The 113,408-nt window shown below is 38.4% G+C and overlaps 2 long non-coding RNA genes across 2 annotated transcripts in view; both read left to right on the top strand.

Annotated features, from left to right (window-relative positions):
- Positions 1-6,519: 6,519 nt before the first annotated feature.
- LOC149081295 (uncharacterized) lies at positions 6,520-73,651 on the top strand. Its single transcript, XR_016193420.1, has 4 exons — positions 6,520-7,648; positions 8,185-8,278; positions 8,404-8,495; positions 73,408-73,651. It is a non-coding gene; the product is annotated as an uncharacterized LOC149081295 (long non-coding RNA).
- Positions 73,652-112,136: 38,485 nt separating this feature from the next.
- The window catches only part of LOC149081294 (uncharacterized), a 4,349-nt gene continuing 3,077 nt past the window's right edge, over positions 112,137-113,408 (top strand). Inside the window, exons 1-2 of the long non-coding RNA XR_016193419.1 lie at positions 112,137-112,529; positions 113,271-113,344. This is a non-coding gene — a long non-coding RNA (uncharacterized LOC149081294). The remainder of the gene's footprint in view (positions 112,530-113,270; positions 113,345-113,408) is intronic.

The raw sequence follows: 113,408 nt of genomic DNA, 5'->3' as shown, positions 1-113,408 counted from the left end.
TCCAGGGACTCCATGTCATCATATCATTTTAAAGCGGCTTAGCATTGTCCCCTAAGCCTGAAGACTTCTTCTACATCTCATATAACATCTCCATCTGCGTTTGTTTCGTCTGGTTTGTGTTTTTTTTTCTTTCCCCTTTTTTTCTTCTTTTTTTTTCTCCATACCCTTCTGAAGAAGAGGGAAGAATGAAAATTTCTGGAATTCCTATGTGTTCTGTGATTGATGGCAACTTTCGCGTTAGTATATTTTTATAACATGTTCTGTGCTCTTGTGGAATGTTCTTTCTCTAACAGGGAATGGCCCGAAGGCATAAAGCCCTGTATAATTGAAGAAGAAAAAGAAGAAGCGTTTATTATTGTTATCTTGAGGGTCGCCGATTTTGGCTTTGGTCTGGTCTGCCTTTGCTCTCCGAGCGGTGAAAAACCATGTGTTCTGCCAAGGCGGATTCCTTTTCCTCGGCCAACAAAGGTAAGGTGCCCAGCCTTACTAATGTTTGGTCGTCCTCGATTTGTGATGCTGAAATCATCGATCTTATTGAACCTGCGTGTTTGTATACTATTAAATTTTCGGGTCCGGTAGCCGTTCCGAAAACAAGACCTATTGAACTGAAAAAATTTATATGTGGCCAAATCTCTAATTCCAAAGATATTCATGAAATTCGCTTCACACGTGCTGGTGAGCTTCTGATCACCACAGGTAATCCACAAATTGCGAAGGAGTTCTTAAACATTGAGAATATATTTGATATTCCGGTTAAACCTTTCCTTCTTACGGATTCCATCTCATCTAAGTTTGTGCTCAATAATGTTCCTACTGATATTCCAGTCAGCGAGATTGCTGAAGAGCTTCTTGGTGAAAACCTCCATGTTATCACCAAGTTATGTTATGTGGATTTGCCGCTGTGGTGGTCGAGTGGTTATAGTGCCGGACTCGTGATGGGAGGATCCGGGTTCGAACCCCACAGTGGTGGTCGGCTGAAGTTGGTTTTCTATGGTTCCCAACTTCAAGGCGCAAATGCGAGCCGATCTCCCCGTTAAAAAGTCTCGCCACAGAGAGCAACAGTCCTACAACGGTAAATCATTCAACCATAACACTTCACTCATAGTTTGTAAAACTGGGGGCAGATGACAGCACTACACATAACAAGCATTACACAGAAACAAACTTTACGTCAGGTTGCACTACACGTACACGCACATTCCCGCATGTACCGATTCGTTGGGGGGTTCCGCGGGGGGGGGTGCATGTTTGGTGTAGCAGTAGTAGGTAGGGGCTCGGGGATCCATGATGTTCTTAAGTCAGCCACCTCGTTGGGCAATTTGCCTGTTGTGGCGTTGTATTTCTATTTCTATCTATTTGTATCAGTGTTCGCCGTTTCATCAAAGACAATAATCCCTTACACACAGTACTAGTTACGATTCTTGGAGTATACCAAGTGAGGTAAAATTGTGGTTCTTGATTTTCCATCCCCGTCGTTTCATCGATCATCCAAATCAATGCCCTAGATGTTTTAGTTACTCGCACCGAAAAAAGTTTTGTAGGGCCCCTCTTCAATTGTGTAAAAAGTGTGATGGTGATGACCATGTTTTTGAGCTATGTCAAAATTCAGTTTCTTGTATAAACTGCAAAGCTTCACACCTAGCCACTGACCGGAATTGTTCGTCATTTATTTTTGAAGCTAAAGTCCTCAAATACAAAGCTGAAAACCACGTCCCTATAAATATCGCACGCGCAAGGTGTAAATCAAATAATACGTCGTATGCTGGTGGTGCTAATATTTCAACGTCGTCGGACATTAACTCTTTGAAACTTGAGATCAGATCTCTGGTACATGAGGAAATAAATGCGCTTCGTGAAATCGTTCTCAAGGAGCTTAGCTCCAGTCTCCAGTTAAATCATCTCTCCAAAACACGTGCATGCCACCTTCAGGTGTAAATGTGGCCATGGAGGCCTCAGGTATTTTTTCAGGTATAAACTTTAATGACCCCCTTCCATCTGATGAAGATCCTGGTTCCAATAATTCTTGTGAATTCGATTGTACCGATTCTTTCATCTCGCCCGCGGCAAGAGCAAAGAAACGTCGAACATTTAAAAAAAAAAAGGGTATTTAAGCCCCATCCCAAAACTTGATGGTTCCCCCCGATTGTTATCAAGTAGATAATGTTGCCTTTATGTTTGTGTTTTCCCCCCTCCCCCTCTCTCTCGTTTCTCTTTCCGCTTTCAATGAAAAGAGTTAGTTCATTGTTATCTTGTTAAAAAAAATTTTTCCCCCCTCCCATCAGTCTGGGCTATTTTTAACAGATGTATTTTTTCCTTTCTTTTTTATTATTATTATATATGTATATATATATATATATATTTTTTTTTTTTTTTTCACTTATTTCTCCTGATTGCTCCTAATGAATTATGAGACAGCAGTATTAAGGTTCTCTCATTGAATGTAAGGTACATCTCATTTAAATATTTATTGTTGTATTTTGATTCTTTTTTTCGTAGTGTTTCGGCTAATGCGTGCTACTTTTTCTTTTGTTACTTATTTGCATGTGCATGTGTATATATATAATTTTTTCCCCTCCCTCTCTAGTTATTTCCATACTCGTAACTTTGTACTGTTATAATTTTTTTTTCAGTATCTGTTTAACTATGAGGCATTATTAATGCTTTTGTTATTGTCATTGTTTGTGAAAATACTTTATTTATGGTTCTTGTTATGATCGAGCATCTTCTTTCCTGTCAATTTTCTCCTCTATTTTTTCTCATGATCAGGGTATGGTCCTAGTAGCCGAGAGCCCTGTATAATTATTATTGTATTGTGTATTGTAAGAAGACTAGCGGCTAAAAATCCGACATTCCCTAGTGAACTCGACCAATCACAGAGGAGCAGGAATGAGTTACTCTCGAACCGTAAATTTAGCGGCGTAAACACTGTAAGAGAAATGTAAACAACAGATCCGAGCGGCAGGAAGTGGTTGGGCCGTAACTATAGACCGTTCAAGTATTACTTAAGCAAAATTTTATGGGATTTTACCCCTCCCCAACCCCCACTTGTCAGCAAAATCAAGTAAACTGGACCAAAACCTTCTAGATTAGTACCGTTATTAACCAAGGGGGCTTCGGCTGCCCTCCCCATTCTCGAGAGATACGCGGGGGGGGGGGGGATATAATGATATATTGTATAATGGGTGACCCCAAGTGACCTCCAAGAGATAAAAGTTGAATTTAAAAATTTAAATTCAAATAATTTTAATGAAATATCGTATAAAAATATCTGTACTGTTTTCATTCATTTCTGTAAATCTAAAATGTTTTTTGAAAGCTTGTGATGAGAGGAAATATTTTACCCTGTACCCCCCTTTTAAAGGTAGGTCCTGTGTAAGGCCCCCCCCCCCAGCCCTCTTTACTTCTCTTGTTGATCTGAAGCAACCTAGTAGAATAGATCAGGATTTCAGGACATTGCACTGCTGAGGTGAGCACCTCTACCAATCAACAAAACAACCATCAATTGCCATTGTGCTTTATAATAATTTACTAACATCTTTTGCCAGCAAAACTAAAAAAATAACTTTTTGATTCCTTAATAGTGCATGTACATTTCGAATGCCCAGAAGAGCATCGATCAAGTTGGTTTCAAAACCCCTTTCATCTAAACCAGTGTTTCTTAACCTTTTTCAGCTCATGCCCCCCCCCCCCCATGGATCACACTTTTTTCTCGTGGCCCTCTATCCTATCCAGGGCCCCTCATCCAAGAGTGAGATACTCTCTATTTTTTATTATGAATGAAATTTTAATAAATCAGATCAATCTCTGGAATCCTGGCTATACACGGATTCAAATGTCTCCCAGGAGTCAAATTATATTGTAAAAAACGGTCTGTGTGAAATACGGGACGATTCAACGAACATGCACGATAAATCGACCCTACCAACACATCAACCGTTGTTCTGGCGGCCCTCCATACTTAGCTTTAAGTAACATCTTACATATGAAAATTGTAGTAGCAGATCCCATATAGTGCAGTCTCCCTCCCTCCATTATAGACATGAAGATCCGGGTCATGCCCACATAGACCCAAAGGTTAAGACGCCCCCTTCTGTGGACGAATCTGATGGATTCTGAAAGTAGTAATATTTTTCAACTATGTTTCACTTTTAAAGCTTTTCTCTTCACAGTTCTCTATGACTTCCTTCACCACCTGTCGTGTATCACCTTTCTTTTGATTTTCCCCCGTGGCCCCCCCTAGAATATCCCAGGACCGCAAGGGGACCATAAGGCCCCAGGTTGAGAACCACTGATCTAAACAATAATCTTCAATGTGTGGTTTGCTGAGCTGTTTACTAATATGTGTAGCTTATCTAAGTGCCCTGTGAGTTTCATTTCATTAAAATGTCAAATGTGGTCAAAATCTGGTCCAATTACTGATGCATCATTTTCCAAATCACATATCAATGCTTTGATTAAAAGGATGAAAAATGATTCTATTAAAAATCTATATCAGTGCGATGAATGCTCAATTAACAGGAAATTTTTGATAATTATGTCTTTAGTAGTATGAGATACTGTATTAGATTTGGTTGGAAATGGGGACAGGGCTGCAACTGGGGGGGAAGACAGGCGGGTCTGGTGCCCTGGGTGCTGAACCAGAAGGGGCGCCAAATTCACTCTTTAACTGCTTCCTCTATATGCAAGGGGCGCCAAAATTCCAGCTTGCCCTGGGTGACAAAGTATCTAGTTGCAGCTCTGAATGAGGATACAGTATTGTATGAAGAAATTCGCTCCAGAATCACTTTTGTTTGTTGAAACACAATTTTCCATAAGTTTCTATGGAATATTGTTTGATTTATTCCAGGTATGGCTCAAAATTTAAAATACCAAGTTCGTTTTTTAAAATACCAAGGAATGTTATAAAGACGATAAAAACTGACCAAATGCTAAAATGAATAGCTTTGAGAGCTATAAATGAGAATTTATTGGAGTATAAGATACAGATCTTTTTATTTTAAACTATGCACACAAACACCAGCTTTATTCTGCTTAAGCCAGTGTTAACACAGTCGAGTGTGTAGGTGTCCCCCATCCATTTGTGTTTTGGTACATCTGGGGAAAAGATTACAAAATAGGGGATGTGAGTAAATCAATCTTCGAGTGACATTCTGACAATGATTAGCTCAAATTCATCTCATGATGCAGCTGATTTATGTCATTGCTTGCATTTGTATTAAAGAAAATGTTCATTAATCACATCCGTTAGCCAAGGCAGAAAAACTATGGAAAAAAAAATGTTAGCCAAGGTACTGTAGTTATATATCCTCGATAAACTGATATATTCAATTTTCTTCAAACCCGATTTGAAGAAAGCCACGCCAATATGTTCTCATCCAAATGCTTAGATAATCTTCATTCCAATCCCTTCCTTCCTTGCTATTAAAAGCAAATATAAAACCCTATTTTTCCCTATTGGTGCTTACGTAATATTTGAACGGTTGTGAGAACAATAGAAATGCACAAATAATTATACACAGTGAGAGGGAAAAAATTTTTGAACACAAAATTTTTTATTAAGTCATATGTTATTGAATGATGTTTAACATAAATAAACAAAGTTGCACGCACTATGTCATAGTCTCAAAGGCAATTAGAAATAAACACGATTTTATATATTTTTAAATTAAAATTTTTTTTTTAATTGCTGCTTGTATTTCCATAGATTGAAAATGCTATTTTTCATAGTATTCTGTAATACTGTGCAGATGTACGTGGTGTTTTGAATTTTTATACATTATAAAATAAGCAATTTCCTGATATAGCAGAGAGGATCAGACCATCAAAATCAATATGAGATCAGACATTCTATAACATTGAAGATAAACATATATTAGATAAACAGAGTAGTAGATAAACAGATATAAACTGTAGAATAAACAATTATTCTAACAGCCGAGCGGATAAGGCCATCAATAAGACATTACAGACACGATTCTACAATATTAAAAATAAACATGATCATGAATTAAATTTTTAATATTATAGACCGTGTTGCTCTGCCCAAAGAGACCTTTTTTACCCTTTCAGTGGCAATCCTGAGATATCTTGTCAAACCTGATCTGCTTTATTTCTGTCACCCCGAAATATTTTGTCTTCTATTAAAATGCAGTGAAACTGTTTTTACAATAAAATGTTTTCCATTCCCCTCCAACCAATCAACTGTTAGTGGGCAGAGTTAGCTATTGTTCTAGGTTAGATAAGAAGAAGAAGCGAGAAAAAAAAAGAAATATATGCTCAATATATAAATAATACAAAAAGGGTTCTCTTCATAGAAAGCCACACACATAATGGCAAGGTTTTGCAATTCCAAATGTGGCAATTTCAAATGCTGATCAGGAAAATTTCAAACACCACTTAAAGGGTTAAATGGGAGTTTGGCTTAGATTTGCACCTTAAAATTGAAAAACCAACTTAAGCTGACCATCCCAAACAGTGGGGCTAAAACAACTTTTAATAACTTACCACTAATCATGAGCTAATCCCAAAATATTGGTCTGAGGATGTGTTGTATCCACAGTGTGTACCAAGTCAAGAAAAACCTTGAAGGTTGTGGAAATGATTAGTTTTCTAAATTCAAAAGTCATAAGCTTGTCACAAAAGTTCAGCGATACAAGCAGAAATTGTAGTAAACCACTTTGAAAGTGCTCAAATATTAATGAATTTAGACAGCTTTATTTATTTTTTTTTTTTGGTTTCTTTTTTTTTTCCACATTGAATAAATCATGGAAACATCATGCGCGAAGAGACTTAGACATTGTAAATTCTATTTTATTTCATCCCATACAGTTAATTACAGGAAAACATAGGTGTACGTAGAATTTTCTCAAGGAGTGGATTTTCAGATTTTTTATCCTTCTTTGCAGGAAAGTATACTTACTGTAGAAAATATAATTACAAGAAAATGTACTTAATATGCAGGAAAAATAAGAACAGAAAGGTACATGTAATGTAGGAAAAGTAATTACAGGAAAATACACAATGTAGGAAAAATTACAGGAAAATACACAATGTAGGAAAAATTACAGGAAAATGTACTTTTAATGTAGGGAAAATAATTAAAATATACGTAATGCAGGAAAAATAAAAAAAATATACGTAATGTAGGAAAAATAATAACAGGAAAATGTATTTAATGCAGGAAAAATAAAAACAGAATTATACACAATGTAGGAAAAGTAATTATAAAAGAAAAATCAATTAACTTCAAATACATGAACCCAAACCAACAGGAAATTGATGAAAAAAAAAACTATGTAGAAAATATTGATGGAAAAAAATAAAGATGAGAGCCAGAAAAAAATGAGAAAAGAGCGCAGAATATTACAAAATTACGGAGAACGCGCTTGCGCATTGTAAGTTCCGAACAGTTTCCGAAGTCACGACAGTTTCCGAAGTATTTTACACGAAGTAACGACCGGTTCGAGAGTAACTCACTCCCGCTCCTCTGTGATTGGCCAAGTTCACCAGGGAATGTCGGATTTTTAGCCGCTAGTGTAAAAATAACATAAGAAGAAGCGTAATTTGTTGTGTTTATTTAACCTTTTTTTAATTGAGTTTAATTGATGTGATATCATGATGGATTTAGTTTATTATAATTCCTGATGGGGTAAGTGATTTATTATCATTTTGTATTTACTTTTGGTCTTTAATATTCTATTATGGACATTTTATTGCGGTTATAGGCTAGCATATGTTTAATGTACAGTATTTATTTATTTGAGCATTGTTATTTTGGTTTGGCTTAATGATGTTGTGGGAGTGTAATTTTTTGTTTTCCCTAGGATTTATTTCATTGATATTTATTTGCTATTAATTATTTAATTGTTGGGAGGTATGAGTTTTATGTGGTGTGTTTAATTGAGGTCTTTGGCGTTATCTGGTAGTGGTGAAATGATTTTTAGTTTTGGCAGTTAATTTTTTATTATTTTTGTGTGAGCTCTATGTTATATTGGGTATATATGAATTGTAGCTCTTATTTTGTTTATTTAGAGGAATATCTTTCCATGTTGATTTATAATTATTATTTCGTGAATTTATGGGAGTGTGTCTATTTATTGTTTATGTGTATTTTTTATTAAAGGTCTTTTATTAAAGGTTTTTCACTGTTATTGATTGCTTATATATTGTTTTGTATTTTTGAAGGTCTTTGGCGCCATCCATTGGAGACGATCTGTGTTAACATATATGGAAGATTTATTTTTTCTTTGAAATGAGTATTTTGTTATTTATTTATAAGGTCATTATTGATTTGGCTTGTTTTTGTTTTTATATTATTTGCGTTTGTGTGTTAAACATGTTATAATATTGTTTTGTTAATTTATTTATTTACTTATTTGTTTTATCCTTCTCTTTCCATTTTAGGACTGGGGGCTATGTGATGTTGATTATATGTTTATAGATTATTTGCTTTATATTATGTGGGGATGGATTATCATCTTTTCATTGTTGTTTAGGTAAGTTGATTTGATATTACTTTTAGAATTCTTTGGCAAATTTGTATGTGAGAAAGTTTCTTGGTCTTGGCAATCTCATTTTTTCGTTTTCTACGTAATTCACATTTCTCTCAGTTCTGCATATGGCAATTCCTCCATCTTATCGTGTAGATTTCTAGTTAGTCTTTTTAAATGTGTGGCGATTGATTCGATTTTTAGTTCATTACGTAAATCTGTTGTTCTGAAGTATCAGGGTGCTTCTGTGAATTTACGGAGTGTTTTGTTTTGAAAGATTTGAAGTTTATATATGTGTTCTTTGGCTGCAAAAGCCCAAGCTGGTGCTCCGTATGTTAGTATTGGCCTGACTATTTGTTTATACGTTAGTATTTTATTTTTTAAGCTTAGAGCTGATCCTGGGTAGCAAAATCTCATTAATTCTTCTATGGCTACATTAGCTTTTAGGATTTGTTTTTCAATGTGTTTTCGAAAATTTATTCTTATGTCTAACATAATGCCCAAGTAATTTGTTTCTGTTGAGTGGTTTATTGTGTGACCATTTATTTCTATGTATGTGTTTTCTGGGATTTTTCTGTTTGTGAGCCAGATTAAAATGTATTTATCTATGTTTAGTTTAGCTCTGTTTTTGTCGCTCCATTTTTCAACGTTTTCTATTAGTTCCTGGAGCTTATCGATCGCTTTGGCCGCTTTTCTGTTTGAGCTTATTATGATTACGTCGTCCGCATATTTCCCCAGTATGCCTTTAGGGTAGGGGTCTTCAACGTTTTACGCTCGAGGGCCACATAAAAAAATTTTCGCATTCCGCGGGCCACTCATTAATGACGTAGGGGGGCAACCCCCCACCCTCACCAAAGACGATCACAAATTAAATATGTTTCAAAATATTTTATAGAATTTAAACATTCAATTCAATTAATTTTAACAAATATTAATTTTGAATGATTTAAAAAAATAAAAAATTTCAAATTATAGTGTCAAAAAATTGACTTTATTGACCTTTTTTGCTATATTAATACATTTCTGTTACTGGAAAATGCTTTTGAAAGTTGGTAAATCTGAATTTTTCTCAGAGATTTCTTGTGCTTCTAATCAATATCAGTGTGTCCCACCCCCCTGCCAAAGGTTGATCCCACGTACACTCAGATACGACAAATTAAAATGAGAAGCGTACTGCATACTTTATGATTTCATTATGTAGCATTTCAAAAAATTAAGCTGAATTGAAGTAAGACCAATTATTTTAGGTATTTTTTACATTGTATGAAACAGAATGAAAATGGATGATTTTATACATATATATATGTTGAATTAATTATGCACCAAATAAAAAAAAATCTTTGGTTACTTACATTACGAATGTGAGTGGATGTAATTCCTAAATTAATGCGAAACTTGGCTGTATTTTTGCTTGACTAAAGCTTCAATGTTAGGCAAAATTTGTGTTGTTGCTATTCGTGAAGTATCCTCCAAATGCTGATCAGTCAGGCGTATTCTAGTTTTTGATTTTGTATTCTTAATTCGACTAAACAACAATGTAAGTGCTGCCAAATGTAGAAGATATGAACAATGAATATTTGCGTATTTCTGGATACTTTTGTTCGGACACATACTTGGAATAAAAATAAATTAATGAAGGAATTTCAAAAAAAAACTTGCATTTAACTGCAGAGAGTCACATTGCAAATCCACAAATTCTAATTGTAGCTCTGGGTGAACACTTTCGATATCAACCGAGAATGGTGAGGAAAATGTTTTCATAGAAATTTCGTTCTCGCAGAAGTCGGAAAATCTGCTTCTGAATTCCATTCTCAGATTTGAAATGCACTGTCCATAATCGTCTGGTTTCCAAGTTGTAGATCCATTTACCAACTTCAATAATTTTGTATGCAGTTTTTGTTTTGCAATTGACGTTTCCAAAGGACTAATTTAGTTTCGAATGCTTTTACGTTGTCATAAAAATTATGGACAAGTAGGTCTTTTCCCAGTAAGTGGTAGTTTAGATCATTCCGATGACCAGTGACATCGACAAGAAATGTGAAATTTCCCACCCACTTTTTATCTTGAAACTCTCCAGCAGGGTTGGTAAAAAAACCGGTTTTTTGAAAAACCAGGTACCTGTTTAAACCAGGTTTTTTTGGTTTAAACCAGGTTTTTTTGGTTTAAACCAGGTTTTTTTGGTTTAAACCAGGTTTTTTTGGTTTAAACCGGTTTTTTGTTTTAAATAGTATTAACATTAAAAACAATGAAATTTCTGAAAAATCATTCAAACTTCTAATAATTAACTAAAATTAAATGGTTATTAATGTAATTAACACTATTCCCATACTAATTAATCAATAAATATTTCTTACATTTTAACAAAAACCAACTTTTGCAATTTAATTATTTTTTGCTTAACTCAATGGATTACTGTGTGTTTGAAAATTCTTTTAATGTTATTATTAATCATATAATATATAAAGGTTTTTCTCCAGTTACTTTCAGTATACTTAATTAGGAAGCTATTTTGCAAAAAGTTATAAAAATTAGGTGAATATAATGTCTTTAATGAAGCATAAATAATTCAGATTAATTAGCAATGATTTATGATATACAAGGTGATTATAACTAAGGTTCTGATTTCAAAACACTGTAAAAAAAGAATGATTGTCAAGATGACTTGAAAATTGACATGAATATTCCTGAAAAAATTCAACTTTATTTGATAAAGGGGAAAAAATACTTAAAAATGTAAAATTAATGACATCATTTAACATGTGGGAAATTTGCACGCAGAATGGAAACGATAGCCAGTCATGGCAGAATGATAGCTTAATTATAGCATTTCACGATTTCATAATTCATGGAAACATCACAAAAAACGAAGTAATTGAACAAATAACTACAACTTACTTAAGAAATGTTAAATATGTTGTCCACCGCGTGTTCTGGCTATGAGGTTGAAAGCACAAAAATTCTTGTTCAACAGCAGAATCGGAGTATACCATGATCATAATGTGGATGTGCTTGCAATTCAGCTTTATTAAACCAAACACGTCCCCCCCCCCCCCATTAATATTCCTGAGGAACTTATATAGGGAATGTGCTGGACCCCAAAGCAGAATATGCCAAAATGTGCGACGTATGTTGCAGAACAACCAGTGCTGTTGCAGAACAATCTGGAAGAATTTTAAGAAAAGTGTAGAAAAGCGCTATTATGTATATGTGAATTTTTACTTGCAGAACATCGCAAAACATTCTGCTTTGGGGGTGCTGGAGATTGCAATTCACCAAAGTTTGCAATCTGACCACTGTTCATAACATTTTGAGGTGCCCCCACAGTCAGAAGTTGCAAGGGTTAAGGTGCATCCTGTCAAAATGGTTCTTCAGCAGCTGCTTTGCTGGTATTGCAATGTGCATCTTGATAGAAGTTCTATCCACACACTGATGCTGTGGAAGTGCCGAAATGATGTGGTTGCACAAAATAGATTATACTGCTGGCCAAGTACAGCATCATCTACTTGCACATTTTGCACGTTTTTCTTTTGCGAAAGAAACTTCCATTGCTTCAGGAGTATCCATGCAAATTTTCAAGTCATTCCGATCAGTACTTATTGTATAGTTTTGGAGAATCAAAATTCAAATTATAATCTCCCTGTATACAAATACAAATACAACGCCACAACAGGCAAATTGCCCAACGAGGTGGCTGACTTAAGAACATCATGGATCCCCGAGCCCCTACCTACTACTGCTACACCACACCCCCCCCCCCTGCGGAACCCTCCCCAACGAATCGGTAAATGCGGGAATGTGCGTGTACGTGTAGTGCAACCTGACGTATAGTTTGATTCTGTGTAATGCTTGTTATGTGTAGTGCTGTCATCTGCCCCCAGTTTTACTAACTATGAGTGAAGTGTTATGATTGAATGATTTACCGTTGTAGGACTGTTGCTCTCTGTGGCGAGACTTTTTAACGGGGAGATCGGCTCGCATTTGCGCCTTGAAGTTGGGAACCACAGAAAACCAACTTCAGCCGACCACCACTGTGGGGTTCGAACCCGGATCCTCGCATCACGAGTCCGGCACTATAACCACTCGACCACCACAGCGGCATAGCGTATATAGCTGATTATTTTTCATAAATCTGTTATTATTATTTAGTAGAACCCTGATTAACTGGGCTTAACAGTGTGTGTGTGAAAGTATAAAAAAAACTACTATTGAAAAAATATTAAGACTGGGAGATATAGAGTAGGACATGTGCTACTTCTTATGGGAAAGAAAATGAAAATGTATGTGAGGTAATGTAACTACTAGTACACTGGTCTTTGTCCTTTAAGGACAGCTGGTGTCTTTATTGGATTATAGGACCACCTGCCCCTAGCATGATGGTGTCACTACTGTAGCTGCTTCTTTGTGAAGAGAAAAAAGAAACCCTGTGAGATAAAATACACCACTACATTTAGATGTGTGATGCACTCCTTATTCATGAATTTGCTTAAGATAGAGCATCAGAATGTAGCCAAAGGTTAAAAAATGTTGTAAGAATGAGAAATTTTGGCTTTTATATATAACTTTAAATGACTAAGATACTTCATATGAAAAATCTATATATATTCTGGCCACTTTTATGAGACTTTTTGAAAAAAACCACTTATAAAATCTTATGTCATTTAAAGATATACCATCAGAATGTACCCCAAGGATATAAAATGTGGTAAAAATGAAACATTTTGGCTAATAATGAACCAATATGATATTTTTCAAGGAAAAAAATTATATTTAGGCAACTTTTATTTGATTTTATTTGATTTATTTGGTTTTTAAAAAAAACAAAGTGGTTTTTTTAAAAAAAAACCAAGGTTTAAACCAACGTGGTTTAAACCAAACAACCCTGCTCTCCAGTAAGTTTTCCTTCGGATTTCGTGAATTCATCACCTTTCTCCTTCAAGGAAAACAGGCGCTGAAGCATCTAGGAATGACCACTTTTCTTGAAAAAAAGTCTCATTTCTTCAACTTTCCTTTTTTTTGTTATCACAGTTCGCCATCGTGCACTCATTAAAAGGCTTCTCATGAAAGGCTTCAAAGACCAAAAACACAACTAAACGAACTGTACCAATATTGTACAAATCCTTTTTCCAACCAATCAAGATACACACATCCACCTGCTCCTTACCCAACCATGCACCCGAGAAATACGATACCATGGAAATTCCGTTCATTTCTGCTTTCTCCCACTCAAGGAGAATGGGATATACTCGAAGTTATTTATAGTGAAGAAGTGTATGGTGTGGTTTCTCTCTCTCTCTTTTACGTTAAAAGCCTTATTAAGAAGCTAAATACTGTACACTGATCAGCCTGTCCTTGTTATAAGTCTATATGAAGCTGGGTGACTTTGTTTTGTTGAAATCTTCGTATTACCTTATTTTTGAATGATATTGTGTCAATCGATCGAAATGTTTTGGCGGGTTACCAAAATAGCGACGGCGGGCCACCGGTTGAAGACCCCTACTTTAGGGACTAATGGATAATCGTCCATTAATAGGTTGTGTATTGTTGGCCCAAGGTTAGATCCTTGGTTGATGCCAGCTCTGATTTTTCTTTTTTGTTGATATTGTGTCGTTGATCTTGACTTGATAAGTTCTTGTTAGCCGCTGTGGTGGTCGAGTGGTTATAGTGCCGGACTCGTGATGCGAGGATCCGGGTTCGAACCCCACAGTGGTGGTCGGCTGAAGTTGGTTTTCTGTGGTTCCCAACTTCAAGGCGCAAATGTGAGCCGATCTCCCCGTTAAAAAGTCTCGCCACAGAGAGCAACAGTCCTACAACAGTAAATCATTCAACCATAACACTTCACTCATAGTTAGAAAAACTGGGGGCAGATGACAGCACTACACATAACAAGCATTACAGAGAAACAAACTTTACGTCAGGTTGCACTACACGTACACGCACATTCCCGCATGTACCGATTCGTTGGGGGGTTCCGCGGGGGGGGGGGGGGTGCATGTGTGGTGTAGCAGTAGTAGGTAGGGCCTCCAAAAAATGGCTCGGGATCCATGATGTTCTTAAGTCAGCCACCTCGTTGGGCAATTTGCCTGTTGTGGCGTTGTATTTGTATATGATCTCATGAATTTGATCATATTAGTGGGATATTCTCTTCTAATCATTTTGTGTAGAAGACCTTTGTGCCATATTTTATCGAAGGCTTTACTGTAGTCTAGTAGTGCTGCAACAGCATAATCCTTGTAGCTTTCATTTCCTGGAGATATTTGACGATTCTTACTAGTTGGTGTACTGTCCCGTGCCCTTCTTTGAAGCCGAATTGTTCGTACCTACCTAGTAAGTTGTCATTTGTGTATTTGTTTAATCTTGCTTTTATCATCTTTTCGAAAACTTTAGATAGATGTGGTAGTAAAGCTATTGGGCGGTAACCTATTGTAAACATTGGTGGTTTGTTAGGTTTTGGGATCATTTTTATTATTGCGTTTTTCCAAAATTTGGGGAAGTATGCTAGTGTTTATAAAGCAGGTTAATTAGGTTGACAAGTGATGTGATCATATTTGGTGTTAATAGTTTTATTGCTTTTGATGTTATGCCATCATTTCCTGGTGCTTTTTTTTTGGTTTTAACTTTTTTAATACTTGTTGTATTTCCTCATTGTTTGTGGGTGTCATTATGTTTATTTCTTCTTCCATTTCTGCCTGTAGAAATTGTTCAACTTCTCTTTTTATTTGTTGTGTTCTGCTTTCTAGTGTGTCAGGGTTAGGTTTAAATTGCTGTTCTAAGTCTATGGAGCATTCGTTGGCTATTTCTTCGTCTTCGTATATTAGCCCGTTGTTTCTACTGTGTATGACTGGTATCCCTATTCTTTTTTTATTTTTCATTCGTCTTTGTATTTCGTATAGTGATTCGTTTTCAGGTTTTGCATCCATGATCCACTCGGCGAATCTTATATTTTTAAATTTCTTCCCTTGTTTCTCTAAATTTTTGATCGTATAAAACTTTGTGTCTAGGATCTCTTGTGTTTTGCCATCTTTTTCTGTGTCTATTTTTATCTCTTATCATGTCCTTTAGCCATTGCGGTAGTTTTAATGGGTGTAGATCTCGTGTTTTAGTTGTTATGGATTGGTTTAGTGCAGTTTGTATGTGTTCTGTGATTAGTTGTCATACTTTCTGCTTCTTGTTATGTGTGGATTATACTATAGTCCCTCAGCTTGGTTTGATATTGTTCCCAGTTGATGATTTTTAATGGTTCAATTATTTTTTCTCTGTACATGTCTAGTTCAATTTCGATTGGTAAATGATCTGAGTTGAGCTCATTTAATACTATTGGTGTTATCATTGTGTGTATTCCTTTTGCTAGGGTAATGTGTAATACGTCGGGTCTGTGATATGTGTTACGTGGGCGATGTGTTGGTGTTCTGGTTCCGATTACTTGTATATTTTTTCTGTCACAGAACTCTTTTAGTTCCTTCCCTCTACGGGTGCTGATGTTTGAATGCCATTGTGTGTGCTTTGAGTTTAGGTCTGCCATAAGTATGCATGGTATTGTGCAGTGAAATATGTCCTGTATTGCATTTAGATCATGTTCATTATTTGGGGGTTTATAAGCTACAGCTATTCTTAGTTTGATTGATCTGTTGAATGATACATCAATGGCAATGAATTCTAGATTGTTTGAGTCTTGTAGTTGGGGTATATTGTATCTAAGATGATTTTTTAAGTATATTGCCACTCCTCCTTTGCGGCCAGTGAGGCGGTCTTTTCTTATGCATGTGTAATTCGCTATCTTCGCCAATTTCCCTGGTTTGAGGAAGGTTTTGCTTACTAATACAACGTCTGTTTTCCTGTCTATTAATAGTTCTCTTAGTTCTGGAAGGTCTTCGGTGATTCCATCGGCGTTCCAGTGTAATATTGAAATTGGTTTTGGTAGTTGTTCCATTATTGATGGGTGTGAGTGTTTGTGTTTTTTTTTTGTTTTTTTTTATATGGAGGTTTTATTATATTTGCTTTCTTTATATTATTAGTTGTTATCTAGGAGGCTTATTATTTTTAAGAGTGCTTGTTGTATGTGGTCTATCTTCTCTTCTATCGATTTGTTTGTTTTTAGTTGAAAAAGGCATGTTCCTGCCCATTTAGTTATCTCTTTTTTTTCATTTCTATTTAGTTGTCCGTTGTTTTGATTGTTTTGAATAGTTATTTGATCATTTTTTGCTGCAGCTATTATGTTTTCTTGGGTGTTTACTTGTGTATTGGTATCGCTTATGTCTTGCTGGTATGTGTTTGTGTCAGTGTATTGTCCATTGTTTGTTGTTAGCTGGTAATTGTTATTGAAGTTGTTAGCTGGTAATTGTTATTGAAGTTGTTAGCTGGTAATTGTTATTGAAGTTGTTAGCTGGTAATTGTTATTGAAGTTGTTTCTATTAGTGTTTCTATTTTGTTGCATTCGTTTGAAAGTCACTTTGTTTTTGTTCCTGGGGTTTTCTGGGCATCCGGCTCAACTGGCGATGTGGCTTCCTTTATATAGAACGCATGTTGGTGGCCCTTTGGATCTGTTTCGGGTGCACAGATATGTCCAGTGGTTTTGTGAGCATTTCATGCATCTTTCTGTGTTAAAACAGTTTTTTTGGCCATGAAAAAATCGTTGACATTTATAACACTGTATTATTCTGCCTCTTCTTTTGTAGGTTTCAACTGTAATTCTTATGTTCATGAGGTTATCAATTTCGAAAATCTTATTCATTCCTTCAGATTTTGGCGTTTCCACCATAAACATAAGTAATGGTTTTTTTTTATCTGAAGCTTGTCATGGAGCTGATATTAATTACTTCTATATCTTTGTCTTCTAAGCAGCTTTTAATGTCTTCTGGTTTACAAGATAGATGTAAATTCTGGATTACTACTTTAATAGTGTCTCTTGGGTTGATGCTGTATGTGTGATAGTCTATTTTGTTTTCTTTTAGGTATCTGGTTACAGATACATAATCTTCCATACTATTGAGTTGAACTTTAAAATTTTCATTTAAATTTTGCCCGGAGAATTCATATTCACAAATTTCTTCGAGCTTTTCATTTAATTTTGGCCAGTTTTCTATATTGGTAAGTATGAGGGGGGGAGGGGGAGCTGTGGGTAGCGATTAAGTTTGGCTAGTGTTTTTTTCTTGATTACTGTGTTGAATTTCTTATTGTTGTTTTCGTTTGCATCTTCATTATTTTCCTCTGTTTCGCTTGAAATATTGAGGTCTTGTTCCATTTGCACATTTGTGTGAGCTTGGCTTGTGTGCTTTTTATTTGGTTTTTTTTATTTTTGCCATTTTCTTTGTACGATGTGACTGCGTAACTAGTTGAAGATTGTGGATTACTAAATTCATCATTTGTATTAGCGTCTAGATTGTATGGGATGTTGTACCCTGCCTCATCTGCGCTTGTTTCACTTGGGCTGACTTCCGTTTTTTCCTTTATTGAATTTTTTAGCTCTTGTTGCAGAGGGTTCATTTTTTGGATTTTAGTTTTGCCTTTTTTGTTGATTGTATTTGTGTGTGTGCAGAAGGACCTAAAAAGCTTTAGCCCGAGTTTTATCATTTCGTTTTTTTAAACTTCGGGGGCTACTTCAAAGTGCAATTCTGCATAGCTTTGGTATTTTTGAAAAAGATTGGCGAAAATTATTATTTTTTAAATAAGTGGGACATTCAGGGTTATCCACTTTGCTTCGCTCGTTTACATATTTTTCTGCGTCTAAGATGGCTGCTTCCAAACTGTCCCAGAATCTTTCCTTGCCATTCTTAGATCCCTCATTTAGGAAGTCTGCAATATTTTGGGTGTTTTGCCAAAGCAGTCTGGCAACTTTTAGAATTTTAGTGGGGCCTAATATGCATTTCAGTTCTTTAGATGCCATGTCTAATTACCCCCAAAATAACGAGAAGGCATGCAATGAAGTAGTAACTTACCACCGGTATCCTGAATCACTTTAGGTTTCAATAAGTGTGGCACAGACAAAATTTGATTTTCTTCTCACGATTTATGCGACAAATATGCGTGAAAAATGGGTAAGCCTTTTAGTGATCGAGCCGTACCAGTGGAGTGGTTTTCGTTCCTGTCTCCTTCAGAAAAGGCTTAGTGCGATTGAGCCGAGTTCTCGATTGAGATCGTTGCATTTCTTTTATTTCGCTGGAGTGACCTTTAGTAACAAGGAGGGGGGGGGGGTACTTTTTCTCCTACTAGTGCCTTGTTGGAAACATCCATTCTTATTTCGTCAAGAAAACCGTTGAGTTGCCGGAATTCCACTCAGAGTTGGAGAGCTATCCGGACAACCTGTAGCTTAAGCAGTTGGAGAGAGAGTGGACCATCGCGATCGTCCTCCATCTTGTTTTCAAAAATACATGCAGCAGCAGACGGAAAAATGATAAACACGTGCTGCTTTATTGACGAATCAGCATCAAGATCATCATCATCACTTGTTAAACGCCGTGGTCTTGTCATAACTGGTCACTGGTTAGACGAGAATACCGATTTTTTTCTAACATGCACTATAGCATTCATCCGCATGTTATTCGATCGGCCATTTAACTGTCGCTCTGTGAATACGGCCATAACCTTGAGAATAATTCTTCATTATGAAATAAACACTATTTTGAATAACATAAGTAAGAAATACTACATACTTTTTATAGAAATTCCCTGATTTAATTTACAATAGAACATAGAAAAAATTACAGTAATTTCCAATAAATAAGTCGCATCCTGAAGAATGGCCGGGAAAAAAAGTTTTCGCAGAAAAATCGCAACATCTTTTTTTTACACGTCACAGCTTTGTATGAAGGCAGAAACACACTGTACTGACATGACGTGATTATTCCGAGTCTAGATGTGGAAAACGTATTCATGCTTTTTTTTTGGGGGGGGGGGGTTGAGCCAGTTCCCCAAAATTAATAGGGGGGGGGGTCTCGATCCCATTGACCTAATACAAGTTTATGCCTATGGCAGGTTCGAAGCACTTCCCTGTGAAAAATCGGGATCCTCGCAAAAGATGTCAGTCCAAAAGCCCGGTCCAACGGAGACAGGATCATTTTTGTTGTGGGGGGAAGAATATGTAATTTTTTTACCCTCTCCACTGAAAAAATCGATCAAAACGGTATTTTTCGTCCCCCTTCCCAGAATTAGCAGCCCCCTCAATATTACTGTGAAAACTGCATTTCCCCTAGTTCCGGCCCTGGTTATTTAAGTGTAGGGGTACTGGAAACAGGGCTGCAACTGGTGGGGTCAAATTAACAGGGTGCCGGACCGGGGATATAATAAATAGATATATAGTCAAACCTCGTTAATGAGTCACTCTTGGAAGAGCAAAAATATGACTTAACAAGCGGAGTGACTCGTTAAACGGAGCAAGCCATAGCTGTGCCAATTCCTGCCTGAGGACAATTGGAACTTCCAAAAGGTGACGTGGTAAGCAGAGTGACGTATTAACCGGGTGATGCACTAACAGGGTTTGACTGTATATATAAAATGAACGATGCTATCATAAATAGTTTGGGAATCCCTGATTTGTAAGGAGAAAATTTTATATTTCTAGAATTAGAATGCAATGGTACCCGGCTCAGGGATTGATTTCTTTTCTTTTTTTATGTTAATTTTATTTTACTATTTTGGCACCGGAACCTAGGAGCGGAGGATATTTGAGCCCTCCCAACCCCAATAAGGGGGCTGAGCCCAGGGCTGCAACTGGGGGGGGGGGTGCAGGCGGGTCTGGTCAACGCCATCTATAGCTAGAAGGCCTCCCCACTGATTCGTGACGTCAGCAATAGTCGACAGCCGTGTTTGCTGCTATTTTTTTCTTCCTATTTCCTTATAACTTGCATTATACATATATTGATACTGATTTTTCTTAAATCTTGGGGAAGACAGTTTTCTCAACTGCAGGATTATCATACAGTCGAACCTCGATATAACGAACTCTGATTTAACAAATTAATCGATTCAATGTTTTCTTTAGAATTTTCTGCATATAAATTTGTGTTAATCTGCACCCAATTTTTAAAAAACGATTTTTCTTGTTACAACAGAAAAAAAATTTCGATTTTGGATAATTCGTTAAATCGAGATTCAACTTCATTTTCCATTTCGATTCAGTTCAGATACGTTATTATATGAACGGAAGAAAAAATTTGATAACTTGATTATCTTTGTCCTACCACGGTCATTATCCACACATGATGTGTAATGGTTTATTAAAAATTGTTTAAATCAATTTTTCGAATGGCAGCGCATGGAGGGGGGAAATTTAAAGTTAAGTATTAATGCGTTAGTTAAAGTATGCAGTTGAAGCTGAAAAATTCATTGGTAAGCTAAAGAAGAAAACATAACAGCTAAATAGATTGAATTTTTTTTAAAAAGAAATATGCATTTTAATATGAAGCAAATCAAGAACTCAATAAGAAAAACATTACATTTCAAGCAGTACTTTTATTGGTTGCATCACAATTCAAACTCATAAGTGGAAATTATGGAAACAAAAATGTTACAATATTTTTGCCATTTAAAAATATTTTCTCATTAAGACACATAATTATTCGTATTAAGACAAAAAATTTCACTGAAATAGAGAAATAATAATTTAAACTGATAATAATATAATACACACACAATAATTTAAGTGATTCAAAAAAATTTAGGGAAATAAAAACTAATTCTAAGCAGTCAAAATTACAGAATGGATAGAAAAATCAAGGCATGATTCACATATAAAAAACAATGGTTTGAAAAGTCATAACACATATTAACAAGAGATATCAAGATTATGCAAAAAAGGAAAAACCAAACTGGAACCAACAAAGTATAAAAATGACATAGCATAATAATAATTAAAAAAAAGCTTCATTTCGTAACAGTTTGCAGTTTTCTGTTTTTGATTGTAGCTCTCTCTAACAATTGTTCTTGAATTGTTTCATTGGTTTCTGTTTCATTTTTCGGAAGTTTACATATTGTGTCACCTGCTCTTTTGTTTATTTTTCGTTTTGATGTTTCTTTGCATTTCAACAGGTGTTCTTCATTTTTTTTTTGACAATTTTTCAAAAATGTATTTACAGCATGGGTGATTATATACTATGGAAAGCTTAGGGGGCTCATTGAAGTAAGACATGGCCTTACCATTTATTGCATTATTGTCTGTGCAAACCACTATAACTTTAAATCCTATTTTTTCCAGACCAATGATGACTTTTTTGATAGTTTCGAACAAAATTTCAGAAGTAATTCTTGAAACCGGTAAAATATGTACAACATCATTATGAGAAGACAAAAAACTTTGAATCATAAATGTAAATGCACTTGTTGCACTACAATTGTTTTCACCAACTGCTCCAACTATGTTACCTCCTTTATAATCTATATGTGCTTTAATGTGAATTTCATCTACCATTAAAGAGATTATTTTATCATTGTTGGTAAGAGCTTCAAAGCGTTGCCTTGCGTAGGATAGAAAATTCACATCGATCTGTTCATGTGAAGGGTCAAGACTGAAGGTACTGCATAATCTTTGAAGAGTATTGGGATGAGGTAAAATAAGTAGCCCAGAGTTACGCAAATATTTATACGAATGTGGAGATATAGAATGCAATAATGAACAGAATACTAATAATTCTTTAGAATATCTAAATTTCTGTTTTTCTAACAATAATAATTTAATTTGCTCTAGAATGAAATTAACAACACATTTTCTATCACCGGGTAAATCATTTTGAAATTTTGACAAAATAGCCATCAATTCATTATATACATCAGATGGAGCAGGATTTATAAGTGATGTGCCTATACATTTCAAAATATTATTAATAATTATAATATCATCAACTTTGATGGGAAATTTAAACTCACCTACTGAATTGACAGGTGCATCTCCAAAATAATGAACCATATTCATTAAATTGTCAATAACTAATGATCGAATTACTTTGGGAGCTGGTGCACACTCTACCATCATAAAGATGACTGATTTTTCTTTACACAACATTGTCCACTGCTCATTCAGTTCAATGAGTGAAAGTTTGTTCTTCAGTTCATTGAAGTCTTTGCAGCAATTTCTTTCATTAAACAGAGATTGTGCAACAGTGCTTGCTTCTATCGCTCGCTGTAAATGATTCATTTCAGCCCTAGCTCTTTTTGACTCTGGACTTTCTCTGCGATTACCAGCACCTGCCAGATACTTCGGGCAGTTAGGAAATACAGTGGGAAATGCACCTTTTCTCAAGCTGGGGCATTTCAAAGGTGCTGTTAGTAAAACTCCTGTCCTTGCATCATAACAAGACGACTCTCTGATGAGATCATTCGAAGTGAAATGTAGCTCACATACCTGTAATAAAGTAATATATAAACACATTTTTTATTTTAATAACACAATTTCAACAAAGATATTTAAACACATAAAGAAAATCATTTCCTGTTCTATATGATTGCTTTGGACACTTTTTTTTTCTTCAAATCAATGTAAATGCTGAAAAGTAAAAATTCTAACCCCATCTTTTTTTTTCTATTCAATGTCCCCCCCCCCCCAAGTCCTTCTATATTTTTTAGTCATGTCTGCTGGTGTAAAAAAATGTAATATATTCAATATTGAGAATACAAGCCTTACTCTCAACTTCCCCATATTAAGGGGGTCACATACTTGCTAACACAGGGAAAATTTATAATATAATTAAAAATACTATTTAGCCATTGATTTATTAGACATTTTTTTCTTGTATTTTTGATTAAATATTCTATCCTATGCTTGTATAAAAAAATTTATACATATCTCTAATACTTTATTTCTTAAAAATTTTCAAAAAAATGCATTAAAAATAGCTTGCACACATGAGTGACATGACATCAATGTAACAATACAATATTAAAATCACGAAAATGATTCATTTCATAAAATGAACTTAAAGATTGAAATCGCATTGAGTCATCATTATTTAAAATTTAAATTTTCAAAACAATAATTTTTTTTTATAAATTAAATATTCATAAATTGATCTGAAATCTTACACCTTATTCTGTTTTATTCTTTTTAATTTCTCAATTTTGTATGGTTAGTCATGTCTGTTGGCGTAAAAAAAATTAATGTCATGTCATTTTATCATGGGCGTCATTTTATCAAACTGTTTTTAATGAATTTTTAAAAAAAAATAAGTATTAGAGAAATGTAAAATTTTATACCAGCATAGGATAGCATATTTAATCAAGAATATTTGAAAAACATTCCAATAAATCAATGGTAAATAATATATAGTATTTTATACAAGTCTTTTTAATGACATTTTAACTTTTCTCTATGTTAAAAAGAATGTAACCCCTCAAGGAATCTTTTTTTTTTTTTCATCAGCACATTAATATTGAACGTTCTGGTGATTTATAAGAGGAAGAAGAGGTGTGTGTGTGTGCGTGCGTTTGCTCAATCCAATAAATGCATAAAATATTTTGAAATACTCACCCTAGAACTTGAAGAAGGAGTGAAGTCATCTTCCCTTCTTAATGCTTTTATCCATTTCAGCCGTGATTCTGGATCGTCTGGGAAACTAAAAGTTGAAACCTTATTGTCTTTATCATAATTTCCCCGACAATTAGGGGCTACACAATGATGAGGCATTGCTTTTTCTTACGTGAAATACATTAATATTACTAACGAATAAATTTAAAAAAGAAGGCGAAAGCTCCAGAGCACACACAAAAATGGCACTTCCAACGGATTCCAAGCTACGAAGAGGGAGACAACGACACGAGAATTCCTGTCCAGCTGTCCACTAGTCGTGACGTCACGAAGCTACTTGACAGCTCTGCAGAGGCCTTGTGCTTTAGAAGGTGTTGGTCTGGTGCCCCGGGTGCTGTACTAGAGGGGGGCGCAAATTTCACTCTTTAATCTCTCCTTCAACGTTATGAGGGGGCGCCAAAATGCATATGCTTGCCCCGGCTGACCAAGCATCTAGTTGCGGCCGTGGCTGAGCCAACGCCTACTAGAGAATTTTCAGTGGGTGTTGTTTTCTAGTGGGTGTTGTTTTCTAGTGGGTGTTGGCTGAGCCTCTCCCCAATATTTTTTAGAAAAACAATGCAGTGCATCCTCTGTTTCCTGCGCATGCGCTTCAGTCCCGTATATACAGGACGGCCAGCAACTTTCAGCGATCTCTCCCCACCCAATGTTAATTTCTTCATGTCGGCGCCTCTGTTGTGAAGTCTCGAAAAATGTTACAGGCCTTCGATCTTGTAAATAAGCTTAATCGTTGTTCACTTTACCTCCTCCCACTTTTTTATTTTTTCTGTTGTCTCATGTCCCCATCTCCAAGGTCACACTCAACAAAAGAAGAAATGCTGTTCCGACAGTACAAGCAAGAGAAAGGATTCCCCCCAAGTTATCTCCAGAGGTACAGCAATTTACGATGGGAGGATGCAATTTAGGATGGATGGATGCCGGGGTCTAAAGAAAAGTAAAATTTCGAGCAGATGATTTCTACTATTTAGAGAAATTTTTGTCGAAGTTTTTTCTGAGCCAGGTGTGCGAAACATATCCACTCAAATTTTTGGGGAGGGGGGGGGGCCGAGCCGGCTCTTCAAAAATGTTGGGGGGGGGGGCTCAGGCCCATGGGCTGGATACAAGTTTACGCCTATGCCGACCAGGTGACCCAGGATCATGGTCATCATACGTTGGAACATGGCAGGGGCATTGTTGAGCCCAAAAGGCATTACTTTGAATCGGTACATACCTGAATCAGTATTTTGTAACTGCTAAAAGGCAGTTTTATCTCGATCTTCTAGCCTCACTGGAACTTGCCAATACCGCGATGCCTGCGAGTCACCTACTCGTTGCAAAATGTGATCAATGCAGGGCAACAGATATGTATTGGGCGCTGTGATTTTGTTGACTTTTTTGTAATCTACTACAAACCTCCAATCCCCTGTCTTTTTTTTTTTATGAGGAAACAAGGAGAGCTCTAATTTGTAGAAGCAGGTTCCATTATATCATCTTTTAACATTTGCTGAACCTGTTCCTCAATCAATATTTTTTTCCAACGTGGGAGAGAGAACTGTGGGCGAAAAACTGGTTTTCTATCGGTAATGATCTTGTTTGATCATTTGAGTTTTGCCTATTACATTTCTGAACAAATTTTGATAACTGTTCAACAAATTCAACAATTGATCTTTCTGATCGGGATCAAACTCCGAACCTTGAACCAAGTTTCTAATTTTTTCATGATCAATTTTTCCCTTATAACGCAAGAGACCCCCCTTTTAATTCGCGAGTTTTAAAATCGACTACGATCTCAGCTCGATTCAAAATATCATTACCCAACAAAAATTTGAATGGAACTCTAGTGAGTACCACCAAATCTGCGTTGACAATACTATTACGTATTTCAACCTGAGCTTTAAGAACTCCGACAGGTCGGCAATACTCACCAGAGGCCAATCTAAAATTAACCCCTTTATAAGGTAGAATTTTACATTGATTTGAACTCAATTGTCGAGCAAGATCTAAACTGATCACAGAATGATCGGCGCCAGTATCGATGATTGCATTTACAAAAACATTGTTGATCCTTACAACGGGAAACAAAAAATCCAATTGAGGGGGTTTTTGATGAACGGGCACACTACCCCCTTTTAGGTACCCGAAGAAAAGTTTCCCCGATTTTGATCATTTAAGGGGCATCTCCTTTGGATATGTCCAACCTGATTACAACAAAAACATCTTATCGTTGACTGGAGGTTACTAGATCTTGTGATCACATTATTCGTAGGCCTACCACGCCTGCGTGATTGAACATTTGGAACAAAATTAACTCGTGATTGTGAAAACTGGTCTATCATTATAAACAGATATTGTAAGGTCATTGGTTTCCTCACTTCAAGAAAATTCTTGACCAGATAGGGAAGTTGTGACACAATCAATTCGATCTTTTCTGCTACGGGGTCTGACAAATCAAAAGACTGAAAAAGACCTAATTTATGTAGGACGAAATCTTGATACGATCCCGAAGAATAATTTTCTGAAAATAATGCTCGAGCCAACTCAACACGAAAATGATACTTTGAGAACGTTTGCAATAATAAATTTTTGAATTTTTCCCATGAGTGATCACGCCCCCAAGTCTCCCACTCATATTTTCCAATATTTTGCCACCACCATTGAGCTCTGCCTTCGAATGTGCTAACAATCAGTTCAACCCTATTGGGTATATTACACAATGCAAAATAAGACTCACATTTAAGCAAGAAACTTCGAACATCTTCGTTTTGCCCAGAGAACTTTAAATTTCCCCAACCCCGTTGAATTGGAAAATTCAAAGCATTACTTGGGTTAAGCGGAACTACTGGGGGAAAGATTACCTGAGTCTCATTAGCAAGATTAATCCTGTTAATAGGATTAGAAAAAGACATTCGAATCAATAATAGGATTTGTATAAGACATATTCGAATCTACGGAATCTGGTTCAATTTGAACCGACACATATTGACTGCCCACATTTCTAGGCGTACTATGATCCATACCAAAAAATAAAATGTAACTTCAAATGTATAAATGCCTCAATTCAACATATTTACAACTACTGTCAAAACTTAAACTTGAATCGGTCGAGCCCCCAATTTTTGTAACGTTTTAACGTTACTTCCCGGATTCTATTTTTATCCTCAAGTTTTTTGACAGCACAAGGAAATAAATTGATACCAGAATTCAAATCAAGACATTTATTCAATTACCAAAGCTAAACATAGTTACAATATTAATTCAAGAATTTTCCAATGATATTAAAAATTTAGTTTAACGTTAAATTAAAAAGAATGTAAACGTATCACAGAGACTTTTTCATGTATTGCACTTATCTGGGGAAGGTCTGGAACTTCAGCATCCAGTTATAGGTGAGACACTAAGGCCGGGATCTGACTACGGCGCGGTTGCAGGCGGTTGAGGTTGGAGGGGAAGGCATCATCTATAGTTTTATTCTGTCAACGCACAGATACAACCGCTGAGGGCGGTTTTATATATTATACAACTGTAAATTATTATTTTGCCGTAAAAGAGGGGGGGGGTGACCGCATCTGAGGGGGTGTCCATTAAGAGGGGTTTTACTGCAGTGCAACTTATATGAGCACAAATTTGCATGATAATCGTAGCCAACTTGGCGAAAATACTTTAGCCAATCCCGAGATGTCACATGACATTAAAATATAAAAAACCCTGATTGCTAACAGCAGTGTGTGTTTCACGCGAAATTCCACGGTTGCTGATAAGATCAACCGCACCAGCTGAACCGTAGTGTGCAGTTAGCCTAAGTCCGGTTTTGAAGTGGACGTCTGCTGTGATGAGACCCGTCAGATGCCGATTCTCACTGGCCCCGAGATGGGTGAAGCCGGCTGGGAGCTGTGTTTCCCATTTCGGGGTGCACTGTCCCAAACTAGCACAACATCGGAACCAAGAGTCTGGCGAAGCAACAGATGTGAATCTGTAGGAGAGACGATCGTCAGATGTCAGCGCAGCGGGTGCCGAAGCGCTAGAACTGCAGGAGATCAGGAATCAGGCGGCGATGAGGCAGGTGTTGAGAACAGCCGTTGTTGACGCGTCTATTTCACATAGTTGGTGATACCAATTAGACCAAGAACTCTGGGTAGAGACCTTTCCGACGTCACCCGGTTAGCATTAGAAGAACCAAGCCATTGCTCATATGTAAAGCTACTATTAAAAGTTCGGACCTGCCGAGACACAAATGCAAAAATTAGATAATCATGATAGGATACGTTTCCAAGCCTAAGGCTAGATGAAGTCACGTTACATTAGACCTGACTACTGGAAGACTAGCACCACTGTGCTATAACATCGGAGCACCAAACTCGTTAAGGGCATGTATTCACCGACATGGTTTAAACTGTAGTCACAATTTTTGGATGAGAGATCAACATAGATTGGTTAAAAACCTGAATATCACCAATCCGTGTCGATTTCTTATCAAAAAATTGTGACTATAGTTTAAACCATGTCTGTGAATACTGCCCTAAACCAGTCAGGTGAAGAGAACTGCAACGAGATGTAAACGTTCAATAACCACAACCTGTATATATACACTAGTCGGGAAACAAGTATTTTGGTCCACTTGGACTGCGGAAATACTCCGTAACATCATAAAAAATATTACGTCACAGCAATAAACTATTCACAACAAAAAGAACATCGGCATAATTTATATATAGTTTCGAAATATTAGTATAAACATAAAATTACCGTTTGGCAACATGTCAGGTGAACTGGCCAGGTTCACTCAACACGACCAACGACAATCGGGAAAGTTTACCAACGGAGGTCCGCGGCCATCCGCCGGCAAACGAAATACGGGGTGATTATAAAAAAAACTATCCCGACATATGCCGCTGTGGTGGTCGAGTGGGTATAGTGACGGACTCGCGATGCGAGGATCCGGGTTCGAACCCCACAGTGGTGGTCGGCTGAAGTTGGTTTTCTGTGGTTCCCAACTTCAAGGCGCAAATGCGAGCCGATCTCCCCGTTAAAAAGTCTCGCCACAGAGAGCAACAGTCCTACAACGAAAAATCATTCAATCATAACACTTCACTCATAGTTTGAAAAACTGGTGGCAGATGTCAGCACTACACATAACAAGCATTACAGAGAAACAAAAAAACTTCACGTCAGGTTTCACTACACGTACACGCACATTCCCGCATGTACCGATTCGTTGGGGGTTCCGGGGGGGGTTGTGGGCGGGGTGCATGTGTGGTGTAGCAGTAGTAGGTAGGGTAAAAAAGGACTCTGGGATCCATGATGTTCTTAAGTCAGCCACCTCGTTGGGCAATTTGCCTGTTGTGGTGTTGTATATGGGCCCCTAACTATCATACCATTCACAGAAACTGAATGAAATTTTGGCATAAGGTATTTTGAGGTATGCGCTCAAGAATAATATGGAAAACAACAGTGTCACTCTAACAGTTACGGTTACAGTGAGAAAATTTCGAAAATATCAAATGGCAACACCAAGTTTTTTGTATTGGAATGCGATCTCCATACTGAAAAACCCTAAATAGCGTTGGAATGGCACCTGTAGCCCGAAAATCCCCGGAGCTAGGCAAGGAAAAAGTAAAAAGGACTTTGCCGTGACTTTACCAGAGCATTAATGTTCGTTTCATTCGTCACACCGTTTGTTCGGCTGAGATCCCAGCCTGATTAGTCCTCCACAAGGTCATGTGGAAAATTTGTGAAACCCAATAAAATGCTTTATTTTATGAGTTTTTCTCTGTCCTTATTGGTTGTCCTCACTTTTAGCCTATCTACCGCCGGTGATTTTCATGCTACAGGTGCCATTCCAACGCTATTTAGTGTTTTTCAGTATGGAGATCGCATTCCAATACAAAAAAACTTGGTGTTGCCATTTGATATTTTCGAAATTTTCTCACTGTAACTGTTAGAGTGACACTGTTGTTTTCCATATCATTCTTGAGCGCATACATCAAAATACCTTATGCCAAAATTTCATTCAGTTTCTGTGAATGGTATGATAGTTATGGGCCCATATGTCGGGATAGTTTTTTTATAATCACCCTGTACTTATGTTAACATAAAACTTAAAACATACCAAGGAACAGCACCTCCAATGAGACTAGGTGATATTTCTCCCGGGAGGCACCAACAGATTAAGAATTAAGGATAATATTGCCGAGAGATTAATTTAGGTGGGACATTAGCTGCCCGACCTGCAGTCTCATCCTCGTGAAGCGACTGGAAGACTCCAGCCTAAGCGGACGAACTAGCCCGAGACCTTCGGTGGTTTCCGGTGGCTAAGCGGTCCCTGGGGTCAAAAGGTAAGTACTCTCTTGATATTAATTAAGGAAAACATGACCCGGAGGACGTCATGTTACATCTCACATTACGAATAAAATAAACTAAATAAAAGGACTAGAATTAAAGACTAGCGAGTAATTTAAAACAAAAAATGTTATATTCTGTTTTTTTACAAATCATTTACATGTCTTGGGTACATACAGAGTAGCAATACTACACTGCTCAAAACAATTAGGGGAGCACATGGTTTTAACAAAATTACGCAAAGATGTATACCGATAAGTAACATAAAATGAATCATCCATAATTTAAAGCCTAGCAGGAAACGGAAGAAGAAAACTTCATATGCAAATCAAAGTTCATGACGTCAAAAACCAGAAAAAGGAGATAAGGGCAGAAATCGGGATGTTGCAGAAACGTCTGTTTTACTGCCGCAACTGTGAAATTCGATTGCGCAGTATTGTTTTTTGAGACAAGGTGACTTGAGGATGTCTCAACAACGTGATTTACCGGAATCCATGGCATGGCGTGTTATAGGCAGACTGGAATCCGGGCAAACACAATGTAGTGTCGCGGACGCTGTTGGAGTCGCCAGAAGTGTTGTTGCAAGGCTGTGGAATCGATTCCAAGAAACAGGAAATGTTAGACGTCGACCAGGGCAAGGTCGGCCACGCACCACTACAGCAACTGATGACCGGTATGTACGGTTAACAGCCCGTCGAAACAGAACAAAGAATGCTACGCAGCTGCAAAGACGGTTGCTCTTGGCAACAGGACAAAGGATGTCCAGCCAAACAGTACGTAATCTGCTTCATGAGGGAGGGCTCTATGCATGTAGGCCAATGGTCTGCATTCTGTTGACCCCACGCCACCGTGCATCCCGAAGAAGATGGGCTGCTGAACATTGAGATTGGGAGCAACATGATTGGAGCCAAGTGCTGTTTACAGACGAGTCCCAATTCAGTCTGGAGTGTTGGGAAAACGGTGGCAACGGTGGTGGTTGCAGTAACGCGAGTTAGCTCTTGAGTGCCGATTTTCATCTATTTACTATATTTCTGAACTTTTTAACTACATTAATATATATATATTTTTTAATTTTGGTTTAAATCTAAACACAGTGCTGACTTCAAATCTATTCAACATGAGTTCTAAAAAAAATTTATCCATGTGCCTAGCGTGCAGCAAAAACATTCAATGTGATGATGAAAAAATTATATGTGATGGGTGTTCCGGCTCCTTTCATTTCTTCTGTGCAGGATTAAGTGAGAAAAACTTTCGGAAATTAGTGAAAAGCCATACAACAAAGTGGATGTGTATTAGATGTACAACACAGCAAAATGAAAAGACATCAACTTCTCATGCAACCAAACCAAATTATGAAAATCCAGACATGGTGAGTGCATCATCTGCTGACTGTTTCTCAAATCAAATGAATGAAACCTTGCAAATACGCAATTTAAACCCTACTATATGTAGTGCTTTAAACGATATTTTCAGCTCATTATCACCAGAATCAACAAAACTGGTCACATGTATCTCCTCAATGATCCAAAATCACACACAATCTCTTGCTGACCTGATGAATCAGAATTTCTCGGCTCACTCTATAGAGTTAAAGGCACTGAAATCTGAAGTAGCACAGCAGAGGGCTATAATTTCTGAATACAAGATAAATCAAGTGAAAATGGAAACTGAAAATGCTGAATTGAGATCAAAAATCTGATATCTTGAAACTGACATCTCAGATCTCCAACAGTATTCAAGACGAAACAACATAGAAATCCTTGGACTTCCTGAGTCGGAGGATGAAGACATGGACAACATAAAAACTGCAATTTTCCATAATTTGAATCTCTTGGATTTAGTGGGAGATGTTAGTGCCATGCATCGTATTCCATCTTCTAGGAAAGACAAGATAAAACCGATTATAATCCAGTTTAACTCTAAAAACAAACGTGATCTATGTTATAGTGCAGCTCGCCCAACAAAGATGTGTGCATCTCAGATCAATGATCGTCTCGCAGCAAACCGTCTTTATTTCAATGAACACCTAGCACCATACAATAAACAGGTATTTTATCATGCAAAAAAATTCAAAACAGATAACAATTACAAATTCTGTTGGACTCGCAATGGAAAAATATATTTAAGGGAATCAGAGAAATCTAGAGTATTTAAAATAACCCATATTGATGATCTTTATAACACTAGTCAATAAGTTTATATTTATGTATTTTTATTAGTAGTATGTTATGTGTATCAGTATCTCTTGAAATTGATGTCACTTTTCATTTTTAACAAATTTTGTATATACAAATAACAATCACACCCTTCTTAACCAAAGTTATCGAATCAAGATAGTGTATATGTTGCTTTAACCGAATTTTGGTTTACATTTTAAATACAATATAATTTTTATAACATATGCCATATTTTATAAAGTCTAATTTTTTCCTTCTTTTAAATAGTTTAACCACACAATAATATGTGGTTTTTGATCTCCTTGAGGTACGAAATTGCTTAGTGTAATTTACTTACATCATGAATCCTGAATTTTTTTGTTCAATCCTTGACATCCAGGAGGATTTTAACAAATACCTATCCTCACATGATTATAACAGCAGTTGTAATCAAATTCATTGTATTAGGGTGGTGCATTTAAATATTAGAAGTATGAGAGCTAACTTTGACCAGCTTCTTGTTTTATTGAACGATTCCCTTGATTTTATTGATATACTTGTTTTATCTGAGGTATGGGTATTTGAAGATGAGATCAATTTTTACACATTGCCAGAATTTAATTTATTTACGTGTTGCAGAAATGACAATAGATCGGGCGGTATTTTTGTATATACTAAAACATCTTTCCATTTCACTCAATTGATTAATTTTACTATGCAATCTGGAGAAGCAATAATGCTTCTTGATGATACTTTAAAATTCTCTATCATTAGCCTATATAGATCACATTCTTATCCTGTCAAGCAATTTATTGAAGAGCTTGAAATCATGATAAAGAATAACAAATGCAAAGATGTACTAATAATAGGCGACATAAATATTGATATTCTAAACAATGCCCCAGGTATGCATTGTGACTATCAGGACATGTTAAGTTGTCATGGTTTTACACCCTTAATCATGAATACAACTAGATCTCTCTCGCAAACCTGCATTGATCATATCTTTATTCGAAACTCTAATAAAATTAATGAAATTTCATCATCTATTTACAATACAGAAATAACAGATCATTTCCCTATTATTTGCAAATTAAACTTTAATTATCATGCTTTAAAATCAGATGATAACATAGAGAAATACATTAGAAAAACTCTAATACACAATCATTCTAAATACTACCATAAAACTCCTAACAAGAAATCCTACAAACCTTGGATAAATTCAGACTTAGCCCACTTAATTGAGATTAAACAAAAATTATATTTAAAAACTAAAAAATATCCATACGATATAATGTTCAAGCATGCTTACAAAAATGTTGCAATGCTTGTCAAAGACAAAATAAAAATAGCTAAGCAAAACTATTACACAGTACAATTTTTAAATTGCCAAACGTCAACTGAACGCTGGAAACTAACGAATAAAATACTAGGATCCGACTTCAAAAATCGCATACTACCCACTGAAACAAATTTACGCCTTCTTGCTAATAACTTTAACACTCATTTCATAAATATCACACAACAAACAATGGTACAAAATAACTTTCTACAATTCGTATGTTCCAATGAAAACTCTATTTTTCTTGCTCGGACTGATATTGGTGAAATTACAAAAATTGTAAGGTCCTTGCGCAATTCGGCAACTTGTTTTGATATCATAACTGCTAAGGCTTTAAAAAGTCTTCCTTCCTATACTTTACAAATTCTTACAGATCTTATAAATAATTGTATTGAAAATGGGGAATATCCTAAGTCTCTCAAATCAGCAGTTGTGATCCCTATTTACAAAAATGGAGATTCAAATTGTTTGCATAACTATAGACCTATTTCTATCTTATCTCAAACCTCTAAAATTTTTGAAACAGTTATTAAATCCAGAATTTACTTTTTTTTATCTATTAATTTTTTTTCGAAAAAATCAACATGGTTTTTTACCTGTCAGTAATACAGAAACTGCTCTATTGACATTCACTGAATTTGTTTATAAGAATATAGATCATTCTAAAAAAACAATAGGAGTATTTCTAGACATCAAGAAAGCATTTGACAGTGTTAATCATAGTATACTACTCTCGAAATTACATGCTTACGGAATTAGAGGAAATGCATTTAGTATCATCAAATCTTATCTTGACAATAGAACCCAGATGGTAAAATGCAATAGCTTTCTGAGTAATGTCATGCAAATAAAAAAGGGAGTCCCTCAAGGATCGGTTATGGGCCCGCTGCTATTCATAATCTTTATTAACAATCTTTGTAACCTCGACATAGTAGGTAAAAAATTATAACCTTTGCTGATGACACAGTCATACTTTATTCAGGCACGGAATATTTGGCACTCACAAACATTATTAACAACGACCTCATCAAAATTAGAAATTGGTTTCAATGCAATGATTTACAAATAAATGTAACAAAAAGTAAATTTATAAATTTTTCTCTTCAATCCATTCCTCAAATCAACCATAATATAACTTTCCATGTATGTTCACACTTCACATCATGCACGTGCCAATGTCTTGAACAAGTAACAACTATTAAATACCTTGGCATTCATATTGACCAAAATTTGAAATGGAAATCGCATATTAAATACCTTCAAACTCGGCTCCGTTTCATTTTATATAAGCTCTATCATCTGAAACTGTACATTAATAACCATTTCCTTATAACATTCTATTATTCAATGTTTCATTCATATTTAATGTATGGTCTCTCAGTTTGGGGAGGAGATTATCTAACTAATATTAAGCCTATTATTTCTCTCCAAAATAAAGCTATCAGATGCATCACTAATGATTATGTTACCCCTCTAATTGATCAATTTCATCGATTAAGAATTCTCCCAGTGCGTTACCTCTACTTTTATAAATCCTTATTAATAATAAAAAAACACCAATACTCCTTACTTCTTAACGTATCCCGTACTTCTGCTCGTCTAAATGCCATCTACTCACTGCCATTAGTTCATAAAAATATTCTTAAAAAACACTTTTGCTTTCTGATTCCAAAATTCTATAATAATCTACCCAGAGAAATCACTGACACTACTGCATTTACTTCCTTTAAAAATCGCCTCAAACTTTACCTACTCGAACTCATTAACATTGAGTCCCATTTCTGATTACATCCTCTAACATTATGCTTAATTAAATCATATCTTTAAATCACCTACCATAATCCTGTACAAATTCATGTGTTGGTTCCATATTTATTATGTATATCGTTAACATGATATTCATATTTTTTTTCTTTTGTGTATTTTGGGTAAATATTAAGTCTATATTAAGAACTCATGTTGATATTATTCACATGTAATTTTATAGCACCTCCGCCGTTGCATGAGAATATTCTTTATTGTTTATATTGCAATTTTTAACATATTCATTTTTTGTTAATTATACTATTTTTATCTGTAACTACTATCTTTTTTATATTTTTTTCCCATCATATATCTGAAAATAATATCACTGTACTATATTTTTTAAACCTATTCATTGTAACAACCAGTATGGGACATCTGTCTCCTTGGTTGCCAATAATATCATATAACATGTATTCACACAAATTTTAAAATAAATTTGAATTGAAAAATTGAATTGACACCCGACGTGTTCTGGTATGGAGAGACAGGGGCACTCGAAATAACCCCACATTCGTTCGTGAAAGGTCACAATACAGACGAGCTGGTTGGATGGTATGGGGTGGAATCAGCATAGGCGGACGTACGGACCTGCATATCATTCGGAATGGCACTTTGACGGCCCGAAGGTATGCAGACGAGATACTGCGACCTCATGTCATCCCTTACGCTGGAGCCATTGGAGATTCGTTTGTTTTCCAGGATGATAATGTCCGACCGCATAGAGTTCGTCTGATGGAGAACATGCTTGAAGCTGAAACAATACAGCGCCTGTTACTGTCCGAGACTTGCAGATTGCATTTCTTGAGGAGTAGAACAGTATTCCCCAAAGTCTGATTGATAACCTCATCACATCCATGGCAGACAGGTGTGCAGCAGTCTTAGCTGTTCGAGGAGAACAAACGCGCTATTAAAACTCGTGCATCATGTCTAAACAGTACTTTTTTTTATCATTTGCATCTAACCAAATTGTTGCCCTAAATCATCTTCTCGTGTTTTTTCTCTATTGTGCATTGATACGCGTATACTATCCATTGTATGCCAATAAGTGGCTGTCTTGCACGGTTTTCTTTACTTTTTTTCTTGCTCCCCCACTTGTTTTGAGCAGTGTTTTCCTCAATCTTTCGTCTGCGTCAATCGGATGGTCACTTTTGCAGCTTCTGCAGTCTACCGGAGAATGAAAAATAGAGAGAGCGACATTATGAGCGAGCAAATGAGACAGAAACTAAATCAGTTATCATTAGTTTACAGATTATTATCACACTTATATGGCTTTGTTGAAAAAATAAGTAAAAAAAATCTGCAGTAACCCTCAATAAATACACAGATTTATTTAGGGTTATACAAACTTTTCCAACCCCTTCTCCTATCCTACTAATTTCCTTTCCGTACTCGTTCCTTTAATTTGCCACCCTTGGCTAGAGCCTGCTAAGCCCCTCCACTATAAATACGCCACTGTTAGTAACTGAAAGAGTGATCCAGAGTGTGTGCTAGCATGTGAATAACCAAGAGAGTGACGTAAAAAGTGGGGGGACCAGGTCAGTGAGCAATCAAAAGAATGTATGAACATGTGTGTGCGTGCGTGAGCCTGAAATAGTTACTTGCAGTGTGTAGATGAGGTCTTATGGGTGATGTCAAAAGAGTGATCCAGAGAGCGAGAGACCAGAGAGGTCTCTTAGTGTTAGGACTAAAAGTCATAGGACGAAAAAAGAAAATTGCAAAAAAAAAAAAAAAAAAAATCTATATTAGGCCGGTATTACACTATAAAAGTTTGATAAAAAATCCCTTTTATATAAAACTTAAAAAATCAAACCGATAAACCTCATAGGTTAGATTCGAGCAAATGCAACCGATGCCTTTATTGGTTGCATTTTTCAAATTTTAGAAATGAACTTTTATGAAACTTTTATAGTGTAATACTGGCCTTATACAAAAAATGACACATACAAGGAAACGGCTGATGCCAGGTGCAGGGATGGCGGCCATTCTTTCTTTCAGCAGCAAGGGCCTAATGTTCAATCTCTGCTCCAAGTCAGCGACAACTTGTGTGACCTCAGCTAAGGAAAAATTTTCTTCTCCACTAGAAAATACATAAAAATAGGAGTTTTTAGCATATTTAGATTGGTTTCATGTAAAACCCCCTCAGTAATAATACTAAGTGAAATCTGGTTCTCTAAATGTAAACATTTTACAAGATACAATGATGTGGACGTTCATTGGAAACATAAATCAATATGTTCTTGCGAAGGGAAAAGGATTGAAACCCCTGCCCCCTAAACGTTTTGTGTCTGCAGGAGTGGAAAAAATCTGCCACAAACTGATACAATTTTTACAATTTCTCCTTTTTTGGTACATTCAGAATTAAAGAATTGACATAAAAATGTCAATTAAATGTCAATTAAAAATGTCAATGTCATAGAAGTGTCAAAAACAAAATTTTCCCTTCAAGTTATGTCACAATAGAAGCTGACTTTATGATGACATCATTTGTCCTCCCCGCAATTTTATTTCTTAGGGCCGCAAAGGTAATTAGCTTGAGGGTACCCTCCTCAAAATTCGACAGGAAGCCTAGGCTTCCGAAAATGTATAAAATGGGGTCAAACTATGCGAATCGCAGCTCATTAACAACAAAAAACTATTTTAATCACTGTTTCCAGCTATTTTTTTTCCAAAAAAAAAAAAATTGATTCCTCAATAATATGTGTATTCCTTTTCACAAAAAATTCAATCCGCGTACATCTGTTTTCAATCCCTATTTTTCACTGATTTGTGATTGCTCCGTGTATTTTATTTTCCAGCACTTTTAACAGATTTTCAGTCTCTTGTTCTGCTTTCAAGTTTTCTATTATTCATTTTCTACTATTCATTCTCTTGATATGCCATTTCCTTTTACGCCATTCACCGGCATGTTTAGTGTTCAATGGAAAATGATTTCCAGTTGTGCATTAATTAAAATTACTTTGTCTAGAGTCTAGACCATGGTCGTGATAGGTTTCAAAGGAACGGAAAGATAATTCATATAATTGTTGCGCTTGTTATGTGTTCACGTGTTGCCATCTATATTCCAAATCAAAAATGAGAATGCAAATTTTTTCTGCAAATTTCAAACTATGACTGTATTGGATAGAATAATTTTCAGAAACCATTTTAATTTCTGATTCATTTCAACTAGCTGGAACACAATTCAGATAGTAAATATGTGTGAGTGTGTGAAATAAGTGAATATAAAGCCCAGGATAAGAGCTTTAATGACTAAACTGCCTATGTTATTTCTCACCATATTACTCGTGGCATATACAAATCTGTGAGTTCCCCCCCACAGTTAATTTTACTCGTGCGGCTTATATGCCAGAGATGCACCAAAATGATGTCTTGCATAGGTGAGAATTTTGTCTCAAGCCTTCCCTGCTCCTTCACATGATTACACAAGGGCTATTATATATTTTTTAATACAGGGATCTGTGAAAAATTGTTACCCTGTTGTGCATAGAAAATAACAACCTGGGTAAACCACATTTCTAGATGTGGAAGCCCCAATAGCTGTCGGTATAACTGCTCTACTTCAAAGCAATGTAGCCTGCATGATATGACCGTTAAAAAAAAGGAAAGGTCCAGGATGTTTCATTTCATAGGTTTGTCAGATAATCTCATATTTTATGATACCAATGGTTCTCATAATATTCAGATCTTGAAAGGGGTTTCCCTCTGTAAATGGCCATTGTAGCTGTGAGGGATGCTAGCTTGTTACCTTATTATTTTCATTATCAGAGTGTCTATCACATACCCAAAGAAAAGTTTTGTGAACTTTTGTTGACATCTGCCTAAAAAGCTTTGCTGGAATCTTACATCAAATACCTTTGAGACCAACCATAACCATGGTCTAGTCAAAGTAATTTGATCATTTTATCATTTTTGTCGCACCACAGTTATTTTCTGCCCGCGAGAGCTAATTAGACGGGACCTACAACTTATTGCTGATTCCGAACGGCAGGATTGTTTTTTATACTCATGAAGAGGTTGATGCGCTAGCCCCTTGATGGGGGACTCCCTGCAGTAGCAATTTTCTGCAGTGGTCATGTTGTCGTTTCTGTTGTACCCGTGTCAGGAAAGTTTTTCTGACGAGAATGAACCGGGTATCAAACTCGCGACACCTCTAAACATCCTTTGGTACATTAGGTGAGTATCTTATCGACCGGGCTACCGTGCCCCAACAAGGTAATTTTAATTAATGCACAACTGGAAACCATTTTCCATTGAACACTAAACATGCCTGTGAATGGCGTAAAAGGAAATGGCACATCAAGAGAATGAATAGTAGAAAATGAATAATAGAAAACTTGAAAGCAGAACAAGAGACTGAAAATCTGTTAAAAGTGCTGGAAAATAAAATACACGGAGCAATCACAAATCAGTGAGAAATAGGGAGTGAAAATAGATATACTTAGATTGAATTTTTTGTGAAAATAGAATCATTATATTAAATTTCTAATCGTTTAATCATTATTCTATAGTTTTAATCACTATATTTAAATTTCTGAGAATTTCGAATAAATATTCTAAGAATGACTCAAGAAAAGAAGTTATACAAATACAAATACAACGCCACAACAGGCAAATTGCCCAACGAGGTGGCTGACTTAAGAACATCATGGATCCCCGAACCCTTTTTTACCCTACCTACTACTGCTACACCACACATGCACCCCGCCCTCAACCCCCCACGGAACCCCCAACGAATCGGTACATGCGGGAATGTGCGTGTACGTGTAGTGAAACCTGACGTGAAGTTTTTTTTTTTGGTTTTTGTTTCTCTGTAATGCTTGTTATGTGTAGTGCTGCCATCTGCCACCAGTTTTTCAAACTATGAGTGAAGTGTTATGATTGAATGATTATTCGTTGTAGGACTGTTGCTCTCTGTGGCGAGACTTTTTAACGGGGAGATCGGCTCGCATTTGCGCCTTGAAGTTGGGAACCACAGAAAACCAACTTCAGCCGACCACCACTGTGGGGTTCGAACCCGGACCCTCACATTATCTCAAAGCATGTTGAATCAAACTCACTTAATTATAAAGTGCAATCTCAAAAAGAAACTCTTATCGTTTTAAATATGAAATGAGTAAATTCTGGTAAAGAAAGCAAGATCAAACATTCAGAAATGTTAGAAACAGAACAAAGGCACAACTTAGACTTGCATCAGCAGCAAAAACCAGAAAAACAATTACTTTTCTAACGAGTGTTTCAAGCATCTCCTTTAGTGATTTTCGTTTTAAGATTAGTGATTACCAAGTCTACAAGCTAAATCTAAAATACTCATTTTCGAATTATTTCTCAAATCTGTAATACCATGTTTTAGCCTCTCATTTTTTGATATTGTAGAGAATGTAAAAATATAAATATCAAGAAAAGTCTCTCGAAATTTTTTTGATTTAAAAATTAAAAAATATAATTATTTCTTTGAGGAAATTTCTATGCATTTTGTGCCTTGTGGGGGGGGGGGGGGCACTCCCTTCTTCTTGAGCTGAGATAACAGTTTTTTGAAGTAAAAAGTAATCCTGTGTACGCTACCGCATACATGTATATAAAAATGCATATTTTATTTACTGCTAAAATTTTAAAAAGGTACAAAACTGATAAATGCTGTTACAAAAACATTTTTGCTCCAAAATAATTTTAAAATTTCTCCTGAGACAAAAATTTTTTTTTCATTTTCCACCCTTGCAACTGACTAAATAAAATAGCTATATCATCTTAATATCGACTTACTAATGAATGCGTGTCCAAGAGATTTCAATCTCTGTGTCTGAGATGCATTTCTTCATGTGAGCTTCTCTTATCCACCTCACCAAAGTGTTCCTCTTCATGGTGTTGCCATCATTAACGTCTAACTTGGCAAATTTTTGAAAAGCTTCTGCAAATTTTTCATCCACACTGGAAAAAAATCGTAAAATGTAAACTAGTGGTATTAAAATGACATTGGTTACGCGCCACTGTGGCGTATAAGCCGCTTCAGTGAAGCGATCACGAAAATTTGAAACTGTTCCTAGCTACATAAAATGCATAAAAGATTATTTTTCTCCAAGTCATTAATGCACTACAGTTCGAGTGTTTTTACACACAGACACGAAATACATTCTATCTCTAAACTTTTTTGCAATTATATTTCTCTTTATTCCTGATTTAATACTTTTCCCTATAGCGGTAGCAAAGCTCAAGAGACATCCCTGTTTATACGCTGCTACAATATTATCTCTCCTCATCTATTTACTCTTCGGCTCCGGTACTTAATAAATTTAGTTTTTATTTCCCGTGATAAAATACTTTAGTAATAATTTCTAATAATTCATTATTTCAATCTTAAACAAGTCATGGTTTTTCTTTATAATTGTTTTTGCTACGAGCCTAATCTATGAAAATATTTTGTTACTCAAATCTTTGAATTTACACAAAATTCTTTCAATGGTTACTTGCATGTAATTATGATAGGGCGAGGTTATTAGCCCGTAAGGTGACCAATTAATTTCTCCTTTTTAAATGTTTGAAGCCAATTAAATGAATTTTCCTGATTAAAATTTTTTATGAATACATTTAGACCGACTTCATTTTTTTAATCACCAACAAAAAAAAAAATTATGATAATTGAAATAATTACTGATTAATTTTCAAAAATTTAAATAATTTGATTAAAAATAGGTGTGATGCTGTTGTAACCACCTGAGTTGGTTAAGGTATTAAGAATTTATGTTTGTACGTCATCTTCACTATTCACACCAATGGTTCTCAAAGTGTATGCCGTTGCTACTAGGGGCACTGCGGCGAGCCGTCGATATTGACGTGTTCCAGTTCGGTGCTTTAAAACGATTTTTTGTTAGACCATTATGGGGAGCTGCGAAAGGGGCAATAGCCGCCGGTGACAAAAGCTCGAGAGTCACTGGATTACACTAAACTTCGTAACACGCCCATCTGAATGCACCATGTTCATCTAAGAACGGAGGCTATATTGGCAATCACTATGGCCAGCAGTAAACATAGGTAGTACTGTACTTTCACTCGCTATCTAACATGTAAAAAAGGAAGACTAAGACAATTAATGCAATGCCATTGCTGTAGCCACAACCATGCTAATAACATCCAATCACAATAAAGAATTGGCCATTGGCAAAACCGGACAACCAAAAGAATCTTCTCACAAGCTTCTGCAGCTGGTTGTCGGCAAACTTCACTGACCGTTAACTTTAACGTTGGGAAAAAAAAGAATTTGGGAAAAATGAAAGAGGAATATATATCAATGGTTTCAAAATCTTCTTTCCTATCTTGGAGTTGCCCCCCCCCCCAAAACCTACGTACCCTTTACCCAACACCAAAGCTGGTTAAAGAGTAAAGCGTTCTCACTGCTATGGGGGCCATTCAAGTATTACGTCATCATCGATGGCGGGAGGGGGGGTTCTGATTTGCTGACTTTTGATGTCAATAGGGGTATTGGATGATGCTTACGTCATCGACCACCCATTATGAAAATACGAAATATTTTTATTGGCATCTTACTCGATGCGATAAAAACCTTTTGATAGTTTGTGGGTTTTTGAAGTGACATTCCCCCCCCCCACTCCATTGTTAAGTGCCTTACAGAGCACTTTAGTGATCTCTAAATTTTTTCGCGGATCCAAGTGATCTGGAAATGTGTCCGGGCCGCTTAAGTGCTCTGGAACTGTGCCATGCATCACGCAAGTGATCTGTAATTATACGCTGTGGATCACTTAAATAATCTGAGAATGTGCCACGGGTAACACGAGTGATGTAGAACCGCACTGGGGGCCACTTAAGTGTGCTAAAACTATGTCACACACTCAAGGGATCTCTAAATGTCTCCCGGGTCATTTAAATGATCTAAAAATGTGCTACGGGCCATTTAAATGCTCTGGAATTGTACCACGGGATACTTAAGTGATCTGTAAATGTGCCACTTAGTTCATTTTTATAAAATTAGGTTTCAGGAGGGTCAGGGACCTTGACAGATAACCCCCCGGGGCCATATTTTGTCCACGGGCCAAGGGCATTTATGTGATTTATCATTGTATGGCTTAGACCTTAGAGGGTGGGTCGCAATGAATTTATTAAAGATACATTTTTTGCGCTCATAGCCTTCGAATAGGATTGAAATTAACAGAAATTGATTATAATAACATAATAAAGGTATTTTCTTCCGAAATTTCAATTTAAAAATATTTTGTTTTTTGCATTTAAAAAAAAAAAATTTGATCGGGGGGGGGGGGGGCACGAACCCTCCATCCCCCTCCCCACCCCGTGTACGTCTCTGATCCCACCAATATGTGTTAGGATTCAGAGGGGCAGAGTTGATGACGACATTTTGCTGACAGGAGGGGGGAGGGGGGGCCAGAGTTTTGGTGACATTGAACATTGAAGGACCGGACACATCCTGCTTCCCACCTCAGAGAGATATCGAAGCTTTCCCGGGGGATGGGTGTATCCGGAATTTTATCAATTTATGTAAAAATAACAATGGTATACATACAATATAAACTGAAGAGCCAAAAAAACTGGTACAGGCATGCGTATGCAAATAAAGAGATATGGAACCAATCAGAGTACGGCGCTGCGGTCGGCAACGCCTATATAACACAACAAGTGTCTGGCATAGTTGTTAGATCGGTTACTGCTGCTACAATGGCAGGTTATCGAGATTTAAGTGAGTTTGAACGTGGTGTTATAGTCGGCGCACAAGAGATGGGACATAGCATCTCCGAGGTAGTGATGAAATTTGGATTTTCATATACGACCATTTCATGAGTGTACCGTGAATATCGGGAATCCAGTGAAAAATTAAATCTACGACATTGCTGCGGCCGGAAAAAGATCATGCAAGAACGGGACCAACGGCGACTGACAAGAATCATTAAACGTGACAGACGTGCAACCCTTCCGCAAATTGCTGCAGATTTCAATGCTGGGCCATCAACAAGTGTCAGCGTGCGAACCATTCAACGAAACATCATTGATATGGGCTTTCGGAGCCAAAGGCCCACTCGTGTACCCTCGATGACTGCACGACACAAAGCTTTACGCCTCGCCTAGGCCCGACGACACAGACATTCAACTGTTGAGGACTGGAAACACGTTGCCTGGTCTGACGAGTCTTGGTTCCAATTGCTTCGAGCTGATGGATGTGTACGGGTATGGAGACAACCTCATGAATCCATGAACCCTACATGTCAACAGGGGACTGTTCAAGCTGGTGGAGGCTCTGTGATGATATGGGTCGTGTGCAGTTGGCGTGATATGGGACCCCTGATACGTCTAGATACGACTGACAGGTGACAGGTACGTAAGCATCCTGTCTGATCACCGGCACCCATTCATGTCCATTGTGCATTCTGACGGACTTGGGCAATTTCAGCAGGACAATGCGACGCCCCACACGTCCATAATTGCTACAAAGTGGCTCCAGGAACACTCTTCTGACTTTAGACACTTCCGCTGGCCACCAAAATCCTCAGACATGAACATTATTGAACATATCAGGGATGGCTTGCACCGTGCTGTTCAGAAGAGATCTCCACCCCCTCTTACTCCTACGGATTTATGGACAACCCTGCAGGATTTATGGTCTCAATTACCTCCAGCACTACTTCAGACATTAGTCGAGTCCATGCCACGTCGTGTTGCGGCACTTCTGCGGGATCGTGGGGGCCCTACACGATATTAGGCAGGTGTACCAGTTTTTTTGGCTCTTCAGTGTATATATACAGTGATATATACAATATATATACAATGATATATACAATAAAGAATCTGGAGTAAAAATTGTGATCATATAGCATCATACACAGATAATCAGTCCGTAATTGTAATAGTCCTTACATAAATAATCAAAGAATAATTGACAAGGGAAGGGGGTCAAAAATGGCTAAAAAATTGCTTATGTAATACTTGAATGGCCCCTATGGAAAAACCGATAGCGCAATAGCTCCTCTAGCAGCAGAGGGGGCGAACTATAACAACGAATTTTTCTTTTCACTCGTTCACTACCATTCTTTCTCATTTCACATTTTCCATGGGCTCGCTCTTTTACCCTTTCCGCCTAATTTTAAAAATTTCATCAAAATTTTATAGTCAGTTTTATTCATCTATGGCGCACATAAAATTTGATTCGAAGTTTTTTGAAAAAAATAAAAAAATCCAGATTTTCACTGTCTATTTGTTTAACACTTTTTTGAAGCTGGAACTGCCAGATTTTAATGTTTTCCTACAAACAATGATTTTTCAAAAAAGTTATGTTCCATCTGAAACAAATTAAGAAACATCTTAATGCGAGACAGAGAATTAAATGAAGGAATATTAAAATTTTTGAACTAGAAAGAAATTAAAATTACCACCAGTGCTCCATAGTTTTGTGAAAAAAAAATTACAAAGTATTGGAAACAGTTTGTACACTTTTTTGGGAATGACCCGTATATTTTTAGAATTCGGTTAAAATTTTTGCTCAGTGGTGTTGTGTGGAGTCAAGGGTGCTCTAGGCAGTGGCACAAATATAGTTGCGGCCCTGCCTCTAGGAGCGCAATCAGATGCTAAGTCAGCCGGGCAAGCCAAAGTTGGGCAAGCTCACATTTTAGCGCCCCCTTGCAATATTGAAAGAGGTTGATAAGTGAAATTTGTAGACCTCTTCTGGTTCGCCGCCCAGGGCGCATGTCTCCCCAGTTGCAGCCCTGCAAGTACCAATGATTTTGATTATATCTTGTAGTAAATCAAAGTATATCTTGTAGTTCAAGCCTAGTAACCAGAGATTTAAAAAAAAATTTGGACACCAGCTGAATTTTTTTTGGGCCAATTATGTTTTGGAGAAAAGATTGGAGAAAGATCAAAATTTTTTTCCCATTTTCCTTGGATTTCTTTAGCTCCATCATCTGCGTTGGTGGCTTCACAAAATGGATAAAAAAAATTAGACCCCAGGCAAAAAAAGGAATCCAGCATAATGTTGTCAATTTTCTGATACTTTCGTGTCCCTTTTCAAATCCTCTTTCATGTTGGAACATGCATCATCATTATATAATTTTGTGTCACTAGATTTAGCAAACAAATATTAAAAACTTTGTTTATAAACACAGATTTTTATAGTAGTCACCATTGCGACCAGGCTCATGGAATTTTTCACACCCTGCCTTAAATTACGCCTTATCTGTATACATTGACCAAAATAGTGATATCACACTCTAATTTATTAATCACACATAGAAACATTTGTTTTGTTACGTATAATATAGTTTTTTTCTTGATAAATTGTCATTGTGGCATCATTGTTCCATACAACTGTAGTTTCACTATCTTTATTGCGTCAGATAATATTACTCTTCGATTTCGTCTCAGCATCTCTACTAAGCTCGTATTTTTTGGCTTTTAACATTTGAGCAAGCTTCAGTGTAGTGAAAAAAGGTGTCGGTTGAGGCATTTCTGCCCTTGTTCTCAAATGGTTTGATCAGTTGCAGATTCGCTGGACACTCATCATTTCCAAGGTTTGGAAATCAGTTCAGTTCTTAAAAAACTGCCTTGTATCCCTTTGGCGCCATCTGTATGAATATGAATATTAAGCTGAGAGCTGATTTGGGATAACAAAATCTCATTGAACTTTCCATTGCAATTTGCGCTTTGTGCATTTGATTATTAATATGTGTATGGAAATTTAGCTGTGTGTCAATTGTGATCCCTAGATAGTTAGTTTCATGTGTGCCCGAGTGGCATGGTGGTAAGATACTCACCTACCATCGTGAAGGTTGTTGTCAGGGTCCTGGGTTCGAACCCAAGGGAGGATATAGATAAGATATTTTCCCAAACGAACTCGAGGCGACCACTGATAGACAGCACCTTCACTTCCAACCCATCTCACTAATGGCAGTAAATTGCAATATAGCGATATGGCCAGAGTTGGTGTTTGGTGAAGTAGTTAGTTTCATGTGTCGGTTCTAGTTCCTGATTGTTAATTATTACAAATGAGTCTGTGGGTATTTTTCTATTTGTTAACCAGATCAGTACACATTTTTCCATGTTTAATTTTGCTCTATTTTTATAGTTCCATGTCTCTATACGTTCAATGAGTTCTTGTAGATTATCTATTGCCTTTTGAGCTTTCCTATTAGTGGATGTTACAATAACATCATCGGCATATTTACCTAATATTCCTACAGGTACTTCTGGGAAGTCTCCCATAAAAATGTTGTGTATTGTAGGTCCTAAATTGGATCCTTGGTTAATACCTGATCGAATGCGCCTTTTTTGTGAAGTTTTTTCATTGATTTTGACTTGATATGTTCGACATGCTAAATAGGATTTTAAAAATTTTATCATTGCTGTGGGGTACCCTCTTCTAATCATTTTGTGTAGTAGGCCTTCATGCCAAATTTTGTCAAAGGCTTTGCTATAATCTAGTAGGACTGCTACGGAATAGTCTTTGTAGGCTTTCGCCTCTTGTAAATGTTTGACAATCCTGACAAGCTGGTGTATGGTTCCGTGTTACTTCTTGAACCCGAATTGTTCTTTCCTATCTAGATTATTGTCAAAGGTGAATTGGTTGAGTGTATTAGAAAAAACTTTTTCGAATATTTTGGAGATATGAGGTAATAAAGCTATTGGACGATACCCACTAGTAAATTCCGGTGCTTTCCCCTGTTTTGGTATTTTAATGATGGCATTTTCCAAATTTTTGGGAAGTGTGGTATGGCTAGCAGTAGAATATGCAGTTGAATATGTTAACGAGCAACTTAATGAAGTTAGGTGTTAGCAATTTTATTGTTTGTGAGGTTAGCCCGTCATATCCTGGTGCTTTGCGAGGCTTGAGCTTTTTGATTATTGCATTTATTTCCTCTTCGGAGGTTGGTGGCATTTCATAGTTATCTAGATTTGGTGTGTTAAGAAATTCATTTACTTCCCTCATTATGTGAGGGAGTTCTTCTGTGCCTTGCGCTTGGACTTGGAGTGAATTGATTTTCTAAGTCTATCGAAAATTCTTCTGCAATTTCTTCATCCTCGTAGATTAGCCCCCGGTTTTGACTATGTATCACTGGTATGCCTCTTTTAGTAATCTTCATTTTCTTGTAAATACCGTATAGTGAGCCATCTTCTGCATTTGCTTCCTTTAGCTACATATTAAACCTATCGTTTTGAAATTTTTGAATTTCCTCTCTTGTGATCTTGCACTGTTTGTTATATCGTCTTTTAAATTCTGGGTATCTTGTTCTTTGCCAAAGTTTTCTTAGTTTGTTTTTTGTCTTTATTAAGTTTTTTAGCCATTGAGGTAATTTTAACGGGTTAATATTTCTTGGTTTCTCTGTTGTAGCTTGTTTAAGGGCTGTTTGAATATTATTCGTTATTATTTTAGTCAATATCTCTGCTTCAATTTCTGTGTTGTAATTTGCCTCGATGACTGGGTATTCTCTTAATTTTTGTTTATATATTTCCCAGTTGACCATTTTTAGGGGTTGCATTATTCTTTCTTCATACATGTCTAATGTTATTTCAAGTGGCAAGTGATCTGAACTGAGCAAATCTATAACTACTGGGTTTATGTTATGTTTTATATTTTTAATAAGTGTGATATCAAGTACATCTGGTATATGTTCAGTTATTTTTGGAAAGTGTGTGGGTCTATTTGTACCTATAATTTGAATGTTATGTTTGTCGCAGAAGTTCTTGAGGAGTTTCCTGTTTTTGTTTGTGAGTCTAGATTTCCAATACTGATGTTTCGAGTTCATGTCGGTCATTAGTATACAAGGCAAATTAGTGTTAAATATTGTTTTTAGCATCTCAAAGTCATGTTGTGCATTAGGTGGTTTGTAGTACGCTACAGCTATTCTGATATTAAGTGATCTCTGGAAAGTTATATCTGCTACAAGGCATTCAAAGTTATGAGGGGAGTCAGTCAACTGAACAATATTATATTTCAGGTTGTGTTTAATATACAGTGCCACTCCTCCCTTCGCTGCATTCAATCTATCTTTTCTAATACACGTGTAGTTTGCTATTTTTGCATGCTTTCCTGGTTTGAGAAAGGTTTCACTTATTAGTCTCATGTCAATTTTCCGATCATGCATAGTCTCCCTCAATTCTGGCAAATCTTTGATAATTCCATCTGCGTTCCAGTGAAATATTGTTATCTGTTTTGTGTTGTCCATTATTGTGCGTGCTGTCTGATGATTGTTATTTTATGTTTGGGAGTTGTTACCAATTACTGTTTAAATATATGTATGATATTAAGCAAGGCCTCCTTGAGCGCTTCTAATTTTTCCTCTACTGTTTTGTCAGTATGGAATTCCAAAAGGCAGTTTCCTGCAATGTTAAAATTTTTTTCTTTTTCGCTTGGCAATAATGCAGACTGTCGCTGTTGTGTGCTTGTTCCTGCCCTTGGCGATATATTGTCTTTTACAGTATCTTCTAGATGCTCCTTTTCTGTATTATTTGGTGCATGTTGTTTGTTTTGTTGATTGATTTTTACTACCTGTTCTTCAAAGATATTTGTGTCTTGTGTGTTTTTCCTATTATATCTATCCTAGGTCTCAGCTTCAGCATTGTAGGTCCAGGGTTTTCTGTTGTATTTATGTTGTTGTCTGTTTTTGTTTTGATTTCTTGGATGAGCTGGACAGCCAGCATAGCTAGCTATATGAGGCCCTAAGCAGTTTGCACATGTGGCTGGTCCATCTTCCCTTGTTTTCTTACACGTGTATGTAAACGAGCACTTAAGACAGCGGGGAGTGTTAAAACATTTAGCTTGGCCATGAAACCATCTTTGACATCTGTAGCATTGAATAATTTGCCCTCTTCTTCTGTATGTTTCAACAGTTACATCAGTATTTAGTATTCTTGTGATTTCAAAAAAAATTTTGTTTGCTTCCCCTTTGGGTGTTTCTACCAGAAACATGGGAAGCGGTTTTTTATCTCTGAAACTTTTCATCCTTGTTACTGATATAATTTCAATGTTGTGTTCCTCTAACTTTTCTTGTATGAGTTCTACCTTACATGAGGAATGTAAATTTTTAATTACTACTTTGAATGAGTCCCTGGGGGTATCATTATATGTATGGTATTCGATTTGGGTATTCTTAAAGTACCTGGTAACTGCGACCCAGTCTTCTCGACAGTTTAACTGTAGCCTAAAGTTAGGGCCAGCATTTTTGCCCGAATATTCTTGTTGGCAAAATTGTACTAAGTCTTCATTTAACTGTCCCAAGTCAGTTACATTCGTTTAAACCAATGGTGGGATTCCTCTGAATTTATTAAGTATTGATTTGGGTTTTTTTTTGTATTGACTATTAAAATTTTCCTTGCTGTCACAGTCACTTTCCTCAGTTTCGCTGATGTTTAAATCCTGATTCAGTGTAGAAATTATTTTTTCTTTTTCCTTGTTTTTTCCATTTGTTGTGATTTGTGCAGTGATCTGTGTTTCTTTAAGTAGTTCATCTGTGCGGTTTTCTGTTTGTGCAGTGTCGTAGCCGTCTTCTTCAGCACTCATCTCTGACACATCAGTGTTTTCATTATTTTTATGTTTTTTTCGGTTATTTTGGATGCCTTTGTCTTCCTGATTTTTTTTCTCTTTACCCTTGTTAACATTTGTAGCGTGATTACACTCGGCTCGAAAAAACGCTAACCCTTTTTTCGTTAACCTATCTCTTTCTTCAAGTGTCAACTCGTCAGGATGATTATTGCAATAATAGGAGTATTCCTTGTAGAGCTTATGAAATACTCCTATTATTGCAATAATCATCCTGAAGAGTTGACACTTGAAGAAAAAGATAGGTTAACGAAAAAAGGGTTAGCGTTTTTTCGAGCGGAGTGTAATTACACTCGGCAATCTACTGTTGGTAGTGCGTTTAAAGAGGCGAAAAAATCGCTCAAATTAATTGTGATTTAAAAAAAATTTTTTCATGCAAACAGAAAAGCGCTTTCAGTGGTTTTAGGCACTAAAAATTGTCGAAATAGGCTGGCAAAAAGGCCCTAAAAATGCCTAAAATATACACTTAAAAAAAGGTATTTATAATTTTTGGAAGGAAGAAAAATAATTAAAAACATAGATATTAAGGGTCCAAAAACTAGCTGAAAAATTTGTTGCACTTAATCCGTCCATTGTTTTAATTATATTTTGTAATATCTGCATTATTATCTAAATTAAATTGATTTCAAGCCCAAAATAAAATGTTAGTAGATCCTCAGGAATAGGGTAATTCCAGGATCCTCTATTACCAGACGTTTAGCCGGTAGAGAAAATAATCTGTGGGGCTCCTTCGAGTTGCGAATAATTCTCATTTATTTGCAGTATTATGTGGAATAATCATTATCATTTTTATTGTTGAAAATTGCTATCTCATTTTTTTTACAAAAATAGAGCAACAACTTGTAAATAGTACCACATATGAGGGTAAATACAGGCATAAGCATATGCAGAATTTTCTCGGGGGGGGGGGGGGATACGTTTTTTTTTGCAAAATAACACTATTATATATTGTGCATATTCATTTACGCTATATATAATACTGTAGTATATAGTATATATAGTGTATATTTATATACATATACTGGGGGATATTATATATATAATCTTGGCTGGGGGGGGGGGGGTTAGAACCACCCCCTCCCCCCCCCCTTGCGTACACCAATGAATACAGGGTCCCTTCAAGCGCGGGGCCCTGTGTGGTCATATCTGCCAAATGCCCTGAGGGCCACTCTGGTCAATTTAATCGAACATCATATGCTGTATGTATGTTTAATAAATAGCCATGGTTGTTGGCAGTGCATTTATGGTACAAAAAATAAAATAAATAATATATGCTACAAAAAAAAATCAAAGGGCCCTGTCTGCTCCTACTCTGCCTTGTGTGAGCCATGACGTCAATTCATGACCTCTTGGAACAGCCATCAGCCAGCTATGCACATACAACGCAGTCCAATGCCTGGCTGAGACATTATGTAAAGCTTGCCCGGAGAGAAACAAAAACTTCTAGTTTTCCTCTGCTTTTCTATCACGGGCTGCGTTCATCTGAAACAAAATCATTCTCATCTAACACCATCTGGCCAAAGCAAAGTTAATGCATGGCAACACCAGTCTCTCAGATCACTGATTTGCATGAAATAGGCTGGAAGTGGGGGGGGGGACTTTTTACAGATTATGGCCTCTGAATTCACTAATAAACTTGAAACTTTGTTGAAATAAGTATTTATGGCACGAAAATTTCAAAAAAGGCATTTTTACCAAAAGATTTGAAAATAAGCAAAAAAGGGGGCATTTATGGCATTTTGCCTGAACGTCCGGGCCGCTGTGGTGGTCGAGTGGTTATAGTGCCGGACTCGTGATGCGAGGATCCGGGTTCGAACCCCACAGTGGTGGTCGGCTGAAGTTGGTTTTCTGTGGTTCCCAACTTCAAGGCGCAAATGCGAGCCGATCTCCCCGTTAAAAAGTCTCGCCACAGAGAGCAACAGTCCTACAACGGTAAATCATTCAACCATAACACTTCACTCATAGTTAGTAAAACTGGGGGCAGATGACAGCACTACACATAACAAGCATTACACAGAAACCAGGGTTGGTAAAAAAAACGTTTTTTTTTTTTAAAAAACCAAAAAACCGGGTTTTTTTCGGTTTAAACCAGGTTTTTTTGGTTTAAACCAGTTTTTTTGTTTTAAATAGTATTAACATTAAAAACAATGAAATTTCTGAAAAATCATTCAAACTTCCAATAATTAACGAAAATAAAATGTTTATTAATGTAATTAACACTATTCCCATGCTAATTAATCAATAAATATTTATTAAACTGTAACAAAAACCAACTTTTGCCATTTAATTATTTTTTGCTTAAATCAATGGATTACTGTGTAATTGAAAATTCTTTTAATGTTATTATTAATCATATAATATATAAAGGTTTTTCTCCAGTTACTTTCAGTATACTTAATTACGAAGCTATTTTGCAAAAAGTAATAAAAATTAGGTGAATATAATGCATTTAATGATGCATAAATAATGCAGATTAATTAACAATGATTTACGATATACAGAGTGATTTATAACTAAGGTTCTGATTTCAAAACACTAAAAAAAGAGTGATTGTCAGAATGACTTGAAAATTGACATGAATATTCCTGAAAAAATTCAATTTTATTTGATAAAGGGGAAAAAATACTTAAAAATGTAAAATTAATGACATCATCCAACATGTGGGAAATTTGCTCGCAGAATGGAAACGATAGCCAGTCAAGGCAAAATTATAACTTAATTATAGCATTGCACGAGTCCATAATTCACGGAAACATCACAAAAAAAATGAAGTAATTGAACAAATAACTACAACTTACTCAAAAAATGTTAAATATGTTGTCCACCGCGTGTTCTGGCTATGAGGTTGAAAGCACAAAAATTCTTGTTCAACAGCAGAATCGGAGTATACCATGATCATAATGTGGATGTGCTTGCAATTCAGCTTTATTAAACCAAGCGCGCCCCCTTTCCCCCGTTCATATTCCTGAGGAATGAGGAACTTCTAACATATAGGGAATGTGCTGGAGATTACAATTCATCAAAGTTTGCAATCTGACCACTGTTTATAACATTTTGAGGTACCCCCACAGCCAGTAGTTGCAAGGGTTAAGGTGCGTCCTGTCAAAATGGGTCTTCAGCAGCTGCTTTGCTGGTATTGCAATGTGCATCTTGATAGAAGTTCTATCCACACACTGACGCTGTGGAAGTGCCGAAATGATGTGGTTGCACAAAATAGATTATACTGCTGGCCAAGTACAGCATCATTTACTTGCACATTTTGCACTTTTTTCTTTTGCGAAAGAAACGTCCATTGCTTCAGGAGTATCCATGCAAATTTTCAGGTCATTCCGATCAGTACTTATTGTATAGTTTTGGAATCAAAACTTAAATTATAATCACCCTTTATATAGCTGATTATTTTTTATAAATCTGTTACTACTATACAGTAGAACCTTGATTAACTGGGCTTAACAGTGTGTGTGTGTGTGAAAGTATAAAAAAACAACTATTGAATATTAAGACTGGGAGATATACAGTAGGAGATGTGCTACTTCTTATGGGAATGAAAATGTATGTGAGGTAATGTAACAACTAGTACACTGGTCTTTGTCCTTTAAGGACAGCTGGTGTCTTTATTGGATTATAGGACCACCTGCCCCTACCATGATGGTGTCACTACTGTAGCTGCTTCTTTGTGAAGGGAAAAAGAAAGCCTGTGAGATATGTAACACACCACTACATTTAGATGTGTGATGCAATCCTTATTCATGAATTTGCTAAAGATAGAGCATCATAATGTAGCCAAAGGTTAGAAAATGTTGTAAGAATGAGAAGTTTTGGCTTTTATATATAACTTTAAATGACTAAGATACTTCATATGAAAAATATATATATATTCTGGCCACTTTTATGAGACTTTTTGAAAAAAACCACTTATAAAATCTTATGTCATTTAAAGATATACCGTCAGAATGTACCCCAAGGATATAAAATGAGGTAAAAATGAAACATTTTGGCTAATAATGAACAAATATGATATTTTTCAGGGAAAAAAAATGATATTTAGGCCACTTTTATCTGATTTTTTGAAAAAAACCAGTTGGTTAAAACCAAGGTTTAAACCAAACAACCCTGACAGAAACAAACTATACGTCAGGTTGCACTACACGTACACGCACATTCCCGCATTTACCGATTCGTTGGAGGGGTTCCGCGGGGGGGGGGGGTGCGTGTGGGGTGTAGCAGTAGTAGGTAGGGGCTCGGGGGATCCATGATGTTCTTAAGTCAGCCACCTCGGTGGGCAATTTGCCTGTTGTGGCGTTGTATTTGTATTTGTATAATGATTGGTATTGCTGAGCAATACTATAAAAATGATTGGTATTGCTGAGCAATACTATAAAAATGATAGGTATTGCTTTAGCAACACAAGAAGATATGTTCCGGCATCTCTGATATTCAGTGTTTTTTCCCTATGCCGTCCCGGGAAAAGGGAAGCCATGTTCTTTCAGCTGTCCCCGCTGTTTGCAGGTGCCCCCCTACTTACTGGGGGATATTTGAAGCGAAGTGTGACGTCAGTTTCCCACTGCATTTAACTTCTATGGGGAGAGAAAAGAACAGAAACGTATTGACTTACCTCTGTGCCATTCTTCCAATAATTTCTTTTCCTTTCGCTGTACAAAATGCTCTGGTTTCAAAAACAGAATTTCCTAAATAAAAATTAAGGAGTTTTTAAGGAGTCGTGGCAAAATTCATAACTTACAAGTTTTGGAAACAAAAAAAGAAAAAGAGCAGGGCACACGTGCAAATTTACTTTTAATTTCCCAAACAAATTTTACCTCTTCTCAAAAATATAGACATGTGGTTCAGAAATTACAACTTTAGATTTGTTACACAGCATCATAAGAATTCATAAATTAATCAATCCACATACGTGCTCTCTGTTGTTACCAAAGTGTTCTAAAACCTTCAAGTTTCGGTCAGAAATATAACTCATAACAGCATCACATAAATTATCAAAATCCTAAAAGTGATATTCATTCCCCTTCCCCCAATTATTCAAAATAAAAATCCACAGCTGACAAAGATTTTTCTTACAAAATTATTTATGTTTGCAGCAACTCTTTATTCACCTCTCACTTAAAATGGCACATTTTGAAATGTATAATTTGGATATTGACTTTTGTATAGAAAACAGCAAAATGCCATTTTCAAAAGTAAAAAATGGAAAAATAAGTATTATATCAAAAAATGCAAGTATGTTTTCGAGAAGAAAAATGTATGGTGTAAACAGTGGAATATAATAACAGAGTTATCTAGAACCTATAATCACATATAACCAATTTTGATCCTAGAAATAGGAAAAGGAAAAATGAAAAATATGCTTTTGCTAAGACAAAGTATGTATATATATTGAGATGCAAAAGTGGCATTCCTTTTTTATTTACACTGCTGGCCACCCAAATTGCAACACCAAGAAAGACAAGAGATATCGCAACAATATTTATTTTGTAGATAGCATGTTGACCAAGCATCAAATGATTAAATTTATAGACTTCTGTGAAGTGTGGTTCCTGCCAAAATCAGTAGCCAGAGTAGCCGCCATTGTTGGAGATCACCACTGCCACACGCCTCGGCATTGATTCAAAGAGACTTTCGATGTGTTCTTGGGGTACAGTAGACCAAGCAGCTTCCACGCGTTGCCAAAGTTGATCTGGTGTGGCAGCTGGGGATGTAATCTGGGTCAATCGTTGAGCAACCATGGACCACATGTTTTCTATCGGCGAAAGATCCGGAGAGCGAGCTGGCCAGGGAAGCAATTCAATCTGGCGATTCACGAAGAACCTTTGGACAATGCGTGCCACGTGTGGTCGCGCATTATCCTGTTGAAATATGGCTGTGGGCAAGCCCTGAAGGTAAGGAAGGACAACTGGCTCCAACACCTCGGAGATGTAGCGCTGGCTTTTTAAAGTACCGGCAATGCGTACTAGAGGAGTGCGAGAGTGATATCCAATACCGCCCCATACCATAATACCCGGTGCAGGACCAGTGTGGCGGTGCATAACGCAGCTGTTCAGCATCCTCTCTCCGCTGTGTCTCCAGACTCGAATCCGACCATCGTGGTGTTGCAGACAGAAGCGTGACTCGTCAGTAAAGACAATTTCATTCCATTGTGCCGTCCACATCCTTCTTTCATCGCACCATTGGCGGCGGAGACGTCTGTGGTTCTGCGTCAAGGGTAGACGAAGCAATGGACGTCTTGCGGACAGACCACTCTGCTGTAAACGCGTGGAATGGTACGCGCAGACACTGGATGATGCGGTACAGACTGAATGTGTTGTGCTATGGTTCGTGATGTGGCTGAGCTATCCATCACTGCTATATGCACAATATGCCTGTCATCACGTGAAGTGGTGCACTGAGGTGGATGCGATCGAACATGTCTGTCCGTCGTACCCTCCTGCATCCAACGATCACATATCCGCATTACAGTTGTTTGGTTTCGTCCAACACGACTACCGATTTCCCTGAAAGATAATCCACAATCTGGGTAGGCCACTATCCTTCCTCTGTCGAACTCGGATACTTGATCAAAAGATGATCGCTGTTTTCTACGAGGCATAATTGATCGTTTTTTTTTAAAAACAACAAGAAAAACACAATTGCCGTACTTCACATCGTCGAAATCTCCCAGCCTTAAATAGCGCTTTGAAGTGGCGCCACAGGCGCGCGTGATGTGCGTCTGTGCTGAAATTCTAATCATTTGCATATCTCACCTCCGCTAATGCATGTTGTAAATTTCATATTATTTGCATGCTTCCTTCAGGGTGTTGCATTTACGGTGGCCAGCTGTGTACTTAATGTATGATATAAAAAATATCTTGGTATTGAAATATATTTATAATGTAAATAAGCTAAATGTATTAGCCTTGTGCTACCTGGAACCTATATAATCGCATTTATCAAATTTAAACCCTAGATGTAGAATATGTATATAAATTGAAAATTTGAGTTTCTTTGCACCAAGTAACGAATGGAAACATAGGATTTCTTGAAAAACAAAGTAGGGCAAAGGAAAAGCATAATTATGCATAAATTTACCACTACTACTCTGCATACATACTTGGGGAAAAGTATGGGATACTGAAATTATTTATTTTTCAAAAGAGTAAAGAAAAGAATGCTCATTTCACATGGAACCTATCTTACAAAATGTTAAAGCAAGCTTTGAAATAAATAAAATATAGATAATGTAAACACATGATTATCATGAAACAATTAAGCTGGAAATATGCAAATGGGCATAAGGGGGCATATTTTTGAATATATGGTGCAAATAATGTATAGATTTTTGAAAAAGATATTGCTTCTTAACTGAAAAGTTCAATGGTACATATAGATTGCCACAATATAAGAATATAGAAAAAATGGGGATAATGAAAAAAAATTTAAAAATGAGAAAAGAAAAAGAAAGTAAGAAGAGAAGCATAATGATTTCTGGAAGTAAATCTCCAGTTGAAGATAAAGATATAACCGGAACTATGTGTATTGACTGAATGTGCAAAAGGGCTTCTAAATTTTATAAGATTTTAAGATATTTATGAAGCTAAATATCTTCACATCCTTTCCTGGGAGAGTCTGACAAAAATTTAAAAAAAAAAAACCCTCGGTATGATTTGACCAGGGGTCATAATTTTATATTGACCTTCATAATGATCACGCCAATAGTGATCCCTATGATGAAAGAGATGTAAGCCCTTAAATAAATAATTTTGAGTCTGGCGCTCTGCATCACAGTTCACGGTCATTGAAATGGATCAACACATACACAAATTCTTTAAAATTAAGTTTTTCAAATTTCCTTCTTGTTTTTCAGTTATACTCAGAAAGAAATTGTTGCTAAATGGGAGCAAATTTCAGGATATACACCACAATGTTTGGCGATTTAACACTTGTTATTAGGCGAAATTTACAAATTAACTCGTAATTCGGCAGACTAGCTCTTATTCATGAAATGAATTTTTTTTTTTTCCGTGAAACATCAGGATTTGACGCAATGATAATCAACCATAGTAATTTGTGCTGCTTGCAGTGGCGACTTTTTTTTTTTCTTTTCTTGAAAACGGAAACCGCTATCAGTTGTTGAGAAACACTGAACTAGAGTAAACCATCTTCAGCTGTAGGATTAAGGATATGATCGGGTTTCATGATGAAAAGCCCGAAGAGGGGCCAATAATTTGAATAAGGAGCTGGGGTTACCACAATCCGATTTTCTGGGACAAAATTGAGAGGGAACTTTACCATTTCCCCTGGATTTCTTTAGCTCCATCATCTGTGTTGGTGACACATTCACTGAATAACTTAATAATCAGGACTTTACAAACTGAATTTAAAAAAAATTAGACCCCAGGAAAATTTCTTAGGAGCCAAGCATAGGCATTCCCAAAAAAAAAAGGAATCCAGCATAATGTTGTCAATTTTCTGATACTTTCAAGTCCGTTTTCAGATCCTCTTTCATGTTGGAACATGCATCATTATTATATAATTTCGTGCCACTAGACTGATTTAGCAAGCAAATATCCAAAACATTGTTTATAAACACAGATTTTTATAGTAGTCGCCATTGCGACCACGTTCATGGGATTTTTCACACCCTGCCTTAAATTACGCCTTATCTGTACACATTGATTAAAATGGTGATATCACACTCTAATTTATTAATCACACATAGAAATATTTATTTGTTTTGGGGCTACGATGACCTGGTGCCTGGGATTTACAATGTCCCATTAATGAATATTTTGAAGGTAAGCAACCATGGTCGGCAAGTTTTCGGACAGTAAAGAAAAGTGACATGTGAAATAAAAATAAAACATCCAAGTAGAAAATTATAATATCCACCCTGTTGAAACCTTCATATTTGAAACAATTTACCTATATATAACGTGTTATGAAAGAGCATGTGACAAAAACAAGATTTATTTGAAACACTTCAAAAGTCAGAGTATAGCGCCAAAAGGGCATCGTTATACACATAACTCGAAATTATAGAGATAAAATGTGAAGACTTAAAATAAAAATAAATTAGAAGAAATTGAAATAAAATGGAAAATAATATGGATCAATGAGGAGGTTGTTCTCAAGGGGGAACCCCCACATTGCTCCAAACTGCAAAAATGTTTCTTATGATGGTAGGCCTAATAGGCGTAAATTTACCATCAGTTCCCCCAACATTTTTGCGATAAACAAGCTTTGGAAGTCAAAAAGCGAATATGATAAAATACAAAAGTATAACCAATTATCGCATGAGTAGCACAATATGAGATATTTACACAAAAGTGTGTTTAAAAGTTGAAAATATAAAGATTGAAGAGTGAAATAAAACCTACCAAAAATTTGACATTTCATTACCAATGCTATTAGTAAACCATATGGCATGAACTAACGTGGGTGAAGTTTGATTTCAACTTGTTAGTTCACAACATGTGGTTTGCTGATGGCATTTATAATGCAATGTCAAATTTTTGGTAGGTTTTATTTCATTTTATTCTTCAATCTTTATTTTCAACTTTTAAACACACTTTTGTGTAAATATCTATTTAATATTGTGCTACTCATGCGGTTTTTCATATTTTTGCTCTCTAATTTTATAATTTTGTATTTTATCACGTTTGCTTTTTGACTTCCAAAGCTTGTTTATCTCAAAAATGTCGGGGGAACTGATGGTAAATTTATGCCTATACTATTCTACCATCATTATAAATGCTTTTGCAGTTTGGAGCAATGTGGAGGGGTGTTCCCCTTGAGAATGACCTCCTCACTAATCCACATTATTTTCCACTTTATTTAAATTCAATTTCTTCTGATTCATTTTTATTTTACGTCTTCACACTTTATCCCAAATTTTATAATTTTGAGTTGTGTATAAAGCTGCCTTTTTGGCCAAAGGATGTTTAGAGGTGTCACGAGTTCCATATCCGGTTCATGCTTGTCAGAAACTTTCTTGATACAGGGCCGACAGCAGAAATGGCAACATGATCACAGAAAAAGATTGCTACCCACACCAAAGGGTTAGCACACCAACCTCTGTGAGTATTAAAAAAAAAAGACTGCCATTCGGAATCGGCAATAGATTGTTAGTCCCGGTCAAATTAGCCCTCATGTACAGACAATGACAGTGGTGCGTCAAAAATGATTGGCCATGATCAAATAATTACACGCATGATTCCTTAAGAAAACTAATATAGCATGCTGCGAGAAATGCAAATCCCGACAGAAAGTTCAAAGTGCTGCTTATCAGGATTGTGGCTTGTCAGGATTAAGAACAGAACTGTTCAAAACAACTGACATTACAGAAACGTTGCATGTAAGAGCCGAAAACCTCTTTAAACGAGAAATTTCTATGAATATCGTCAGATCCCACATTTCTTACGTTTCCTTACACAGTTTTTTTTTCCTTTTCCAAACGTTACAAAGTGCTGATATGATATGAATAGGGTGACCATATGACCCCCCATATTCCAGGACATTACCGTATGACTGATACGGAAACTGGCTGAGTGAGGAGACATCGATATTTACTGAAAAAAAAATTCATCTCTGCTCTCACAGGGACTCGAACCCCAGTCTTTCATTTGCTGGACGAGTGCTCTATCAATGAAGACAGATTGAATTTCCCTTCCTTGGAGCATATGTAATATGCTGAATGCCTCTGTGCAATGGACGGTGGCAGCATTCAATAGTTCGCAGATTACATCAGGGCCACCAGATGGGGGTATATAACGAAAGATGTCACTCTCCCTAGTTAGTTGACACAACAGATATGGAAACTGGCTGAGTGAGGAAATATCGATATCTCAGGAAAGGAAAATTCATCTCTGCCCCCACGGGAACTCGAACCCCGGTCTCTCGTTTGCCGGACGAGTGATAGGGCAGAGATGAAATTTCCTTTCCTGGAACGTCGATATCTCCTCACTCAACCGGTTTTCGTATCTGTCGTATTAACAAGGAGAGTGACATCTTTCGTCATACATTCCAGTATTTTCACGTAATTTTGGCCATTTTGACTGTCCTGTTCTTTTCCAGTGTTATCCACGAAGCTTTCTTGAATTTTCATTCTTCACTGAAATCAGGATTAAAATTACATTCCAAGACTTGCATTACGACAATTATTACTATTAATAAAAGGATTAAAAATTATTTTCGCAACCTATGAACAGAATTATGATAATTGTTGGTGTAAATATGGCGAATATTCATCTCACGCATATACAGCCATGTTAAACTTGTCTCTTTTTTTTCTTCAATTTTAATTCCCGGCGATTTGCAACAGGTGTTTCATTTTACACGAGTGATAATTTTTCGGTTGTTTTTAACAATAATTCACAACTTGCTTACCTCTTTGGCGATGATTTGCAATTTCTACAGTTGGACCCGGTTATAACAAACATGGATATTATGAATTATCAACCCCTGATTTACGTGAAATCCTGGTTCCCGTCCAAGCAAAGGTGAACCAATTGAACGTAAAATATTCTCCAGAATGCAGTTATTATCACAGCCGAAATGATGAGAGGCCAAAAAATTCAGAAGAGGCTCGAATAGGTTCCATCTGTTGCAAAACAACGGGGTGGGTGGACTGGATACATCGTATAAGTGAAATACACTAATCACACAAAGAAACGAACGTCCTTCATCATCACACTTTATTTATGGGAACCATTCTACTTAACATGTTACCAATAGGTCAACTACAATACCCTTCATGCTTTTGGCATAATCAGCCATTATAAAAGCTTCACTTTTATATCGTAACACCATCCTCCACCGCTGAAGTTGGTTTTCTATGGTTCTCAACTTCAAGGCACATATGTAAACCAATTTCCCCGTTAAAAAGTCACAGAGAGCAACAGGCCTATAAACAGTACAAATATTCAATCGCTACACTTCACTTCTGAAATACAAATGGCAGCACGGAAAAGCCAGACCCAACACTAGATAAGCACTTAAGACTGTTAGGTACACACACTTCCAGTGCAACTCACTAGGTAATAAACTGCGGTAGACTGGAGTTGTTCTAGGTTTGAAAGAAAGTCCATCCCCCCCCCCAAGGTCTCGATGCCTGTGGTCAGGGTCATCTTAACAGCACTGTAAACTCCCATGGAAGTGATATTCTGGAGCCCCGATTAGTTGAAAGTAGCTGCTTATAAATCTCTATGCTTCCTCCCGAAAATCATAGCACCAAATCACGGGGGCCCAGGCCCGTCATGACCCCCCCCCCCCCCGCCTCCCCTGCTTTAAAAAATACGCTAGAAATGATATATACAGCAAAACCTCTAACCTCTATTTTATGGACCCCAGTGGGACAAAATAAAAATTTCCATAAAAGAGAGGTGACTGTTAAGCAGTGGTTTGAAATGAGCACTTTTAGTACATAACGGAAAATTATATTATTTGCCCATAAAAGAGGGGTAACTGCCTCTGAGGAATGTATGTTAAGAGAGGGGTTTAACTATATATACAAAAATATATATATATATGATTGAGTATATGTTCTTTGCCCCCCGAAGAAAAAGCTGAAATTAAGCTTAAGCCAAGTTAAAGCGAAATTTTATAAATTAATTTCCAATTTAATCTAATTTTAACATTCTTTAAAAGAAAAATTGTTGTAGGGGAATTCGATTCTAAGCAAAGAATTACTTATTTACATTCTAGATAATGAAAGAAAGTTCTTTCTTTCAAAAATAGTGTACTACTATTTTTGTAGTATTATAGAAATACTATTTTCATTTAAAAGTTATTTTTGAAATTTAACTTCTAGGTTAAATTTCAAAAATAACTCGAAGCAAGTAAATTTCATTTTAGATAAGTTTTACTCAACGTATCCAAGGCAAATAATCCGTAATTTCATTTCTGGATGAGTGAAAGCCGAAAACAAAGCAAATTCCTCTAATTGCACGCATGTAATTTTTGAAACAAATGCTTGAAATAGTCTAATCCTGTTCTAACGAACTCCAGGAGACTGGAAAAATAACTTCGTTATAGCGAAATTTCATTACAAAGGAATTCCAGGTATTTGCATTGTTCTTATGTAAACTTATCTGGGGATTAGAAAAGCATTCCTTGAAACGACACTTTCGCTATAACAGTATTCGTTAAAATGGGATTCGATTGTAGCACATGATAAATATCAAACTAAAAGGAGACTTACACTTTTTAGTGTAAACAGTTGACGGCATGGTGTTTTTTTTTAAATAAAGACATGGAGCTGAGGTTCCCAACTTCTTTTAGGTCGTGCCCCACCGAAGCATCTCTGAAATCCTGATGCTCCCACTGTAGAGTACCTTCCTGCAGCAGATATTTCCTTAGTAGCCCTTAAAAAGGAAAAAAAAGAAGTGTACATTTTCTATGAAGGCCCCCCATTGGGCTCCAGGCCCTGGTTGACCCAGCCTAGTTACGGCCCTGCCCTGTACTTTTGTCAGGGGTACCCCCCCCCCCCCCGCTATGAAAAGAGCCAGTATTTATTTGCTTTGCCTCCTTCAAAGTGAAAACCAGATATCTTTGCCCCCCCCCCATCCACCCCATCATCTGTCTACTTTCATCTGTTAAAGGCAGTGGTTTCCAGTGGGTCAGTGAGCTTGGATGAGAAAACAATTAGCTCATTGAGAAATTGAAATTTTCTGATGTTATATTATGGAAAGAAAAGTGATTTGTCTCCTCCGGGAATCGAACCTGGATCCCTTTGCATACCGGACGAGTGCGCTAACCAATACACACTTTTCAAAAAGTTATGTGACAACATGACAATACATTCTGTATTTTAAGGGACAGAAGAATTATTTTCCTATATTATTTTTGTGTCCAGGCTCTATCCCCCCCAAGTCCCACTGGATATACGCGATCACTAATGTGAAAGACAAAAGCTAGATTTATACCGACATCAAATTACCATTCAATTTCAACAAAAAATGTTGAAGTAGAAGAAAGTTGGAAATAGGGAAATATGCTTATGTTGGCAGCACAGTAACTTGAAATATAAATTGGTTGCACTGTATAAACTGAGATTAATCTAAACATCTCCTGAAACCATAGTTGATGATAACACGTGTAGCAGAGAGTCTAAATCCTGTATGTATGGCAAATGTTTGAATTGTCATGACAAGAGGGTATCAATGAATGAAATTTCTAAATCGCTGGATGAGAATAGCACTGTACAGTGTGAAAAATGTGGCACAAACAAGAAAAAGTGGAAAAGAATGGTAAAACGTATGGTAACCTTACAAAAATAACAAAAAAACAGAGATTGTAGAACCTAACAGACTTAATCAATGTTTTCCAAAAAGAAATGAAATTGTTCAAGAAACACATTTTTAACATCCAACACCAATATAGAGCTCACCAAATGTGTATCAAAAACATACAAAAACATGAAGCTGCTCTTCATATGTATTTCAGTGAAAATTATAATTGCAAATTATCTGAAGAAGTGCAGAGTCATCAAGAAATCAAGTATTCGGTGGGTCAAGAAATCAAGTATGTCTTCATTCCTGTGTGCTTTATGATGCGGAATGTGCAAAGCTAATTTCGTTCTGCTGAGTGTCACCGAATTTGGAGCATGGACTTTCATCTATTTGGGCTCGTTTGAAACAGATTCTAAAGTGATGAAAGATGAATATGAAATAAATGTGCTTCACTTTTTTTCTGATGGATCTTGTACTCAGTACAAACAAAAGAAAAATTTTTACTTATTGGACAAATATGTCTCAAAATATTTCAAGTGGTGTACTTGGAATTTTTTTGAAGCAAACCATGGAAAAGGAGCAGTTGATGGTGTTGGTGATATATCGAAAAGGACAGCTGATAGCATGTGCGAATGACATCAGATGCTACTGAGTTTTTCACAATTCTCAAAGATGCCACCAATGTAAAATTGTATGAAATCAAAAATGAAGAAATAAAGGGTATAAAAAAAGTTATCCTGAATGATGTACCTGTGCTGAAAGGCACTATGACAGTCCACCAAATAGCAGCAACTGGCAATGGATTGCTGCAATACCAAGATGTCTCTTGCTTTTGTGAAAGAAATGTTAATCTCTGTGAATGCTACGAAAAGAAAACTTACTCTTGCGAAAGAACTATAAAACTGGAAGTTTCACAACCGATTTCAGAGTTTGAATAGTGAAAACTATGCTATCGACTCCAAAGGAAATAGCAATGAAGAAATGCCAACTGGTCTAATTAAAACAAGTGTTCATATGCTCATGAAATTCGATTTTGGTGGTGTACATAAATCTACATACAGATACGTTGTTGTAGCCCAAAATGACATCGAAAATGATGGTGAAGGTCAGTTATGTGCCTCAAAACTATCAATGATGCTAGGAAGCTGTTCAGAAGTGATGACAAAGATATCTCTTACATCCACTTTGACCAGATTTAAAGAATTTTGCCAGAGCCAAAAATTCAAACCACGAAAGGAGGGGGTGTATTCTATGAATTTCCTCATAGCGTGGATGTTTTTCAGATGTCATAGAGGAGTGTTCTGGGTTACCTTTCATATTGTCTATATAACTGTTGAAAAAAAGTGTATTTAGAATAATTGTGATTGCTTACTCTAAGTTAAACATTTCTGTCCACTCTGTTACGGGAAGCACTTTTGCAGTTCACAAAAAATTAAAAAGCACTCCAAACTAAGATGTTAAATTATAAGAGTTATCAACCCATTGTCTGCCAGAAATAAAAAAAATTAATTTTAAGTAGTTGAAAAAATGTAAAAAATAAACTTTTCTATGTGCTATTTTGAAAAAACCATGAAAAACGATCAAAACGACAGAAAAAAAAGGCAAAAATTTTTTTTCAGCCCATGTGTAAGAAATAAGCTGATTTCATTATTTTATGGGGTTGAAATAGCAGAAATAATATTTAGTTTTTTAATGTGATATTTGTTTTTGTAGCAGTGGACAAAATCCATCATTTTCAGTCATAAAACATGGGGATAGAATCGGGGTTAAGAGATAGGTCGCAACGAGTTATGGTGAACGGGGAATTCTCTGGTTGGACAGACGTCACAAGTGGAGTTCCTCAGGGAAGTGTCCTTGGCCCCATACTTTTTTCACTTTTTATCGACAAACTCGATCAGGGTATCGATGGAATTACTAGCAAATTCGCAGATGATGTGAAGCTAATGGGGGTAATCGGAAATGAAAGCGATAGGGAGTTGCTCCAGACCAACTTAAACAAGATTGCAGCATGGGCAAATGAATGGAGCATGACATTTAGCGTAGATAAGTGCATGGTCGCTCATTTTGGTTCGAACAACCCACGGTTCTCTTACGAGTTGAATGGTGTCACTATCCCGGATGCAACTAGAGTCACCGATTTGGGAATTCTCATTGACGAGCGACTTAAGTTTTCTGAACATTGTTCAGCGGTTGTCAAAAAATCGAATAGAATGCTTGGTCTCATTTTCAAAAAGGTCTCTTCGCGTTCTCCTAAAGTCATTCTTCCGCTTTTTCGAGGCTTAGTTCGTCCTGGACTGGAGTATGCTGTAAGGTTTTGGAGACCATACCTACAGAGGGACATAGACTTGGTTGAAGGGGTGCAGAGAAGAGCTACGCGTGTCCTTATTGGCACACAGGGCTTGAGTTATGAAGAAAGACTTCATTTTTTGAATATGTTTACATTGGATGAACGCAGGTGTCGAGGAGATATGATCGAAGTGTTCAAAATTTTCAATGGGATGGATAGGATGGACCATGAACTTTTAGTACACCGCCAATCGACTGCTTTTACAAGGGGACACCAGTATCGATTGGTGAGGGACAAGGCAAGGTTATGGTGTCGCAGGGAATTTTTCTCCAATAGGGTTGTTAATAAATGGAATAGCTTACCCCCGGAGGTAGTAAATTGTAACACAATTGACACGTTTAAAAAGAAATACGATAAACATGTTGGGGTAAATCGAGAAGCTATCCATTCTTAGAATAAGACAACCATAAGTATTCTTTATGGGCATTGTATAATATTTTATCATGTGTATATATTGTTTGTAATTTGTGTTAATTGCATTTTTAATTGGGTTGCTGTATTTTTGAAACATATGACAACCATATTTTTATGGGCATCTTTTTATCAGCCACCTCGTTGGGCATTTTGCCTGTTGTGGCGTTGTATTTGTATTTGTATTTGTATTTGTATTTGTATAAAACCCAAAAAATAAAATATTATTACACAGTAAAAGTGGAAAATATTTATGAAATATTAAACTTCAAGTCATTGGCTTTAATTTGAGATCAATTTTATTTTGAAAATTCAACTTTAAATTTTTCTTCTCAAAAATATGGAATGTAGGCTACTTTTTTGGTAATGACTCATAACACGCATTAGTAGGGTGAAACGCTGAGTGGAATCATAGCAGCCTCCCTTAACTAATCTCTGTTCGTTCTAACTTGGGTCCAGATGTAAATAAAAGCACATGTGCGACTGGCATTTCCATTGCTTAATTCAAGGAAAATCGTTTTATCGGGGGGGGGGGCAACATTGATGCCGATATATGCACAGAAACTTCATTAAAAAAAATCATTAAATCCGTAAAATCATTATACGACTGTGATTAAAATTGCTGGGCAGGGGCGTTCTAAGCGTATCACAGGACCAAGAGGCGTGCACAGTGCAGGAGTACGGGGGGGGGGGGTCGGATGCCCCGGGAGCTGGGCTCAAGAACGGGGGGGGGGTTCCAAATTCACCCTTCTTTAACTGTTTCTACATTACAAGGCATGCCAAAATACCTGCTTGCCCCGGGTGACAAAGTATCTAGTTGAACCCTGGCAATGCCCTTCTCCAAGCTGACCAAAAATTTATCTAACACCCCTGACAGCTCCTCCCCCCCCCCCCCCCCCATGTAAACAATTTTTCCCAGACCTCCATCTGGCTAGAAATTGTTGCCCAGCAATAACCATGCTTACTGTAAAATTTAAACCAATTGTCACATTCATGCCGCTCTCCAGGACCCCAGTCCTAAAGGGGCGGTGGGTTTGGTGAGACCAGGGCAGTAACTAGGCTGGTGCAACCAGGGGCCCCAAGTTGAATGTTGGCTTCACAAATAATGTACATTTATTTTGCATAATATTTTCCCTTTTAAGGCCTAGGGGCCTCCCAAGAAAATGTCTGGCTCTGGGTTAGGCCCCACACACACTGGGGTAGTCCCATGCGTTAAAATGACTCTGTTACTATCAGAATAACAGTATTCCCTGCATTAACTGTCATTCCAGGCAAATCGGGAAGACTACAGTTTTTTGAATGTTGGAGTCTGTCCATTCTCGGCATGTGGGTTAAACCAAGGTTCAATGAGGATAATGTGATACATTCAAAAGACTGATATCAATTTATATTGAACAAATAAGCTAATTGGAATAAAGTAATGGTTTTCCCACTATAGGAAACATTGAATTTGATAGTGATAATGAAAATTGAACATTTACTTATTGATCTACTTCAATTATCAACCTTTAATACAAAATGCAGATACTGAATTGTTTGGCGCATTCTGAGACTGAATTGTTTGGTGCATTCTGAGACTGAATTGTTTGGCGCATTCTGAGACTGAATAAATGTCACTTTTGCATTATACCAGCAATTTTTGCAATTCCGTTAAAAACAGATGTTATATCAGGAATTGGTCACTAAAATTTGCCAGCATAGTGGAAAATATGAATATTCTCTGCATGCTGGTCTCGGTTACTGTTTCCTGGTGTGCTGGGGAATGCAGTATTCAAATATTATAAAGCTGTTATTGCAATTGGCATATTTTTTGTTACTCTCTAGGAGGCAAAAATATTTTTGTTCATCCCACAATGAAACAGTCAGTGACAACAACTTAATAACTGAAGAGTGACGTTATGTCAGGCCTTAACCCTTTAAGTAGTTTTTTAAATTTTCCTGATTTGCATTGCAACTGCCACATTAGAAATAAAAGCTGTTAAGAAGTTGAGATATTTTGGGATGACTGAAATAAAGCAGTTCAAGTTTTATGAGATATCTCGGGATTGCCATTATGAGGGTTAACTGAGATTTTTGTGTGGGAGAGGACCAAATGGGATTTTGCTGCTCCCACCACTTTAGAATTTGATTGATGATTTTACACCTGTGTTTTTGTTTCCACCCAAAATTTGCTGCCCCTTTGAATTTGTTTTCCCCTTTGCCCCCCAGTTCTGGCTGTTCTGTCAAATGCATGATTTTTTTTTTTTTAGATTTTAATCTTTGGTAAGGCCGTCAAAATATTTCTATCAAAAGAATCATCAGAATGACATGAAAGAAAGAATGTGAAAGACCTTTGTCTGTCATAGATCAGGAAATTTCATCAGCAGATGCACTGGCCAGAGATGTTGCAAAAGTCAGTAGCAGAAAGATGAATGCCTGGTGTCCTGCTGAAATAATATTACTTGAAAATTTTGGAATGTTTCAAGTACAGCACTAGGAAAGCCACTTTGGGCACACCAATATTCCCCTAATTGGCACCTAATTCTCTTATCAAAGCGGAGAGGTAAGAAATTGCAAATGAGTTGATTTGTAGTTTCTGAATGAATTCAGAATTTGAATTCATTTGACCGTTCAGGAAAATTACATTGAGTACATTGTTCTGGTATCACTGTCCCAAAGCTCTATCTTCAGGTTTTCTCAACAAATATGTCAGAAAGGTATGTCTTAAAAGCATGATATCATTTGCAGAGCCGTATTCATAGAGAGGCTTAGCCGGCCCAGGACAGTGAATTCAAGAAATAAATGGTCACAAGAAAATTAGTATAATGGGAGAAGGACTCCGAAATTTACAAAAATATGCATCCGCCTCTGCCCAGGGAGAGAGGGACTGAGTCAGCGAGTGACCAAAAAGAGTGGCCTCGAGTTTGCAAGCATAAATAAACTCCATGTGAGTGATCAGGCAAAAAGTGAACTAGAGAAATATAGAGACAAGGTCAAGAGGAAAAGAGGGATGAAAAAAAAAAAAACTGGTATGTTTACAGGTTGAGAAATACTGGCTGAGAGGAGAGAGATACTGGGATATATATATATATATAATATATTTATCCAAATCCTGCAAATTTAAAAAATAAATGGTCAAGAAAATTAGACAAGGATGAGTAGAGGGTGGCAAAATTTTTGTAGCCCACAATCAGCTAAACTGTAAATTAGCCTCTGGTCATGTGAATTTTTAATATTGGATATTTTAAAATTTTTTGATGTCTAACTAAAGCCTTAGATGTCGTTTCTTACAACCTCGCTTAAGCTACACGTGGCCCCCTCCACACTTGGCAGCGGTGCCCCTGACTGGAATCTTCTTTTCGACTCCAACTATTGGCAGATAGCAGCACTACACATAACAAGCATTACACAGAAACAAACTTCACGTCAGGTTTCGCTACACGTACACACACATTCCAACATGTACCAATTCGTTAGAGGTTCCACAGAGGAATATGGACGAGGTACATGCATGGTTTAGTAGTAGTGGTGGTGGGCTCCTCCATTGTGAATTTACAATGTGAAAAAACAAAAATTATAGAAATTGTCCCATACCCCTGTCAGTTTCATCCTTCCAGTTGGTATGAGTAGAAGCTATGGGGGTTTCAGGTAAAAGAAGTAGAGTCTAAAATAAGAAGCATTCAGTTGATGTACTTCCAGGCGTTGAAAAAATTAAGATTCAAATAAATTGGGTGCAGGTGTGGGAGACATTTATATAAAAAAATAAAAAGGTTCAAAATTTTTCCCCCACACATCCAAAACGAATGAGCTGCCATCTATTATTAAAATTACATAATCAACATTAAAAAAAGTACTGCACTAAATTTATAAAGACAATTTCAAATTATTCGTTTGTTTAATAATGAAAGCCATTGAATTTTTTACATTTGCCAATAAATTTCCCATGAGTTACATCACTGGATTGCGGGAGGTACAAGCGTAAAAAAATGGGGTAGGCTGTGTCATAGAAACATCTGCAAATTTTTACGTGACTGCATTCTTTGTGTTTACCTGAAATAGCTAGCAGGCGATGCCAATGTTGTCTATTTGTATTGTGAACTTCTCAAAATATTTTATAAAACAATTTTGTTACGAATGGCCTTAAAGCTGAATGTTTTGCCCTGTTCTGCAACGAGCCTTCAGGTGATTGAAAATGATCTACGGTAACAATTCTTAAAATAGTGTTCCCTCAAAGCAGAATATGCCAAAATCTGTGACATACGTTACAGAACAATCAGTGCTACTGCAGAACAATTTGGAAGAATTTTAAAAAAGTATAGAAAACACTGTTATGGGGATTTTACTACTACTACTAAACCACACAAGTACCTTGTCCACATTCCTCTGGGAATTTCTAACGAATTGGTATATGTTGGAATGTGCATCTACGTGTTGTGAACCTAATGTGAAGTTTGTTACTATGTAATGCTTGTTATGTGTAGTGTTGCCATCTGCCATCAATTTTTCTAAGATGATTTTTACTATAGTGCATTTCCAGTCACGGCTGAGGGCTCGTTGCAGAATAATGCAAAACATTCTGCTTTGGGGATAGTGTTTTCCACGCCTTTCTTAACATTCTTCCTGAAATTGTTCTGTAGAAGTACTGATTATTCTGGGGTGTACGTTGCTGTTTTGGCATATTCTGCTTTGGGGCAAATACGGGCCACATGCTTGATGCCCAGACTAGAAAACATAAATCTGTAGGGTATCATATCAGTTTCGTCTTTTGAATATCTAACAGACTATCCATAATCTTTTATTTGTGTTACAAGCGTCCTGAGATATAGCGTAAAACAATTTTGTTACTAATGCGGGCCACAGTTGTGGTGCCAAGACCAGAAGAGATATTAAAACCTAAGTATAGCATCATTGAATTTGTCTGAAATGAATATCAGGCAACACCCTTGGTTTTATATATATACATTTGCATTACAAAACTAGGGCTGTCTTAAGAGCATCGTAGGTCCCTGGGCCAACTGAATTTTTCTGAGGCCCCCAGGTAGGCCCATGCGTTAAGACAGCACTGTGCAAACCTCTCAAGATATAGTGTGATATACAAGATATACACTTTCGTCACAAAAGCAAGCTTGGTGCTCAGTCCCAAAGGGGTATTAATTAATATGGTATTCTACAACCATATTTTTATGGGGGGTTTTTTTCATCCACCTCATTGGGCATTTTGCCTGTTGTGGCCATAGAGTTTGTATTTGTGTTATTAATTGTTACAATTGTTTTCATTCTCTTTCCAGATAAAATGAAAGCGGGAGTCTTTCTCCACAAAACACTAGATGATATCAGAGATTCATTAGTTTCAGTTCTGTAGAGGAAACAATCATCAAAAAAGACAACAGGTGTTTGACGCTTTTATGCTGAGGAAGCGGAAATGATCAAAAGTTTAGAAAGTCCTTTGTATGTGCATAGTGGCAGCAATCGTACACATTGTAAATGAACGTTAGCTGATATTTTTTTTATCAATAAATACTTCAGTTTCAATTTATTTTGTGATTTATTTAAAAAAATGATGTTAAATTTCCATTGAACTCTCAAGACTTGCTAGGATTTAGAGTGGGGAAGGGGGTGCTTCTATAAGAGTGTTAGATCTCTTTAAAATTTTTCTACACATATATCTGATGCCTATTTTTCATTACTGTTTTAATTTGTTTACATTCACCAGATCTTGGTTCTTGAATTTTGATGATATTCAAGAAGTTTAAAGATATTTCAAATAACATTGAATTTTAGAACTTTAGAAGAAAATTATTACCTTTTCAGATCTGACTTCAACAATAACACACCTACAGTCCTTGAAGTCAGGGCTAAACTAGGTGCTGGCTAAACTCACTAGATTAAAAATATCTACAGCAGAAAAAATTTACATTTTGTGCTTTCTATGTTAGCCATCTTGGGATATCCAAGTTATCTGATTATCAAGTTAGTAGTAGTACATAGAAATAGTAAAACAATCACCTCATTGTTTTTACATCTCCAAGCCATCATTTCTCTAGTAATTAGTGACTAGGCACAAAAATTAGGTCAAATCTGATAACGTGAACGCAGAGACAAGATTTTGAACAGCAATTTATTTCCAATACCAAGTGTAAAACCCCAGAGCATAATATGAAGGGTATTTTCTTTCGATATTTTTTTTTCAAATTGTTTTTGACCAAAATATTAAATTTTTTTATAACTTTTGGTCGGCTTGGGGGGAAGGCATGGGTCCCTTGAGCACCTCCTTGCATAGGCTTTTGCTTGGAGGCTTGAACCCAGAACTGTTCTTGTATATGTCAGCGGTTCTGCACTTTTTTTCAATGTTGCACATTAGTAAGCCACGGTAATGATAAAAAAACTTTGAATTAAAAATATGAACATACAATAAATAAAAATTATAAAAATTCAGAATTGATAAAAGAGATACATGCTGATTAAAAGCTAATGTGAGAGTTAATTCCAACCCCATTGTTGGCATTTTAGAATGAATGGAAAAAAATATGTAGTTAAAAATGAAAATTTATGACAATAGAACTGCAAATTGTGCAGTTATGAAAATTTCAAATTTTCGAGAAAAAGGATTTGAGAATCAATAAAAAAAAAAAAAAGACACCTTCAATTGTCTACCAATGCCATAGCGAGGGAGGGAGGTGGGGTTGGTTCCATCCCCCTCGAATTGTAAGAAAATTGCCTGTCGCCCCCTCACTCCAAAATTAATTTCTGGCTACGGCCCTAGGCAGTCTCGCAACTAAATGCTTGGACACCCTCTTATAATGTTGAAGGTGTGGTTAAAGGATGAAATTTGCGTCTCTGGTCCGTGGCACTAGACCCACTGATCGCCCCTGGGGTCCATTCAGGGCTAAGTGGTTTTTCTGAAGCCCTATCTTGTAAATTTTAGAAAATTTCAACCAGATATCATTTTTGTGAGGCCCCCGGGCCATGCGTTAAGACGGCACTGGGTCCATTGATCTGCTGGCTCTCTTGTTAAAACACCACTGATAAGAATAATAATGAAAATGTTTTCACTTCCAAGCTTACACGAACCAACTGGAATTTCTCCATGCAATGGAGATTCAATTACCTTATGCAATGGTGCTCAACCTTTGGGAGAGAGTAGGTCACTTTATTTATTTGAAAATGTGTCGCGAGCGACTTAGTTCATGTCGAAATGTGCCTCGGAGGCCACTTGAGTGATCTAGAGCTAGGCCACGGGTAACTTGAGTGATGTGAAACTGCATCGCAGGCCGTTCATGTGCTCTGAAACTATGCCACACGTAACTTAATTACTCTGGAACTGTGCCGCACATCACTTAATTTATTTGTAAATACGGCGTGGGTTACTTGAGTGATTTATAAATATGTCGCCGGCCACTTGTGTGTTGTGGAATTGCACCACTGGCCACTTGAGTGGTGTGAACTGTTTTACGGGCCACTTAAGTGATATAAAATGTGCCGCGGATTAATTAAATGATCTGGAAATATGTCGGGTCCACTCAAGTGATCTAAAACTATGCCGCAGGTCGCTCAAGTGAACTGTGTATATGTCGCTGGTCACTTGAGTGATGTTAAACTGTGCCAAGAGTCATTCAAGTGCTCTGTAAATGTCCCACGAGTCACTTAAGTGCTGTGCCACCGACCGTGTAAGTGTGCTCTGGATCTGTGCGGCGGGTCACTAAAGTGATCTGTAAATTTTTACAAAATCAAATTTGAGGTCGCGGGTCACATCAGATCACTCAGAGTGCCACATTTGGCCCGTGGACCATGGGTTGAGCATGCGTAATGTTACAACAGCACAGTGGTATTGAATGTACCCAACACGGTATGAAATTTTATCATAGGTGTGAAATTTTCACTAGGCTTAAAAATTCACGATTCGATAAAAACTTCTCTCTCAGAGACGAAAACCCACAAAATGCGTACTTTTACTAGAAATGACGTGATAACGGAAATTTTAAATTTTCTCAGAGTTCAATGTAATTTTGTCCCGTAAAATACAGAGTACATGGGCATGAGGTTTCCCGACAGAGTTCCGTCTTAAAAGATAGCAACACAAAGTCATCTTGGCGACTTGTTTCGAAGATGGAAAAGTATGATTTCTTTCTAAATATGACAAACTAATAAGTCAGTTCATGCCTTCGTCACTCCCTCACCAGCCAATCGTATCACTGTGCCTTTTGGGATTTAATAGAATGTAATAGCATATGAAGGCGTCTTAGGATTTAACGGCTCGTGTCACGACCTCCTATATAACCTATCTAGGTGGTCGTGCTCGTGTTCGGAACACGTAATGAAGAGGCGGGTAAAATTACAACCAATAGAGATAAAGGAGATGCGGAGTGATATCAAAAATTGGTACTGCGGTTTATTTACATAAGGGCCCAAGTTAGAGCGAACAGAGTTTTTTTTTTTTATACAGCAATTTTCGTCCCAGTTGGTGAATTCAACTTTGAGTTTTTCTTTTCAAAAATGTGGAATGTACACTTTTTTCGGAATGACCCATAACATGCATTAGTAGCGTGAAGCGCCGAGTGGAATCGTAGCAGCCTCCCTTAATTACAGCAATAGTTTTTTCCCCCTGGCCTGAAATATATACTGAGAAATTCAATTTTCTGGATGTTATGGTGAAACGGATATTTGGAAAGAAAAGTGATTTGTCTCATCCGGGAATCGCACCCGGGGCAAGGAGACCCAACAGTGACGGGTGTGAGCATCAGGGAGGGGAAAAATGTCTCTCAGGCAGTGCCGTCTTAACGCATGGGCACACCCGGGCACGGCCCGGGAGCCTCAAGAGAAGAGGGGCCTCACAAAAATGAGATATGCTTGAAATTTTCTAGCATTTACCACGCATTACTTGGCCCGGGGGCCCATGATGCTCATTAGACGGCCCTGCTCTCAGGGTTCATAGCTTAACTCTGCTAGTTCCCCTTTCATGAAATCCAAGATGGAGAGAGATACATGGGGGAAGGGGCAGCCTTTAACCTAGCGCCAAGTTGAAAATAATTTTAAATATTAATGCTAAAAGAGGGGGCCAAATCAGTGCAGGGTTCCCAGTAAAATCTGCTTGATCATTTCCCTGACTTTCCCTGATTCTCCCTGACCAAATTCAAAAATTTCCCTGACCAAAGGCGCGTACACTGTCACGCACATACATAATTTTAAGCCATCCAATATCACTCTACATTATCGTCGCCCCCTCCCCGTATTCGTGGGGGTTACGTTCTGAAGGCGGGGAAATACGGAAAATCTACGAATAACCGAAACCATCGTTTTTTTGTTTATCTCGTTTATTGAACATCCTGTCCCCCTCCCCCTGAACCCCCAAATGACGGGCCTGGGCTGAATGATAGATGTTGTATTAGGAGACATATAACGGACTTCCACACCGTCAGCTTTGAACTTCTTGGCATGTGGGTGTCCAAGAGTTTTATTCAGAATCAAAAGAACTTTGAATGACATATCTTCACTCTCAAGGTACTTCCTGACTTTTGGAATGGAACAAAGTTTGAACCAATCCGGAAAAGTGTTTTCGTAGCCACAAGTTTTTCTATTGTTCATCCAAAATACTGTGTGGAAGCTTTGACTTATCTTTTCCCTTTAATGCTCACGGATTCGTAGAATTGAAAATGACGGTGGGCCTTACCATGTACCCATACACATTTGCACAAACATAGTAAGTCTACCTTAACTTGCTTTAAAACCAGGGGCTTGCTTTTCTTCTTGGGTGATAAATGTTCTATGCGGCATTTTCTTCCAAAATGGTGCAGTACGTTAGGGGCCGTTCAAGTATTACGTAAGCAAATGTTTAGCCATTTTTGACCCCCCCCCCCCCCGTCAGCAAAATTTCGTCATCAGCTCTGCCCTTCTGAATCCTAACTCATATTTTCATAAAGGGTGGTTGATGACGTAAGCATTAAACAAACCCCCCTTCCCCCTTGTCATCAAAAGTCAGCAAATCGGAAACCCCCCTCCCCCCCCCATCGATGATGACGTAATACTTGAACGGCCCCTTAGCGTTAAACACCTGTTGAGGTGAATATCTCTTCTCTTCAATAATTTTCGGCGGTGTCTCTGAAAATTTGCTAGCTGCCTCCTGGTCGGCAGCAGCTTCATCGCCAGTGATTTTTACATTGTGTAATCCAAATCGTTTCTTAAACCTATGAAATCAACTTCTACTTATATAAAATTCTGATGAAACAAGACGTTTCACTAGCCCTTCCCTTTATAGAAGAGCAAATTAATTTTTTCGCTTTTTCCCATTGTAATATTACAATCAATTGGACTACCTTCTTCGTAGCAGTCTTATACAAAAAAAACCCTGCATTTTCGGTATGAGAAACACATGGATTCCGTAATGGTGAGCGACCGCAGCAATTGACTTACTTTCGCCAAACATAGCGAATATATCCAATTTTTCTTTAGAACCCCTTATTTTTCTTGTAAAGTTTCATCTTTTTTGTTTTTTAGAGCATTATCAGTAGCAGTAGGCAAATGAGCCATCCTAAACACACAACTCAAATTTTGTAAACAAAACACGTGAATGACAATTGCTGAGCGTTACTGAAAAACATTTCTAATGAAGGAAAAAAACCGCAAATACGGGAAGGGGGGCGACTGTATATCATTTCGCAGTAATATACCATTGAAAAGCACATTACAGACAGAATGTTAATATTTTGCCACCACACCACCCCTTACAAAATCAAATTGTGTATATGATCTTGCACACAATACGTTTCCTTGGAAATCTCAGGGATAATTGAATTCAAATCATTTTTCAACATATAAAGGTTCTCTACCCACAGCAAAGCTGCATTAAGAGCACCTTTCAAGCGGCTTTGACCCACAGGCAGGAAAAAAAAGCAAGAGGATAAAATATTTTTTCAGAATAGATGGAAAAAAAGTTGAGAGCTGGTATTGGCTTTGTCTTCAACATTGGAAAGGAGGGTGAGAGACCCTCCCGTTCAGGAAGAGACGCGGCAAATTTGAGAATGAGGAGACAAGAAAATTAGTAGAATGGGAGGGGGGGGGGCGGCGGAAAATTTTGTATAGTTTGCTATAAATCCGCTTCTGCCCAGGAAGCGAGAGACTAGGTCAGCGAGTGACCAAAAGAGTGATCAAGCACGTGAGTTAGCAGAAGAGTGTGTGCAAGTACGTGAATGAACAAAAGTGACCTATAGAGCATGTGCAAGTTTGTGAATGATTAAAAGATCGGATTATAAAATGAAGAACCATGTGTGTGTGTCAATCAGTGACCTAGAGCTTGTGCAATCATGTGAGTGACCAAAACAGTGTATAATAAACAGTGTTTTCATCTTCGTCAAAAAAGCAGTCCTTTCCTATTATGAAAGCTTGGCTGATATTCCATCTCAGCTGCTGCTTGAAGAGTGGTATCTCTGGGTCATCTGGCCTGTCCGTTATCTTTTGATGGTTTTCCATTGCCTTCCGTAGGAACTCGTCCCCCGTGCAGTAGTACACCTCTGTCTCCGGGCGTCTGACTCTTGGGTGAGACAAGTTCCAACAGTCGAAGTGATCCTTGATTGAGTCGAGAAAGGCTATAGCGGCTCTGTTTAGGTCGGCGTTTCTCACCTTCCTTCTGCTGTACTTTGCAGCCAGCTGATGCCATGCTTCGTTCTCATTGTCATCTTCAAGGATCGCCTCGTGCAGGAAGCATACTGGTTGTTGTGCATAAGTTTTTCTGTGGGCCATGTTGCAATATTATTTTTGGTTAAGTTTGGTTTTTTCCGCTAAGTCCGACTGAGTACGGACTGTGATTTGCGATAAAAAATTTTATTTACATTAACACTAAAGGAATATTGCTGCCTTTCTATTGCATTATCCGACTGAGTACGGATTGTGGTTTAATGCCTTTTATTCTAGCATTTTTGGTTTATCCTAACATGGTGATAATATCAGGAGCTCATCGGAGCGTGCTTACTCTCTCGTAGTTCGGAACTGAACTGAACTGAATTAAAATTTGGTTCGCTGGTGCCACGACACAATTTTTAATGGCCGTTCTGCCAGACTTATCTGCGGGCCACGAAGTACGTGACCTATATTGTCTCGTGTAAGTGTGTGTGCGAAAAATGTGTGTAATTGTGGTGTGTAAGAATTTAGTCAAATCCGGGGTTTTCAAGTTCAGTTTCATAAATTTTTGCAGGTAAAATGCCATTGCCGTGAGCTGTAAATGAGAGTCATTTTATGATTATGCACTCCAAAATAATGTCCAGGTTTAGAAAATTTTACAAAGCAGGTCCGTGATGTTAAAAGGGGGAAAAGAGGAAAAATTTCCGCGATGTTGATGCGAAACAAAAAACCTCTGGGTTTAATCATTAGTGCTTGCTTAGATTGTAATGTATATATCTATAATGTACATTCTTGTTAACTTTCACTTATAGTTTCGTTTCGTGCTCGCTTTCCGAGTCATCACTTGAGCATCAGTGCCGCCATCTATCGGCTTATGTTTCGTTTGAAACTGTATGGACTTAAAGGGACCTGGGAACGCCCCCTCCCTCCTTGGCTTTAGATACATGATGCAATAATTTAGAAAAATAGAGAAATAGAAAAAATGATGCAAAAAATTAGAAATAAAGGGATATATACACTATATACACTATCTCACACTATACATATCACCAAGGTCTGAAGAGGACGTTCTGCGGCCGTCCATACCGCCATATGACTCTGGGGTCGTATACAACTAGTTCTGAGAGATGTCTCTGCTCCGAATTTCTAAGGATTTCGTATTGCGATTCCGCCAAAACCTTGACATGATCAAAGAAAGAGTTTATCTGTAGGTCTCTGCGGATATCAATGTTCCTCATATACCAGCCCGCTCTGGTGAATTTTCGAAAGTTTTTGTTTTCGATAATTTGAAGGGTGTTCAAGTTCTTTTTTGTAGCGAAGGCCCAAACGGGGGCGGCGTAAGAAATAACGGGTCTAATTACGGTTTTATACAAATGCATTTTATTCCTAAGTGAGAGACCACTATTTGGGAAGAAAATTTTATTTAGCATACCTAGTTGTTTGGTAGCCTTCATCCTGACGTATTCTGTATGGGCTTTAAAGTTTAGCTTTCTGTCGAAAAATATGCCCAGGTATTTGATCTGTTGCTTCGGGGGCAGCCTCGCACGACCAAGTTCTATGTGATGGTTTGGTCCCATGGGAGGGTTTCTTCTCTTGTGAAACCATATGAAGCTACACTTGTTATGATTAAGTGCTATATCTGAGTCGAGACAGTAATCTTCGATGTCATCGACCGTTTCTTGTAGATTTTCAAAGGCTTTAGTGGGGTCTCTGCAGTTTGTCGAAATTAGCACGTCATCTGCGTACTGACTTATGAGGCCTCTGTAGTGATTAACGATGATAAAATCTATTCAATTTATTTATTAAACTAAAACAAATCACAAAAATCACTACATACGCATGGAACGGACATACACATACGCGACAACATGTGACACCTCAACCAAAACACCGAGTGTCATCTCAAGACGGCTTTGACTTCTCTTCCAACCACAAGGAAAAATATATATAATATCCGGACGGCTTTAACCGATTCCCCACAGGTAGTCCCCCACCAGCGATAGCGAGAGAACTACCTGCAAGGCAACCTGAATCTGACCCGTCTACCTGAGCGGGTGGTCATGAAAGTTTGGTCCTCGTCACTGGAAGTCTGTTGATCTTTTGAAGTTATTGTTGCTTGCTGATGCTTTGAACTTGTGGTTGCTTGCTGTGAAGTTGTTGTTGCTTGCCGTGAAGTTGTTGTTGCTTGCCGTGAAGTTGTTGTTGCTTGCTGATCGTTAGAAGTTGTCTGCTGATGCTTTGAAGTTGTTGTTTCTTGTTGATCGTTGGAAGGCTTGTGGGCATTGAAAGGCAGGTCATCACCGCAGATGTAAGCCGGTTTGACTCTGTCTATGCTTACAGATACTGGTCGACCTTTTATTAGTATTTGGAACACCTTTTCTGATCTTGACAGTACTTGGTAAGGTCCCTCGTACGGAGGTTCTAGGCCTTTCTTCACTCTGTCCGTGCGGAGGAAAACATATGAGCAAGACAGCAGGTCCTTGCTGACAAAAACAGAATGTTTTCCGTGGCGAACAGTCTGTCTTGGGCTTAAATTTTCCATGGTGGTCTTCAACTGATCAACGAAGCTTGATGGATCTGGGTGATGACGACTAGGTACGAAAAACTCTCCTGGCAGCCGTATAGGTGCACCATACACCATTTCCGCAGTTGTAGCTAGCAAGTCCTCCTTCCAGGCGGCTCGAAAACCCAACAGAATCGTAGGAAGTACTGTTACCCAGCGGTTAGTTGCGTGAGCCTTGATAGCAGACTTAAGGTCTCGATGGAAGCGTTCTACTTGACCATTTGCTTGTGGATGGTATGATGTGGTCCTCTGGCGATTGGTTCCCAAGAACTTGGTTAGAGCCTTGAACAAAAAGGACTCAAACTGGACACCTTGATCTGAGGTGATTCTGTTAGGTGAACCGAACCGAGCAACCCATCCAGAATAGAAAACCTTGGCCACGGTATCAGCAGAGCTATCCGGCATATAATCAGGCCATTTAGAGAAGCGATCCACACAGGTGAGGCAATATGTGTAGCCTTCTGATGGAGGCAAAGGGCCTACAATATCAATGTGGACATGTTCAAACCTGGCATCAGGTGGTGAAAATTCCCCATGTGGGCTCTTCGTATGCCGACTCACTTTAGACTTCTGACAGTTAATGCATGTACGTGACCAAGTGGTCACGTCAGCCTTCAGTGCGGGCCACACGAAACGCTCTTGAACTAGTTTCACAGAGGCCTTCACTCCAGGATGTGACAGTCCATGCAAGGCAGTGAAGATGTCCCTACGCATCGAGGATGGAACCAGTGGTCGAATGCGTCCTGTAGAGACGTCACAGTACAGCTGAAGCTTTGATTCATCAACAGGAAGAGAGTGGATTTTCAAGGAAATAGATAAAGGATTGGTGAGTAGTTGCTGAATACCCTCCTCTTTGAGTTGTTCCTCTGCCATTCGTTTGAAGTCGGTGGGAGATGGTGTGTCTATGGAAGATATGGATATCCGAGACAATGCATCTGCCACAACATTTTCTGCACCCTTGATGTGTCGGATGTCTGTGGTAAACTGGCCAATGAAATCCAAGTGTCGAAGCTGACGAGGTGAGCATTTGTCAGTAGTCTGTCTGAAGGCATATGTGAGAGGCTTCGGATCCGTGTACAGGACGAATGAATGGCCTTCAACCATGTGCCTGAAATATTTGATAGCAGAGTAAGCTGCCAACAACTCTCGATCATAGGCACTGTAATTCTTTTGTGCAGGAGATAACTTCTTGGAGTAGAACCCAAGTGGCTGCCAAGATCCTGACACACGTTGTTGCAAAGTTGCGCCCATGGCAATATCGGAAGCATCTACTACAATAGCCAAAGATGCTGCTGCCACTGGAAATGCCAAAGCTGTTGCATCTGCCAGATCCTGCTTAGACTTCAGGAATGCTTCATCGGCTTCTTTGGTCCAAACGATCTTCCTCTTATCGTTTCGCTTGGAACCCGCTAGAAATTTATGCAGGAGTGCTTGCGTCTCTGCTGCTTTTGGAACGAAGCGACGATAAAAATTGAGGAGGGCCAAAAATCGTCGGAGCTCTTTGACTGTGTCTGGCTTTGGGTATTGAGCGATGACCGACACTTTCTCAGGAAGAGGTGCAACGCCGGTTGCAGAGATCATATGACCCAAAAATCGAACCGATGGTTGCCCCAGAACACATTTAGCAGCGTTGAGGCGAACTCCGAATTCGGAAAAACGTTTGAATACTTGGCGCAAATGTTCCTTGTGCTCTTCAGCGTTTGTAGATGCCACGAGAACATCATCGAAATACGGTACACAAAAGATGAAACCCTGCAGCACCATATTTATGAACCTCTGGAATGTTGCAGCTGCATTCGACAGTCCGAAAGGCATGAAGAGAAATTCGAACAGCCCTAATGGTGTTGTTACGGCTGTTTTCGGAATATCCTCTTGTCTCACAGGGATTTGATGAAAGGCTTTCGCGAGATCTAGGGTGGAGAATATTTGTTTCCCCTCTAGCACCTGGAGACAGTCCTGGATGTGCGGAACGGGATATCTGTCAGGGATAGTTGCAGCATTTAGTCTCCTGTAGTCGCCGCATGGTCTCCAATCGCCGTTGCACTTGGGTACCATGTGCAGTGGGCTTGCCCAGCAACTTTGAGATGGTCGGCAAACTCCTTGGGCAACTAGATGATCGAATTCCCACTTAGCTGCACGCAGCTTGTCCGGTGGTAGCCTGCGAGGTTTTGATGCAACTGGCGGGCCTTTGGTCTCAATGCAGTGTTGGACGTCATGCTTAACAGCATTAAACGTTGCTACAGTCTCTGTCAGTTCAGGGAACTCGGTGAGAATTCGATGAAATTCACTATTGTCCCGGATGCATTTCACTGCTGGGGATGGTACGTCCGCACCAGCAATCTTGCAATGTGAACGAAGCTGAGTGAGTGGATCGATTAATTGACCGCGCCGAACATCTATAAGCAGTCCAAAATGCCGCAGAAAGTCAGATCCGATGATTGGACGTGAAACGGCAGCAACGATGAATGACCAATGAAATGCACGACGAAGTCCTAGGTCTAGTTTTAACAGTCGTTGACCGAAGGTGTGTATGGCAGTTCCGTTTGCAGCAAACAACTGAAGCTTGTCTGGCTGACGTCGGGAATCTTCTTTGCGTAGTGGCAGTACAGATACATCAGCGCCAGTGTCTATGAGGAACTGGACGGAAGATGACTGGTCAGACAGATACAGCCGGAAGCACTCGAGTTTGCCGTCACTCCGAGTATCGAGTGACGGCCAAACTAGTTTCCCTGCTGGTTGAAACTGCAAGGCTGGACACATTTGGTTGCTTTTTCTTTGAAACGCCAGTGGTACCAGCAGTGCTGGTAATTTCTGTCACGACTGCTAGAACGCTGACGAGATCCTCGGCGATTTCTTGATTGGGATCGAGCACGCGTTTCGAGACGCTGCAAACGGGAAGAAATGTCCATTAGAATGGTCTGCATTTGCGAAGCTTCAGCTGAAACCGCATGAATTGCAGTGGAGCTTTCCGCGGCGGCAAGTATGGCATCAGCCATTTCTGCCAATTTATCCAGGCTATCATTGGATATCGCTAGTATTTGCTGAGCATTTGTAGGCAGCCGCTGGAGGAAAAGAGACTTCAAAATATCATCACTCACCCGTTGCCCAGCTTTACTTCGCATTTCCAGGAGAAGGCGTGATGGTTTCCGATCACCCAGTTGCAATCCAGAAATTAGGTCGCGCAACCGCTGTTCCTCCGAGTCCGCATACTGCGTGCACAAACGGTGTTTTAGCGTAGCGTAAGATGTTGCGGTGGGTGGGCTGGTGATAATGTCCCCGACAACAGACAGCTCCTCTGGTTGCAAGGCAGATACGATGTGATGATACTTGGTCACCTCGGCTGTCACTCCTGCCAGAAGAAACTGACTTTCCATCTGCCTAAACCAGATCTCCGGATTTGCTCGCCAAAACGGTGGAGCTTTTACGGAAACATGGGCGATCTCTGCCGAACCAGTTGCGTTTTCATCTGCCATTTTGTTTTGCTTAAATCCTTTGGTTGCCTGTCCTCTTCACAATATAGGTCACCAGTTGTAGTGATTAACGATGATAAAATCTATTCAATTTATTTATTAAACTAAAACAAATCACAAAAATCACTACATACGCATGGAACGGACATACACATACGCGACAACATGTGACACCTCAACCAAAACACCGAGTGTCATCTCAAGACGGCTTTGACTTCTCTTCCAACCACAAGGAAAAATATATATAATATCCGGACGGCTTTAACCGATTCCCCACACCTCTCTGGGGGGCGGGGAAATCGTTTACATAGAGGGAGAACAATGGGCCCAACACGCTTCCCTGAGGGACCGAGGCCCTTACAGGTCTTCTCGAAGAGAGGGCGTTGCCAATTTTTACTGAAAAGTGTCTTTCTTGTAGGTAATTCTTAACAAAATATATGAATTTCGGGGGGGAAATTTAGGTTTATTAATTTGAAGATAAGTGTTTCATGGCTTGTTCTATCGAACGCTCGAGCGAAGTCGAGGGAGAGAGAACAAACATAATCTTTGTTATTTACGGCGTCCATAAAATACTCGGTTGTTCTGAGCAGCTGAGTGACGCACGAGTGCTCTTTCCTGAATCCGTGCTGTTCAATTCGAATTACAGAGTTGCTATCACAGTAGTTATGAAGGCGTTTGATATATATTCGTTCGAATAATTTCCCAATATTCGATAACAAGCTGATTGGGCGATAATTCTGGGGGAAAAGGGGGTCAGCATTTGGTTTCGGAATGGGCTTGACAATCGCATCTTTCCAAACTGGGGGAAAGTAATTTATGGCAAGTATTGCATTAAATATATTGACCAATGAGGCCCTAATGTTCGGGGAGAACGCCTTTATCGCCTGATTGGAGATATTATCTCGACCTGGGGCTTTTCTCGTTGCTAGGTGTTTTATTATTTCATCTAGTTCTTGTTTCGAAGTGGGCGGGACCTCGTTGTTTGTTGACTGGGGGGCGGGGCTGCGTTGGAGATAGCTTGCGATAGTGTCGCTTATATGCTGTTTGATGCGAGCGCTTTGGAGGCCGTTCGGGGCAAATTGCTGCTCGAATTGGTCAGCGAAACCCTCCGCTATTTCTTCGTAGTTCGGACTCGTAGTTCGGACGAGAATCCTTTCCTTATAAGACCAGACCAGCATCAGATGCTTACCCCCATCCCCAGCTCCAAGGGGCTGATAGTGGGACGTCCAAACGGGCCAAGATAGGCCTATGAAGAGAGAAAGAGTTTGTCTGTTAGTAGTGAGAGTGTGTGAATGTGTAGAATAAAGAGGACAAATCCGTGCGTCATGGTCATGGCCATCAGATCTTTCTGCCAGGTAAAGAAGTCAAAAATATGCCACCACAACCAACAGTCACAAGCACCCCACACCAGCAAAGGAGGTTAGCTGAAAGAGGCAGTGAGCATGTACATGTGAAAAATAAAAATTTGCGAGTTCCAAAGACAAGAGTCCACCACATCAAAAAGAATATAATTACACCAGTTCAAAGCATGTTCCTCTCATTAAGGGAGAAGTCTTTTTTTTTTTTTCCAATTTTTCATGTAAATGCGAGTAATGTGAGTAAATGTGAGTAATGCGAGTATATGCGAGTAAGATAACAGAAATGCAGATATATGGATAAGTTACAATAATACAAAAAGAGAACTATATACAAGATAGCCAACTCGGCTGAGTTTATCTAAGATTCTCCCATCTGAGATGGAAAATCTGTTTCGGCCTACGAAAGGATATTCCTCTAGCCGACGTTCTAGGGGTAGGGGCCACATTATAATTGACCAATTCTTTGATGTGTTCAAAGTTTGAGTTTTCCATGGCCTCATACTGTTTTTTATTAAGCTGCTTAATGTAGGTAAAGATTTTGTCTAATCGAAGGTCCCTGCGGATGTTTTCATTCCTGACGTACCAAGGGGCACCGGTAAAGCGTCTTAGGATTTTGTTTTGAGATCGTTGAAGAATTCTAATGTTAGTTATCGAGGCATGCGCCCAAACAGGGGATGCATACAAGAGGGTGGGTCGAAGAATTGATTTAAAGAGTAAAATTTTATTCTTAATCGAGAGCTTCGCCTGAGGGAAAATAATCCTGTTGAGAGCCCCCAAAATGCTATTGGTCTTATTACAGGCATACTTAATGTGAGGAGTAAATGTCATAGTCTTATTCAAAATACACCCCAGATATTTAACCTTGCGTGCAGGTCTCAAGGGGTGCTCACCAATAAACAATCGTCTGTAGGGTGGGATCTTAGTTCTACTAGCAAACCATGCAAACTGACACTTTTCCTGGTTAAGTGTAAGATCGTTTTCTTCACACCAGTCCATGATTTCATCTGTTGTCTCCTGCAGGTTGTTTACGGCTTGCGAAGCTTTCCTGGCGTTACACAGCACCACAGCGTCATCCGCAAAAAGGGCAAGTATTCCCACCTGTGGTGCCGGAAAAGAGTTGATGTATATCAAGAAAAGCTGAGGGCCGAGCACACTACCTTGAGGGACCGATGCTGTTATTTTTTTAACTGTGGATACCCTGTCACCATGCTTGACTTGAAATGTTCTCCCGGTCAAGTAATAGTAAAAGAAAAGTATATAATGAGGAGGGAAGCCAAGATCAATGAGTTTAACAAGAAGGGTCGGGTGATCACAACGGTCGAAGGCCTTACTAATGTCGAAGAAAGCCGCCGCAACAAACTCATAATTATTTTTTGCAGTAGTGATGAAATCAGTGACCCTCATGAGCTGCGTTACGCAGGAATGCTCATGCCGAAAGCCGTGCTGTTCGGGTCTAATGATGTTATTAGTAGTTAAGTAGGTCTCCAGACGGGTTGAAATGACCCTTTCAAAAATTTTACTGATATTGGAGAGCAGGCTTATGGGTCGGAAAGAAGCTGGCTGCATAGGATCCGAGCCCGATTTGTGTATGGCTTTTACCATCGCATGTTTCCACGGCTTTGGGAAGTAATGTTTTTTTATGGCTGCATTAAAAATGTTCGTCAAGTTGAATAACATGTTACTAGGGAGATTTTTAAGAGTAAGGTTACTGATGCCATCAGCTCCACAAGCTTTTTTTGTATTGAGATTGGAGATAATATCAGACACTTCCATGACATCAGTAAGTTGTAGATGTTGGGGATTAGAATGTAAATGATGATGAATGTATTCGGCAGCTTTCCTTCTAAGTTCGTATTGAGTGTCAATATGTTGTATATGGTTGGGGGAAAATTGTTTCTGGAATGCACTAGCAAACGTTTCGGCGATATCCTCCGCTGAAACAACAATTCCCTGGGGCCCCATGAGCTTGTTCACACTGTTCAAACCCTTGGGTTTACACAACTTCCAGGCCTTCCAGATGTTGTTGTTCTCAGTAGATGCATTCCCAATGAATTCAGTGAATCTACTGTTCACATGATGTTGAATTTCATTGTGAATCTCACGGTTAAGTCTATTGAGGGCTATTTTATCAGATCTGCGACGAAAGCGTTGCCATAGCCCTCTTATACGGTTTTTATGACGAATTTTCTGTAGAATTTCCCTCGGGAGACCAAATTGATGTTCGGGGCGAATGACTTCCGTGGATGAACTCCTCAGAGCAGTAGAAACAGTGTCTGTGAAATTGGACACCGCACTGTCCAATTCCGTTATTTGATCTGTATCATAGTTTACTGTAGGTTGTTCTTGTAAAAGTTCCTGGAATTTATTCCAGTCTGTCCTCCTCACAACATGTCTTTTTCGAGGGCATAGGAAATTCATTACAAAGAAAACAGGGTTATGCGGTGAACTGAGGATTTTTTTGGAAAAGGTGTTGATATCAATAAGGAAATTTTTCGATATACCAAAATCAATAACATCAGGCCTATATCTTCTTTGTGACGGAACATGGGTGGGTGTTTCCGAAGAGTGTATATTGAGAAAATTATTTAGACAGTAGCGCCTAAGGACCCTGCCCCCTCTGTTGGATCCGATACTGTAAAAAATGCCATTCTTGCAGTTCCAGTCGCCCCCCATAAATGTGGGTAACTGGGTATTAAATATGTGATCGAGTAGAGTAATGTCCAAACTATTTCTTGGAGGCTTGTAAACTGCACAAAAGGTCATGGTTGATCTGTTGATGGTTAATTACAGGTTAATCGCAATTACCTCCATTTGTGTAGATGAGGGGAGGGAAATTTCATGGTATGAGAATGTATTCCTCACAAAAATTGCCACACCTCCTCCTCGATTCAAGGTGCGGTCTTTCCTGACCCCTGTAAATCCATTAATTTTAATGGATTGGCTAGGCAGTAGCCATGTTTCACTTATTAAAATTATATCCACCTGATTATTGTATAGCTCCTCTTTTAATTCGTGAATTTTGTTTTTTATGCCATTGGCATTCCACGCCATTACCATGAGGGGGCGTGGTAGTGAATCTCGTGTATTACTAATTGTTGGGGAGAAGAAGTATTTCAATCAGAGCTTGTAGTGTTAAATTAATTTTGTGAGTAGTGAACCCAGCAGTCTTAAGAAAATTCGTAAAGAAAACACTAAGCTGCTTGTATTCAACAGAGTCCATAATTTGTATTTTTTGTGACACACAGGTTTCAGGGGTATTTCCCTGTTCAATTCCAAGACATACAGCATTTGCATCGAATAATGCAACAGGATTTACCCCTCCAGCAGTTTTATCAGTGTCTTCATTTGTTGAAGGGGGAGATCGCAAGGGTGTCAGAATGGGATTAGAAATTTCAATGTCCACATCAGAGATTGAAGATATATTATGTCTGTGCGTAAAGAGCAAAAGTTGATGCAGGACTTCTCTGTATGAAATCCTGGCATGTATCTCAGTGAGAGTGAGCTTGGCCTCAGTCACCGATTGCACTAACGTTTTTTTTAGCGCAAGTGGATGAGTGCCAGGCCTAGTAATACTATGAAGTTCCTTTTGTTTGTCTATGTTAAGTTTAATCTGATTCACATCCACCATTTTTACAGTGTCAATAATTTTCCACCTCTTGGATTGTGTAGAGGGGCTGATTGTAGTTGGTCCATTATTCAATACAATATTTTCATCAAGATTTCCGTCAACAGCCTGTGTAGCCTGCACATTTCTTTGCGTGTGTGAATTGTCCATCAGTTCAGGGGGAATTTTGGGGATAAATGTTCTTCCTTTATTCAGGCCAACTGTGGGCCTGGATGGACATCCAGAGTAAGTAGATGTATGGGGGCCCCCACAGTGATAGCATTTAATTTTTTTTTGATTGCCCTTGTCAATACAGTTCCTTGTCTCATGAGAGCCGCTACAAAATGCACACACAGGGTCTCTCCTGCACCTAAAGCTGCTGTGCCCGTACATTTGGCAGGAACGACATTGCAGAGGGCCCTGAACCCCCCTGTACCTCTCAACCTGTATAGTGATGTCAGCGATTTCTGTAGTGTTTGCAAAACTTTTGTCCGTGACCGGCACTTCTACCAGAAATAGAGGAAGGGCCCTACCTGTGTGGAAGTTTTTCATATTTGTAACCTTCACAGGTTTGAAGTTTTTGCTTTCAATGTCTTTTTTGATTTCATTCGGGTTTACATTCGCCGGCAATCCTCTGATAACAAATTTGATAGTCCTTTCACCAGGTGTGTGATAGGTGAAATATTTGAATTTTTTCTCATCGAAAAATTTGGTGACCAATCTGTGGTCCTGTTCGGTATACACTTGAAAGATTAAGGTGTTAGATGTGGTCTTAAATTGAGGGGGTACAGCACATTGACGTTTAATTGCTGCGAAATCAGAGAGCCAATCATTCCCCCCATGTAGAGAGGACAATAGCAGGAATGTTTTTGTGTCCCATCTGTTTGTTGTTTCTCGTATTCCCAACGCCATTGGCACCATGTGGAACATTGTTTACATTACTTCCATCAATGGAGGGTTTTGAAAATGTTTTCCTTCTGTGGGTGACTGTAATAAAGTCCTTATGTATATTAGGGTCCATTTCCTCATCCTTATTTGTCAAGGGGGACTTCTGTGATAATGTTTGCACTTGGTCATTAGGTAATTCATCAGAATTAATTGTGCTAGCAATATCATTAGCATTTGGTGTATTTCTGTGTGTTCCAGAGGTGCTAGCATCTGTATTCACAGTTTGTATGCCATTAACATCATTGGTTGGACTAGGTTCTGGGGAAATTATGTGCGGGACAGATGGCCTGAGGTTACCGTCAAGCTCTTCGTTATTTGAACTGAGTCCATTTAAGGTTCCATCACTGCTAGTGATATTTGAAGTTGAAGAACTCGAAGAGTCATCAGTACTACTCATTGTAGCACTAGTTGAACCGTCAGGGTCATCCATAGAGGACTTTTCCTCAACATTACCTGAAATGCGGGACAGTTGGTCAGTAATTTCACTATGTACCCTGGCTTCATCCTCAATACTTGATGAACAATCATTGGGTAGCGAATGTGTAACATCAGAATTTGCATCAGTCGAGGATTCGTTTTTAGCATTTTGCTTATCTGGGGATTTTTCCTTTTTTTTCCTGACACTAGGCTCCTTGATTCTGTCGGAATTTTCCCTGGGTGTAGAGGTTAGAGGAACAGAATCAGATTTTGTTCTGAACCTGGCAGCCTGTTTATGCTTACAAGACTCAATATTGAGTGCATCGAAATAAGTAATAGAGTGCAATATGAAATTCTCAAATTTTTGGGACTTTTCCTCCATATTCGATGTTTCCCATAATACAAAATCATTCATGACAATGAGTTCAAACTCACATGCAAGCTTACATTTTTGCCCAACGTGAGCAAGATCATCACTTTCAACCCTTTTTTTTTTCACAAAGTCCAACAACAAGGATTGAAATTTGTCCCTGTATGAGCTAGATTCACTGGCTTCAGAGGCCCAAGAACACAAATTCCTAACAACATCAACTTCAGAACTCGTAAATGGACATGTACGTCCCATTTTTCACATATACAATACCACTTACCTTGGTCCTAAAAGATTCCAGCAAGAAGAAAAACACAGGGGGGGTAAACAGGGGCAGACGTAACACTGGGGACAGGGAAAAACATTTCTTCATTCACTGGCGAAGCACAGGTCACATCCATAGACACCGGCTCGAAGAATCCACGATGTAGCACAATTTTCAGCTGTAAATGCGTATCCAAGGCGATTCCCAAGTTGCACGGTGGCGAAAACTGGAGATCCGTAGATCGACGAACGCAGGAACTCCGTAGCGTTATGTATCTAACGCCCGTCGAGTCGATTTCTTGACACGGCAGCGGAGAGAAATATCATACGTCCGACCTCGTTGAAAGCTCAATGTTCTTTTTCCTTTCTAAAATTTTCTTTTTTTTCTCCTTTCCTTATATAACGCCCGTTCCGCGGTTTTCCTAGGAGCAGGTTTCCTGTGCCGCGCGCAACGTGATTCGCCCAGCGAGACACTCCGTCCACTCACCAATAAGAAAAGCAGTATGACTGTTTTCCTACAGAGCGCAATGCACCTCACGACAGCGCTTTACGTCGGGCGTTATTGGCCGACTGCTTCTGGAGGAGTCAAATGCGTCGTGCGCCGCGCATTTGACCAATCTTCTCTACATTTTTGTTGTGTTTTCTTTCCCTTCTCTTCAAACCGGAGCATGCAGACGACAGAGTGGCTGATACCAAAGCCATAAACTTTATATAGCCGCCCTGATCTGATGCGCCTCGCTAGGAAAACACAAACGCATAGCGTGATTATGCAGCACGTTTCTGTCTGCGCGAAATAGTGTAATTCGGTTCACGCTGTGCAACATATTCCTAGGAAAACCCTACTTTAAGCGGCACTCTCCCCAGTGGCGGATCCGGGGGGGGGGCGATGGGTGCGATCGCCCCCCCAAGAGCCTTTAAACAATAGGTGAAGGGGCGATCGCCCCTCCCAAGAGCCTTCAAGCAAACATAACTCCAGTTACCTCACTTTTTTTCGTTATTAATCCTTAATTTTTTTAATTAATTTCCTTTTTTCTGAAAGTTCCTTTCCCTAAAATTTGTTCCCCAAGTTCCACCTTGAGATTTCTTCTGCTGGTAAGGTCGAAAAAATAAAGAAGTCATAGCCGAAGGAGGTTCAATTATATTCCCACCAAGGTTCTACAGGGATTCCATACGATTCGGCTGTCACGCTGTCTTTTCGCTGCAACATACCCCCTAGCGCCTAAGGGCTCATGTAGAGAGGCAAAAAAATTTACACCCTTCAGTTTTCTTGGTAACGCGCAATAAAGCACAAGCCATCCAATAAGATGAATCATCGTTTTCTAGCCTTTGTTATCTCTTTTTTTTTTAAATTCAGTTCTGAAACCCGCAAGCTTGACGTGGATCAAAAAATGACCATGTCTTCGAAAAAAACTGTTTTCAGTAAGCAAAAATTTTAAAATTTTAAAATAAATGGACGTTAAGAAAATTAATTCTATTACTCTTTGTAGCACATCTGGGGTTTTCTCAGAGAATGAAGCTGCATTCGCTTACGGATTCACTGATAATGACATTAACGGTGGGGGGGGGGGGGGGGGGGTTCCCACATAGGGTGAGGCTAACAGGACTCAGGACGATTCTTACCATTTTTTGATTTTCACTCTACAAATTCACTATAGTGGGGCCTAAAAGTATGAAAAATCGCAGCACAGCCACCCCCCCTCCTCGAAAACGTAGCTCAAAAGCCCTGCGCCAGCAGGTGAGCATTTGAACACACATAGCTTCTCTATAATATCTATGAAAATATAGGCCTCGGCCCCATCTAATAATTAAAGCCTTCGTAATTTGAAATAAGTACCTGGATTAAACATTATAAGTGGATCGCACGTATAATGCTTTTCCAAAAACCGCCATAAAATCATTTTAAGCGGAAAAACGCTTTAAACGCTTTATTTTAAATATTAATATTTCCCGTTCAAAGCATTTTTCCACTTGCAACGTCTCTATAGTCTGAGCATTAGTTGAAGATGGAACCACGAAAATGAATCGCACTAAGCGGGAAAAGGTTCTAAGAGTAGTGCCGCAACCAGATGATTGGTCAGCATCTTTTTGTCCCTTGTAATGTTAAAGGGCAGGTAAAAGGTTGAAATTCACGCCCCCCCCCCCTCCAGTCCAGCGCCCGGGGCACCAAACCTACCTCCTCTTCCCATGTTTCGGCCTTGAGGAACGTTATAAGTGGAATCCACTATATAAAATTGATTGTGTGGTGTCGGATGTTCTGCGGGAATTAAATTTAACCACCATCTTTTCAGACAAAAAAATCTGAAAATTAATATTGTGCACTTGATAATCATAATGAAATATTAATGAAAATCATTCCAATTTGCATGAAAGTAAGCTTTTGCTATTTAACGTATCTGTGGCGAAAAACTGTTTTTTAATAGGTTTTTGACAACCATATAGTCTGCACAAAATTGAATAAGAAATTTATTATTTTAAATCGTGCAATATTAGAATTTCATTAGGAAGTTTTTTTACTCTTAAGGCCCCTACACACGCTCAGTTATACCTGCGCAGTTATGCCTGTACAGGCCAACTGTGCAGGCATAACTGAGCGTGTGTAGGGGCCGTCAGTTGACCTGCACAGGCGACCTGAAGGGAATGGTTTTTCGATTCGGTATAACTGTGCAGTTATGCCTGCGCAGGTATAACTGAGCGTTTGTATGGGCCATCAGGTATAACTGCGCAGTTTTTTTTCTCCGCTTTCTTATATTCGCCCTTCTCTCTCTTTCTTCCCTCTTCTTTTTTCACTGATAATGTAATAGAACAATAATAACTGAATAACTTGTTTTGGAGAGGAATTCCATTTAATTAGAAGGAATTTTTCTAATGGCGTAATTTTCACGATATTTTCTTGCAATTTCATATCGAATAAAAAAAATCAAAATAAAATTTTAGAAATATTTCGACCATTGTTAAAATTCGCAATTTTGTTTCTGAAATCACTCTTTTCAATAAATTTGCCCGAAATTATGCACCGAAACACACAAACTCTATATTCAAATAATGTGCTATAACTATTAATTGTTCATTGATTATTTAGAGAAGAGGTTTTTAACCAGGGTTCTTGGAGATTTTAGGGGCCCCGTGACATCAGATTATTTTAGTATTCTTTCACATGTACTTCCTTTAGAAATCAAGCACGTGTTTATACGAGTCAGTTAATGTTTGCAATTTCAAACGCAGGATTCCTACTCCTTTCTTGACCGAAAACCAGCAAGCACCAACAGGACAAAAATCACTGCAATTTATTATTTTCTTTTACATGTAATTCTCAATGAATCTTATTGAATTTGTTTTTTGGACACATCTCGTCAGATTGCAACGAATTTCAACTTTCAGCTCAAACATTGAAAGAAAAAAATTCAGATGAAATTACGCTAGTTAAACGTAAGAAAACAATCGAAAAATTCTTTGAGAGAGATATACGATTGATAATATAATTATATCATTGAGTAATACTATGAATATACATACTATGCTTCATAATAAGTCAATTTCTAATTGAGTTGAATTAATCGTAAGAGGTCGCGTGAAAATGCAGTTTTCTTTCAAGGAAAAACACTATGTAAGTTACCGTAAAAATTTTCAAGTCAAAAAAATTATTTTTTTAAATCGACGCTATCGCGAAAAGAAAATACTATCATACGATGCTGAAGGAGCATGTATCCCCTATCTGTATATTCAAAGGAGAAACGATGCTTGTTTTCGAAGATAAAGTCGACGCTCGTTATGAGAACTTCACGTTATAGCGACAAAGACTGGTAGGGTAAGTCCCAAATGTTTTATGTTTTACTTATATAACGACCGTCCCAATCAGGCCCGACCACACCCCCAAGTCTCCCCCTCGCTACGACCTTGCTCCAAATATAACGTCCATTCTCGACGAGACGAAGGGGTCGTTATATCGGGCGTCGATTGTAATACCAAAATTTCTCTTTTATTGCCTATACGTATTGTCATAATCACTGTAGATATGGATAGCGTTCTTGATAAGCATGAGTAGGCAGTGGTGCCTTTTACTGAAGTCATGAAAATCGGTCATTATGAGAGGTTTTAGTAACATCAAAATACATTATTGTACTTATGGTGTAGATTCAACAAACATCTTCCGTTACAGCAGTCTTCCTCAAAGTGTGCATCGCGGCTCTTGAGCGTCACCCCCCTGCCCCTTCCCACCCACATCCTGCCGCAGGGCACAGAGGCTATTCTCTTTGCCGAGCCGCCACTATAGTGAATTTTTCAACGTGGGAAAAAAGAATGATTGGAATCATCTCGGGCTCTGAAACCAGAATCCTGATCCCAATCCCATCTTTGTGGGGGTTGGGGGGGGGGGAAATGGCTCGAATAATGACAATATTCATTAGTAAAAACAGCCCCGGGGATGCAGGACCCCAGATGGTGTGGAGATCTGTGACAGTAGGCTTTACCGATCAATTTACAGTTACAATACATCTGGAATGTACAGCGCACATTCAAAGGGAGAAAAAAACACTTTAGCTCTGATGAAACAAGTACGAATTTCTGTGTGAGTTTAGTTTTCACGACTCGAGGTTTATAATGACAAGCGATCTTCGAAACGGGCAGCGCGAATGTTTGGAAGAATTCATTGAAATGTATAGGAATAAGAAATGCTTGTGGCAGGTGAAAACTAAAGATTGCCATAACAAAATTAAGAAAGATGACAGTTATGAGAGATTGGTGTGGAAAATGAGAGAAATAGATCCTCTAGCGAAAAGAGACAGTGTTGTTAAAAAAATAAACAGTTTGCGAAGCAATTTCCGAAAGGAATTGAAAAAAAAAAGCTTTGAGTAGGTATCTTGATCCATTCTGAGAAAATTATGCCAATCTTTTGGTGCAAATCTCAATTCCTGTAATAATTTAACGTGCGAATATTGTTGCCTTTTTTTTAAACCAATCTTTGTACCACGTTACCCGTTTTTTTCCTCTTTTTTTTGAGTTAATAACTTTCAGTGCCATAACCAATCCAACTACACCCAAAGCATCATCTGTGGAAATCATATTAGAAAATTCCGAACTTTATAGACTATGAAAAAATCCGAACTGATCAAAAGACCGCGAAGACAGAGATCGAAGAATGAAAATATCCCCACAGATTGCCTAGAACCGGTTCCAGAAGCTTCGCCTGCACAGGTATAACTGAATGGTGTGGATGCATCGAACCGTTCAGTTATGCCTGCGCAGTTATGCCTGTACAGGTATAACTGTGCAGGCATAACTGAACGTGTGTAGGGCCCTTTAAATTTTTCTTAATTATGCAGGCAAATTAGTACCCACATATTTTATTGAAATATGCGTCAATTATTTCTTGTTATCGAAAACAGTCTATACTTGTTTCAATAACTTTTCAATGCTATATTTTCATATTTAAAAACATTTTCATATTTAAAAACATTTTCATATTTAAAAACATTTTCATATTTAAAAACATTTTCATATTTAAAAACATTTTCATATATAAAAACATTTTCATATTTTATCTTGACGTCCTATTCGAATAAGCAAGATTTACCATTTAGTATTTCGTGTATTTGTGTTTCCAAGATTTTATATTTCCTGATTAGTAATTCTCTGAAACTCGTGCTAAGGTGGTTCCAAATTAAAGTTTTCATCCTTTATGAGCTGTTTATTTGAAACCGAACCAGAGATTCAGGTTAGGAGATTGAGAGTAATTTTGATGTTCAGTCAGAAGCGCATCTACGGTTTTGCCGATTTGAAGGCTATTCAAATTTCACCGCCATTCCACTCTAGTCTAATTTTCTCGACTACTCTATCCACGAATTTTCCATCCCATGTTATAGCCCCCCCCCCCACTCCTGCAAGTACACCTGTATTAAAGTCACTCTTTTAAAGGTCCGTCCCACGAGAGTTTGCTAGGGGAGGCTGGATAAGATAATTAAAGTTAAAGATAATAAAAGTCTTTGTCAGGATCCGCGGTCGTCTCGGGCCTCGGGGAAGCAATAATTTTTAAGGCTTTCAATACAAAGGCAGAGGAACGAGCGTCTTCCTTTGTGAATGGCCGAACAAGCACGGTTTACTTCACGCCGGCTGTTATTTTTGCGGTTTATGTCCGACAAAGACTTTTATTAACTTTAATTATCCTACCCAGCGTCCCCTAGCAAACTCTCGTGTGACGGACCGTTTAGTCATTTACATGTTTGCACCCTGTTTTGGTCACACACGTGTTTGACGCTGGTTTTGGTAATTGTTTCGTTACTTACACGCGCTCTAGACAATACCGTCTTAACACATTCCCCGCGGGCGGAGGCCTCTGGTTTAAAATTTTAAAACTAAACGTGTCTCGCCAGGTAGAGGGCTCAGAAAAATTACTTTTTCCGAGGGCCCAGTATACGCTTCTGACGGCTGAATCTAGGCCACTCACTGAACTGGTCCCTCACTCTTTATGTCACTCATTTTCGCTGAAGTTGGTTTCCTGTGGTTCCCAACTTCAAGGCGCAAATGCGAGCCGATCTCCCCGTTAAAAAGTCTCGCCACAGAGAGCAACAGTCCTGCAACGATAAATCATTCAATCATAACACTTCACTCATAGTTAGAAAAACTGGTGGCAGATGGCAGCACTACACATAACAAGCATTACAGAGAAACAAAAAACTTCACGTCAGGTTTCACTACACGTACACGCACATTCCCGCATGTACCGATTCGTTGGGGGGGTCCGCGGTGGGGGGGTGTGGGCGGGGTGCATGTGTGGTGTGGCAGTAGTAGGTAGGGCCTCCAAAAAATGGCTCGGGGATCCATGATGTTCTTAAGTCAGCCACCTCGTTGGGCAATTTGCCTGTTGTGGCGTTGGATTTGTATTTCTGTGTTTGTATTTCATTTGATCCTTCACATTCTTACTCCCGTTCTAAGTCACGCTTTTGCTCATTCACGTGCTTGCAAACTCTCTAGGTCACTTGCTGTCTGGGAAGAGGTGGGTTTGTTTGAGGGTTATAAAAATTTCACCGCCCTTCTCCCATTTTGCTAATTTTCTTGGCCACTCAATCCTCAAATTTGCCGACCTTCTGAACTTGCTATGAACTTGGGCTATAGCCCATTTAGTTCTGTAAATAGGACATTGTCTTCAGTAACGGGGCATGAGGATGGTTAAAATCAGTGTTGCAAAAAAAAAAATTGGGGGGGAAAACTGAAAAATTACCAGAAAAAAAAAAGGCTGATGGAATTCAATTTCTCTAGAACTAATAGAGATATGAATTATTAGTACAGTAGACTCTCGCTAATCTGGCACATATCACACCAGGGTGTACTGGGTTAACGAAATAGCCGAATTACTGCAGATTGATTGAAGAAGTCCATTTAAATAACCCCAGTAGCGCAACGATATAGTACAATATTTGGACCATATCGTTATATATCGAAATGTCGGAGGAATATCAGATGTCATAACTATGATATAGAACGATCTCGTCTTATATGGTGCAAATTATTTATGATGTTAATTGATCAAATCTTTAATTTTTCAGCCGAATATGTATTTGATTCCATGTGAATAATCTCTACTTTGAAGGACAACAACTTGGGACAATAAATTATTTTAATATAGTTTGAAAAACATAGATCTATATCGTGCACCTGACAAAGATCTATATCAGATTCTCGATATAGACCTGATATAGATCTATCAAAGACGACATAGCTCTATATCCTGAGTAAAAAAAAAAAAAAAAAAAGCATGAAAAGTAAAACAGTGACATGAATTGTAAAACTATAATTTGTTATAAAAACCAACGGCCTTGATGAATTTAAAAATGCGAGATGCATCGCTGTTGTCATTTAAAATGTCATGAAGTGAAAGATGACTATGACCAAAAGCGGTCGTAAAATGATGACGGTGATGTGAACAAGTAAAAGCATGAACAATGGTCAATGGACTTTGACAATGAGGGCACTCTGGTTGACTCTCTCGTAATAAAAGATATGATTGTGTGAGGCGACTGTGTCCTATGCGCAACCGGGCAAGCAGAACTTCCTCCTTTCGGTTAGTTCTGCAGCTCGAACGCCAATGGCCAAGTGTGGGCTTGATGGCATGCAATTTATTGTTAACTTGATTGTTCCAGTGCTCCTGCCAGCGGCGATGCATCACTTCTCGGAGGATTGAGAAGTGGTCACTGGCAGGAACCAGAAGGCTATTATCGATGTTAGTTGTTGTTCGAGCTGCGTTGTCTGCTTTTTCATTGCCCGGTATTCCAACATGACCTGGTACCCAGTAAAATTTTACTGTGGTACCATGATGAGTGAGGTAATTTAGCTCATGGAAAATGGCATGAATGAATGGATGAGTGTGAAAAGTAAAAGAACACAGTACTTGTAATGCACTGAGAGAGTCACTATAAATGATGCATCGTCGGTGGCGTTTGCGTCGTATGTGACGTAGAGCCTGAAGGATTCCGTACAGTTCTGCCGAATAAATAGAGAATGTGTCTGATAGTTTGAAAGATGTCTCCTCACAGCAGATGTAGGCACAACCGACATGCCCAGGGCTCTTTGAGCCGTCGGTATATATGGGGAAGTACGTATTGTACCTACCCCTGTGCCTGAAAAATATCTGTTGATATATGACATCTGCTGTGGTGGCTCTAGAGTATGATGATAATGATAGAGAGACATCTGGCAGAGACTGCTCCCATGGTGCCAGTTGCCAAGCAACTGGGGCCACACGACTGATGTCTAATTGTAGTTCTTCCACAAGTGCCCTCATACGAAGACCGTAAGATGGGACACATGAAGGGCGAGCAGCAAAAAGTCTATGAAATGAGGGATTAAAAATAACACGGTGAAGTGGATGATCTGGAAGAGACTTCATCTTCATATAATATTTCAAGGAAAGTTGCTGGCGTCTTGATGTCAGTGATGGCTCGTTGCATTCGACATACAGGCTCTCCATTGGAGATGTCCGGAAAGCTCCAGAACAAATCCGCAGGGCGAGATGGTGGACTGGGTCGAGCACACTCAGATAACTCCGAGGTGCTGACCCGTATACAATGGAGCCGTAGTCGAGCTTCGATCTTATTAAAGCTTTGTATAAGTGGAGGAGCGACTTACGGTCTGCTCCCCACAATGTAGAAGAGATGACCTTCAAGAGGTTCATCGTCTTCATGCAACGAGCTCTTAATTGTGAAACATGAGGTTTAAAAGTGAGTTTCTTGTCAAATGATATGCCGAGGAATTTTGTATTCTCTACAATAGGTATTTGACTATTATTTAAAAATAATTGTGGGTCATCATGAAGCTCACGACGCCGGCAAAAATGCACAGCGACGGTTTTGTCGGCGGAGAAAGAGAAGCCGTTATCATGAGCCCACTTGCTGATCTTGTTGAGTGCGGTTTGCAATTGTCTCTCGGCTGACCTCATATTCACTGATTGATATGATATTAACAGATCATCCACGTAGAGTGCGCCAGTGACAGACAACGGGAGTTGGTTCAACACCCCGTTGAGTCTTAAAATAAAAAGTGTTACACTTAAAATGCTACCTTGAGGTACACCTTGTTCTTGAATTTGGGGAGCTGATAATGTGCTTCCGATCCGTACCTGGAAGATGCGGCGAGCGAGAAAGTTCTTAATGAAAATGGGCAAGTTGCCCCGCAAGCCGCAATTATAGAGGTCGGAGAGAATTCCGTGCCTCCAAGTACGGTCGTAGGCCTTTTCTATGTCGAAAAATATGGCTATCATATGCTCCCTCTTTACGAATGCTTGTCTGATTGAAGTCTCAAGGCGTAACAGATTGCATGTTGTTGACCTGAACCGTCTAAAGCCGCTTTGATGTTTAGATAAAATATTGTTAACTTCAAGGTAGTGCATAAGGCGATAGTTGACCATGCGTTCCATGAGCTTACACAGACAACTGGTCAAAGCAATAGGTCTGTAACTATTAGGTTGTTGAGGATTTTTGCCAGGCTTCGGGAATGCAAGAACTATGGCTGCTCGCCAGGTGTCAGGAAATGAATGACTGACCCAGATCCGATTAAATAATATGAGTAAATGTGAGAGTGATTCAGATGAGAGATGCCGAATCATGGAATAATGAATGGCATCGGGCCCTACAGCTGAGTCAGGACTTCGCTGCAAGGCCGTCGTCAGTTCATGAAGGGTGAACAATGAATTGTACCCCTCCGGTGTAAAAGGCCGGAAGGTGTACGATGTACGTTCGGCTGATGATTTAATGGGATGAAACGATGGGGGATAGTTCGCATCGCTGGAAACAGCGGCGAAATGGGCGGCGATGGTGTCCGCAATATCCCTCACATCGCTGATGATAGTGCCATTGGTATTTAAAATGGTGATGGGATGAGACTGATAATGACCATTGATTTTTCGGATCCGGTCCCAAATGATTTTGGATGAAGTAGATGAATTTATTCCCGTGGTAAACTTGTACCAGGACTCGCGTTGAGCCTGGCGCCTGGTTCTTCTCGCTATCGCCTTTGCTTTTAAAAATGCCAACTTGTTGTCATGGGTAGGATACCGACGGAACCTACTCCATGCTTTCTTTTGTGCTTTAATCGTAAGATTACATTCGTGGTTCCACCAAGGTTTAGGAAATTTAGGAAGTTTCGAGGAGACTTTGGGTATTGTTTCATTTGCTGCAGAGATGATACAACTGGTCACAAGGTCGACAGAGTGGTCGACGTCGGGTTGCGAAACCATATCCTCTGTGATTTCTGCCTTGACCGTGAAGTCTGTCCATCGGGCGGCCACAAGCTTCCATCGAGGAGGACCCTCAGGTATGCTATGGCTTCGATCAAGGCACTTAACCACTAGAGGAAAATGATTGCTCCCGTGGAGGTCTGGATCAACCGACCAGGACCAGTTGGGCAAGAGTGAAGGTGAACATAACGATAGATCTATTGCAGTGAAACTATTGTTTGGGGCATGGAAATGAGTGAAACTACCATCATTCATGATGGCGAGGTCCATATTGTCTAACAGCCGTTCAACCATTTCCCCACGAGGGGTGTTGCTGTTAGAACCCCATATCATGTTATGAGCATTGAAGTCTCCAAGAAGAAAAAATGGTGGAGGTAATTGATCAATCAGATCTTCTAGATCTCTCTGTAAGATGGTGTCATTTGGTGGCAAATAAATAGAACAGATGGTAATTCTTAGGCCTGTAGAGATTTCCACCGCGATGGCTTGCAGGTTCGTGCGCAGCGTTAGAACGCGCGACGACACGTGATGTGGAACCAGCAGAGCAACACCGCGGCAGGCTCTACTCCCGTCATCGTAATCAATACGGAACAGGGAATGTCGCCTGATGTTCCATGTCTCCGAGGGCTTCGTAAAAGTTTCCTGGAGTGCCACGCAAACAGGATGATAACGATTGATCAAATCCTTGAGATCTTCATAATTGGATCTAAGACCACGAATGTTCCATTGAATTATGTTGGCCATAAATTTCAAATAGAAGTAGACGGTTCAAGGTCCTTAAATTTATTCCGGTCAATCTTGCGGCGAGTAGTACCGGATTCTGTGGGATTGTCAAGATCCATGTCACCAATCGATGTGTCATCGATAAGTGACACATTTTTAACGGTGGGATGTGTCAAAGCTCTCTGTATGGCTTTTTTCGAATACCCCGTCTTGAAAGGTTTCTTTTTTGATTTATTTCCAGAACTTATTTTGGGTTTTGTAGCAGTAGATATTTTGAATGTGTTCGCTGTTGCTTTTCCCGCTTCTTCTTCGGAGGTAGTGGACTCCCTCCGGAATCCAGCGGAGCAACAGCAGCCACAACTATTGCATGGTTGATTGGATGAAGTTTGAGTGGATGTGTTAGCAATTGGTTCGGTCTGAGTTGTAATAGAAACTTTTGTTACACAGTTAATCTTGTTAGTAGTCGGTGATTGTGAAGTCGTATTGGCGTATGATTTACCAACTATTGGAGCTTGGTTAGATGTTATGCGACGACGTGCTTCGATATACGAGATGTTATTAAGGACCTTGATCTTCTGGATCTCTTTTTCTTCATTCCATTTCGGACATTTCCTGTCAAATGCGGGGTGAATGCCACCGCAATTGACGCACTTGAATGATGTTGAAGTGCAGTTGTCCGAAATGTGGTCCTTCTCACCGCATTTTGCGCAGGTGGGTTGACTTCGGCACGCCGTTCGTGAATGACCGAATTTCTGACAGTTGAAGCATCTTACAGGGTTAGGTATATATGGCCGGATTTTGAGGCTGTAATAACCGATCTTAATATCTTTCGGTAATGTTGGCGATGAGAATGTAAGGATTATGTTGCGTGATGGAGCTGGGTTGCCATCTTTGCGGCTCATGATATGCTTGGCGGATGTTACGCCTTGAGACGCCAGCTCCTCTGTTAGTAGTTCTTCATCCATATTAATCAAGTTAGTATCTGAAATCACACCACGTGAATAATTCAACGTGGGATGGATTTTGACTATTATTGGAATGTCTCCGAGAGATGTGAGCTTTTGAACGAGTTCGGATTGTTTAGGTGTGTTAGTTTCAATTAGAAGGTCTCCTGAACGAAGAGCCTTCACTGATTTTAATGTGCCTATTGCGCCATAGAGAGCTTTGTCTATTATGAATGGTGATACTTTGGCCAGCGGTTTATCAGTGTCAGTACAATGCAGGAAGAAAAATGAAACAGCAGGAGTAGGATCAGTGACAATAGTTTCGCTCATAGCAGTTCTTTGACGTTTTGGTGCATTTTGATTTTTCCCCATTTTGGAGATAATGTGTTCGGCTCCTACCGACCATGCCCACCATGGAGCCCTACAAGGGGACGCGCACACGTAACCGATGAAGGTTAGTAGCAACGCCAGGTTAGGTAGGAGCTATACACCACCGAAGCAGGCGAGCAGACGCGTTCAAGATCCAAGATCGCCGTGAAGCAGCACCAACAAACCTCAACGACGTCCGGCAGGCCCGGCCCCTCTACCTGCCCAGTAGTGTAACCCCTTCAGCCACCGAGGCGACCAGCCGATTGACCCAGACGGGGCTAATCCAGGCCTCCCGTTTCGGCTGAATCCGAGGCCAAAGCTAGCGCATCAGGCTAACCAGGATCCCCATCTCCAGCCTTACGGGTCTCCACGCACGGCAAACACGCAGGTAGACAGCGTCCCGGATGGAGCATACGCTAGAAGCAATGCCCCATCCGGGAGGACCCCTCCCCGCCTGAGCGGGGCCCACAATGAGGGGTTGGACACAGAAGACAAACATGTTCAGGACAAAACGAGACGCAAGACATGTACTGCAAGATGTGTAGAAATAAACATGTAATTTGGGCTATTGAAAGTGTAGGATATGAGCACAAATAAGCGATGACAATGACGTGTGATAGATTTAGCATTACCCAGGGTGCACCACGAGGAGGCCTATCACATTACACCCCTCCTGAGTATGACATACATCTATATCGTGAACCTGACAAAGATATATATCAGATACACAATATGCTGATATATCACCATATTGTGTGCCTTTAAATAAAAATATTGCCTTGAAATAAAAATTTGGAGAAAATTTAAATTCGAGTGTACAATTTTTTGTTTGAATTGAAATTAAAAACGTTTGAATTGTTCATATGAAATTTTGATTTTAATAGGATTAATTATGTTGATATATCAAAATCATTTCGTCAGTTATAATTGAGTCCTTACTGTGTATGTTTTACATCGTAGATGTTGGTATTTTAGAAGGAGCGAGAACTTATCCACTGTAACTTTGATTGCCACTTTATAATTGCACATATTTTTTCATTAAAAAAAATTGCTTGTTTTTGTTGTGTGTTTTTCTTAAAATTATTTATTTTTTTCCTTTGATGTTTTCATTTTTACCATACTTTGACAATTTTAACTCTTTCGTGATGCATATTTTTTATTCTGTATTTTTTGTTTTATTAGCATATAAATTAATAATTTTAAATAAATAATATACTACACAATACATTAATTTGTTTCTTGTGTTTTTTGTATTATATATAATTTCCTCAATTATAATATAATTTTTCTATTATCTGCCTCAAAATGATAAATATGTCTCACAATTTCTATTTTGTAATTTTTGTGCATACATGAAAATGACAAATTTGATTGAAAATACAAGTAAAAAAAATATTACTTGTAATTAAATGTTATAATAAGAAACTATAACCAGTGCCGTAGTGGTGGGTTGGTAAGATACGGAGTTAGAGATGGGAAGAGTTTAGCGTACATGGGATCAAGTCCACCCTCCTCGAAATAATTACACTTTTTTTTTTTTTTTTTTTTAAATTTCTTCTGAAAGGGCGCCATCTATCGTCCAAAATTTGAAGTATTTGAATATATCACATTCACGACATAGATCTATTTATCTCCGACTATGCCTTTTTTAGCCAGAACGATATCGTGGCCCGATATAGATCTATATTGGAAACTGAAATTTTACGATATAGATCTATATCTTTGTGCTACTTGGGTAACAAACTTCTGCTCATAAACATGTGCGCACTATGTTTTCCTCTTCTATGCTCGGAGAAAACCGGCCTAAAAACACCGGATTACTGGAGGGATTATTGAAAGTCTGACTCTATACGTAGTGAGCTGAGCTGAATAAAGCCTATTTTGCCGGTTCCGCGGCACAAATTCCATGGCCGTTCTACCGGTCTTATCAGGGGGTCACTATGGAAGTGACCTATCATGTATCGTGTACGTGCATGAGGTGTATCATGTGTGTTTTGTTGTGTAAAAGTTGGACAAAATCGGGATGTCAATGCTCATAGTCAACACATTTTCGCAGGTAAAACGCCGCCGCCTTCTGAAGACAAGAAAGAGTAAGTCATGAGATTAATACGCTATGACAATGGTCAGCTCCGGTTAGTTCGTTCTGAAGCTTAGATGTTATTTCGAGGAAAAACAGTACTCGATCTTTTTGAGCATGAAAAAACCTCAAGACTTCTTTTGAAGGCCGTTAAAAATAGATTAAAGATAAGATAACAATAAATAATAATAATAAAATCGCCATGCCGATTTGAAGTGACATCACGGAGGTGAACTCTCGTTCTTTTCTATTTTGCTTCCTCACAAGTATCAATGTCCATGATTGTCAGGGCGCCATCTATTGCCAACATTGAGAGTGACTATCTCTGATATGGGGGAGCAAAATCCTCTACCTGGCTTATACGCATGTTTCACATTTATACAATACAATTAATGAAAAATTAAGGAGAAAAATTATTTACAGTGTATTTACAAATATCCTATTTACAAATTTACACTTGCCAAGTTCTGTATAGAAGATTCTCCGGCCGTCCGTACCTGAAAATTAACGCAGGATCATAGTCGACTAGTTCAGCAAGCTGGGCATTCTCTGAGTTTCTCAAAGTTTCGTACTGGGTCTCCGCAAGTCTCTTAATATACTCAAAAAATGTATCCATATGTATGTCTCTCCGTATGTCTATGTTCCTCATGTACCAACTGGCACCCGTGAATTTTCTGAAATTGTTGTTTTCAAAAATCTGGAGTGTCTGAATATTTTTCTTTGTAGCAAATGCCCATACAGGCGACGCATAAGAAATAATAGGGCGAATAACTGTTCTATATAGTTGTAACTTATTTCTGTCTGGTAGTTCAAGTTCAAGTGTGAGCTTTGAAGTTAATTTTTCTGTCCATTACCACTCCTAGATATTTGATATGTGGCTTCGGGGCAAGTGTGACATTCCCTAGCTCTATATGGTAATTAGGACCCATAGGGGGATTGTGTCTTTTATGAAACCAGATAAAGCTACATTTCGAGTGATTTAACGCTATATCCGAGTCTCTGCAGTAGTCGTCTATTTCGTCCACAGTTTCTTGTAGGTTGTCAAACGCTTTGCGTGCATCTCTGCAGTTCGTACTGATTAGAACATCATCAGCGTATTGACTTAGCATACCTCTTTGAGGGCCAGGAAAATCATTCACATATAGTGAAAACAGTTGAGGGCCTAGGACACTTCCTTGGGGTACAGAAGCCCTGATTGGTCTAATAGTCGAGTGGGCGTCCCCTATTCGTACTTGGAACTGCCTCCCACTCAGGTAGTTTTGTATAAAGTAAACAAACTTAGTAGGAAAATTCATCCTTATCAGTTTATAGATAAGCGTGTCATGATTTGTTCCGTCAAACGCCTTAGCGAAGTCCAGAGCCAAAGAGCACACGTACTCTTTGTGATTCACAGCATCCATTATAAATTCAGTGGTTCTAAGAAGCTGCGTGACACATGAGTGCGCCCCCCTAAATCCGTGTTGTTCCGGTCTAATTATTGCATTGTTACTACAAAAATTATTAAACCTCTTGATGTAAATCCTTTCAAACAATTTCCCTACATTAGACAATAAGCTGATAGGGCGATAATTTTGCGGGAAGAGCGGATCAGTGCCCGGTTTATGAATAGCCTTGATAACGTCCATCTTCCAAATCTCAGGAAAATGATTGATCTGCAACATATAGTTAAAAAGATTGACCAGAGATCTCTTGATGTTCAAGGGCAGGGCCTTAAGGGCAAGGTTTGAGATCTTATCACGCCCTGGAGCCTTTCTATTCTTGAGCTTTCTAATAAGCTCATTGACTTCCTCCATGTTAGTAGGCGGTACCTCTGCCGAATCCAAATCTGGGGGTGGGTGTGACTCAGTGTATTCTCTGATACATTCTTGTATCTGTTCCCTCGTCGTTGAGGGTTGCAAGCCATTCGGCGCAAATTGCTCTTCAAATGTATCAGCAAAAGCTTCCGCAATATCAGGGGGGTTAAAAACAACGCCACCCCTTTGCCCGTGAATTCTGCTAATAATTGTGGCTTTCGGCTTACAAATCTTAAGGGCCTTCCAGAGAGAGCCGTCAGCAATGTTGACTTCCTGCATAAAAAAGTTAAATCTCTCATGTGTGTATGCACTGATTTCAGCCCTAATTTCCCTCTCCATGCTATTGAGAAGCAATTTGTCACTTCTGATTCTAAACCTTTGCCACCTCTTCCGAACTTTGTTCTTAGCCCTGATTTTAGTCAATAGCTCCCACGAGAGCCCAAACTGATGCTCGCTAGTTTTAACTTTGATAGTACAACGACAGATGGCGCCATTAATATCGTCAGTAAGGGAAGCAATACTATCATCTATTGCTCGCTCCGTGGGATTTTGAAGACTAATTACTGGGACTGCCAGTAGTTCATTAGTGAATTTTTCCCAGTCAGTCTTAAGTATGTAGGGAATCTTCCTTGAGATTAGAAAATCAAATTGCAGTACAATCGGATTGTGATTTGAATCAACAAGCTCTGGGGATGTGATCGATATTGCTGATTCAATGTTCTTCGCAAGCGCAAAATCAATTACCGAGGCGCGTTGCAGAGAGCATGATGGAAAGTGTGTGGGGTCCTTGGTCGCAATAATATCAATAACATTGTTTTGACAATAATGAAATAGTTTAGTGCCTGCCCTTTGGTCGTACTCACAGTTCCAGGCCGTATGATGCAGATTCCAGTCTCCTGCTATAATCGTGGGGGTGTCTTTGTTAAACAAATGTGTAAGCAAGTTATAGTCCAGGTTATTGTTGGGGGGTTTGTACAGGGAAACAATATTAATGTTGGTGTTGTTAACACAAATGGTTACTCCCACCGCTTCAGTAGTATTAGAGTTCGGTAATTCAAGTACATCATAGGGAATGTTGTTACGAATGTAAGCAGCGACTCCTCCCCCCCTATTATGAAGTCGATCGCGTCTGACGCACTGGTATCTGGGAATTTTAACAGTGACAACTTGGTATGAGCCATGTCTCCTGGCAGAGAAAAACATCCACGTTATATTCTACGAGTGCCTCTGTTAATTCTCTAATGCTGGGATTGAGACTCGTGGCATTCCACGAGAAAATCGTAAGTGGCCTCGGAGGGCCACAAGTAGGCGTTGTGGTTGTTGTACTAATTTTTGGTGCCTTTTGATAGGAAGTTAAGAACTTCAGTGAGACTACGAAGAATTTCAGAGAGATTCCTTTCAACCTCTCTGGGCGGTTTGCAACAATTTGTTATTTTCTGCATGGATAGCATAATAGATTTAATTTCATAGTTAACATTAGTCTCTGAGGGAGAAAATTCCATAGATATGATAGGTTCCTCCTCTTCCCTCTCTGATGAAGTGGGCGTGTCTTGTTTGTTTACATCCAATGTGTTTACCACTACGGCGGGTCTCTCCTCTACCTCCTTGACCATTTCTGACACAATTGCTTGCACGTCGCTAGCAATCTTTCTATCCAACGCCTTCTCAAGTTCAATGGCATAATCATGCTGCTTCAAGGAGAAGCCCTTGTAGAGAGGGTGTGCCCCCTTTTTGTTATAGTAGTGGGAAATTTTAGTGAAAGCCAGGGAGTTGGGTTTCTCAGTGAGGGGCGTAAACGAGTTTCGTCTTGCAAGTGGAACTTGTGATGATAACTCCATGGGAGCGTCTCCCTCTTCTTCTTCTGTTTGTACATAGTCCCCCATGGGCGTTCCCCTGATCACTTCGGCAAACGAGCGGGTGTTATTACTCCGATTTATAAGTGGGTCATCTCTAATAATTGCTGGGAGGGAGGGAATAAATAACTAGCCTGCCTGATCCCTGCTGTTGTCTTTGCAGTTTCACTGGGCACCCCCCATAAGTAGAACAATGCTTACCATTGCACAAGAAACACTTCTTTAAATTAATGTTACCTTTATTGGGGCAGTCCCGTCCACTATGCAGTTGCGCACAAAAGGCGCAGCGTGATCTTTCTTTACAAGACACCGATGTGTGCCCCAGAATAAGACAATTTCTACATTGTAGGGTATTCCTGTTTCCTTTATACCTTTCAATTTGTACAGGTATCCCAGCAATCTCTGTAATATTAAATATCTCTTTATCCTTGAGTGAGAATTCAACAAGATATAGTGGGTAGTCGTAACCCGTCCTGTAGTTTTTCATTTTTGCTACTTTAATAACCTCATGCCCTTGTGACATGATATCCTCCGCTATATCATCCGGGGGCACATTCACAGGGAGTCCTCTAATCATTATTTTAAGGTTTCTCTCGCTTTCCATTTGGAAAGTATGAAATTTGAAATTCTTCTCATTACAGTATCTAGTGACTTTCCTATAGTCATTTTCACAGAATACTTTGATGGACACCGTTGTCGGAGTTGACTTCGACTCCGGCGGGAAATCACACATACTCCTAATCTCCGCATAACTTTTTAACCATTTGGGGCCCCATTCAGAAAGAACTATTGGTGGGATATTGCTTTTTCTCTTCTCATAACTAACTTGGGTGAAACCATCATTGTCATCTGTGTCTAGTACCTCTGAGGGCATGTCTCCAATGTTTATGTTTACATTCTCTTCCAGAGGGAGAGTCTGGGGCTGGATTCTCCCCTTGTCCTTAGCGAGGTTTTTCTCCTTAAGCCCTCTGTTTGTCCTTAATAAAGGAAAGGAGAAAAAATTCCGTATTCTCCGCTCGCTTTTCCTTAAATAAGGAAAGCTTTACTTCCTTACTCAAGGACAAAGATGGCGCTAGTGGAGGAGTGAGGAGACGCTCTCCTTAAGCTTGAGGACAACTACATTTCCCGTAATGGCGGCGGCGATGCGTGCTCTAGTAGAAGATATATTCACATTCAAACAATTGTTTTCGTGTTTTTTGATGCTATTAATGCTGGATATATGCATTTAAGATGATGCAAGGAATTTAGGTTAACGAAAAATACAGTAAGGCGGCTATGTGAGGAGTTGCAGCCGAGATGACAAGACATGCTGTTGAGCGGAAGGGTAAGTTAACGTGATAAAACCGAATATTTTTTATTTTTCGTAATATTTTTAGTCATGACATATCACTCACTTTGCATGTTAATATACATTAAATTAGTCGAAATTTTTGGGAGAAAAATCCTACTGACTGACCTCGTCATAAAATATGTGCTGATCGCAATATGATCTATGTGTGTGTGTGTAAGAGATATATTCGTAAATAAATTCCCTTCATAAATAGGAATAGCATGTATTATAGTAATATATTATTTTTGGCCTACCGATAATGCCGCATCTTATGTTTGTCTTATTAATGCTCATTTTCGGGCCATCTTAATGACTGGAAACAGTTGAAGGCTCTCTAAACCCTATTATGAAAATGCCAATCGTATATTTTGGATGTAAAAGTTGACATGCAAACGTGATACACACACTCGCTATGTGCAAAAGCGCTTAAAAATTCCTGCATATAAATGTAATGCATCCTAAAAAAAACTACATCCCTACCAGTCAGACCCCACTATATATTGTTAAAAATTTATTTTTTAATTCAATGCAAAATGAGTGCCAAATTCTATATTTAATTCGCATGCTTCCCTTAATTGCTGCAGGTTCTATATGTATCATGATTTTGAATTTTTTTAATGGTTGCATATATAACATAGCTTATTAAGCACTTTATTAATGTATTGCATGAGTAATTAATTTTTATGAGTGAAACTTCAGTTTTAGTGGTATTAATGTTAATATTTTGTACTACAGAGTATGGAGAGTCTGGTGTATTCTAAAGGAAATGACAGGCAGATCTTGTATGATTTCGGCACATTTCTTTAAAGGTAAGTCTAATTTTTCTACATTTTGTTTGAAATTTTTCTGTATCTAACCATTTATAATTTTGTA

Source organism: Pholcus phalangioides, unplaced genomic scaffold (genome assembly GCF_987345545.1).
Source record: "Pholcus phalangioides strain wild (caught in Gottingen) unplaced genomic scaffold, Ppha-v1.0 ptg000010l_1, whole genome shotgun sequence".
Classification (NCBI taxonomy): domain Eukaryota; kingdom Metazoa; phylum Arthropoda; class Arachnida; order Araneae; family Pholcidae; genus Pholcus; species Pholcus phalangioides.
The sequence above is the reverse complement of the archived record's forward strand: the minus strand, read 5'-3'. Positions and strand labels throughout refer to the sequence as shown.